Here is a 144,179-nt window from a genome sequence, read left to right as displayed (position 1 = left end):
CTAAGTTTGGTTGTTAAGGATTACATCTACCCACTGAGCCATCTTAGCCTTCTCACCTGAATCAGGGTTGGGCGTGCACGTAAGTATCCAGCAGTGGGTTACCTACTACTGTGACATGCCCCTCATCCTATTTTGGTATTGCTGTGACCTTTCTCACACTAAAAGAGCCGTGGAGGAAGCTGGTTACAGGAGATATTGATTGGTTTGTCTGTTTGGGAAAGGGTGTTACTACTATAGCTAGCAAACGCCCGTTTTGTCTTTTCTTTTCATAACAGAACAGAAATTTCCTCTAGAGAAGTCATCTCCATGCTCTATTTTAGTTTGAATTCTCTGGGCCACAGGGGCTGCAATCTTCCCTCTGAGGTATGTGTAGGAACTGGATGCAGCCAGCTAGCTGAGCACACCATTCCCTTGGTCTAATCATTGTCCCGGTGGAATGCAGACTATTGAAGAGCAGATCATGTATAGGCTTTGTTACACTGCGTGAGCACATGGATGAACAGGACAAGCAGAGTCCACAGAAACACACCTACCTGGAAAGCTGATGTGGTGGCCCACACCTATCATCTCAACTCTCAAGAGGCTGAGACGGGAGGATTACTATGAGTTGGATTAGCTTGGGCTATATAGTGACCATCGTCACATCTGGTCATACTGATGAGAAACACTCTACATACTCATACAAGTAAAAATGAATTTTCATTTAAATTTCTCATCTTACATAAAGACAAGTTGAAGTAGAGTATATATTTCAATCAGCACATTTCAAACCATGAAATTGTTAGGCTACAAGAGAACAGCTTGAGAAGCCACCACTGGATAAAGAGTTCTAAATATTGCATCAAGCACAGACTGAGTCTGGTGGAGCATGTCTTTAGTCCCGGTACTTAGAGGGCAGAAGCAGACAGAACTCTGTGTGTTCAAGGCCAGCTTGCTCTATACAATGAGTTCCAGGCCAGTCAGGGCTACGTAGTGAGACCCTGACTCAAAACAAATAAATAGATAAAATGAAATAAGTACATGAGTCCTTTAAAAAATGGTTTTCAAAGAAGAACAATCCTTAAAATGTGTTGATAAATTTGACTTCATCAAAATTTAAAATTACCCAACTAATCCTCTTAAAACATTGAAAACAAAAGCCACTGAGTCTAAGAAAATATTTGCAAACCACATAGTTGATAAAATATTCATTTCTAGAATCTCTGAAGAACTGTAACAACTCAGTAGTTTAAACAAAAACATTTAACTAAGAATTGGGGAAAAGACCATATCACTGGAGAGATTACACAGATAGTCAACACAAGAGGGTGTTCACTGGTCAAAAAAATGCAAATTAAAGACCAGAAGAGCCATCACTATATTCCTATCAGAATAGCTACAATTACTGACATATATTAAGTATATGTATAGTTTCTTTGCATAATTTATAGTACATATAGATGTGAGTGTATCCATTTTACATAACGGCACATGGCAGCATGTTCCATGTGGCTGCACCTGAAGAGCAATCAGTTCAGAGAAGACTCTCTCTGCTGCTGTGGTCTTGCTGTCAACATTGCTCCCCTCAGTAGCAGTCTCTGGTGACCTCCATTGTAGGCTACTATTTCCCAAGTGTCAAGGGCATGAGGCAAGCCAAGAAGGTTACAGACTGGCAGGCCAACTTTTCCCTTTGTTTCTGAATAAACCTATTTGCCAAGTTTATCCCCCTGAGGACTTCCTGGCTACCATGAATATTTTATGAAGGATGTTCCAGGAAAGAGATATTGCTTTACACACACACACACACAGAGAGAGAGGGGGGGTGGCAATGGACTGCTCCAAGCCACCTGAGGGTGGGGGGCTTCTGGGACGAGCTAAGAGAACTTTAGCTTGACCAAAAGAAATGAAATAAAGACTCTAGATACCCATGAAGTCTGTCTGATGATGAGCAGACCCCCATCTCCTGCATCTCCTGTTTTCCAGGGCATCATGGATGCTGTCCACTCTAGAGAACTTTTGGAGAAAGTCTCTTCAATGTAGGACAGCAACATCCTAAATAAAAAGGTGTTTTTTTTCCATTCCAGGCTGCAGAGGCCACTCTATGTCTATCCATCTATAAGGCCCTAGCAAGTGCTCAGAATTCCTGCAACAATACCAGGCTGCTTGGTATCCAGGGAGTGTGTTGAGGGAGGAGACCCCAGTTCAGCCAACTCGAAAGTGTATTGTCCAAAGCAGATTCAAGAGCAATCATAAAATCAATCCAAAGTCAGATTGCTATTTATTTTTACCAGCAATGGTGGTAAAAATTCATCTCCTGACCTGTGAACCACCCTACCACCTCTCTCCAAAGATGGCTACACACAGCCACCACCTCCACAGGCAGCTAGCCTTTCCCAATGCTGTCTTCACTCCAGCTGGAGACTTCACTCCCAAAGGCAAGCCACACTGAACCAAAGGCTAAAAATCAATAGTTGCTTCTTTAAGCTCCTTAGCTTAGAAGTGTGGGTTACATAGCATAAGCTAACAGATACATTACCAGTCTGAGAGCTGCCTTTCTTCAGGGGTTATCATTATATATGAGTTACTGCTTTGTTTATTGTCCTCATTTGTCTGTTTTTAAAAGCCATAGTCAAGGTTGAGAAGAGAGCTCAGTCAGTAAGTGATCACCTTGCAAGCAAGAAGACCAGAATTCAATCCTCAGAACTCGTGTTTAAAAAAAAAAAAAAAAAAAAAAGCCAAGCATAGTGGTGTGTACTTATAATCCCAGCACCGGAGGGGCAGAGACAAGAGACAGGAGATCGCTGAGCTCACTGGTCTGGCTGTCCAGCCTACAATGGCAAGTGTCAGGCCAGTGAGAGACCCTATCTCAAAAATCAACATGGACAGCCTTTGTAAGGAATGACACGAGATTGTCTTCTGTCCTCCGCATACACACACACAGTCATATACACACATAGATACACACAGAGAGAGAGATATACACAAACATACACACATACATACACACACAGATACACAGAGAGAGAGAGACATACACAAACATACACACATACATGCACACACAGATACACACAGAGAGATACACAAACATACAGATACATAAACACACACACAGAGAGAGACATACACAAACATACACACATACATACATACACAGATACACACACAGAGAGAGACATACACAAACATACACACATACATACACACACAGATACACACAGAGAAAGAGAGACATACACAAACATACACACATACACACACACACACAGATACACACAGAGAGATACACAAACATACAGATACATAAACACACACACACAGAGAGACATACACAAACATACACACATACACACACACACAGATACACAGAGAGAGACATACACAAACATACTCACATAATACACACACAGATACACACAGAGAGATACACAAACACACAGATACATAAACACAGAGAGAGAGAGAGAGAGAGAGAGAGAGAGAGAGAGAGAGAGCATCATAAGCAACCAAGAGCTCTCTGACATATCAGTGCCCCTGAGGGTGAAGAAGAGGACAAAGTGACCACAAGTAATTCCAAATATGCCACTGTGGGGTCATTAAATGATTTCAAAGTCACACCAGTTTCAGAACAGAGCTGTGGGGAGGAGAGGACTAGTGTTGGCTTGAGTAGGAAGCCTTTCAACTGCTGAGCCCAGATTATATACTAAGCCCCCTCTGCATTAGAACACCCCAGGAATGCCTATGATACGAGATAAGGCAAAATAAGGTCTCTCATTTTTCAGGCCTCTCTCTACTGCAGAGACATACCCTAGCCCTATAATCTCCCATTTTCTAGTTCAAAAAAGACTGAAGATGTCAGAACTGACCCAGAGCCCCAGTGTCACTAAGGGGGAGCCACAGACAGACCAAGATTAGCAGATGCTGAGACTTGTGAAGTCTCCACTGTGCCTCATGCAGCACCTGGCTAGGGTCATCTTCTTCAAGTCTAAGCTGGTGCATGACCACTCGGTCCAGAGAATGTGTGAATTAACCCTTTGGACTCCAAGACCCACCTTTGTTACATTACAGCTGTCACTGCCATGAGGCCTTGGGTCAGTCAAGGTGTCTTCCCACTCCTCAGTTCTTTTCCTCACTTACACACCGCCGAAGGACAGCCAGGGAATGAATGGGTCAGATCCTTTCCAGCACCTGCAGCTTGCAAGAGTTTTCTCTGTCCCACAGAAGGACCAGCCTGGACTTTCCACTAATGCTTTTAGAAGGTGGACAGATTGACTCAGGTTCAGTATAACCTGATCCACTATGGGCATGGGTCAGGTGGTACCTGCCTAGTTGCTAGAGGCTCAGCATTATGGGTGAAAGGCAGGGAGGGGCTCACTGTGAGGGTCTCCAGGCCACTCTGACAGGTAAAGACTTACCAAGCCAGCTTTTCTGAACCTCATACAGCTGCAGGAACCACTCTGCCTGTCTGTCTGCCCCTTCCTTCCTTTGCTTGAGGAAGGAGAGTTGGCCTTTTCCCTCCTCCTCTTCCCATCCTTCCAAATCTTCCTACCCAGCAGAAGTCACAGCTACACAAGGGACTGTTGTGTAAGAGGAGAGGGACCGAGTCAGGGCAACTGTGCTAGCTGAGAGTGAGCCTTTCCTGAAAGCTGGAGCTGGGGATCAGAAGTCACTGAGGACACAACCGTCCTCTGTGCCAACCCACAGTGCGCAAGCCCGGGTGCAGGAATCTGCTGACAGTGGCTTCTGCTTGGGGACAAAGCTGCACTATAACAGGTACAGGGAACGGGAAGATGTAGCCTTGGTCCTCTGCCCTGTGCAGCAGAGGTGCTGCAAGGCTCACCTGCAGTGCCAGGGCAGCAAAGCCCCACCTCCTCCCTCCTCCAGAGCATCCTAGGATAGAGGCTGCAGGAACCCCACACAGAAGTCTGCAGCAGCTGGGAGCTTCTCCGGGACACAGCCTAGTCTGGGCAAGGGAAAAAGGTTTGGAGGAGAAGAGGGAGAGGAAGATAGTCCTTGGCTGGAGTCAAGGAGAGAGGCTGAGCCCAGAGGCTGAGCTGGTGGTGACCAGCTGGGGGTGGAGGTGTAGGGGGAAGTCATGGATTCTGGGTATGCTTGCCTTTCTCTGATGGAATTCCCGTCAACCAGGGGGCTCCCGGTTACAGACACTCCAACCCTATGCAGTAGCCTCACAGGAAGGACTCGGGTGAGCCCTGGGGCTTCTGAGGAGGTGGGTTGAGGACACAGGAATGAGGGACACTCTCAATGTGGATATGAGTTGGTGATGGGTGGCCATGGAGAAGAGAGGACACATTGCTGAGGCTGCTCCAGGGTAGATGGGACTCCCCGGAATTATCAAGGTGCTGGAATCTCTACAGAATATCAGCAAGGAAGTGGCTTAGCCTGAGTCCCAGATCTGTTGTCAGACCACTGGGGTTGGCAAGATGTGGGCTGCCCAGGCTGCACCTCAGTGCCGTTCCTCAACTGTGAAATGGGATAGGGTATGGGAGGCAGCACACTGCTGGCCCCCTGGGCTGCCCAGGCTGCACCTCGGTGCCGTTCCTCAACTGTGAAATGGGATAGGGTATGGGAGGCAGCACACTGCTGGCCCCCTGGGCTGCCCAGGCTGCACCTCGGTGCCGTTCCGAAACTGTGAAATGGGATAGGGTATGGGAGGCAGCACACTGCTGGCCCCCTGGGAGGCTCTCTGAGGACCAGGGGTGGTGGCAGTAACAGAAGAGGCAGTGGATGGAAGCTTTGATTGTTTCAGCCTGGTCTTGTCTTAGGAGAAGGAGACTCCCCGTTTCATAAGGGCTGGGGTTGTAGCTCAATGATGGAGCGCTTGCCCAGCATGTTATGGGGCCCTGGGCTTAATTTTCACCAATGCAAATAAATTTATACACAAACAGATGAATGAATGAATGAATGAATGAATGAATGAATGAATGAATGGCTATTGCCTGGCATGGCTGACTGTGCATGAGTAGAGAACAAGTGCTGTGTCATTTTGGGCAACTTCGTTTACCTCTCCTAGACAAGGGCAATCATAATATTGTCTTCTCTGCAGGTCTTTATAGAATGTTATGGCAGTCCATGGTTAAAAAAAAATTATATAAGAAGTGCCATTCAATGTAAAGGAGTGACACTGCCACCAGAATTTCTCAGGCTGGTGGCACTGGATTCTTGATTCTCATACAAATCTCTTGAGAAGTTTTTTTAAATCCCATACCTAGACATCAGTCTGGGTCAGTTATGTAAACCCAGGCTGGTAGACAGCAAAAGGGCAGGATGTGAGCCTACTGCTCGGAGAGGGTGGAGACCTACTTTCTGGGGCCTTTCCACTCTTCCAATGTCTTGGTGCTGCTGCTGGCACTGCCTGTGAGCCAGCAGCATCTCAGACCTCTCCCGGAGCTGCTGTGTCTCCATGATTTCAACTTGCAGAGTCACCCAAATTCCTACCACAAATACTTGGGGGTAAAATACTTCTGTACAGACTTTTTCTTGGCATCATTCTCTAAACAATACTGAACATCCACACAGGGCTACTGTAAATTACCTAGGAGTGATTAAGAAAAAATGGTGCCTAAGTATCCATGGATGTTGGTGTCTGTGAAGGTCTAGAAACAAATTGCCCTCAGATTCCAAAAGCTGAACAGATTCAGCAAGTAAGAGAAGCAGCAGGTCATCTCAGGGAAGGTCCGTAGAATGTCCTGCCCAGGGAAGAATCACACCTCCAACGCAACCTACAGCTTTGTGCTCTGCAGGTGGGGTTACTCTGGACACCCAATCTTGTTCCTCCTGAGGGCAGTTTAAAACAGTGAATGCAAATGAACTATGATAGCTAACAGTACCCATGAGCCTTGATGCTGTATCTGTCTGCCCCAGGTTCCCAGTAGTTATAGCATTTCATCAGCAGCTTTGTTTGGGAATGCTCACATCACACTCTCGCTGATGGCTCTGCTCCCTTCACTGGAGTATAGAAACACACATTTGCACATGTGCGCACTCCAATCTCATCAAACACAGCAATGAGAAAATAGAGAAGAACACAAAAGCCTATAAATTCCTATTGCCAGTTATGTCCCAGGGCCTGTTCAGTTCAGTTCTTCCATCTCACAGGGGTGATACGAGCTTAGCAATTGAAAGAGGGACTCCAGTGGCTGACTATCTAGGTCAAAATGCCACCACCTACTTCCCAGTATGAAATGGGTGAATTCTGGGCCACTGGGCAAATGAGGTAGGGTTGTGCACAGCATTCAGCATTTGTTCATTTATTCCAGATGGGAAAACCTGGGGCCTAGAAAATGACGACATCTGCTCCAACTACTTGACCCAGAGGAGCCTATGGAAAGAGTTCTATGTGGGAGCAAATATCTGTACTAAGTGTTCTCCAGGTCAGCATTTTTGTACTACTGTCACTGAGATCTTGGGTAGGATGAATTATTTTTATTTTATTTGTGTTGTATTTTTAAAGACCTTTTAAAAACTTTAATTATGGGCAGGTGTATAGGTTCTGTGTGTGGGTATGTGCACAAGAGTTCAGGTGCCTGCAGAGACGAAAGTTTTTGGATTCCCTAGAGCTAGAGTTACAGATACTTGTGAGCTGTCCAGTGTGGGCACTAGAAACCAGACTTGGGTCCTCTGGAAGAGTAGCAAGTGCCTTTAATGGCTGAGCCATGTCTCCAGTCCCTCTATTGTAATTTTTTTAAATAAATGATTAATTTTCTTTTTTTCTTACTTTTCTTTTTTCTTTGCCTATTTATTAATGATATGTCTCAATTAGCCCAGGCTAAACCTGAACTCACTATGTAATCAAGGATAATCTTGAACTCCTGATCCTCCTGCCTCTACCTCCCAGATGCTGTGATTACAGGTGTTGTGCCCACTGTATCAGGATTAGGATGCCTTTTAAATGCTATGCTAGGTGACTTCCGCAATGAAACACATATGGGGCCAGCAGGTCTAGAAGAAAAGCATGAGAAAATTGCACCTCAGTGTCTTGGCTGTGGGACTCTGGAGCTATGTTTTTGTTTCCTTAAACTTTTTGAATCGCATTGATTTTCGTAAGTAGAGATGCTACTTTTAGAGTCAAAACTCAAAACGTTTGTTTCTGGCAACATATTCCAGTCAAACAGCAATTTAGATGTCTACTGTGCTGGTTAGTTTAACAGCCAACTGGACCCAATCTAAAGTCACATGGAAAGAGAGGCACAATGAAGAATTTCTGGCATCAGATTGGCCTGTAGGACTGTATGTGGAGAATGTCTTCATCTTAATGAGGAATTATTTGGATCAGGTTGGTCTGTAGGTCTGTCTGTGGGAGAATGACTTGATTGCTGATTGATGTATTGATGTCCACTGTGGGCAGCACCATTCTCTAGGCAAGGGACTCTGAAGCACATGAGGCAGGAAATGACTAGATGAGCAGTAGGCATGCATGTATTCACTCATCTCTGCTCTTGACTGGGCATGTGATGTGACCAGCTGTCTTAAGCAACTGCTGCCTTGATTTCCCTCCAATAATGGACTGTAACATGGAATCATGAGCTAAAATAATCCTTTTCCCCATAGGTTGTTTTTGTTGGGGTATTCTATCATAGCAACAGAAAAGAAATGAAGATACACACCCAACTTTTCTACACTGTAAGGTCCTATTCCTATAAGCTGAATGGGCAACAGAAACCAAGGATGATGAGTGAATGCCAAAGAGTGGCAGGACGGAGTAGAACAGGGTCCAACCCGAAGCTTCCTGAGCAAAGTTGCTTTCTACCCTAGAGCCACTGTATGGCACACAACACGATGCCTATCTCTCCTCCAGGGTACTCTCCCAGGAATACAGAGCCAGCTCTAACTCTGTTTAAGGATACCAGAGAGCTGTAACAATCTCTCTCACCCCTGCCACGGGCTCCTTTCCAAAAGCCTGAGATGCTGCTTAGCATCTGGCTGGTTTGCATCCCCTGCTTCTCCTTAATATAGAAGAGCCTTTCCATGCCCAACATTTTTCCAATCACAATGCCAAGGTGTGTGACACAGCCAAAAAGCAATGAGTGTTTATTTTGCAATGTCAAAATAGAAAGAAGGGTCTGGAAACGCTTAATAACTAAGATAGACCTCATCTACGAAGAAGAGAAAGGAAATAAAGAAGAGAGGAAGAAAGGGTGGGAAGAAGGGAGGTGGGGTGGAGGGAAAAGGGGGAGAGGAGGAGGGAGAAAAGTAGAAAAGCAGATTTATCAAACCAGATACTAGATAAAATTATTACGTCTTTCTTTAAACTGTTCTTATATAATCTGTTTGGTATATTTTCCAATGGTATGTTCTGCTCTTTGTGTATAAAATAGGAATCTGAGATATGTATATAAGTTCTGAAATGCAATCATACTCTATAAAGTTGAAACTGCAGCAATCTCATCTCTTTTCCTCAAAGAGCACTCCAGTGACAACTGCTTAGCAATCATACCCGTTGGGTGGACAAAGAGGCAGCTGTGCCTTCAATGATGGTGCTTGAGCATCCACAGAATTGTCAAGCAGAAACTCAGTTCTCCAATCTAACCACTTCATGTCACAGGTCGAGACCTTGGGCCAGAGGACAAGGCTCAGGGCCAGTACTTTCTAAGTGAACAGCAAGAGACTTCCTGAAGGTCATACAAGAAGATCCAGGATGACATTAGATTCCCATATGCTCTGACTATCTCTGGGTTGAAGGATGAAAATAAGCAAATATCAGAAACTTTCTTAAGGTTCAGAGAGGTCAGAAAAGGAGCAATTACCACAGCACCGACAGGAAAGAGTAGCTACTTCCCCTTTTGCTTCAATATGGAAGGGAAACTACAGGGGATAACTTTAAAATGGTTGATACACAACCACAAATGTTCCATGCGGAAAAACTAATGGCTAATGCTCCCATGGACTCAAATGCCCTAGAAGGAACTTCCAATTTCAATAAGTTTCTCAATAGATTGTTTGGACTGTACTTTTCTGTGGGTTGCAAATAAATTACCTTTAAAGACAATAAGAGGTTGGAGATGCCACGGTCAGTACAAAGTAATTTGAAAAACACCAGACTTAAGAATTAAGATGAGGATGAGCTTAATTGCTATCAGGCTTCCCAGAGCATTTCATTTGTGTCTCTATGCATTGTGTGCCTCTACGAGGCGATGGTTCTGAAACTAGTGCCTAGAGGTGCTTTTCACATGGAATGCCATGTAAAACAGCATGTTCTGCACAGATGGCTAATTCTGGGTCAGGTGTTTGACTGAGCATCCATCTAAGGAAAGGACCCAACAGGAGGGAAGAAGTCTAAGGTGTAGCCAGTGACATGTGACTGGGACCTGAGGTGAAGAGCAAAGACCATGAAGCTCAGACACAAACTGCTTCAAGAAACTGACACTCAGGTGATGTTTCCTTCGGGTTTGTAGAAGACACCCAGTATCACTAGAAAACTTACATTGCAGAGGAGAGCAATGGATCCCAAGACTCTTAGATTCATAGTCTCTTCTTCTCTCTTCCCCCTTCCCATCCCATCCCTTCCTTTTCTCCTCTTCCTATTCTTTCTTCTCCTTCCTTCCCCACTTCTTGCTCTCCTACAGCTCCTTTAATGATCCTTGACACGCTTGCATGAGAGGCAAGCGGTGTACAAATGAACTACAACCCCAGCCCTCTTGATAACTTTTGAGGCAGGGGCCTTTAAGGAGCCCAGGCTAGCCATAAACTCACTCTGTTTCCCAGGTGAGCCTTGGATTTTCCATATTTCTGCCTGGGCCTCTTGAGTAATTGTGATTGTAGGCTTGTGCCGTCATGCATGGTTAGTAGTCTCTTCCTGCCTGACCATTCCACGTCTCTATGTGTCATTAAGTGAGTTCAGCTGACTTACTTGCAAATTAAAGATGGCCCTGAAAGGCTGTGAAAAGAACAAATGCTTTATCTGCAAACCAAGTCATAATTTCCACTGACTTGTAACCCCAAAGAAGAATGCTGACCTCACGTGCGTCATTAAAGATATATTCAGGAGCCTGCTGAGTGCTTCAGGAAGTGCCCTACCTCTACCTTTGCCCTCAGACAACCTTTTCTAGTCATTTTTCCCAGCAAGAGCAGCCCAGACATCAGGCAAGGGGTGCACTGATCCATGTGAGCTGTCCGCACTTAGTTAGCTCCCAGTTTTGTGGGAGGTGTTCTCTGACCTTCACATCCTGTCATTCACATTCTTCCCATTAGGAACTTAGTTGAGTCCTTGGCATTTTGAGAATGGAAGCCATTTTCTCTAAAGGGATGGCAAAACTTCTTTACATAAGGCACCCTTGTTAGAACCAAGTGCTTGATGACTGCAGAGCTAGCCCATGGTTTCTTAGATGAGAATATGAAAATGTAGAAAGTTCTACAATGTCTCTCTCTCTCTCTCTCTCTCTCTCTCTCTCTCTGTCTCTACCTATCTATCTCTATCTCTCTCTCTCTCACACACACACATACACACACACACACACACACACAGAGAGAGAGAGAGAGAGAGAGAGAGAGAGAGAGAGAGAGAACACATGTGACCGAATGATTACTGCATGGCAGGCTTCCTATGTGCCAGACAGAACCTGGGTTAATAATATCTCCCATAATTCCACAAGAGCCTTCTATTAATCACTTAGTGTCACAGAGGAGAAAAGCTCAGAGAGGCTCCTAAGTCTCCCAAAGTCACACAGCTCACCGGATGTGGGTAGCAGTGCTGACACTAACTTGCTCCAAGGTATGCAAACTTCATACTCTTCCTGCATTGTCAGAAGGCATATAGCATCAGGACCACATCCTCACTCAGCATGGCCCCAGGAGGGACATGGCAGGCTGCATACCCACAAGCATGTAACCTTGGGAATCTAAATGCAGTTAGGACTCTTTCTCAGAGTTCCTACTCTGAAACATAAACTTCAAAAATTGCCCCCTTGTTTCTGCAGTGGGAGAAAAGAATCTAGGATCTGTTTGGCCATAGCCAGCCTTTCCTTTGGTTCCAAGGGAGGGGGCATTAGGATTGCAAATAAAATCAGCAGTTCTGCCTCAGTTTCTCTTGACTGCATGTTGTTTTGCAGTCAAATTCTAAAAATTTTCTGAGCAAATTCTAAAAATTTTCTGTGGCCCCACTTTCATTAAGATTTAGTTCCAACAGGAAATGATTCTATTCTACACCAACAATTTTACACACACAAACACACGCACACACACCTTGTCCTATACTGTTATCTATTGCTGTGGTAAACACCATGACTTGGGGAGGAAAGGATGTATTACATCATAATAGCTTACAGTCCATTATGAAGGGAAATGAGGACAGGAACCTGAAGGCAGGAACTGAAACACAAGACATGAAGGAGTGTTGCTTATTGGCTTGCTCCCATAGTTCACTCAGCCTGCTTTCTTATACAACCCAGGACTACTTGCCCAGGGATGGCACTGACACTAATGAGCTGGGCCCTCCCACATCAACTGACAATCAAGGCTTGCCTACATGCCAATCCCTCTTCTCAGACTCTAGCTTCTGTCAAGCTGACGAAAATTAACCAACATACAGCTCTTGAGGAGAATGAATGAATGAATGAATGAATGAATGAATGAATGAATGAATGAGGCCCATGGCAGGTATTCTTTTCTACTAGTCTGATCTAATGTCTTCTGCACTACTGCAGGGGGCAAATATCTGGAAGAGAGGAGAGTAGAGCCCTTTGGCTTCTGGCTTTCAGGAATGACAGATGACCCCGAGAAGAGAGGACTTATGAGAAGTCTGTTGCTCTCAGAATTCAAGAGTCACTGGCTGACTCTGGCCTCAATTGTCCTTTTGAATTCCAGGCCTGGATTGTTTTAATGACATTATAGGTAAATCTGGGAGGTGAGGAAGACTTTGCCTCCCTCCTGAGGCAGCTACAACCCTGCACCCATCTAACTTCTGACCAGCAGAAGACTTCACTTGTCATAGTGGCATCACTGGGAGTGGTCCAAAGATGCAAAGAGTCCTTTTGGCTCATGGATTCAGAAGGCTCCCTCCATGGCTTCTTGACCCTGTGCACTTGTACAGAAAGAATTGTTTAGCTGAGGGATTGTTTTACCTCTTGGAAGACAGGAAGCAGCCAGAGAGAACGGGACCGGGGTTGGGGTATACCTTGTAACACAGAGCATTGAACACTCCACCATCACAGATGGATACACTTTCAAACACATCCCCTGAGTGACCTACTTCCTGCACCTGGGACCCACCTGCTCAAGTCCACACCACCTGCTGAGGACCAAGCATGCAGTTTAGGAGCCTATAGGGCATTTCATATTCAAGCCACGTGTAGCAGAAACCCACTGCAACATCTAAACAGTGACAAGCTAGGGGTTAACATGGCATTGCACAGAAAATAGGACAGATGGGTACCAAGTGCCAGCCTTCATCCAGGAAATCCACATAGTCTCACTCTGAGTCCCTGTTCTTCATTCTGTCCATCCTAGCCAGCGGGAATGGAGTGGTGCTGGCTCATCCCCTGACTTCGTGCAAGTGAAAGGCAATCCTCAAAGGAGAAACAGCCAAGCCCTGATTTGTCTTGTTGCTTTGTTTTCATCTGTGCTATAGTTTGCATCTTTGTTGTTGTTTGTGTGTGTGTTCATGTGTGTGTGTGTGTGTGTGCGCGCAAATGTGTGTGTGTGTGTGTGTGTGTGTGTGTGTGTGTTGTGTGTGTGGTGTGTGTGTGTGTGTGTGTACATATCATCCAGAAGTCAATGTCAGGTGCCTTTCTCTTTTACTTTTCACCTCAAAACCTAGAGCTTCATTGATTCACCCAGGATAGTGAGTCTGCAAGGCCCAAGGATCCTTTTATCACCTGCCCCCAGAGCTGGGATTGCAGAACCCACTGCTGTACTAGGTCTTCTCTAATGTGGGTGCTGGGGACAGAATTCAGGCTCTCATCCTTACGTAGAAAGAAGCACCGCACACAGGCAGCCCCTGGTTTTGTTTGTTTGTTCATTTGCTTTGTTTTGCTTTGGTTTTGAGTCAAGGTCTTAGGCAGTGAAGGCTGGAATTAAATTCCTATGTAGCTGTGGTTAACTTTGCATCTCTGATCCTCCTGCCTCTACTTCCCAAGTGCCGGGACTGAGGGTATGTTGCTATGACATCCAGATCTTAGAGTCTGCATCTTTATGCTCTCCCAAAGCCCTTGTGCTAAAGCCTCAACCCCGGGGCTCCTGGAAAGTCACAAAAACTTTTAAGAAGTCATCAGGAGTCTCTGCTCCTCCCAGGTCGTTTGAAAGCAGAGCAGGGGACCCACCAGACCAGAAGCCTTATCTTCCGAAAGAAAGAAACCAAAGCTCCAGACCTATGTGTGGAGCACTGTTTCTTAATGTTTTGTCACTTCTGGCCTCAAAACCAGAAGTGACAATTTGGGACTGCTTATAAAATGTAGCCTGTGGGGTAGACACCCTGGCATGGCTCTTTGGAATTTCTGCAGTTGTATAACACCGGGTACCAGAAGGCTACACATGGGGAAAGGGAATGAATGAGTGAGTGGATAAATTTAACACACACCCACATCCAGGGGAATGTGCTGGGGTCCTGCTGGTACACACAGGTATGCTCACAGGTAAACATACTGTCTGCCATGAAGTGTGGACAGGGACCCTCTATAGCGAGCTCAAACTTTGTTCTCTCTCTTCCAGGACCTCTTTTTTCTTCTCAGCAAAGCTAAATTACCTTAAAGAAGCCCAAAGCCTGTCTGATTTATGGTTCAGCCACCACGGCTTCTGAAAGCTTTGTTTTTTCTGACCCTTAGTCCTGTGGTTTATAAAAGAGATCTGTAACTCAACTAGAACACCCCCGCCTTCTTCCCAGCCTCAGAGCAACAGAGTGCAGGAAGAGACTTGCAGCTGGTTAGCTGGTTTCTGGCTCTCGGGGTTTCAGCAGGCCATGGTACTCCTGGATAAGAGACTAACTTTATCCTCCAAACACAGATGTCTCTAATGATCTCTTATTTTCCTCATTCCAAATCTTTGACCATTTCCTTACTCTAGTCACTAAATTTAGCAGAAAACCCAAACCTCAAAGGTTAACAGGTGATAGTAGAAGCCCAGCGCTTGTCTGCTGAGGCCAACACTCTCATGCCTCTTTGCTCAGTGGTGAATACCACTGGTCCTCCACAGGGCAACACTATTTGGCCCTTTCTTAGCATAGAAGGTGACTGTCAGACTGGGGTTCCCTAGCCAGGCCTGCTGGAAAGAGAGAAGGGGATGATAAAATTCAAAGTCACTCCATTATATTCCTATGAGCCACTTTGCCAAATAGTACGGTTGGATAGGAAATGAACAAGTGAATTAAACACTTTTGTTTAATTCACATATCCCTTCAGTTTCCATTTTCTGGAGGAAGATAGTGAGATCAGATAACAAACGGGGGTCCCAGAACCAGCTCTGCCGAAGGTCCCTGAGATCTTGGAATTTCGTCATTTGGATTCTTTGCCTCAGCTTCCCTTTCTTAGGGGGGGATATTTACTGCCCCCTTTGCAGCTCTCACGCTCCATCCATCTGCAACCTGCACAACTGTTCAGGAAGGGAACATAAGAAGGCTCAGTCCAGGTTTCGTTAGAAACCAAGTTGGTTCTTTAGAAAATTCCTGTTCTATTCACCCCAGTCTTCAAGATGCACCTGCACATTTCTGTGCATGAGCTCACACCCTAAGGGAAACTATTTAAAGAAAGTCTGCTGTGACTTGTCTAGGCAAGCAGCCTTCTGGTACAACCAAGAGCTACCCAGAATCCATTCCTTTATAATGGTCCATTGAAATGGTTGCAGTCAGCAGGGACACTGTCTTCCTTTGAGGATGCAGGTGGCCATCCTGCTGCCAAGCCAGCCTCTCACTCGGTGTCACCGAGGGCCCCTCAGCTAGCAGAGCTGGCTACAGCCTTTCACTGGCAGCTTTATCTGGACCTCACAATGCCACCTTGACAGCCAAGTGCTATTTGCTTCCTTGTTTTGCAGATGTCAGAACTGAAGCTTGGTGAGGTTAAATGAGGTACAGACTCAAGTTCAGTTCTAAAGGCAAACAAACCACACAGCTCTTAATCCAAAAGCAAGAGGGCAGTTGTACCGCCTTGCTCTTGGATGGATCCTTCATGAGAAGTTGTAGGGATGGAAGAAGTGAGTTGAGAGTGGGCAGACATTCTGGGCTGTGTGTCATCCCCCCCCCCCGCAAGAAGAGCTAAAGTTCTTAAATAGAGACAAGAAAATAGAGCCACTTTATTCTAGTTACAGTATCCCCTGTGTGCTCCATCTTAAAGGAGGACAGGGAAGACAGCTAAAGGGTGTCCCTCAGCAAAGTAGAATATGCACAGGGCAACATGAGGGTGTCTGGGGAACAAATGAGTGGTGAGAATGGTCATAGTAACAAAGACTCAATAAAAAATCCCATATATAAGATGAATACACAGAAAGATTTAGGTATATGGAGAGATGCAGATGTGGATGTAGTAGACGCAGATGCTGATACAGAAGAAGGTGCAGCTGTGGGCAGAAACGCAGGCACAGATGTGAGTACATATACACACAAATGCAGACGCAGAACAGGTGCAGACACAGATGGAGGTAAAGACACAGATACAGATTCAAATGTACCTTTAGATATAGAAACAGATGAGGACATAGATGCAATTGCAGGTGCAGATACCAATGCAGATACGGATGGAGATGCAGTAGCCGAGGCAGACAGACAGATGCAGGTGTAGAATTCGATGCAGACAGATACAGATGGAGTCTCAGGTGCATAAAGATACAGACTTGGGTGCAGACACAGATGAAGACACAGATATAGAGCTCATATGCTTTCCAAGCCCATAGAGAAAAGTATAAAATTCATGCAGCTTCTCTATCAGAGGTAAACTGGCAGGTAAATAAAAACCTATACACAGTAAGGAGACACAGCTTTCTCTTCTCACTCAGTACCAGAAACACCCTGGCATGCATTCTTTCCTGTAACATTGGCACTGAACTAGCATAGCTATAAGCCCTTAACCACATCACAACCACTCTTGCCTCAATTTCTCCTACTCACCAAAGAGGATAACTACCTCTCTGAATACCTATCTACCTACCTAGGTCCACTATGTAAAAATATAATAGTCAAAGTAGTCAATCTTTAGTTTTTATTATTTTATGTGTATGGGTGATTTGCTTGCATGTATGTATGTGTATCGTGTCCATATCTAGAAGAGGGTGTTGGATCCTATAGAGTTACAATTGTGAATCACTATGTGAGTTCTGGGACTCGAACCAGGTCTTCTGGAAGAACAACCAGTACTCTTACCTACTGAGCCATCTCTCCAGATCCAAAATAGTCAATCTTTAAACAGAGATTACTCTTTTAAACACTTTACATATGCAAACTCATCCGATCATCAGAGCAGCCCTATCAGGTCAATGTTATCACCAGCCCCCATGCAAAAGAGAGGGAAACTGAGTCATGGGACAGCTTCACATCTGCCTGGTGTTGCATAGCAGGGAAGGATTTGAACCAGTGCCCTGGCCCCTCACCACTTTGCTCTAAAGCCTAATTGCAAAGAGCCCTGACTATAAGTTTCAGAAGCTTGTAAATGACAAGAACTGTTGTGGCTCCTCACCCTTGGGAGGAGCTTCCCTGGAACCATCAGCTTCCCTGGACAAGGGTAAGTCCACCACCAGAGGTCTGCATGCAGAGTATATCAACTTTCCTGGCAAGGGTAAGGCCACAGCCAGAGTTCTGCGGATATTTAGCCATGGGCTTGCTTTCTAGGGGTGAAGAAAATAGCATGGCCTCTGTCCTGCCAGCTACAGGACAGCCATGCTGTGTGTTCTCTCAAAGCACATCTCTGCTGCCAGGAGCAGGTTTGTCTGTCTCCAAGAGACAACGGTCGTCAAACCCCCAGAGAACAGCAAGCATGTCAAAAATAGCAGCGCTAGCAGACTTTGTGGCTGCAATTTCCTTTTGAAATGTTGGCTTTGCGTTCACCAATGGGCCCAGGACTGAATACACTCTATGCAGGCAGTAGCAGACTGCTTAAGGTCCCAGGATGCTTTCTAAGGGTGGGTGTCTGCACAGAGGAGTCTAAAGGGGATGTGGACAGTAAATGTTCCAGTTAAATGCATGGGTCTGTGGACTTGACTAAGGGACATTCTCTCTTTAGTACAAGTGATGATGTTACAGTTGTATTTTTTTTTTTAATGTCATAAACCTGAGCAGGGCTAGGCTCCAAAGAGGTGAAGGTTAGACTAGTGTTAACACTGAGTTTCTGTCTAGCAGGCTTCTTTCCCCTTTTATTCTGTGAATGAGTCAGTATCCTGAAGGGATGACCCTTCCAAACTGGTGGATAGCAGGCAGCTCTACCCCCTCTGTAGGGACACTGTGTAAACAAAGGCACCAGGATAAAGGAGGGACTGAGAGGGCAGAAGAACCATTCTCCAAGGTTCAGAGTAAAGAAGTAAACATGAAAACATCAGGCTCCAATCCCACGAGGCCCTCAAGCCCAGAGCAGGAAAGTGACAGCATGAGAAACAGGCTCCCATCTGTCCTCATCCCAGCAGCCTGTGTCTGGCAATATGTGTCCTCCCTCCAGAGCCCTGTGCTCCAGGCCTCATTCTACCAGGAGGTGTCTGTGCAGAGCAGTCTAAAGGGGACGTGGGCAGTGAATCCCACAGCTGAATGCATGAATTCCTCTTCCTCCTGTAAGTGACCATGACACATCAGAGGAAGGACACACTTCCCTTCCTCAGGCAATAGCATGCAGTCAAGACCAATAAGAGGTAGACAGCAGTTCCAGCCAGACAGTCCAGGGAGTATGACATCTCCTGGGAATCTTTCCTGTCATTCACATAGAGATGCAAGGTGAGAGAAATAGTGCTGCTGCCGGCAAAGCCTGGGTCAGAGAAGGGAGGAATTGCATGCAGGAGACAAGCAATAGGATTGGCAGGTGTCACGTGGAGGAGGCAAAGCCCAAGAGGACAGGGCCCTGCTGGCACCAGGTAACACAAAGGGAGACCACCCCTAAGGTCTAGTATACCATATAAAAAGTATGATAAATTCCAACCAAAGCCTAGAGGGCCGCCAGTCCCTATCACACAGGGCTATTAAGGGTTAACAATGACCTCAGCGAAGAATGAAAGAAGGTAAAAATAACTAAACTTAGTTCTTGATGCTTACAGATTCAAGGATTTAGTGGTTTGGCTAGTTGGGGGATTGCTGCTTTGTGGGGTTGCTTTGCTTTGGAACAAACTATAAACTCCTTGAGCAAGCCCTTGACCCTACTCCTGCATACCATGACACATGGTGTGCCTGCGCACCCAGAGAATGGCCTGGTGAGTCTTCATAGAAATCCTAAGCATGTAAAATCTCATGAAAGCTTGACAGTCAAGATAAACACACACAACACATACTCACACATACCGCAAACATTCCACACACACAACACACATATGTCACACATACCTCACACATACACACACTATACACACTCCCCCACACACATACATACACCACACACATACCCCACAGAGACCACACAGACACTACACACACACACACACACACACACACACGCACAACACATATACCCCACAGAGACCCCAAGATGCCACATACACTACACAGACACTACAATACAACACAGATACATACACAACACACACACACACACACACCACACAATACAATATACACACACCCCACAGAAACTCTCAGAAACACACATACATGCACATACTACTTACATACCGCAGACACACACACACACCACAGACTCTACAGACACCACACATATAACACATGCACACATCCCACAGAGACCTCACAGACATACACCACCACATAGGCATCCCACACCACATACAGACACACAGACACACACACATACACACACACCACAAACATACACCTCACACACCATATACTATGGACACACACACAGAGACCCCCTCAGACACCACACTCACACACATACCACACAGACAACCCACACTCACACAATAAACAAACATACACCTCACACTCCACACAACACAGACACACACACACACACACACACACACACACACACACACCACACACAAACATCCCACACACACCATAAACACACATGCGTACACCCCATAAAAACCTCACAGGCACACACCCCACAAACCATACAGATAACTTGCACACACCATACACACACACATACACATACCACACACCCTACAAACACCACATCCATGCACCTCATACCTCTACACACCCCACAGAGTCTTCACAGACATCTTACACACACACACACGCACGCACACATACTACAGACATACATATATACACCCCAAAGAGACCCTCAGACACACGCCATAGACTACATTCACATCCCACAGAGACCTCAGGCACACACCACACACACACACACACACACACACACACACACACACACACACTCACACCACCACAGCCACACACATATATACCCCACAGTGCCCTTACAGACTCCATACATACATACATACACACACACCACACACACACACACACACACACACACACACACACACACAGAACTCACATACCACACACCAAACGCAAACACAGCACACACATGCACTAAACACACAATACATATGCCACTCACATACTATAAGCATGCACACACTCAAGAGAGATCACACACACACAGGCACCACTTCTTGATATTTTGTGGCAGATGCAAGGAGTAGCTACAGGACAGCTCTAAAGTTGCGGGGGGGTGGGGGGTGGAGACTGATACAGACAGTCTGCATGGTCCATCCTTTTATTTATAAAACCAGAACTTGGGTCATTAGACTTGTGTTTTCTCCACCCAAGTCATTTACCTATCAACACATCTGTTTTAGAACAGTTGTCACCCTCAAAAGTTCTGTGGTGCTAGTTTAACAGCTCCGTGGGTCCTGGTGGTCACCAGGATGTCTTGATGTAAGTAGGGCTTAACCCTCAAGCCCAGGCAGGGACAGTCCGCACACTCTCTCTAATGACTAGCCAGTGAATCTTGGCCTTCCACATCAAGAGGTGTCCCCCTTCCTATCACTGCAAATGGTGCCTTTTCCTCTTGCTCTGCCCTGAGGACACACAGAGCCAGCCAGAGGCTGAGCAAGCCTTCATGGGAGTGTTGAGTCGTTAGCAGATCTGCCTGGCTTCCTCCATTCTAGTCACCATTTTTTACTGTTTCTTTGCCTCCAACCTCTCTGCAAAGCTCCTAAGGTTGGAAGACCCTGAGATGAGCATACCGGAGGGCTAAAAGACTGAGTACATGAGACTCAAATCCGTTATCTAGATATCATCATCTCTATATCTGTCTCTCCTCACATTCCCTCCTCCCTGCCACCTTCCTCTTTTAAACTAGCATTTTCATGCTCGAGAAATTTCTAGAAGACATTTTACTAACCCCATAGAATCCCATACTATTATATTAAGTCAGTTCCTCCAGGAACAGAGAGTACGAAAGGGAATACGGTACCCTGAGATGCCAGGGAAACAGGGAACCTTCTTAGCAAAATCCTGGGTCACAGCTGTCCTGTAGTCCAAAGTATGGCCCTCACAGTAATACCAAAGGGGCTCCCAAAAGCCAAAAAGGGTGGAGAGGGGGAGAAAGAGAGATAGAAATATACATGAAAAGACACGTTTAAATGGGGCTAGGGATAGAAAGAAGAGAATTGGGCAAGAGGAAAAATACATGTATATAGTAGGAAAGAAAGGAAGACTGCAGAGAAGAGATGGGGAAAAGCAGGGGGGTGGGGAAGAATGGGACAGAAACATAAAGACAAAAGGAACCACACAGCAAGACAGTAAAACCCTGCTTCACCAGATGCTGAGCCCACCTCCCCCACCACTCTGTCAGGACTGAAATACCCCTACTGGAGGAACCTACCTCAAGTTCAAGGAAGACCAGCTGTCCCTTGCTCCTCTGGGATGCTAGGCAGGAGGAGTGTCCTTATCCCAAGCAGAAAACTGCCAGTCCCAAGAAGTCATCTGGGAGCCCCCACCGGCTTAAGTCGGTTGTTAGGATGACTTGGACCCACCTTCTTTGGCAGCTGTGATCCTTTCCAGCCGTTGAGGCAGCACTCAGTGAATATTCTCCTGATGCCGAGGTTACAATGTCCACATGGAGACTCAGAAGCAGGGAGGGGTCCCTGAACAAAATTCTCCACAAAAACTAGATTGGATCACTGCCTTTCAGTTTCTGTATGGTATCTTAAGAGCCACCTCTGAGCTTCTTGCCAGGAGCAACATTGCTCCCTGGAAGGAAGGGATTTCACTCTTCTTGGTCTCTCTTGACACTGGGAAAAAGCCTGCCCTGCTTCTAAGACGAGACTGCCAGGTCACCTCAGACTGGTGTCATCCATGTCCTCAGGGCCCATCCTGGCTGCTGTGGAAGGGACATTTGGTACCCCTCTCTGAGGTTTCCTTTTGAAAACCTTAACGCTGCTGTTGGCTTCATCAGGCAGTTTTTAGGCATTCAAGTTTCTGAAGACTCGGAAGTAGGATGTGGCAGCTTCAGGACCAGATATGGGACCAGGAAAAAAGGTCCCGGCAGGAAGTGTTGAGAGGCTACTTCCTCCACATTTTCAAAGGTCCTGAGTCCTTGTCTTAATTCTACTAATGCCTAAACCAATAGAAGGGAGCTGCTCCCATTTGAGAAGCTGGGATGTGTAGTCTATTCTCCCTTGATGCCCAAATCAGTAGAGAGAACAGTCTGGAAGGTTGCTACGGCAACCAAAGTCCCTGGAGAGCCTAGCTCTCCACAAACCTTTTACTTTCAGGCATGCTCTGACTTGAAAAGGCAATGTTTGCATAAGGACAAGGACAGTGATGAGGGTAACAATATATACACACACAGAGGTCCATGCACACATGTCCCCACATTCACCCTCAGCTGGGGGCATCCCTTTGGCCACTGGGATGGGCTCAGGAGTCATTAAAGAGGTTGGACACAAAACTCACTTTCTTACTGGCCTTGGAATAGGTCTGCTAAGTCTTAAATAGCTCTGTCTTTTACTAAGTTCCAGGTTTGGAGAAGTCAATCTCCCAGGTAAAGTGGCCTCTGGCCACCAAGTCAACCTCAAGAATACACTCCATTCTGAAGGGTAAGGGAAAGGATGGAGGCCCAGCCCAAAAAAGACCAAGGTGAGACTTAGAGAACTAATATAATAGTCTACAATGCCCAAGATGGAAAGTTGTGGGGAAAGCCTTGCCTTTGGAGACAGGAAGGCAGGGTAATGAACTGAAACTCAAATCATTACTATAATTCACACATTTGCATAGTATCTTCCCCACCTTCCTGGGTGAGCTTATTGATAGTCCCCATGAGGTAGGCAGGGGAAGACTTTAATGCTCTCATTTAATGGATGGGGAAACTGAGGCACAAAGAGGGAGTGTGACACCAAAGTTACCCTGTAAAACTATGCCAAAACCTAGATTGTGATCTGCCACTCAATGGAGCCACAGTGTCTCTCCAGCCAACCCCCAAGGTCAGTCCCTCCTATGTTGCTCTTCGAGAAAATCTTTTTCAAGAAAGTATTCCCTTCAAAGAGTCTTAAAGCATCAATATAAAATTAAAAACACGGTTATAATCCTATGAGATTCAGAACTGCACCCATGAGAACTGAGAACAGTGCATCACAGTTTATCAAAGGCAAAACTGAATGGCAATGTGACTGGGGGAGGGGCATATCGGGCAGCTGGAAGGGGTGGTTTCACAATGGGAGAAGATGGCTTGGTCCATGTGGGAACCACCAAGTTACCTTAGCAGTTAGAGCAGGCCCAATGCAGCCCCAAAGGAAGAACAGAGCAGACAAACGTTTGCTTGACTCAGCAAAATCCTCTAAGAGTGAGGCTGTCGACAAAATGACTGTGTGCCTGTTCCTGGCTCCAACCCAAATGTTGCTTTGCTGCCCATGGCAGGGGAGGAAAGCTAGGCTGGCATTCAATGTGTGAACTCACCTGTCTGCAGGTTATAGCTGACGTAGCTTTATTTTAAAAAAACAAAACAAAACAAAATAAAAAAACATCTGCAATCCTAGGTCAGATCCCCAGGAAGAAGGGTGGAGGGTACCTTAGAGAGGTCTGGGCTAAGGAGGGAGAATTGGCTGCTGCCTACAGCAGAGTCCCTCTGTCTGTCCAAGGTGACAGTCTCTGCTAAGTGGCACCTAGCTTCTGATATGTGGTCCAGCCAGTCACTTGGCTCTGGGCAGCCTTCTCTCCTGGCTCTGTAGTTCCATTTTCCAGTTCCTCTGCATACGAAGATGCTTGCACAAAGAACATTTGGCTCTGAGAAGGAGCTTTCCTGGAAGCTCAAGGGAGTCAGAGAATCAGAGTGGGGAGGGTATATGGGCCACAGTCAGTGTCTCCTGTGCCAGATCACACCTAGAGGAGTCCACCAGCCCCTTTGGTCTAGAACCGACCCTCATGTCCTTCAAAACTCCAGTTGGGTAGTATTTTCTCTAATTCCATCCAAATTTAGGCAGGAATAACTTTCAAGGCTGCTAACAGCTCTACCAGCCAGGAGTTGGACAGGTGCTGAGCTAAAACAGCAAGTTGAAGTCTTTTCCATTCTCAAGATTTTATCAGTGACCAAGTGACCAGATGCTAAGAAAGGTGCATGACCCAAAGCAAAGGATGCTAAAGAAGGGACCTGAGTGTAGCAGCTTTCTATTCTATTGATGTCATCATTCCTAGTGATATTACAAGATCCAGGCATGAAAATTCAGTCTTGAGGGAAGGTCAGGCAGAAATGTGTATCTCATCCACTTGACAAATGGGTATGATTGGGCCGCACCGTTGAAATTTCCAAAATGTCACTAAGATGGAGAAACCTCCAATGCTGTGAGGATTGAGCAACAGTCTACAGTCCAGGTATTTGGTCCAAGATGCCATGTACTGGGTACGGGGAAGGGGGGGTCGAGGTCCTCTGGAGTTATGACAGGAGTAGTGAGCATGAGAAGGAAGCCTGAGAGATGGCTTGCTCAGAGCTCCCGTTTTCCTGCAGGCCCTGCCTGCATCCATCAAACCTCGGTGAGCATCCTTTTCTCTGCATAAGCTCGATGTGGAGTTGGAAGGTAGCTAGGCCGCCGTTCTCGTGAAGCCTCGGAAAAGTCAGGTTTGCCAAGCCCATTGTCCGTTGCCTTCAGGTCCGGCGTAGGCTGCCCACAAGTGACGTGGGTATACTGGCCTTGCTCTTCCTGTTCCGTCTCTCGGTGGTAGAAGTAGTTGAAATTAGAGACAATGACCGGTACCGGTAGTGCAATGGTGAGAACCCCAGCAATGGCACAAAGAGAACCCACTATCTTGCCTCCTACCGTCATGGGGTACATGTCCCCATAACCTACCGTGGTCATTGTAACCACAGCCCACCAGAAGGCATCTGGGATGCTAGGGAAGAGCGAGTCGTCGTCGTCCGCCTCTGCGAAGTAGACAGCGCTGGAGAAGAGGATGACTCCAATGAAGAGGAAAAAGATGAGCAGCCCGAGCTCCCGCATGGACGCCTGCAAGGTCTTACCCAGGATCTGCAGCCCCTTGGAATGGCGGGAGAGCTTGAAGATGCGGAACACCCGGACCAGGCGGATCACCCTGAGGATGGCTAGGGACATGGCTTGCTGCCCATTTTGGCCACTGCCACCACTCACGGATTGCTGCTCGTGGCGTTGCACTAGCTCAGTGCCCAGGGTGATAAAGTAGGGGAAGATAGCCACCAAGTCAATGATGTTCATGATATTGCGAAAGAAGGCCGCCTTGCTGGGACAGGCAGAGAAGCGCACCAGGAGCTCAAAGGTGAACCAGACTATACACAAAGTTTCCACCAAAAAGAAGGGGTCCGTGAAGAATGAACCCCCGAGAGTACTGAATGAGGACGTTCCCCCAGTCCCTACACCCCCTGGGGGAATGCCACCAGGAAATGCATAGGAATCCTCATCTTCCTCTTCTTCCTCGTGGCTCCCCCTGGAGGCTGGGGACATGCGGGTCCCACTACCTTCGTTGCTTCCACCACGCCCATCTGCACGGAACTGGGGCAAGGTCTCCAGGCAAAAGATGACGATGGAGATGAGAATGACCAACACTGAGACGATGGCGATGCCTCGGGCAGGCCCAGAACTCTCAGGGTACTCGAAGAGGAGCCAGACCTGGCGCTGAAAGGGCTGGGAGGGGAGTGGTTTCTCGTCCTCACCACCTTCGGGCAGGCAGCCCTCATCCTCCCGGAAGGCCGCCAGGGCTTCCTCCCCCAACTGATAGAAGCGGATCTCTTCCATGAAGATGTCCAGGGGCACGTTGACCGGCCTGCGCAGGCGGCCCCCGGACTGATAGTAGTAGAGAATGGCATCGAAGCTGGGTCTGTTGCGATCAAAGAAGTACTCGTTCCTCAGGGGGTCGAAGAAGCGGACCCTGCGGCCAGGGTCTCCCAGAAGCGTGTCAGGGAACAGCGACAGGGTGCGCAGCTGCGTCTCGAAGCGCAGCCCAGAGATGTTGATCACCAGCCTCTCGCTACTACAGCAGCCGCCGCCGCCCGCGGCCTCCGGGAACTCTCCGGCATCCTGTTGCTCCCCCTCCGGCCCACGGACCTCCCCCGGCGCCGCCAGCGTCAGGGATTTCTCCGATCTCATGTCCCCTTGGCTGTGCGCTCCCCGCCACTAGGACGGCGCCCACAACACCAGCTCCGGAGAGCGGCCCCGGCTTCCCAGCTCTGGCTGCGCCCTCCTTTAGGGTGGGGCCCGCGCTCTGACCTGGAGGTTAGGTCGGTGAAACCTGCAGCTGGTCCCTCTGCCAGGCTAGGTCTGGGATCTGGCTCTGGCTCCCGGTAGCCGCGCCTCGGTGCTCAAAATTACTGGAATGCCTGGAACCTGCAAACTGTCGCACGCGTGAAACTGGCTGCCCGAAAAGACGCGTGGCTTAGCTCCCGGTGGTGACTAAAACTGGGCTCGGGGACCCACGGGTCCGCCCTCCAGACCTGCTGGCTTTCTCCGGGTCCCGCTCTTCTTCTCCAGCCGTACAAGACCCTGGTTTGCCACTGGTACCGAAGCGCCAGATGCGCCTCCCTCCGGTTCGCCAAAGACTCCTGCCCCGGCTCGGCCTCCGCCTCCGCCCTACGTCCACCACCGAACTAGGTCTGGCCAAGGTCGCGGTTCCAAACGCCACCTTCTTCCCAGGAGCTGTTCCACAGGCCTCGGGACCGCCCTGGGGCTGCCCCGGCGCCGGAGCGCAGAGACCCACCCCTCACTGCTTCAAGCTTTGGCTACACCCGCAGCAGCAACAGCAGCAACAGCAGCAGCAGCAACAGCAGCAGCAGCAGCAGCAGCAACAGCAGGCTCAGCTCTCGGCTCTGCCCTTCCTCCCCAACACTCTCCAAGTGACGTGGCAGGCCCCGCCTGCTGCCCCCTCCCACCCCACTCTCACATCACACCCCTTACCCAGCCAGGGGCTGCAGCAAGCCTGGATGCTGGGGAAAGATGTGTACACTTGCCTCCCCGGTAATCTTTCCCGCGCTCTCCTGGCACGCCTCTTGCTTTCTCGCGTTCACAAGCACGCCCCCACCCCCCACGCCAACCAAGCCGCAGTATCCTAATAACACACCCCCTCCATCCTTCACGTCTCTTCTCATTTCTGTTCACCGGGCTGACCTGCGCAGTGTATTTCATCAAAAAGAAATCACACCCTGGCCCAACACACCCCTCCCCAATAAGCTATACACAGCATCTGACTCCCTTTAACAGCTATTTAATGGGGGAGAAAAATCCACGTTTTCTATATCCATGAAGACATATTTGCCAATTTCAACCTCTACTGGGAGTGGGGGAAATGAAGTATTTTTAAATGTCTTAAGAGCTTTCTGTTTAGGCTGTGTCCCAACGTTAGTTCCCCCATAGATTCTCACTTTTGCAACCTGGAAGGGTGGGGCTGCAGCTTCCTTCAAGCACAGTGATAGTAACGGGGGAGGGAAAGCCTATCCATGCCCAGTGAGTGGGAAACGCTGTCACGGGGTCCTGGGAACAACCGCCATTAGCGCCCATGAAAAAAAAAACAAAAAACAAAAAAAAACAAAAAACAGATCATAGTATTAAAGATGCACAATATACAGGGAATTGCAGCCCAGAATCTTTGTTCCAAGACACCCTGGGAGGAAAAAAGAAAAAAAAAAGATTCTGTAATTTACATTTATTTGTGTCAAGAAAGGGGGGGTAATGGAAGGGGGTGTATCAAAATGTCAATAACAAAATTACAGCTGTGTTCAAAGCTCATTTTAGGTGCTTTGCCAGAAAGATGGTCTCTACCCCTAGGCCATGTTACAATGGAGACTCATTCGGCAGGATTTGGATGGGGCAAAATGGGTTGTGAGGGAACCGATGCTTCTTACTCTGCCTCTCTTTGAATGCCAGAAAGATTTCCCATCCATTCTGCTAAAGGCTTTAGACAGTTTCCTCCCTAGACTGCATGGATGAAGATGCTGGACACTGCCGGACCCTGCCACGTCCAGATAGCTTGGCCCTGACTTTCCTGTGGCCAGAGTGGATGGGCTGTCAATGCCAGTGTTTTCTGTGCAGCTGCTTCTTCATAAGGAAGAACTTCAACAGGCTAAGGATGGGAATGGCACAGAGACTCTGTCAAGCCACAGGATGTATGTGTGGGTTCTTAGCCATATGATATACACAGACTGTTTTCAAACCACAGCAGTTCTCACAGCAGGTGCTCCCAGAGAGATGAGGCAGAGGAGGGAACCAGAACTCCTGGACCTGTAAGGAGGAAATCAAGTGGAGAGAAGATAAGAGAGATGCTGGCTTCAACACCCTCTGTACCTTGCGCTCTGTGTCCCTCCTCAGCTCTACCAGACAGCAGCCTCTCCTTCCCTCATGCTCAACTTGGTCTCCACTCCTTTCCCCTCTCCTTGCACAGTTCAGTCAAGGGTGAGAGAGCAAGTACACTGCATTTACCCAGTCGATAGTTTTCCCATTTGCAGGCTATGTAATTAAGCAATTTAGACTTCACACAAAAGTCACTGCATTCAAAGAAAAAAATAAAATAAAACAACAACAAATACAATGTAGGAGATTCTCTCATCCCGGGCTCTGCAAATATTCCCCATGTTGTAAAGCCACTTGTCAGTGATTCTTTGGGTTTTGTCTTATAATTTTATCACGGATTACTCCTTTTCATGTCCGCTGTCCTCAAGGCCACTTTCTCCCCCAAGTGATTGTCCTTGAGATCGGTAACATCAAAATAGAGGTATGAGAAGAAGCTGTATTCTTCTAGAAGATGCATCAGGTTCTAGCATGATGGCAGACACCCATCTGAATACTCCTGTTAAGCTGGCTGGCACTGTCTGCCATCCTCCAGGCAGAGCCCTGGTTTGTGGTTACCTTCACATCAGACGTAAGGCTGAGCCCCTAGAAAGGCTTCATTGTACACTGGGAGGTTCCCTTGGGAGGCAGAAGCCATTAGCAAATTCATGAATCAGACTTCTGTTTTTAGTTCTTTTGTGAAACAGACTCATTCGCTGTGCCTAGATAGTTCCTCTTAAATAGATATTAAGGATGAATTTTAAAGAATCACACCTTCAGAAGTGCCAGCTCCCTGAAGAGGGAAGACACGAGGCTCGCCTCCCTCTATAGACATGCTGGCTGCTTCCAGTGACAGGTAATTGTGATCTGATCATTCCTCTGCCATTTACTGGGCTCTGATTCATTTCAGCACAGACCATTTGTTTATTGTATTTAAAATCAGACATCTGCAATGACCACAGAGGTCAGGCATTTATGCAATCAGTCACTAATTGAGCAGCTACTGGGTGGCCACCATAGTGTTAGGTGCTAAACAGTTAACAGTGAGTACATTCCATTCTAGCCGGGAATTCTTACCACACAACGAAGAAGATATTTACACACTATTCAATAAAGAGAATAAGTGGGATGCTATGTCAGGGATGAATGGAGAAGACAGAACTTCAAAGTATGCGGTTCTGTAATGGTTAACTAATTGTCATTTTAACTGTCACTGCTGAGACAGACTTCTGGCCATGTCTGTGAGAGGGGTATTTGTAGAATTTAACTGAGGAGAGAAGATCTCCTTGGAACGTGGACAGCAACATCCAATTGATTGGGTTGCTAGTGTTCGTCTCTCTCTTTCTGTTTCCTGATTGTAGACACAGTGTAACTAGACTCCATTCCTGCTGCCTCACCCTTGCCTTCCCAGCTACCATGTGAGACAAACCTGTGAGACAAAATTTACCTTTCTTTCTTTCTTTCTTTCTTTCTTTCTTTCTTTCTTTCTTCTTTTTTCTTTCTTTCTACCTCTCCTTTCTTTCTTTCTTTCTTTTTTCCTTCTTCCTTTCTTTTTTTTCTTTTTTTTTGGTTTTTTTTTGTTGGTTGGTTGGTTGGTTGTTTGGTTGGTTGGTTGGTTGGTTGGGGTGTGTGTTTTTTTGTTTGTTTTTTGAGACAGGGTTTCTCTGTGGCTATGGAGCCTGTCCTGGAGCTCACTCTGTAGACCAGATTGGCCTCGAACTCATGGAGATCTGCCTGCTTCTGCCTCCTGAGTGCTGAGATTAAAGGTGTGCACCGTCCCCATCCCGCCACCCTTCTTTTCTTATGTTGCTTTTTGGTTAGGTGTTTTGTCACAGTGATGGCAAAGGTAACAGTTCACCTGGCAGAAGGAATGTTTCTAGTAAGAATTCAAAGTAGAGAATTGATCCACCAAATTAATCAGCAGGGAAAGAATATTCTGGACAGACAAGTGCAAAAGATCAGACAGGTTGTAGGCATTGAAGACTCACATAGACCATGCAGGGAGAAAAGTAAAGGAGACTGGAGAAGAAACAAGGGGTGAGATCTTGTAAAGTGAGGTGCTTAGGTTTTGTGAAGCTAATGACGGTTCCCATGGGGAGGAGACGTGATTCACACAAAGGATGAGATGAGAAAGAACTCAAGGCACTGTCTTAGTTACTGTTTTATTATATAGTGATGAAACAACATGGCCAAGGCAACTTCTCAAAGAATGTACTTAATGAGGAGCTTCTTTACAGTTCCAAAGGATGCATCCATGGTCATCAGAGTGGGAAGTGTGGAAATAGGCAGCAGGCATGGCACTGGAGCAGTAGCTAAGAGCTTACATCTGACCCTCAGGAAGGAGGCAGAGAGAGGGAGTGGGGATGACATGGGCTTTTAACGTCTCAAAGCACAAACCCAGTGACATACCTTTTCCAAAAAGGTCACACCTCCTAATCCTTCCCAAACAGTTCCTCCACAGGGACAAAAGAAGAAAAGAAAAGACCAGGAAATGAATGGCCTTCTGAAGAAAAGACGATGGAATATTGAACTAGAGTAAGTAATCAGTGTAAATAGGGTAGGTAGAGATTCTGGAAAGGGTGTCTTTAGGAGATGAAGCATTGGGAACTGGATACCCATGAGAAATAAGCAAGGAACATGTCAGGGCTTAGTTGAAGTAACAAGATAGGTCATCAGTGCGGCCAGGCAACACAGGGAAGATGGGTGATTAAACCAGGTGAGTAAAGCCAGATCTTGTATTTAGAAATGTTAAATTGGAGAGGCAAAGTAGGCAAGCAAATGAAGTCATCATGGTGGTGGTGGCTGATTTGGGTCTGTAACATAGATGAAAAACATGATTTACAAACTTTTAAATTTAGAAACATCTAAATCTATGGCACTAAAGTCTTTCAGAAAACAGAACATAGATACCTGGAGGTGTGTGCCAAACAGGATGGCACATCTAACATGACACATAATTGATAATCATTTACATTCTATTATAGTTTTGTTATTGTTTATTGAAAGAGTGTTTGATGTAACGAAGGCTTGCCTAAACTCACTATGCAACTAAGAATAACAATGAACTCCTGATCCCCATACATTTACTTCCCAAAAACTAGGATTATGAGTGTGAGGAGCCACCCCTCTTCTGTTTTTGTTATTGTTAGATAGGACCCCACTATGTATCTCAAGCTGGCTGTGAACTCAGTATGTAGGTAGCCCACATTGGTCTTGAACTCTCAACCTTGTACTAGAATCACAACTGTGCCTTATTTATTTATTTTCTTAGCTTGGACACAGATCATAAGCAGTATTGATCTGAGTATACAAATGACAGTTCTGTTCCATTTTTTACTTCATTTTTACCTTTCTCTGTGGGCAGGTAAGCTTGAGTATTTGGCTTTATCCCAACAATAGGATTGCTACAGTTCCCCATAGGGGAGGAAGAGGATGACTGTTCTGAGCGATATCTCTGGGGATCAGGGCAGTTCTTGCTGAGCCTCAGGTGTCCACGAAGCCCCGCCCTCCCTCAGAAGTATCTTCTATGCCTGAGCTTCCCACTGTGGAGTGCAGATCAGTCAGAGCTGGCTGGAAGCAGAGGCAGTGAGTCAGTCAGGCACTGTATCCCTCATTCTGCTGTTTCATCTCTAGGCAAGATTCATGCTTGCATTTCAGGTGTGCACCGGGGACTGTATGGAAGTTGTTCTGACCGAAGACAGTCATGCCAACAGGCCCCAGTCTCCCTCTTCTTGTTACCTTTTTCACAACTTGGCCCAAGTCTTGGGCCATTTCTACTTCCTCCCAACATTTCCATCCATTCTCTGCTGGAGTGGTGACAGAGAAAGCTCCAGATCCTAGAAAGCCTGGGGTGGGGTGAGAATGGGCAATTGGAAGATTCTATACAATTTTTCTTGTTTTGTTTTTTTTTTACCTTCCCTCTTCATAAACACACAGCACACACACACACACACACACACACACACACACACACACACACACACACACACACACTGCTCTTCTAACAGTAGCATTAAAGATATCCTAAATTTGAGGGTGATTTCCTGCCAGTTGCACCCACTGGCCCCACAAGCTATCTGAAGATCACTTGATGGTGTGAATCTTAGCCCCAATCTCCCCTCCCCATCCAGTTAGTGGTTGGAAGCCATGTGACTATTTCCTTCCCCCTCAAATTTCCCTGTGAGCAAGTGCACCAAGGAAAAACAAGGGCACAGACTGACCCCACAGGTGAGTACAATTTCTAATGAACTGTTCGGTTGAGGTTTTTAATGAGGAGGAGGAGGGTGTCGATAGCCAGATGGTGATGTGGATCTTAGGCTGGAGAATCTGCCAGCGAGAATTCAACAGTTCTCACTAGAGTGAAGACATATATTGGGAAAGGAATGCATTAGACATCTGCGCCCTGCAAATCAACAGCCTTCGGAAAGGGCTCTCCGTGCCAAGAAACCCATCCACAAGAAACCCCTATCTTTCAGAGAAGATCCCAAAGGAGCTTGCTAGCATCATAAGTTGGCAAACAGCTCCTTCTTCTTCTTCTTCTTCTTCTTCTTCTTCTTCTTCTTCTTCTTCTTCTTCTTCTTCTTCTTCTTCTTCTCCTCCTCCTCCTCCTCCTCCTCCTCCTCCTCCTCCTCCTCCTTCTCCTCCTCCTCCTCTTCTTCTTCATCTCATTTTCTTGCTGGGATGCTGCTTTCCGAATCTCTCTAGGTTTAGGAATGTAGCATCTTGTACTCTCTTGTGTACTTGTGACTGGGCAGTACCAGGCAAATGGGTCTGGATGGTGAGTTATAAGCAGAAGGGGTAGTTGTGACTTATAAACCAAAAAAATTAATATTAGTGGCCCCCCAGAGCTTTCTCTAGCCACGTTGGCCAGCATTGCAAGGCCCAATGGGTGACTGCTCTGCCAGATGCATGCCACAGTGAGAGGATATGAAGCTGGACCACTCCTCATGCCCCCAGCCAAAGCAACAGTGGCCTGAAGGAGAACCTTAATCATTCTAAGTCTTCCTTGTTCAGGGTTGCTCTGCTATCTTTATATAATTGAGTCTATCCAAGTTAATTCAAAAGTTAGTGCCTGGGAGGGGAAAGCAGCTATAGCCAGACATTAACAATTAGCCATGCTGTTTCAACAACAGAATGATGGTCAGTGAAAAGAAAGAAAAAATTATTAAAGGGTGTTGCTGTATTAACATGTCACAAGAGGCAAAATATTTGAAAAGAACCATAGCAATTAGAAGGCAGATAAATGTGCATATCTAGGAAGAGGTTCAAAAAACAGTTAATAACATTTGGTGGCTACTGTGGCTCCAAGGGAGAATGCAATAGTCCAAATTAATGAGTTCAGCAATGAGCTGGCCAGTTAGCAAGAAGAGATGAAGTAGGGGCGGTGGTGGTGGCGGCGGCGCACACCTTTAATCCCAGCACTCGGGAGGCAGAGGCAGTTGGATCTCTGTGATTTGAAGGCCAGTCTGGTCTACATAGTGAGTTCCAGAACAGCCAGGGCTGTTACACAGAGGTACCCTGTCTCAAAAACCCAAAGAGAGAGAGAGAGAGGTGAGGTGAACAAGATAGAGTCCAGAAATGTGCAAGGGAAGGTCAGGGCTGGCAAAGATGGCCACCCCTTGCTCTACTCCCAATTAAATGAGCAGATATTTAAGGGCCTTTGCATGAGAAAGGCTGGGTAGGGCTCAGACTTGTTTCCTGGAATAAGAGCTCTGAATAAAACAAGGTAGGCTAGAACAAACAACTATAGAGTCAGGCTTATGAGTGAGTCCTTTGAATTGGATATAGTGATATAGGGAGGAGAGATCAAAGGAAGGGAGGAAAATGAGAAAAAAAAAGACAAGAGAGAGAGAACCTCCTACAGCAAACTGATGGCACCGTATTATATTCTGTTTGCATTGAGAAGATCCATGTGTGTATCATACATGTAGTTATTGTCACTGGGGTATCTGTAACAGAATGAAAAGCTTAATGTGGCTTCCAGACAGTCTGTAGTACTTGGCTTTCCATCATTTTGACAAAATAACTGAAATAATCAACATATAAGGAAGAAGTGTTTATTCAGAGTTATATCTTCAGAGGGTTTAGCCTATGGTCACATGGTCTCATTTCTTGGGGCCTGGAATGGCATAAGACATCATAATGGGAGCATGTAGTAGAAACTTTCACCCCAAACACCAAGAATGCAAGAAAGAGATGAAGAGCTAAGAGCCCAACGTCGTTTTCACTTATGTTTTTTTTTTGTTTTTTGTTTTTTGTTTTTTGAGGTTGTGACAAAATATCTGGCAAAGGCAACTTAGGAAAGGAAGGGTTTGCTTTGGCTTACAATTAAAGTTGCAGTCCGTCATGGTGAGGAGAAGCAGGGGCAGGAGAGTGATGTGCTGGTCACATTGTGTTCCCAGACAGGAAGCAGGGAGAGATGAATTCTGTTACTCTTCTTGTTTTCTCCTTCCTCTTCAGTCTGGAATTCTGGCCCATGAAACTAAGCTGCTCTTATTCAGGGTGGGTCTTTCCTCCTCAGCTACTCCTCTCTGGAAATGTCCTCAGAGACAGACCCGGGGGTTTTTCCGGTGGTGATTCCAAGTGCTGTCAAACTGAAAATCAAGATTATCCACCACACCCCCAAAGAGCTGACTTCCTCCCATCAGGCTCCACCTCTTAAAGGTCCCACTCCCCCAACCCTCCACCCACAGTGGCAACCAAGGATGTTGGGAGGAATGAATGATCCAAACCGTAACACAGCTGTTCTACCAGAGGAACCATGACCTGGAATTTTCAGAACTATTCAGAACCTCCAGGACCCTCAATGTAGATGGGCAGACAAAAAGAAGACTGGGGAAGCTGTTCAGTCCCCAAGGAAAATGTCACCTGCGTTGCCTATCAGTTATGGCCAGGGGTGTTAGCAGAAAGGAGATCCTTCATGGAGAGCAGTCAGGGTCCAGAGAGCAGTAGGCTGGGAACCCCAGTAGGCATCTGCTTGATGTCTCATGATGAACCAATGACTCCTTCTCATCCTCCTTCTCTGTCCTCCCAGTAACAATATTGACTGCAGTCGCTCTATGGTGAGTGAACAGACAGCAGACATTATGGGGTCCTGAGACTTTAACTCAGGAGATTTCCATGCCCTTAACAGAAATAGAGTTCAGAACATGTTACTCTCAAAAAATAAAAAATAAAAAATAAAAAATGGCTGCTGCCCCGTGAGTTGATGCGGTCTACATAGACCTTTAGGAGTTAGCGCATTTCCTGTGTGTACCCCAAACACCTCATGACCTTGGTGGTCATTTCTGCTGTTTTCAAAGGATTTCTAGCTCTCTGCCTCATGAGCACACAGTATGATGTTCTCTTTCTGGTCTTGAAAAGCCCAAGTTATACCATGGGTCAGATCTGATTGGCATCACTGAGTGGCCAGAGCTCTTCCCACCTACCACCCAATCAATAATCTAGCGCATAAAGAGCTGACAGCCCCTGAGCCTGTGACCTAGACTGAGAGAGCAGAGCCACAGAATACCAGGGAAGGATAGAGAGTCTGAGCAGTAAATACTCCTTTAGTGTTAACCCAGTGAGACTTCCAAGCTGTGTATTATTACTGAATGCAGCACAGTCTGGTCTTTGCTGACCAACCTGCTGAGCTGAGTTCCTCTTTGTAAGATGCAGAGGTGGGGTGATAAATGTTCTGTCTTCTATCACTAAGGACGAGAATTGCAATTCTTTTTTTTTTTTTTTTGGTTTTTCAATACAGGGTTTCGATGTGGCTTTTGGAGGCTGTCCTGGAACGAGCTCTTGTAGACCAGGCTGGTCTCGAACTCACAGAGATCCGCCTGCCTCTGCCTCCCAAGTGCTGGGATTAACGGTGTGTACCACCAATGCCCGGCTGAATTGCAATTCTTTAATGAGATCATGGACTTTGTTTCAAAAGCTTAACTCTGGTGTTGTTCATTCTCATTGTTGCTTCTTTTGTCTCCTACCACACCATTCTGTGGAGAGCCCGGTGTGTGTTTATATGGGGCTGGTCTGCAATTATTTCTCTTCTTTGTTCACTCTCTGACCTAACCATATCACTGAGCCAGCCACAGCCTAGCATCTCACACTGATGTCCCATCTGATATCTCCAATGGGGCCATGGGCCTAGCTAAGCCTGCATGTTGTAAGTGCCTTTTCTCCATTAATCTTTCAGTAAGTATGTAGTAGAGGTGGCCAGCACTACTTGCAGGCATTTCAAGAGTTCTTACTGTGTTCTGTGCACTTGGTTAAAAGCTGGGTGCTAGCGATTTTTCCTGGCTTCCTTTTAAAAATGAGGAAACAGAAATACAAAGAAGACAATTTCTCAGGGCATGGGGCGTCATCAAAGACAACTAGCAGTGTAGAACCCTGTGTCAGAAGGTCTGTTCATCACCTCTCAAACTGTGTTATCTACAATTCTATTATACAGCCTGCTGATGTCTGTTTACACATACGCCATTACCAACAACAACAACTAAAGCTTTAGAACTTCTATTTGCCGAATAGTGGCCTCAGTAGACATTAAAATTGTAAAGGTTCCTATTATTCCTTAACATTTTGTTTTGGTTTTGAAACAGTAGCCCAGGCTGGCCTGAAATTCACTACATAGGCCAGGCTGCCCTGAAACTCACAGTGATCCTCCTGCCACAGTCTCCTGAATGCTAAGGATTGCAGGCAGGAAACATCACACCCTGCTGTACCTGAACATTACTTAAGATAATAGTTTCCAAATGGATTTAACCCCGGAAACCTGTTTGCTACCACCTTACATTTTGCGAGCTGTGTGTTCCAGAAAACATAACTTGAGAGTAAGATCGAAGACAGTAGTCTCTAGAAGAGGTCATGAACATTACCTTATATAGCTACGCTATTTGATGATGACAAGGTAGAGATTTGAAATGAGGACACAAATTCCCCTAGTTTGGGGCCTATGGTGACTGGAATCCAGATTCCTTTACTCTCTCTGCATCTGGATGATAAAACCCAGCAGGTTATAAATAGTAAGTGCTTCCAGGTCAAGGTGGCAGGTCAGAGAGAAGCACCCTTCACTTAACAGGTGCTCAATGAACTGTAGCTTGTGAGTAGCTTTGAAGGGCAGGAAATAAGTGCAGTAGCCAAGAGATGGAGGAGTCCGGTGGCCTCTGCAGGGAGGGCAGGGACTGCCAAGCTGGTGATACAAACCCTGTCACAGGCCTGGGGGGGGGGGGAGAACAAATTCGCAAATTCTCTGTCTGTGTGTGTGAGTGTGTGTGTGAGTGTGTGTGTGTGTGTGTGTGTGTGTGTGTGTGTGTGTGTGTGTGTGTGGAGATGGAAGGGCAGGTGATAAAGAGAAAACCAGCTGGACCAGACATAAACATGTGATCATAAATACTGCACTATTAGCAGACATGGGAGAAGGATTATCAGCGCCCTGTCCAGTCACTGAAAAGCAACAAAGCCATCACTCTGATTGTTTCTGGAAGAATCAAGAACATATTTTCCTGCTTCTTTTAAACCGTTGTCTTGACGTATGCGTTTGCTGAATAGGGTCCAGAAGAGATGGGTGCTGAACCTTTGACTCAGCTAAATTATACTTTTTGTCTATTGTGTCTACTGTTTAATTTGCTAGGTGAGGTAGACAGTCCTTTTAGTTTTGACAACAAATAAAGGGCTTAGGATTCGAAAGGCCTAGGGTGTGCTGTGATGGGCAGCCTAAGGCAGAAGTTAAATTGCTTTGCATCAAAACAAAGAAAGATGATTTTCTCTCAGTCAGGAACTTGGAGAGGCCTATGCATTGTACAAGAGAGGAAATCAAAAGAGGAGGTGCTGAAGAAGACAGATGGTCCTCAAAATAGAGTGGGAAGGACAAGGTCTCCAATACATTACCTGGAAGGCAGGATCTCAGCAAGGATGCAGGATTAGACAGTGATGCCTGAAGGCCACTTTGAGACTGTTCTATTCTCGGCTTGATTGCCCTCCTAGTCTTGGGGATTGGAAGAGCTGCTTCCACAGAGGAGGAAGTGTGAGTTTTAGCAGCATCCAACAGAAGAGACTCTCTCTCTCATTCTCCTCCTTGGTACAACTAGACCTGCACAGAAAAGACCCTCTGCTTGTGTCTGACTCCCTTACAGTTGGGACATGTCACTTGTGTAGGCTGCTACAGGAAGAGAGCCCTGGATCCTTTGCCCAGTGAGATAGGGTGTCTGTTTGGGGGGGGGACTCTCAGCTGCTGTTTTCCTTCCTCAGAGGCACGGCGTGTGATTCTAGTGTTCTGGTCCACCTGTATTAGGGATATAATGAAATAGCTGGGGTTAAATAATGCAAAACTCCTGGCCGAAGGATGGTAACTTCTCTCTTTTTTTAACTACAGTTTCTAATTCACTCAGAGGAACAAATTATGTTTTATGGCCTTTGATAAAATATTCATGCCTGCCTCCCCCAACACTCTCCGTGGTTCAGGAAGCCAGCAAATGGCCTGGTAGAAGGAGGATCTCATTTCCTCCCAGACACAATTTACAGAGGCAGCCAGGCTTCTGACAAAGGAAAGGGAGGGGCCCTGATGCAGAACAACTGAAGGAACGGCCCCTGGACCCTCTGCCTCTCCTCTAAACATGTCTCAGGACACCAGAGGCTTTGAACCAGAGGAGTGGAAAGGCAGAGTGCAGGGGGTGTCAGTGGCCCTTTTCTGGGTATACTTACTAGTCATCCACTTCTTGCAGGTGAAAACCTCCCCCAGGCACCCATACTGCACAGACCCAACTTGTTTTCTGCATCCTCTTCTCTGATACATGTGTGTCGTTTCCAAGGCAACAGCAAAATGGCCAGTATATGGGGAGATGAAGGACAGGTCTGTGGATGTAGCAAGGCTGGTGGTCCTGTCTCTTCCTTTCCTTTGCCCTTTACCAGGATCTGAGTGACAAAAGGAGCCATGTGGATTCTGGCCTTCCTTTGGAAATGCTTCACCTCGGAATATTCCATTCCAAGATGAAGATGCTGACGGTGGAGTCAGAGCCTAAGTGGGTTTGTTGCCACCTTCCCTGGACCTCTGTTTCTGCTGCATAGGAAGGATCTTGGGTTAGAAGGTGAGGAACAGAGCAAGTTAAAACCCTACTTGTATGGCCCAGTGAGTCCTCTGGCTTTCTGCCCCTGACTTGAGGCTGACACCATCTCAGAGGCTCCCCTGAGCATCTGCTCAATGACTGGCAGAAAGAGACAACTTACCTCTCACAAGCAGAAACAGAAGCGACTACACCCCCAACACTAACCAGGTAAAGAAGAAATGTCATCCCCTGCGGCCCATAGAGACCAAAGCCTGGTTCTCAGAGGGGGTTCTGAGAGTGATAGCCTCCAGCTGCACTGTGACCAGCATAGAGGAAGGGAGAGAACACAAACACTTTGTCTCCCCAGTGCCTCTCCCCCTCTCCCCATTCTGTCCCATCCTGCACTCCTTGAAGATCCAGTGAAGAGAAGCCGCTTAGGGGTCTTATACTAGGAACGACAGGAAAGGACGATTTTAATTCACTCATCGTTAAAAATCTCAAGGTACTTTGGGCTGCCTGTCTATTTCCAGAGCAGAAAGGAAAACACCAGGCAATGAATGTGAGCATTGTGTTGTGCTAGTTAAGGCCAGAGTCTGGGTCCTCAGCATTAGCAACTGCAAAACATAGAATTCTCAACCCATTTCAAGGCCAACTTGAGCTGTATTTAAGGATGTGGGGAGAATAAAAGGCTCATGAGAAGCCTGTCTGTCACCTCCTGGATTGCCCCTGTCCCCAGGCCCCTCGGCAGTTTATTCATCTATGTGCCAAGTATGTGTGAAGCAGTTTCTATGAACCAGACACTGTGCTATATCCCACATCTCAGAGACATTTGCACATTAATGCTCATTACAGTACCAGTCACAACAGCTAAATTATGGAACCAACCTAGGCATCCAACAACTAAGGAATGGGTAAAGAAAATTGGGTAGGGGTTGGATGGATGATTCGGTGGTTAAGATCACTGACTGCTCTTCCAGATGACCTCTGTTTGATACCCAGCACCAATGTGGCAGCTCACAAACTACCATTAACTCCAGTTCCAGAAGACCCAGTGCCTTCATCTGACTTCCAATGGCTCCAGGCACACATATGATGCCCATATACACATATGGATAAAACACTCATACACATAAAATAAAAATAAACAAATCTTTTTTAAAAAAGAAAGAAAATGGGCCATATATACGCAATGGAATTTTTGCCGCTGGGAGGAAAAATAAAGTTACATCATTAGTTAAAAAAAAAAATGGATACAGATAGAGACAACCATATGCTGCAAATTAAACCAATCTCATTTTTTCATTTGTGATTCCTAGATCTTATATAGGCACACAGTTGTGTATGTATACATGACACGGAAGTGTATGCATGGACAAATGGTGGTGCTTTAGTTAGGGTTTCTGTTGCTGGGAAGAGACACATAACCACTGCAACTCTTACAAGAAAAGCATTTAGTGGGGTGGCTTACAGCTTCAGCCGTTTAGTCCATTATCATCATGGCAGGACATATATATATATATATATATATATATATATATATATATATATATATACACACACACACACACACACACACACACACACACACACACACACACACACGGCAGCATGCAGGCAGACCTGGTGCTGGCGTAGGACCTGAGGGTTCTACACCTTGACCCACAGGCAGCAGAAGGAGACTGTGCCACACTGGGCGTAGCTTAAGCATTTCAGACATCAAAGTCCACCCCGACAGTGGTACACTTCCTCCAACAAAGCCACACCTACTTCAACAAGGCCACACCTCATAATAACGCCACTCCCTGTGGGCCAAGCATTCAGACACAGGGGTCTACGGGGGCCATTCCCATTCAAACCACCACAGGTGGTAGGAAAAGGGAAGGTAGGGTGCACAAGAGAATATACTCAACAGATAATACATACCTGTACTGAAATTTTAAAAAAGAAATTGATTAAAATAAAAAAACTTTACATGGACAACAACTGAGTCATGCCTGTGTCAGTCGGACTTTGTGTTGCTGTGACAAATGCCTGAGAGAATATGTTCACGGCCTCCTGGATTCCCTGCTTCGACAGCTGTGCTGGGAGATGCATCCTGATGGGAGCACGGGATAGAAGAAAGCTGCTTGCCCTTATAGCATCCCAGAAGCAAAGAGCAAGACAAGATGGGACCAGGGACAGGACGCCCTTCCAAAGCACATCCCACTTACAAATTCCTCCAACCAGGCCTCGCTCCCACTACTCCTCTCAGATGCCATCAGATTATGACCCCACCAAAAGGTGAAGTCGTTACTGAAGGTAGAGCCCCATGATCCAGTGCCCTCTCAGGGTTTGCACATACCAGCTGGGTACCAAGTTTTCAACATATGAGCCTTGAGCATAGGGCTCACTTTATATCAAAATTGTAAGAAGCCTCAATTACAAATGTGCATATATATATGCATGTATGTGTGTTATATGTGGCATATATGTGTAGATAGCATGTAGGCGTTGTATACATAAATGATGTGTACATGTGTTTATATACATATATTTGTTTTATATATAACATATATGTGTCTATAGCGTATATGTCATATACATATATTGTATATATACATACACACATATACATATATATATATATATACATACACACACACACACACACACATACAAATGCACATATATCTCCTAACACACACATGTTCCTGGACATCTTGCTACAGCATCCCGCCCCCAGCAGGGAGTTCTTGTACAGAACAGGCTGTACCTCCAGCTTCTCATTCAGGGAACGAGTGAAATCAAGCTAAAGAGAGGCAGCGAAGCTCCACACGCAGAGCCAGCTGCTGGAGACCATGTTCTAGCCTTGCTCTGTAGCTCAGAGAAACTACACATATGGTTCCAATTTGAATTCCACTTCCTTGGGAAAAAATAAGGAGAAAACCTTCCAATCTAATCCCCTGACCCTCCCCAAAGCCAGGAAAGGGCCCTGCTCTTGGGAAGTGCCCTACAGATTTTCACTCTGTCAAAAATAGGAAGACTGTAAATGAAGAAGCAGGGTGGAAGTGGAGAGCCAACCCAATGCTGCCCAGGAATTCTAATGTGGGTACTCCTAACTCTGTTGGCCCTGGGAACCAGTGGGGAAAGGGCAAGGCCATATTTTGGGGCACAAAAAGGGAAGTTAGCAACCCGATCCCCTCCATGTACCCAGATTGTGTCTCCCAAAGCTACTTAGGGAAACATGTAAGTGTTGTGGTTCTCTGGAGAGACTGGGTGTCAGCGAAGGGAGACAGAGAGAAACAAACGCTGGGTAAGTCATAAAGCCACCAGCAACATTTTACTCATGACTAGAGTTCCACTGCCTACCTAGCTGGGATGCTTGGAGAACAGGACCACTCAGTGTGTGTGGAATGGATGAGAAGAATGGTCTCCATTCAACGGGCTAAATGTCATGTTCCAATGTACTTCAGGAGGTGAACCAGCTTCCCCTATGATCCAGAATCATGCCCATGATCTCTGGAGAGAGAGCAGGCACACTAACAGGATGTTTTTACCCATCCATTAAACTCACACTCCAGTGGGATTATATTGAAATGAGGCACTAGTCATTGCCCTTACTCACCAGCTGTGTGACTGAGACTCAGTGTTCTCATTTTTAATATAAGTCTATTTCTCTTCTGAAATTAATACAAAGGTATTTGGATTATTTTCTGTAAAATAGATGTTCATCAACTGACTTGTTGGATGTTTATTATTAAGATTATTTATTGTTATTATTTGCCCTTTCTCTTTGCCTGGATTTTCCACAGCATTAGGGATAAAATATTGCCATAGAAATCTATAACTCCGGGCTTGGGTGACAGTATTCCTTGGGAGTCATGAACAAATGTCTACACACTCCAGATAAGGAGCCAAAGTAACAGACCAAAGTAACAATCTTACACTGAAGTACAACTTGAACTAATGAGTAGTGTGCATAAATGTTCCTTGCAGGAGTGTGGCTGACTCAAAGTCACTGCATCACTGAAAACCCTCCCCAACATGAATAATGATAATTCAGAAAAGCTGAAACCCCAGAGTTCTCTGCAAAAGTTGCAGACAGTTCACAGGTCTGAGAGTCTCTCTCCTTGGCAGTCCTTACTATTAAAGATAAAAATAGGGAGAGGGGAAAAGGAAAAAAAGATAGGAATAGAGAGACCTTGAAAATCTAGTAAAATTCAGGGACTTCCTGAGACTTGTGAATTGTTTGTTTCCTTAGTGTTGAGGAACTTCCCTTTAGACCTTCCTGACTCTGAAGAAGCTGTGCACTTGGATGGGATGTTTCTGTACAGAAGAACTGCTGCATAGCATTGCTTTCCCTGTTTTATCTCTCCCTCTCCACCTTTCTACCTTCACAATCTGGTCCACCTGACTGGGAAACTTATAGCTGTCCTTTGAGAGGGTGGTATTTAAATCACTGTGGGATTTTAAGAAAAACTACTCAAGACATTTAAGATGGAGCAACTCAGTTTCAAATCCTACCTCTTCCACTTCAGACAAATCCCTTCACCACTGTGGCTCCCTATTTTACACCTGTGGAGTCGCAGTCACCACAACCTACCACCAACCAGCTCTGCTCCAGGACTGGAGCCAACACCTCCTCTCAGCAGAAGGGCTCCTCTTTCCACTTTGTGAAAAAGTCCTCTAAGGGTTAAAGGTGGCCCTGAGCTGACTAGGAAAGTAAATGACACGTAGTGGAAACATCGCTTACCTTTGTTCATAATTGATAGGAGGAAGCTTTACATTTTTCCCCAAGTTGGAGAGATGACTCAGTAGATAAAGTGCTTGCTGTATAAATGTGAGGGCCTGAGTTCAGATCCCCAGAATCCACATAAAGCCAAATGCAGTGGCATACACCTACAGTCCCAGAGCTCCCACTGTGGGATGCAAGCCGAGACGGGAGACTTCCTGAATCCCAAAGCCAGCTAACCTGGCATATGTAGCAGCAAAGCAAGAGATCTTGTCTCAGGCAAGGTGGAAGGCAAAGAACGACAATTAAAGTTGTCCTCTGACTGCCATACACACTCCATGGTATGCATGTGGCCAGACTCATACATACAGACATGTGCATATGTATGTACACACACACACACACACACACACACACACACACACACACACACACACACACACACACACACACACACACACACACACACACGGACACACACACACACACACACACACGAGAGAGAGAGAGAGAGAAGAGAGAGAGAGAGAGAGAGAGAGAGAGATTTTAAAAAAGAAAATGAAACAATAATTTCTCCATAGTCTGATGCTGTTTTCTCTCCTTTATGGCAGCCCTGGAAACTCAAAGCTTGTCTTCCACTGCTGACTTGTTGGCAGTGACTCACAGTGGCTCCCCAGAGCCGACTGCTTCGATTTCCACAAGATTTTAGAGCTGGTTGTCAAACTCTTGGTAGCTTGAAATTGGCCAGGGAGGGACTGTCTAGGCTCCAGAAATAAGAGGACATTACATCCCAGAGCCTCCCCAAGCCAGGGAGCTGTTAAAACAACACAGCACTTGCACCAAGCCCCTGTGGACATTTCTCCACCCACAACCAGAGGGAGGCTATCAAACCCTAAGTGCTTGTGTGTTGTTCCCTTGCTTCAGACTCCCAGGGCTTCCCATCCCTCACCCCCAGGCAAAACATCTGCATTCCTACCTGCCCACACCAGTTTCACACTGAGCCACTCTACTGGTACCCACCTGAGAGCTTGCAGCCTTTATCCCCACCCCCTACCCCCCCACCCCCCACCCCCCACCCCATCCTGTTCACTAACTCAGCCAGCCACACCCACCTTCTCAAAGGCCTGTGCCACCTCAAGACCTTACACCTGTTTTTCCAGCTTAGATCATTCTTCCCTGAATCCTTGTGCACAGTCACACAACATTCTAAGGAAAAGTACAGGATGGGGCATTTAAAGATGCATTCTGAGAAATGTGTCATTGAATAACATTGATGTGTGAATACTACCACACAAAAACATCCTGCCACACAATGCAGTGTGTGCCCATATTGCATACATGATGTAGCCTTCTGCTCATATGACCCTGATGAACAAAGTCACAGGAGATCAAATAAAACACAGGAGAAAACGGTGCCATCATGAGACTTGGTAAACACAAGATGTCTGAGGATGCTGCCAGCAAAACTACATGTTGTTGATTGTAAGTGTTGTATGTGATTGTGTGTGTGTGTGTGTGTGTGTGTGTGTGTGTGTGTGTGTGTTGGTATAAATCCACACTTATTTATGGATGTAGGTATACATGTGTGTGATACCAGAGAACAACCTTGGGTGTGGTTCCTCGGTTGTCATCTGTTGCTGTTCTTACCGTTCTGCTTGTTTGTTTTGTTCTGATTTGTGTATGTGTATATATACATATGTGTGTACATACATTTACATGTGTGCATGTGAGCAGGCACACACATGGAAGTCAGAGGGCAACCTTAGGTGTTGGTCCTTGCCTTCTGTGTAGTTTGAGACCAGACTCCTTGTCATTTTTCTACTGTGTATGCTGGGCTAGTCAGTCATTTCCTGTCTTAACCTCAGGTCTTTCTGCTTGTACTGGGATTACATGTGTTCACACTACATGTCCGCTTTTACATGAGTTCTGGGGATTTGAACTCAGGGCCCCATGAATTCCGCAGCAAACACTTTTTTACTCAAGGAGCTGTTTCCTAGGCCCCTGCCTTGGGTTTTGCATTATTTTGCTTTGAGACAGGGTTTTTCAATGGGACCTGGGTGTGATTATTTGAGACTGATTGGCCAATACAGCCCAGGGGTCTGTCTGTTTTCATCTCCCCAGCATTGGAATTACAACCATATACCACCCCTGGATTCTTTACATGGGTTCAGGTCCTTGTAGTCATGTGGCAAGACTTTCCCAACAGAGCCATCACCCCAGCTCCAGTAAACTTTTTTTTATCAGTAGAAGGATCCCTCTCTTCAGCAAATGTCAAAGTATAGCACATACAAAAGCCAGTCACATACTCATTTAGCATCCTATGTATTATGCCCTAGGCATAGTGGGATGCACTTTACTTTCACAGTATCAAGAGCTCAGGAAATCTCACAGCAGCAGCCCTGCAGACATGTGAGTAATGCATCGTGTTCCAACCTGACAGCAAGCGCTAGGCGGCAGGGCTATCTCAGCTCTGGCATAGCTTTATAGGACCATTGTTCTTTACAAAGGTTGTTGTTAACCAAGGTGTCACTGTGGTGGTGTTTTGTTTGTGCTTTAACAAATAAAACTTGCCTAAAGATCAGAGTATGGAGCTAGCCACTAGTTAGCTAGCCACAGAGGCCAGGCAATGGTGGCAAATACCTTTAATCCAAGCACTCAGGAGACAGAGGCAGGTAGGTCTCTGTGAGTTCAAGGCCAACCTGGGCTACATGAGATTGAATGTCTAAAAGAGAAACAGAGCTCACACAAAGGTGAACCCAGCCCTTGGACCACATGCTTTTAATCCCAGCACTAGGGAGGTGGAGACAGGAGTGATATGGCTGGGAGGAGAGACAGGATAGCATCGCATTCAGGGTGAAGATTCCTAGAGACAGGATGTCCCTTTGGTCTGAGGATTCAATACAGGTAAGAACTAGTGGCTGGTAGCTCTGCTTCTCTGATCTTTCAGCATTTACCCTTGTACTTGCCTATGGGTTTTTATTATTAAAGCCAATTAGCATTCACACTGCATGTCACTGTGTGCTGTGTAACTGTATTCATATTGCTCATATCATCCCTTCTTCCTTCTGGTTTGCACTTAAACACCATCTCTGTGGGAAGACCCTCTTTGGTAATTCTCTAAATAGCCTAGTAATTCTTCATCTCATTTATCACTACCTGCCATAAACTTATCTCTAATTCATGACAATCCTCCTGCCTCAGCCTCCCAAATATTGGCATCACATGCATGAGCCACCATGACTGACTAATCTTTAAGAGCTTTTTGGCATGTAATTCACGTGCCATGCTATCTGCCCACTTAAAGTGTGTGGCTCAGTGGATTTTAGTCTATGCCTGGGGCTATTCAACCATTACTGTCAAGCGAAGATCATTTTCATCACCATCAAAACTCACACCTTCAGCTATCACTCGCAAGGCTCCCAAAGCGCTTGCCACTTCCCATCAGCCCCAAGCAACTACGCCTCCATCCTGGATGTTTCGCACATTGGAGCCGTGTGATGTATGGTCTATTGTTAACACAGGAGAAACTAGCGGTAATAATTGACATCATAAAGGATCCACTGGAGTTGCTTGGGAAATATGAAGTCACACAAAGTAGAATTTCTCGAAATGAGCACTCCTAGGTTCTCTTATGTGGAAGAACACAATCCTGGCTCACAGTCAGGATGACCCTGGTTAACAGCAGCCTGGGAAAGGCAGCCTAGGTCAACTATGGAGAACCATGGCTTTACACTGTAAACGTCCCCATTTGTCCAACACCTTGCAATTTCTGTCTCTGAAACATGTTTAATTGATCCAAGTTAATGTGGGGCAGTGACACTACATAGGCTGATAGGGATTTCTGTTCCGGACTGGTTCCCTTTTGTGCATCAACCAGAACCAATTGTGCGATATTTCTCCTTTATTAATCTCTAAGTGCTTGGAGTTATTTCTCACTGGGAAGCATATTAATACTATAGCATTATAACCGGTTTCCCTCAAGGTCTACTGATTCTGTAGCTGTATCATTACTTCATTCCTCTTGAGGAACCAAAAAAACCACCCCATCACTTTTTGTTTATCTATTTATCCCTTAATGGGAATCAGGTAACTTCTATAGTTTGCCATTGTGAATAACTCCACTTGCATTGCCTCATGAGGTATTCACATACACTTTTTTTATGAGGATGTGCTCCCATTTCTCCTTGGAGTCACACCTAAGAATAGAATTTGTGGGTTAGGTGGTAAGCTCCCGTCTGGCTTCTCAGGAACTGCTAGGAATTGTTTGTCAGGGTGGCTGGACCATCTCCCATCCCCACCAGCATGACGTGAAGACTCCACTTTCTCTACAGCCCCATCCACCATTGCTATTTTCTGTTCCTAGTGTCATCACAGGCTAGTGAGTGTGATGTGATACCTCCTTGTGGTTTGATTGGCATCTCCCTGGGTGGGGGGGTTGGGTAATGAAGCTGAGCATCTTTTCATAGCTTATTAGCCATTTGTAGATCTTCCTTTAGAAATGTCTATTTCCATCCTTTGCCCATGTTAAATAAGTTATTTATGTCTTCTAAATACAAGCCCTGATCAGATTTATAGTCTACAATATTTTCTTACATTTTATGAGCAGTCTTATCAATGAATACACTTTTACAGAAATGTTTTACAGAAAAAAAAAATAGGTGTCTTTTCACTTGGTAGCACACATGAAGCATAAATGCTTTTCACTTGACGTAGTCAAACAGACCTGTCTTGCTTTTCTTTCTGTATCGGGGCGGTTGGTGTCATAGCGATGAATCCATTGCCAAGTCCAAGGTCCAAAACCTATGTTTTCATCTAAGAGTTTTTGTCTCATTTGTTTTCACTTGCTTTTTTGAGCCATGACCTCACTATGTAGCCCAGGCTGGCTTTGAACTTACAATCCTTTTGCTTCTGCCTCCTGAGTGCTGCAATTATGGGTGTGGGCTATCAAGCTCAATATAGCTAAGACTTCCGTAGTTGCTCTCACACTTAGAATCAACTTTTGGATCTAGTGTGAGGTGTGATACCTACTCCATCACACCTATATTTATTTATTTAGCAACTCTTTTTCTGGGCTGAGGGATGGCTCCACAGGCAATACACTTGCTGCATAAAACTAGGGACCTGAAGTAAAATTCTCAGAATTCATGTTGAGAAACAAAAGCCAACAAACAATAGGTACAGTAGCATGCATCTATAATCCCAGCACTCCTGCTGGGAGATGGGAGATGATCACAGGAAAATAAATGCCTGGAAGGTCAAGAGCCAGCTATCCTGATACACACAGCAATGATAACAGACACACTGTCTCAAGTGAGTTAGAAGGCAAGAACTGATGCTCTAGGCTGCCTTCTGACCCCGCATGCTTGAAGGGACATGTGTGTACCTGTGCTCAGTACACATATGAACATCCACACACACAATTGAAAAGGAGAATCTTTTGTTCTGCTTATCCATCTGCATATCCCTGCTCCATAAGAGAGGGAATCTCTTGCTTTCTTCACTGACGTGTCTGTTCTCAGCACCAAAGCCTGCTTGGCATTTACCAGGCACATTGTATTTATTGAATAGATGAATGATAATTAGCTGTCATTTATCAGGCACACTGTATTTATTGAATAGATGGATGGTAATTAGCTCCACAAATGTTATTTACCGTCAGCATTATTTTACACCTTCAACTCATATGTTCTTCAGACCCGATTGCAGTCTCTAAGGCCCCCTTGCCTTCACTTCCTAGAACACCATCATTCCTGGTTGTCACCTGACCACTCTGCTTCTGACCTGTAGAAACGGATAATCCAGCCCCAGCCCCACCCTACCCCCACCCCACCCCAGGTTGTCTGAAGGTTGCTTGGTCCCCGCTTTCCTACTCTCTGCCTCCTCTCTACCTCTTCTCTTCCGGAAACTTCCTGGCTCCTAGGTCACTCTAGTGCCTGATCTCTATGGACCACCCACCCTTGCAAGGAAACAGCCACCTATCCAGTGGCACTGGAACAGCTCTTAGATGCTGCCCTCTCAGACCTGCTGTAAGAACTCTATGCAGCAGACCGAGCTATTTTAAAATGGAACCTGAGGGGGCTGTGGGGGTAGCTCAGCTGGTGGAGAGACCCCCAGTTCCATCCTCAGAATCCACATTTTAAAAAAAGTTGGACATGGGGGCAGCTGATGGTAATCTCAGCCATGGGGAGGTGGATCCAAGGATACCGCCCCTGGATCTGCAGGCCAGGTGAGCTACCCTACTTGTCTAGCTCTGAGTCAATGAAAGAGATTGTCTCAAACAGCAAGGGGCTGGGCACCTAAGGATCAAAGCCTGACGTTGTCCTTTAGTCTCCACATGTGCAAATGCTCACGTGAACATTTATGCACCAAATACATATGCACCCTCACAGACATGTGCAAGCACATACCACACACATGAATACATGCACATACACACATGAGCACACACACCACACACATGCACACCACACACACCACACACACATGCACACACACACCATACACATGCATTAGGACTAGGGAGATGACTCATCAGATAAGAGTATTTGCTGTGCAAGCGTGAGGACCTGAGTTCAAATCTCCAGAATTAATTAAAAAGCAGGTATGATTTTAATTCCAGTGTGGGGGAAAGTAGGAGACAGGAGACTCACTGGGGCTTGCTGGCTGCCAGCCTAGCTCCAGGTTGAGTGGGAGACTCTCACGAAAGTAGAGATCAATGAAGCTGGATGCTGGATATTCTCCTCTGGCATCTGCCCCCCCACCACACACACACACAGACATATAGCCCACCACATGGCTTACATAGCACACACACCCCTTCACACACACATTTTAAAAAGTCACTTATTAGTGTGCATGCGAGCGTGCGTGCGTGTGTGTGTGTGTGTGTGTGTGTGTGTGTGTGTGTGTGTGTGTGGATGCATGTTCACACACATGGAAGTCAGAGAACGACCTTGTAAAGTCAGTTCATTCCTTCCATGGGTTCAAGGGGTTGAATTCAGTTTGCCTGGCTTACGTGGCAAGTAGTTTACCCACTGAGTCACCATCCCTCAGAATAATTCTCTCAATGGTACCTGAGTCCCAAATGTCATATTCAAACTGCCCAAGGGACTGAAATGTGTTATGACAGCGCAATGACCAGAGGCCACCTCTTCACCCTGCTGGGTCACCAGTTCAGTCTTGGTTAGCTTTAAGGGCACAGGCTCATCAACAGCCCAGAACCATGTGACTTGAATGACTGGTCAAAGGCATGGGCCAAGAGTCAGATCCCAGCCCCTGGATGGAGACATGACATCTGAACTGCCCAGGTCATGACTACACAATTATCTAGAAGCTCTAACTAAACCTTATAGGATTACTGTCTAGCAGGAGGCTTTACATAACATGACTACAGGTGTATGTAGGTATCAGCCAGTCCAGGTGGGCCTGTCAATCACCTGAACCAACACGAAGCCCTTCAAGGAAAGCTGCTTGTTCTGGAAACTATAGAAAAAGTATAAGGCATGCCTCAAATATAGAGTGGCACAGTGGTCCCTTTGCCATTGTCCATGCCACCCATGAGAGTGTGCTCAGCTCTGCTCTGAAATAAACTCCACCCACCTTCAACACTGTGCCCTTTGTGTCTTGTCTGAATTCTTTCATTGGTGAGGCTGAAATGAAATTCCAGTGACAGGAGATGTTTGTTTGCACCAGGACTCTACTGTCCCCTTTGGGATGCCTTCCCACCTCTTCAGTCCTCTCCCTGCCACACTAAGCATTTATTTTTTATAGCAGTTATATTGATAATGTGCCAGACATATACATTATCCCCCTAATCTCCACTCGTTCCCAGGCTTCGGGGTTGGGGGTAGAGAAGTTCCACCAGGTCCCCCAGCTTGCAGAACTGGAATTCGTGCCTCAGTTTTTAACAGTCATGCCTTGCAAACCCTTTCTGTGAGATCTCTGCTGGGAATTTTCCACAAGGAGAAGTGTGACTAGACAAAGTCAAGATGTCCCCTTCACCCCAACAGTGACAAGTCTCTGAGAGGATCTAGTACTGGGATTCTGACTTTAGCGATTCTGTCCTCACTGGCCTGGCCTCATCTTCCACTTTGCCTCCTCTGCCTTTCTTCTATCACCCAAGCCAAGCCCCAGCCTCAGTCCTTCCCTCCAAGTGAGCACTCACATCAAAGGACTCTTGTGGCTTCCCTCCCTGGGCAAAGCAGAAATAACTTCTGGCAAGGTAAAAGCTCAGAGCCCTCAGCCACAATCATTATTTCAATTTCGTGTATCCTGCTCCTTCTTTTAAATGGCTCCTATTCCTCGGTTTTTGAAGCTTGCCTTGGGCCCTAACATGTTGGGGGGAGGGGGTGCTCTCTCCTAATTACCCCATGGACATCTTCAGAGAGGCCTGTGCTTCTAAGGCCACCTTGAGAGCTGCTCCCTGCCGGCCCTTCCCCACAACTGCAGAGCTCCCCTGAAAGCCTGCTGCGGCTCTCAACAGCTGGACATGTAATGGAGATGGATGTGTCCCTCAGGACACCGCTAAAAGCTGCTCACACCAGTTAATAGTTTCTTCCCACTGCTTTTCCAAGGTAAGGGCTGAGCTGGTGAAAGGGAGAAGACATAGTATACTTATTATATCTTTAAAAAAGAAAAAGAAATACATATTCAAATACAATTGTCAGCCTGAATCAGACGGGAAGGGAGATGGACTTTCTCCCATTCCTCCTTATGATCCCATCATGGTGAGGGTGGGGGGTGGAGGGAAGGAGGGGGAGGAATTGTGGAAGGGGATGGCATGGAAGGACCTCACATTTGAGATGGGCAAAGTGGAACCAAATCACTCACAAATCACTGGCATTAGTAGTCCCTCTTTCTGTTCAACTCATTTGCACACCCATGTGCACACACATTTCAATTACTGTGGCTATTTCTCTTGGACAGATTGCATTTAATTCTCCTTTAGCTGGCCTATGCTGCCCTATTTATTCCTCTGAATTATCTTGTCTGGTCTAATCCACCCCAGACCCTTTATCACTGTTGATTTGGATCCTCTCAGTGAGAGGAATTAGCACATGTGTGAGTGGGTGCTGGAGGTAGGGAAAGCAATTAGTAGCCCGAACACAGTGGAAACAGACAGACAGGCCGGGGCCGTGGGCTCTACAGGCCCAGCTCAGGGTTTCTTTGTCTGAGAGCTCTTTCTGAGGGGTGCCCGGGGCTAATGGACTATGCTTTTCTTATGGAGTATTCGTTACAGATGATAATGGTATGTTTCTTACTATTTTTCCCTGATACAATATGCTTTAAAAGAAAACATTAAGCAGGCCACCTCCCACAGCCCTTAATTTACATTTCCTTTCTCACTCAAGGGTGTGTTATTCTATGAGACAATCTCTCTCTCTCTCTCTCTCTCTCTCTCTCTCTCTCTCTCTCTCTCACACACACACACACACACACACACACACACTATGTGTTCTACACCTGTCTGAACACAGGTGCCTATTTATCTCTTCTAATTTCAGAAACAAGTTTATCCTCACAAGACATTACAGTTCCACAAACCTTTTTCATCTTAGGCACACAGCTGGACGGCATTTCCCAGACACCTTTGCTCCTAATTAGGCATAGCATGTTCCTGAGTTCTGCCCAGTGAATTGTAAGCTACAGCCTGACGTGGCTCATCAAACTACAAAAACTTTAACCTTCTCTGTCTCTTTTTAGCCCAGGAGAGAGAGATCTCTGGGGATTAAGATGGAAGGATCCTGAGTCCCCAAATCACAGTGAAAAAGAGTAGACTAGAAGAGCCATGGGATCAGTCACACCCAAGTGAGACTGTTATATGGGCAAGATAAAAAGCTTTCATAACCTTAGAAGTCTAAGATTAGGCTGTAGCAGTTAGCTCATACTGTTTACTACAGCCCCCTTCCATAATTACAATCAGATGAGTGTGGTAACTCCCCCAAGGTCAGATGAAACGGCAGAGGTTGGAGTCACAGTCAGATCTTCGGCTTCTGACTCTCCTCTTGCCATCATACCACAGCGGCTTCATAATTACTTCTGCTGCCAATCTGCTGAGACAAGAGATCGCTTTATAGAAATGCATTTCCAGTTCGTTGGTGCTGTCCTAATTAGGACTTTAATGAAGATAGCTCTGGGGAAAAGAAGCCTAAAGCGGGGAGGTAATCAAGGCCAGGACCCTGGTGTGACTCGGGAATTGATGCTACAAAGTCACCTTTGAGGACCTCAAATCAGCCTTAGTCAACAGGAGGTGGCGGCCCAGGAGGGAGGCAGCAGGTGTAGAGAACACTGCTCATTGAGAAAAAGCCAAACACTTATGGCCCCCGGAAGGAAGCCAGGTATATGTTAGCTTTCTGCCACTATAACAAATACCTCAGATAATTGAATTATAGACAGAAAAGGTATATTTGAGCTCAATGATTTGTAATTTCCAGCCTATGATCAACCAAACCATTGTTTGGTGCCAGTGGTAACGTATCATGACTCGCCTCTTCGGGATCCAGGAAGCAGAAGGCAGAGAAGAGGGGGGGGCTCCTATAATGTCACTGGAGATGTGCCTCTTAAAGGTACCACCTCTCAACGACATCACCCTTGAGGGTTTCCAATAGACACTCCCAAAGCTCTTGGGAAGTTACTGTACTTGGACTAAGTGCCTTCTGTTTCTACAATCTCAGTTTGATGATTCTTATCTGTGTCCCACAGTCCCCTCTGTCACACTGCACTGCTGCTTCTCTGTCTTGCCTGCTACTAGTCCCTGTGTTGTGTGTTTTTGACTTCCCAGCACCTGGCACTCGGCACAGTACGAGCTCAATAGATGCTAAAATGCAATACTTAAATAAGCAGAATCCTAAAAGAAAATCACTCAACACTGTGATGAGCTGAATACCATGTTTTCCAAAGATGCCCTCATCTTAATCCTTGGATCAATGTCACGGGGAAAAGTGGAATTAGAGTTGCAAACCAACTGATCTGAGAGAGGGGGATGATGCTGGATAATGCAGATGGTCCCCATGGGATTCCAAGGATGTTTAGAAGATGGAAGAGGGAGGCAGCGTGGTGTCAGAATGGCGAAGTGGTAGAGGGATCTGGCAAGCTATCAACTGATACTGAAGAGACGCAGGCCATAGGCTGGAACATGAGGAATACTCTAGAAGCTGCAGTTGTGTTTAAACCAGTCTGCCCCTTCCCCAGTTCCTGGGGAAGCTAGAGCTCCAGATTTGTTCTGACTCAATTCTCTCTCCCCCATTCACACATAGATGTTCAATTAACCTGGAAGAGAGAACAGCAGGTGTTTCCTTTGCAGTTTTGTTGTTGCTGCTGTAATTTTGTTGTTTTGCCTTTTTTTGAGACACCGTCTCTGTGTAGCCTTGGTTGTCCTGGAGCTTGCTCTGTAGACCAGGCTGGCCTTGAACTCAAAGATACACCTGCCTTTGCCTTCCGACTGCTGGAATTAAAGATGAGCACCTGGCTCCTTTGCAGTTTTAAAGCTGTGGTTGAAGCAAGAGGGTCGTCATGAGTTCAAAGTCAGCCTACACCATATAGTGAGTCCTAAGCCAACCTCAGCTGTGGGGAACAAAACTCTATCTCCAAGAACACCATCACCTCAGATTAGTTTCACAAACAGTGACTTGAAACCAGTTTATCATTTTATTTATTACATATATTTACTTATTACACATATCATATTGCAGGTGAGAGGCTCAGAAGCCTAAAATAGGTCCCACTGGGCTAAATTCAAAGGTTTCCTTTCCAGAAACCCTAAGAAAGGAGTCATTTTGTTTGTCATTCTTGCCTTGTCCAGCTTCTAGAGAAGGCAAGATGGATAACACTTGGGCTTGAACCATCTTGGGCCTCTAGAGCAGGAAGTGTCTATCATTCCATTCCCCCAGCTTACACTGTGTTAGGAAGCATCCTCACCCCCTCCCAGATCCATCCCTGATTCCCATGGGTGTCAACATCATTTGACTCTACTTTGCCAAGTATGAAATGAAAGAGAGATGGGGGAGGGAGAGAGAGAAGGAGAGGGAGAGGGAGAGAATAGCAGAGGGAGAGAGGGAGGGAGAGAGAAAGAGAGAGGGGAGAGAGAGAGCGAGAGAGAGGGAGAGAGAACACTGGAGGTGGGAAAGGAGGGATAAAAGGAAGAAACATAAAATTCAGAAGGAAGCAGGATTGCAGCAGGATTGCACATGCATAGCTTTGGCTTCCAACAACGGTGACGTCTCCAGTGACAGCAAGTGGTCCTTTCCCTCTTTCTCTGATTCCTGTAGTAATAAGAGAGACAGTGTGTGTCTGCTGGCTGGGGATGTGGCTCAAGGGTACAGACCTTGCTTGGCATTTGTGAGAGGGCCCTGCTGTTGTCCATCCCAGCATGCAGTTGGAGGACCTCTAAAGAAAGACTGTATTACAAGGTCCCTCCAGACAGGAAAGACAACACCCAGGCTCCCTGACTCCCCTTTCCTGTCCCCAGAGCCACACCTGTGGGGAGTGTATTTGTCTTGGTCTTCAGTATTTTCTGACTCATGGGTCTAATTGAACTTTCTCTGTCTTTTAACACATCCTTTGCCCCCTAGCTGTGTCCTTAGAGGTGGCCTGTACAACCTGCTAGAGACCATTCATGATCCCAATCTGGGGGCCATGCTAACACACTAAAAACCCTGATGAAATAACACCGAATAAAAATCCATCATTCTCTACAGTTTTCCTTCCAAAACTTGGGAAATTCTCTCCCTCCCACCCTCCCTCCCCTCCCATTCTTTCAATCTCTCTGTGGCTCTCTGTCTGTGTCTCTCTCTGTCTCTGCCCTTGTCTCTGTCTCTGTCTCCCTGCTCCCTCCCCCTCAGATGTTTCAGGGAAAGAAGCCACAAAATGGAGGCTTTCCATATTCTACTTGAAAGAGGCCAGGGGTAGAAGTATATCCTTGCTAGAGCCATGGTGCCAACAGCTGGCTTGGCGTAAATATTCACAGCCAGGTTTTCACATTCCAGTTACCATTATGAAAAGGCTCTTGCAAACGTCTCTTTATGAGGCCTCCAGCCAAGAAGAGTGGGAACCTTTGATCCTGTCTGGAGCCAAAAGGATCTGAGGATGGAGTGGAGACAGACCAGGGTGCTGGCCAGGACCTCAGCTGGCTGCTTGTGCAGAGAGAGCCTCTGCATTGCTGAATTTGCCAGGGCATTCTGGACCAGTGCCAGGGTGAGCTGGTTTTCAGAGTACCCTGGTCTGTGCAGGGCCACACTGCTGTCAGGGAGGGGGGTTGTCAGGGAGGGGCTGGACAGCTGGAAGAGGCCCAGCCAGTGGCAGGCACCCTGGGCGAATGGCAGCTTGTTTGTTTATATGTTTGTTTGCTTTCAACCCTCCAAACTCCTCTATGCGTAAAAGCATGTTTATGATATAGTTGAGATAGCAGGGGTTTGGCTGTGGTGGTCACTGAGTCTCACTCAGAAAGCAGTGGTGATAGGTAGCGTTGCTCAAACTGATCCCACACAGGCTCTGGACAGAACCCAAACAGCCACACTTCTCCTCTTCCCTTCCCCACCTCTCTCTTCTCCTTCCTTGGCCTCAAGAGTTCACACCAGTCCATGTAAGTGAACAAAATACCTGTTTAGGGATATTTCTCCCAGGGCATTCAGGAATCCTCCCTGATCACAGAGGGCTGGGAGGAGACTTTCTTCTTTTATAGAACTTGTCTTAAGATGACTGCCCATGTCGTAGCTCACTGGAGATGATGCTCAGGATGCGGTCCCCGTCCCACCTCCACACCCCCCCCCCATACCGTGGCTCCTTCCTGACAGAGAAGAGCCCATCTGATCTGATTATCCTATATTCAGCGGCACCTGCCCCTCGGGATCTGAGTTAATCCTGTGTACACAGGCCCTGACATCTGGGAAAGACAGAGGCCAGCAAAGCCTCAGGCACAGTGATAGAGCCATCTAAGTTCTCCTGCAGGGGAAGAGTGGTGGCCACCAAGGACAATGGCCTCTTCCCTGGATCTGTCACAGCTAACCCTGCCCCAAAACCCAGGCTTGGCTGCAGACTTTTCACCACCAACAGGTCCCAGAGCTTCTTCAGGGTGTCTCAGGGCCGCAGGAACCTGCTGCTATACTAAAGTGGTGCAGTCAAGAGTCCCCTATCTACCCAACATATCCAGGGCCCCACAAGATCCGTTGCCTACTGTCTGTTTCCAGAAACACAGACTCTTCATGTGACACTGTTGGTTTCCATCCATCTGCAGTCACCCACACTTCAGGGTTCTCAAGCCCACACCAACTTGACACTGACCAGAGTGGTCTTGAAGCCAGTGTTCCTCTGCCCCCACTGCCAACTTCTTCTGTTCCCTAAACCATACCAGAGAGCTCAGGTACAAAGTGCCCCTCTTCAGGTCACACCTGGCAGACCCCAGTCCTCAGAGAAGCAGCCTAGCCAAGGTCCAGAATGCCAACCCTCTTCTCTGGGCCTAAGGGGGTCTCTGCCCCTGACTGTGGGAGAGCAATGAGCATGAAAAGGCAGAGATAAGAAGAAAGGAGCTTGTGAGTCAACAGTTTCTATCCCCCCAAATCAGGACCAGCTGCCTGGGACCAGGATCAGGCAGAGACATGTGACTGCACTAGCCAGAGACACCTGTCTGTACCACCCTTCACTAGCTGTGACATCTGCTCTGTGCCTGCACAGCCTGTGACACCTTCCCTGTGTTTTCACCAGCCAGAGACACCTGTTCATTACCTGTGCCTGTCTGGGACAACTGTCCTATGCCTGCATATGCTGTGACACTTGCTCTGTTTCTGGACCAGCTTATGACCACCGTCTTGCACCTGTTCTAGTCTTCGATACTTGCCATGTGCCCCATGCCAGCCTGTAACACTTGTCCTGAACCTGTGTCAGCCTATGCCACCTGGCCTGTAACTGCAATAGCCTGTGACATCTGCTCCATACCTGCTTCAGACTAGAATGCCTGCTCTGTCCCTGCAACAGCCCGTGACACTATCCTGCATCTGTCCCATCCTGTGACATCTGCCTTGCTCCTGCAGCAACCTGACATCTGCTCTGTACCTGTGACAATCTGTGGTGTCATCCCTATGTCTTCAGCACCACGGAACAGTTTCCAGCAACTACAACCTGTAAAACCTCCCCCGTGTGGCTGTCAGCAATGACACTGCTGGGCTCCTGCCCCAGCCTGTGACACTTCTGCCTACAATAGCCTGTTGCCAGATACTCTAATGGCCTGTGACACTTGGCATTCACCTGTGCTCTCCTGTGATGCCTGTCCTGGGCTTGGTCCATACTGTGGCACCTGTCTTGTGTCGGAATCAGCCTGCGACACTGACAGCATACATCTATCTGCATGTGACATCTGCAATAGCCAGTGTCACCAATGGTGTGTCATACCTGCACCCATTTGGCACTCTGGTCCTCATGTAGAGAAGGCATTCTGGAAAGGGATCCCATGAGGAAAGGAGGCATGGGATGTAGGCATGATTGGATCCCAAGGACTTGCTCTGACATTGGAGCGTTTGGGGGTTGTGTTTTGTTGCTAATGTTCCTGCATAGAGTCAAAGTGGACCCTAAGACCCACTCCTGTGCCAGGCAGAGCCAAGGTGTCTGTGGGACTGTACTTAACGCCATCTATAGCAAAGGACTCCTGCCTGGTGGGAAGGTCCTAAAAGAATAAGAAGTTCCTAGAACTTTCTGCAGATACAAGCCCCACACTGAAAACTGCTTGAATCGGCAAGGCCACCAAACCCTGTTGCAAGGTGCAGGTCACCCAGGCCCACCTTTCCTGGGCAGCCACAGCCCATTACCCTGAACAAGAAGAGAAGACTGCTAAACTATTCTCCAATAAATTGAAAACACTTGTTTTTAAAAGGAAAGGGGATGGAAAGATGGTTCTTTGGTTAAAGTGATTGTCATACAAGTGTGAGGTCCAGCATTCGCATCCCCAACACCAAGGAAGTGCTGGTAATCCCAGCACTTAGGAGGCAGATGGAGCAGATTCCTGGAGCAAACTAAGTACACTAGAGAGATCTGCGAGATTTCATCTCAGGCAAGAGACACTGCCTTTGTATATAAGATAGAAAGCAATCAAGACCCAGGGCCATCCTCTAGCCTCCCCCCATCCTCTTACACACACACACACACACACACACACACACACACACACACACACACACACACACACACCTACACATTTGTCTACACAGACCTATGTGAACAGAAATACACACCAGCATACACATCATACATATTTACACACACATTCAGGAAAGGATAAAAAGCCACAATGCTTTTCATGCTTGCTCTTTTTAAAATTTGTTTTAGGTTACAAAGAATGGGTTTCACTGTGGCTTTTCCTGACGTCTGTGTCATTATGCTCTGTTCTCATTGGCTCTCCTCTCCCATATCTGATCTCTGCGCCCCTCCCATCTGCAACTGGTTCCTTTCTCATCCAGTTAGTTTGCGCTGATATTTTTTCATTCCGTATCACCCTGTCTACTTCCCACCTCCCTAAAGCTCTCTCTCCTCTCTCTCTCTCTCTCTCTCTCTCTCTCTCTCTCTCTCTCTCTCTCTCTCGATTTGGTAAATGAATAGAGAATCTGGGGTAATGAATCAGGGAGGTTGGCTGTAGGCTCACTCAAGGTCAAGGGTAGTTTTTCCTAGCTGATTCTGAATGAGGCAAGAGTGAACAATGAGGGCTATGAAAACTTCCTGACATCATCAGTTTCTCGTTAAGTGTTTCTAATGGCAATTGTAACAGTCACGCAGAAAGCTGTTTCTTATGTCAGGAATATTGGATCTATGCTGGACATGGTAACCCATACCTGTGATTCGGCACTCAGAAGGATGAGACAGAAGCGCTGAGAGTTCAAGGCCAGCCTTGTCTCAAAAAATACAAGAATCAGGGGTAGACATGTTAAAATTAGTAATTTCACAAAAGTGTGATTTATAGCACTTCAAACTCTGGGAAATGTCCAAAAACATTGTTGTGTGTGTTCAAATAATGTAATATTCAGATTTCTTCATGAAGTCAGCCATTTCAAGCAGAATGAAAGACAGGTGGAAAAATCTCAATTATAGCATGTAGTTTGCTTTCAAAAATCTGTTACTTTTGAGAACACTATTCATAAGAATTGTGTGGTGCTTTCTACGAAGCACAGCAAACTCAACTGTGGACACTCCTCATAAAACCCCACTGAGAAGAATTGCCGTTCCTCAGTCACTGGGGGAGGATACAGATTTCACACATATTTACATCACAGGGATGCTGCACACACACACACACACACACACACACACACACACACACACACACACACACACACACGGAAGAACAGCTGATTCCAGCCATCGTGATTGCTTGTTCTCTTCATGCTCCTGTCCTGGATCCTGAAAATATCGACCTTAATTTTGGAGTGTGTCTATTTCCTGCTCTCCGGTGCCATTTGGCACACCTGCTTCCTTCAAACCCTCAACATATTGTCCCGTGTGTGAAGTTCTAACTTTCGAAGAAAAACTGCAAAGCTTTTTCCTGTTTTCTCAACTGATTTTTTCTTGGAATTTGGGATTAGGAAAATAGGAACTTCCTGTGCATTTTGGGAAGGAATTTTCTCACAGGAAGACTACTCAAGACAAGACTAGTCAAGCCCAGAGAGGGGCACCGTGGCTCTGGAAGGGGAGAAGCAGCCTTGATACCAGAAGAGCAGGTTTGGGGCCCAGGTCTCAGCCCCTGTGGAGACAGGAAAGTGTGAGCCCCACTCCTTCACTTTAACTCTGGATAGAAATGTACCAAAAGCAGGGCCCACAACTCATTTAAGAGGGTAACGAAAACCTTCTAAAAGTAGAAGAAAAGTCTAGCATAATGACTAATGTTTGTAATCCCAGCATTCAGGAGGCAGAGGCAGGAGGAGTCCCACAAATTTGAAGCTACCCTCATCTACATAGTAAGTTCCCAGCCAGTCAGAATTACATAGTCCACCATCCCCCCACCACTGTCCCTCACAAAAAAAAGGAGGGGGAAAAGTGGGGACAGGGAGGAGAGGAGAAAAAAGGGCAGAAGAAGATCTGGTGTTGTGCATCTGTAATCCCATCCCAGAAATTTAGAGGGCCGAGGCAAAAGAATTACGAGTTCAAGGCCTGATGGACTATAGAGTGAGTAAAAGGCTAGTTTGAACTGGAAAGAGGAGCTGAGCCTACGACCTGTACCTTGTACGGTTGTAGCTCCTTGGAGGCGTTCATCAGGACTTCACACTGGAACCCAGAAAGGCTACATCAGTAATGGTATCTCAAAACCCAGGGGAGGGATAGCACAAGGAAGAAAATGGACATTTCAAGACACTCCTGGGAACATCACTGTCTGGTCATCTGGGAAAGCATGGCAGGGTCACAGTTGCAGAATCCAAGGGGAAACCCAGAATTCATTCTCTGCCAGGTTTTTGTGGCTTGTTTACTCCCAGGTCAGCAGTAGTTAGCCTGCCATGTCTGCTGTTGATGACAGGTGTGCTCCAGCATCCCCAAGACTCCGGAAGAGAAGACTGAATAATTAATGTGCTCAGATGTAGTCAATCACTGAAATGACCTTCATGTCCCCTCCTGGATGTTGTTGGAAACAGACCACAGCCGCAGAAATGGGGCCTTCTAAAAGCCTCTGGAGTGCAGAAGGAGGCAAGCAAGACACCAGAGCTGCAGGGAAAGCCAGAGCTTACAAAGCCATTTGTCACATTAGCTATGTCCATGGGAGAGTTGCAAGTTTCCTCTTACAAGTGATGGAGCCCAACACTTCATAGGCAGGATCCTGAAAGTGGTGGGTAGTGACAAACCCTATATACTCAATGTTTTTCTTATTAAAGATGCAGTGATACTAAAGATGAATTTTAAAATTAGAAGTAGTAAAAAAGAAAGAAAGAAAGAAAGAAAGAAAGAAAGAAAGAAAGAAAGAAAGAAGCCCAGCAGTGGTGGCGCATGCCTTTAATCCCAGCACTTAGGAGGTAGAGGCAGGCGGATCTCTGTGAGATCGAGACCAGCCTGGTCTACAAAAGCTAGTTCCAGGACAGCCTCTAAAGCCACAGAGAAACCCTGTCTCGAAAAACCAAAAAAAAAAAAAAAAAAAAAAAAACAACGTAGAAGTAGTAAGAGAAATAGCTCAATAATAGAGAAATTACAAGAGCAAACGTAAGTTTATTTTCTTTTTAATGTCTTTCATCTGTCTCTGTCTATCTACCTCCCTCTCTGTCTCTCTGTCATCCCCCTCCCCCGTGTGTGTGCACTCGAGTGCACATGCACCCATGAGCACGTGATGTATGCAATTCTGCATACCCATAATGGGGCAGGTAGGCTCCAGGGAGCAGCATGTCTTTTTTTTTTTCTGTTGCTCTCCACCTTGTTTTTTTAGGCAGATTCTCTCATTGACTCTGGAGTTCTCTATTTTGGCTAGGATGGCTGGCCAAGAAGTCCCCATATCTGTTTGTTTCTTCCCCTAAGCTTTGGAATGACAAGCATGTACCACCACTACTGACTTTTTACATGTGTTCTGGGGACCCAAACACAGGTCCTTATGAGCCATCTCCTCAGTCTCAACTTATTTTTTAATGTTTATTTTTTGATAATTTCATATAATAGATTTTGATCATACCCTTGCCCTCTCCCAAGTCCTCCCAGATACACCCCTATTCCCCTATTCACTCAACTTCATGTTCTTGCTCTCTTAAAACAAACAAAATACCTACATTAACAGAAAAACAATGGTGTCTGATTTGTGTTGACTAAACTACCCCTGAGCATGGGGCTGGCCCTGGAGTGTGTTTGATAAACCTACACATTGTCACACTGATGGGGGAAGTGAATGTTACAGAGGAACTTTGGGTGACTGTCCAAGTAGTAAGATGTCTCTGTCAATTCTAGAGTTTATATATTATCCTTCTGTGGTCTTTGATAGAGTTTAAGACAGATAGTTATGGTTATAGTTTTCTTCAGTTATTATAAAAGGTAAGTTATCCTTCTTTTTATTTAGACAGAAAAGAGGAGATGATGGGGAAGTGTTTCTGTGTATGTGTTTGGATGATAAATAAAGTACTGCTTGGCCAATGAGGCAGAAAGTTAGGTGGGACTAGGAGTCAAGGAGGATTCTGGGAAATGTAGTAAAGAAGTGGTGATCTGCAGGAAGTGACATAGCAGGGAGACGCCTATATAAACAAGGGCAAGAAGGAAGTGGGCCCCTTCTCTCTTCCTCCAGAGTCACCATGTGATCCCGGGATGAGGACGCCAATGGAAGGCATCCTAAATAAGATAAGTCTTATAAAATATAGATTTATGATAATTACGACTAAGCTAACAGATAAGAAATCCTAGTCATTGGCCAAACAGCATTTGTACCTAATAGAAGTCTCTGTGTATTATTTGGGGCCCTAACGCATCAAGCAGAACTCAAGCAGGTGGCGGAAAGATTTATCGTAACATCACACCATTAAAGAGAACTGATTTTCCCTCTCCCACAGTTATCACTTGTGGGACTAAAGGGGATTTTGTGCCCACATCCCTGCCTCCATGCTGGGATTTCCTCTGGCTTGGGTTTGTGCATGCCGTCACAGTCTCCGTGAGCTCATGTGTGCATCTGCCCTATTGTGTCTGAAAATGCTGTCTCCTTGAACTCTTCCACTACCTGTGACTCTTATATCTTTTTCCCCTCCCATCTTCTGAGCCTTAAAAGAGGAATATGATCCTACTCAGGGCTGAGCACTCCAAAGTCTCTTCGTGTCTCCTTTTTCTCCAGTTGTGGGTCTCTGTGCTTATTACCATCTACTGCAAGAAGACCATCCCTCAGACATATCTTGCAGGCAGGGCATTATTATAGCTTTCAGGACAACTTATTTAAAATTGTGGATTATTTCTAGAACTTTCCATCTAATGCTTTTGAACCACTTGACCTCAAGAAACCAAATGTGTCGACAACAAAACCACAGAAAGGGAATGACTGTCTACATAGATATGCAATTTGTGTTTGAATTTGTTAAAAGTCTTTTTATTTCAGGCCTAAAGAGAAGTTACAAGTAGAGCTCAAAGGATCCTTGCATGTCCTTCACTACCCATCCACACATGTGTTCGTTCATGTGTCACTACCTTTTCCTTCCTTGTCATCCTTGGCTCCAGCTACCTACCAGTCTAGCTGTCATTTATCCCCACACATAAAAATCTGAGAGAACGTCCCATCAATACAATCAGTGATTGTTTAATAAAATCAAGGACACTGTCTTTTATAGGCAAGGACCACATTCAGACCAGGAAAAGAGTATAGACACAGCACTACCATCCAAGCAACAAACCCCATTCAAACGCCACCAGTCACCCAGTGCTGTTCTAGGCAGAGGGTGAGCATCCCCTACCCCCCAGTTTAGGGTCTGGTATTGGACCACCATCATTGTGTCTTTCGTCTATTTTAATATGGAAAGTTACCCAATCTTTTGGGGGGGGGCTTTCTGGGAGTGGAGACCTTTGACATTTGAACCATGCATCTTGCTTTGTCAAGTCTTTTGTTTCGTTTTGTTTTGTTTTGAGACAGAGTCTTACTATGCTACACTGGCATGTAACACCAATTCGTAATCCTCCTGCATCAGCCTCTTGAGTGTAGGGTTACAGATATGCACCCCGTCATCAGATCAGCCTTTCTTAGATAACATCCCTCAATTGTAATTTCTTGAATGTTTTCTCAAGATTCCCGAAGCTCTGTCTTCCATGTTCCTGTTACTGGAAAGCGTATGACACCCACCTGTCCAACAAGTGCTGATGTTAACCCTGGTTACTGAGCAAAAGTCTACCAGGTTTCTCTGTTTTCCCTGTGTAGTTAATACATATCTTCAGTGAATTTGCTTTGTCACCATGTGTGTATCATGTCTCTCAGCACTCACTAGGTTTTGTCCATTGATGACAATTCTTGCTTGAGATAATTCCAGCTATGGCGGGTGCCAGATGGTGACTTTCTAATTCACAATCATTTCAATATTAATTGGCTGGCATTCTACTGTGAAAGAAGCACACCCTTCTCATTCATGTATTCATTCAAAATGACTTGTGGGTTTTTTATTTTATTCTTTCGTATCATCTACTGTTGAATTAACTTTAATGTTTGACTCCGATAATCACACAGGCCAGTGGGGACTCCTTCAATCTGGTCACTATGATTTGTGACAGCTCATCCTTCCTTGAGCAGTTGTTTGCTTTCAACAAAGGAATGTGTCCTAGCACCAGCCAAATGTTAGTGACATCCCCTAAGGAGCCCTAATTTCCTAATTCCTTTTATTGGAAAAATATTTAAAACTAAATGTTTTTGTCATTGTCCAGAGCTGTAGTTCTAGTACTTGGGAGGTCCAAGCAAGAAAATCAGGAGATCAGGGTCAACCTTGACTATAGAGAGTTAAAGTCAGCCTAGACCATGTGAGCCTTTGTCCTAGAACAAACAACACATCTGAGCACACGCACGCACACACACACACACACACACACACACACACACACACATATACACACACATTAAACAATAAAAATAGAAAATATGTGAGATTCAATTTTTGTTTATAATCCATTTGAGGGTTTTGTCTCTGATTTTATGTAATTTAATTTGGAAAATTTAATTTGGAAACATTACTCTAAATGTCAAAGCTACACAAACATATATTTAGAAGAGTGTTGCCCCTGAACACACATTCCTTCCATTCTGTCTCTAGCCCCAGTCCTGTACATCATCCTGCCAGCCACCACCCATTACCGCCAGATTTCATCAGTTTCTCCTTAATCTTCTTAGTTTGTTTTTTCTCCCCCTGTTCTTGTTTTATGCAGGATTGTGCTGCATAGCTCAAACTGGCTTCAAACTCACCATCCTCCTGCCTCACACTTTCAGGTGTTGAGATTACAATCAGGAACCTCCACATCCAACTTTAGGCTTTTTTTGTGTGTGTTGTTTTGTTTGTGTAGAAATGAGCATCACATGTCCCCCTTCGTTTTTTACAGAAAGATATCTGAAAGGCACACTTCTTTTTCTTTTTTTAACTTAACAAGATGCACAGCTCCTCCTGGCATATCAGTCACAGACATGGCTTGCTGGCTTTTATAGCTGTGCAGCTGGTCCTCTGTGTGGATGTCTCTGATGCTTGGGCATGTAGTTTACCTCCAACATTTTTCACTTAGAATCGATACTGCAAGGGACTACTTTGTACGTGAATATTTTCTTGCTCTCTTCGCTTTAAATTTGTTTTTATACCTCATGCACGTCTGCTGTATCTAGAGGACAACTTTCAGGAATCAGTTCGCGCCTTCTCCTGTGCAGCATCCTGGAAACAAACTCAGGGTGTCAGGCTTGACAGCCAATGCCTTTACTCTCTGTACTGCCGTCTTGGCAGTCCATTTTCCTAATTTTGGAGGTACATTTCTAAAGGTGGAATTCTTGGCACAAAGAGAAAATGTACATAAACTATTTTTAGATCTTGCCAATTAGCCCACCGGGAAGCTGGCCCCAGTTTGAAACCCGGCCACAGATGTGTGAGATGACCTGTTTCCCACATCCCTGCCCACAGAATGTGCTACATACTATTTGTCATTTCCCAACTTGAGTGGAAAGTTACCTCTGTGTACCTTCGGGTGGCTTCCCGCTGGGAGTGGAGCCAAATGTTTTTCCATACATCTGAGGCCACTCTACAGAGGCCTACAGCACACACACACACACAGGATCCTCCTCCTTCTCCCACCTATGTGACCAGGCCACAGCGGGAGAGACTGGCCATCCAGAGAACATCCAGAGAATACGGTAGAGGGCTTTCAGAAAGTCACTTGTATGTCTGCTGCCTCTTTCGGGACAGTCCAGACAGGGAGGGAATTGAGGCCCCCTGAGTCGCTGTCAGGCTTCTGGAATGAAGAGGATCCAGCCTCTCACGTGGCCCAGCCCACAACAGTCTGGGGAGGGGAGCAGAGGAGCAGGGAGGAGGTGCGAGGCAGGTGGTTGTAGTAGTTGTCAGGAATGAAGGCTAAACAGCGTTGGTGGAAATCAAAGATAAACCTTCATCCCCTTCTCTGTCTCCACAGCTCAGCCAGATGATGTTGGCTATTTTGAGAAGCTTCCCAGAATGGCGCTTGATGCCTATCACGATCTCTCGAGGCAAGCTTGGGGTGAGACTTCGGAGTTTCCACCACTCTCCCCAGCAGACACTCCGACATGTGCTCAAGCCTCACCTCTGTAAACCGCATGCTGAAGTCACAGTTGACAAACACGCATCTGTTTCTTCTTCTCTCCCAGTATGAAAAGCACTGAGGGTTGATGAGATAGATCCATAGTCCGTCAGGCTAAGGTTTCTTTATTCATATAAACACCAGCCCAAATGCAAGCCAGAGCGTGCCAGGGGCAGCAAGGCAGCCAGACCAGAGAGAGGGGCCAGAAAGAAGGGCAGTTCACATGTCCGGGGTCCCTTAAGAACCGTTCCCACGTCACCTTAGACCTCCCCTCACCACGCCCTCACAGGCGTGTCCCAGCACACCTGTCCAGGCTACTAGGAGGCGGGGCTACAGTGTCTCCCTACAATTCCCCTTTTAGTCTAAAAGAGGATTAAAACTTAATAGTGTAAAACATCCAAAATTAACAATCATAAAGGTGAAATATAAGAAGATACAATCATCTGCTATTGCACATCCTAACTATGTCCATTCCGGCTGAGCCCTAAAGTTGTGTAGAAAGGGTGTCTAACTTAAACACCTCCTTCCAATCCCAACTCTAAACAATAAGAAAGTTATTCCTAACTAGGCTTACACTACCCTAATAATCAATAGTGGGGAGCAGGGGCGTAGTATCTTCTAAGTTACTTCCTGCTGAAATGGGACGATGGTAGCCTTGTGGGGTTCTGTGGAAAAAAAAATGTTAGCACAGGCAAAGTCTCTATTGGGTTATCTCCAGTCCATGTTAGATGGGTGTTGCTTGATTGAAGATCTAAGTTGAAATCCTCAACTTGATTGAAGTCAGTACTGGAGGCGCTGGTTGGAGTGTCAGTCAAAACGGAGTGAGTTGAATCCAGTGCAGTTGGAGAGGTATGGCCCAATTCCTTTTCTGGAGCATCCAGGGATTGTCGTCAGGCAGGTCTTCATTGACTGTATGGGACTCAAACATAAGAGTCAGCAGAGAAATGTTTGCTTGCACATGTGTGTGTACTGGGAAAGGCAACCATTGAAAAACGGCAATTATGAGAAGGTGTAGGCCTTGAAAGAAAGAGCCAAGACAAAAGATAGTCCTCAAATTCTTCATTTATTCTGTATTACATCAATTGGCTTCTTGATATAACACAGAAACGTTAAAATTTTGTTAAATGACACGCTTGGATTTTAGGGGAGGAAAGCCAAATCCAACTCTAAATCCAGCATTGATTTAATTGAATAGGAAATAAAGAGAAATAGAGTTATTTGAGAGATAGCTGTAAAGCTTACCGTATGACATGTTCCTTTTGTTTGATGGTTATAGCTACCTTCTTTCCTTTAAGTATCCACCCATACAGTGTCCTTTGACTTCTGGAGGTGAGTTTTCCTGTGAAGATAAAAACAAAACACTTCCCATTCCTTTGGGAGGCTTTCATTTACTTCATGAGATATACCTCAGTAAATACCTGTCAGTCGTCCTTGTCGAAAGGGTTGTCTTTTTCAACTCAAATCTTGATTAATTTTGATGGTATCCAAAGATTTTCTTCTCCTGGAGACAAATGCAAAACCCCTACCCCGACCTAACACATGTCAGGCTTCCATACCGAGGTCAGTACATCTCTAAAGTACACTGGTTGAATCAGTTCAGCAGGTTTTTCCATAGTCCAGTGTCTTTCCTCAGCTATTTGTCCTTTGTCATTAGCATTAAGAAAGTTTAGTGTCAATAAAGTATTATGCAACCTATGTTTGGGGGATTTTGACTTACCAGCTTGCCTATGGAGCATCTCCTTAAGTGTCCTATTAGACCTCTCAACAACTTCTTGTCCTGTAGGATTGTGTGGCATACCTGTGACGTGCTTTATGTTATAATATTTGAAGAACTGTTCCATTTTTGTGGAGACATATGCTGGAGCATTGTCAGTTTTTATCTGTGCAGGTATGCCCATAATTGCCATCACCTCTAGTAGGTGTGTAATAACAGAATCAGCTTTTTCAGAGTTGAGAGCAGTAGCCCATTGGAAACCTGAGAATGTGTCAATGGTATGATGCACATATTTCAAATTTCCAAATTCTATAAAGTGAAAGACGTCGATTTGCCAGATCTCATTCCCCCGAATGCCTTTAGGATTACAGCCTGCTGGCAGCAGAGTTTGGTTATAAAAGGAACAAGTAGGACAGTTTCTCACTATCTCCTTGGCTTATAGCCAAGTGATGGAGAAGTCCTTCTTTAAACCTTTGCTATTTATATGATGTTTCTTATGAAATTCTGAGGCTTCTAGCATACTTCCAATTAATAGATGATCAATCTCAACATTGCCTTGTGCTAGTGGGCCTGGCAGATCCGTATGGGATCTGATATGTGTAATATACAGAGGATTACTTCTGTTTCTGATTGTTTCCTGTAACTGTAAGAACAATGAGGTTAGTTCAGTATTATCAGGGACAAATTCTGCAGTCTCTATGTGCAAGATGACTCTCTCTGCATATTGGGAATCAGTAACTGTGTTAAGAGGTTCTGTAAAATCCATAAGCACCTTGAGAATCACATATAATTCTGCCTTCTGTACAGATGTGTATGGACTTTGAACTACTTTACTTACCTCATCTGCTTTATAACCAGCCTTACCTGATTTGTTAGCGTCAGTGTAGAAGGTAAGAACTCCAGAAATGGGAGTTTGTCTTACAATGCGTGGAAGAATCCAGACTGTCTTTTTTATAAATTTAATTCTGTCGGTTTTGGGATAGTTGTTACTAATTGTTCCCAAAAAGTCGGTAAGAGTTATTTGCCAATATTCATTATCCTTCCATAAGGAGGAAATTTCATCATTAGTCAAAGGTACTATAATTTCTGCTGGATCTTTTCCAGTCAGCCGATGAAGTCTCAGTTTGCCCTTTAAAATCAAATCAGAAATCTTTTCTATATATGTCTTTAATTTTTTATTCTGTTTATGTGGCAGAAATATCCATCCTAATATAGTGTCTTCCTTCTGCACCAGAATTCCAGAAGGATATTCTTTGGATGGCAAGATGACCAGAATGCAGTCTAAATCAAGGTTTATCCGATCTACATGCACATCCAATATTCTGTTTTCTACCCATTGTAACACTTTTTCTGCCTCAGCAGATAATATTCGTGGACTGTTTAGGTCCTTATCACCTTTCGGCACCATTTTAAATACTTTAAGTCACGTCCTTCTACACCAATAATCATCTGTAATTGAGAAATTTCTCCTAGTAGCTTCTGAAGACTGTTAAGAGTTTGATAACAGTCCCTTCTAATTTGCACCTTCTGTGGTCTAATTCTTTGTAAGTCTATCTTATATCCTAAATAGTTAATAGAATCTCCTCTTTGTATCTTTTCTGGGCTATTTGTAACCCCCATCTAGGCAGAACTTACTTCACCATGTCAACCATACGTTCCAAAGTTTCCTTATTAGAATCCAATAAAAGATTATCATCCATATAATGATAAACAAGAGATTGTGGAAATTTTTCACAAATTATTTCCAAAGGTTGTTGTACAAAGTGTTGACACAAAGTAGGACTATTTAGCATCCCCTGAGGTAAAACTTTCCACTGGTATCTCCGAACTGGCTGTGAGTTATTAAGAGCTGGTACTGTAAATGCAAGTTTCTCTCTATCACTTTCTTGTAATGGTATAGTGAAAAAGCAGTCTTTCAGGTCAATTACTATGATTGGCCATCCTTTAGGTACTAAGGAAGGCAATGGCATTCCAGGCTGTAGAGCACCCATAGGCTGAATTACCTTATTTATGGCTCTCAGGTCTGTCAGCATTCTCCAGTTTGACTTCTTCTTGATAACAAATACAGGAGAATTCCAAGGGCTGGTAGATTGTTCTATGTGACCAGCCTCTAGCTGTTCCTGTACTAACTTTTCTAAAGCCTGTAGCTTTTCAGAGGTCAAAGGCCATTGCCCTATCCAGACCGGTTCATCTGTAAGCCATTTTAATGGCAGGGCCTTTGGCTCCTCTGAAGGCCTATCATTTGTATTTAGCATCTGTACAGCCTGGATAGTTGGTAACCATTTTCCATGGCATCTTACCTGATCCTTCCTACTATCCAGCAATTTTCTAGAATTCTTATATGACATTGGAGGGATGTTAATTTGAGTATTCCATTGCTGTAAGAGATCACGACCCCAGAGATTTATAGCTATATCTGCCACGTAAGGTTTCAGTCTTCCTTTCAGTCCCTCCGGTCCAATGCAGACCACCGAGTTAACACTCTGTTGAACTCTAGATAGAGTACCAATTCCTAAAAATTGTACATTTGCCTCTTTAAGAGGCCACTTCTGAGGCCAAGACTTCTGGGTAATAATAGTTACATCAGCCCCTGTGTCCACTAAGCCTTTAATAACTTTACCATTAATTTTTATTTCTAACTGAGGCCTAGAATCATTAATAGAAGCTTGCCAAAATATGCGTTTCTCATTTTTTCCAGTCACATTTGATTCTTCATCACTATTCAAACTACCATCTAGAGCAGTATCATTTTCCACAATAGGCAAGGAACTATCTATTCGTCCTGTGAGAGATTGTCTCCCACTGCCACTGGGAACAATCGGACCTTTCTCGTTGTGGGAGTCTGCTGGAGGCCCCCTTCAGAGTTTCCCGATGTTAACAGGTTCCCTTGCATGTCCCTAGTCGATCTGCATTCATTAGTCCAGTGTCTGCCCTTACCACATCTCCTACATAACCCAGAGTGCAAAGACCTTTCTCGTGGGAAATCATTGGAATTTTTTGTCTACAATTTCTCCTTATAAGTCCCATTCCACCACAGCTGAAACATCTATTCTCCTGACACTTCTATGGACTCCTGGAGCATGCTCTTCCTATGCGAGGCTCTGGGTCATGTTAGCGATGAACACTGGCCTCTCGATACCTGTATGAGTCCCTGTAAGGTGCTTCTCCTTCCCAAGTCCTTCTGTTACTCTCTCTCCTAATCTCCTGCTGCCTGTTGAAACCTCTTGGGACAGCTTCTCCTGCCCAGATTCCAGCATCTTGCATGTTACAGTCAATGTGGGCAGTATGCAGAACCCATTCTTCTAGTGGAGCTGATCTGATCTTTAGAGGCAAGAGTATTCTTTTGCACATTGGGTTTGCATTGTCATAATCTAAGTTATACACAATTGAATGTCGTATCGCTGAATCTGTTACTTGTATGTCTACTGCTCTGGTCAACCGGTCTAAGAAGTCCTTAAATGGTTCTGTTTGTCCCTGTTCTATTTTGGTATAAGCTTCTAGTCGTTCTCCCAGCTCACGAACCTCATCCCATGCATTTAGTGCTGCTTTTCTGCATAGGGACAGCATATGGTCGTCATATTCAGCCTGAACCTGTGAGTCAGCATAAATACCTTCTCCTAGGATGTTCTGGAGGGGCGCATCAACCCAGTCCTCAATGGCCTGCCGCTCTAGGAGTTTCCCCTCCTCTCTAAGTAATGCCTTCCATTCAATTTGGCAAGAATTCTCAAGGACAGATGACACCAGTCCTACCCAATCTGCGGGTGTCACCCTATTAAAGGTGGCCCATGAATGCAACAGCTGTTTTACATATGGGCTATGAAGACCATATAAGAGACAACAGATTCTTTAATATGCTTAAGATCTTTCAACTGGGTTGGTTGCCATGCATATGCTGTCTGCCTCTGGGGGTGTCTTTTAGTTGGTTGCTTTTCCACCACCATGGCGGGTAGACTAGAGGTGTGTGCATAACGACTTTAGAATGATTGAAATACCTGTTCGAAGTAGGCACCTCAGATTGGAGCGAGTTTGCTTCCTCTTCATCAAATCGATCCTTCAGCCTGGCCAGGACAATCTCATGGGAGGTTTTAATCTCATTCACCATGAAAGATTCAAGGCATGATATAGAATCCACGATTTGCTTCAACAATTCTCCTGTAAGGTTTTCTCGAAGGGTAATACGTTCACCCCTAGCTAGCATCTTGGTGGAGTGGAGATAGCCATCCAGAGATTGAAATTTAGAATCAAGGTGATTTGCCTCAGCAATCGACTTGATAGACATTTCAAGTTTGTTATCCCTGTTCTGTAATTCATCTTGCAAGCTTTGAAACTCAGCTCTAATTCTACCATAGTCTCTCTCGCATTTTCCAGCCATTGATTTAATGGCATTATCCGATTGTTGAAGCCTATTCTGGGTATCTTGTACCTTCGTAACAAAGGAATAGGAGAGAGAGACTATTTGAGTTTCTAGCTGGTTACATATGTCCTTTAATTCATCACTGTCCCCTGCCTGTCTAGCCTCCAAAACATTCTTTGATTCATCATCGTCCGCTGCCTGCTTGGCTCATAACGCCTCTAAAATATTTTTTAGTTCATCATGGTCTGTTGCTTGACCTGTAAGGCCCCTACAGAATTATATTCTGTAATTCATCACAGTCTTCCCCGTGCCTAACCTGTAAAGCCTCTAAAATGGAGCATCTCTCTGTTTTTATGTTATTATAAATGTGCTGCATTTCAGCTTAGTAGTAGACAGATCTGCCTGTATCGTATAAAACATAGAACGAAGCCTATTTTCCAGTTTCTGTTCTACCATCTCCATAAGCGTATTTAGGTCATTCTTGTCCCTTCTAGAACCTCGTTACGCAAAGCTTGCATGTCCCGTAGGCGGGTGAGGAAATCAGCCTTCCCTTTGTTTCTGAGGAACGACAATATGTGAATTAATACATTCACAGCTAATAAGACATATAAGCCAATATTCAGCAAATCAGCCTGTTTCTCCAGCACTGAATGCGCATAAGAATAGGAGAGATTATATAGTGGGAAGGGCGACAGAAATTCGGCTACATACACTAGTAATGCCATTTTCAGGTGCAGTAACTACGTCTGACCAGGAGGTGGCGCAGTCGCGTCTATTTCGAGTAGGATCCGAACCTTTCAGAAAATTTCTAGCCACTAAGAAATTTTTAGAACGTACCTGGTGGGTATTGGCGTCAGGCAGGTGACCGTGCCCACAGCTAAATTTGAAAAGACTCACTCAGCAGCAGATGCATCCAGGGTCTGGCCCAGCGGATGGCGGGCGGAGCCCGGGAAACAAAGATAGCAGCGGTGAGAAGCCAAGGTGGGGACAGGTACAGCGGGAAATGGGGGACAGGAGTGCTAAGCCGCGGTGAGCGTTTTCTGTGGATTAAAGCTGCAAACCCTCGGCTGTGCCAGCCAGGTGGCTCTGGATTTCAGGCCTCGGGAACACACAGACAGCTAGATTTGAGCGTGAGTGTGGCGAACGCACAGCTTTTCCACCAGCAGCTAGGGTAGCTGCAGCACAAATTGGAAAGTGCTACAGGGAGTAGCAAAATCCGCAGGGGGGTTAGTGGAAGTGGTTTGGGAGGGAAGGACCAGGGAGCTTAACTCACTGTTTAGCGGCCTTGCATTTTCCACAGTCCCTGTGGCTTCTGGGCTGTAAAGCAGAGGCCCGGGATGCAAACACGGAGCCCTCGAGCCACACGGGTCATGGGGGTTCGGGAGATGGGCGCCAAGTGATGAGATAGATCCGCAGTCCGTATGGCTAAGGTTTCTTTATTCAGATAAACACCAGCCCAAACGCAAGCCAGAACGTGCCAGGGGCAGCAAGGCAGCCAGGCCAGAGAGAGGGACCAGAAAGAAGGGGCAGTTCACATGTCCATGGTCCCTTAAGAACCGATCCCATGTCACCTTAAACCTCCCCTCACCACGCCCTTACGGGCGTGTTCCAGCACGCCTGTCGGAGCTACTAGGAGGTGGGGCTACAGTGCCCTACAGAGGGTCTTAGAAACAACCCCCCCTCCCCCGACATCCACATCTCTGGGGCTGGCTGGCTCTTAGCGGCTCCAGTTTCTGCCCATATGCTGTATTGTCCATGTTTGTTCGGTACAGTTCTCTAGCACAAGCCTGTAGGGACCTGAGGGGTCCTTTCTGATCTCCAGACACCATGCAGTATCCTTGTTTTTGATGGATTGTCCCTACATGGAAGACACAAAAAGCAAGGTGTTTACTGTGTCCTCCACGGCAGCATATCCTCTGGCTCATCTGGGTGGTCAGATTTGTACTTCAGGGTTCCTCGGTCCTCTCCCAGAGGAGAAAGAGAAGCAAGGAGTAGACTTAGCCTGCCTATAGATCTCTGCCCAGCTGTGTGTACCAGCTAGGCAGCTGCAGCTATATGGTGCCTAACAGGGGTGAAAGGTCAGCCCTGCACTCAGCTGAGAGTCATGGCTGCATCCTGCAGGGCATCCCTCTGCCATTTGCCCTCCATTGAACTTCTTCACACTTGAGCCCACAAACCACCCCCTCAGGACCACACTTCCTTGTCCCCCTCCATCTTCACAGAGGGAGGTATAGAGCAGAAACCACGCAGGAATCTCAGCCTGTTTACCTCAGCCCTCTGAGCAGTACCCTCCCATCACTGCTCAATGAGCTATACTGCAGAACTGAGGTAGAGTCCTCACTTCCCAGGACCTTGAGAAACTTTGATAGCCTTTCCAAGTCTGATGTCCACCTCTCTAAAATGGGTTTAGAAATAATGTGAGGGTTGGGATTGGGATCACTGTTCCTAGAGTGGCCTAAGCCTGATACAAGAAAGTTGTGTGGTAGATCTATGTCCACCTCTGTGTACCCCCTCCCTGTTCCGTCTGAGAGGAAGGGAGAGAAGGAGGGAGACGGGAAGGAAGCCAACCCCTCTTTTTCTTCTACAGCCTCTCTCACCCCATTCATTCCGTTCCTTCCTTCTTATGGCCACAGCTGAGCAACTGGAAACCTTGTAGTCTGTGTACACTCTCTGCTCTCTGGACCCCACCCTTTGCACTCCTCATCTTTCCAAGGGAGTTCTCTCTTTCTGTACTCCCCACATCACTGGTGTGCAGCCCCCTGCACTCCTCAGCCATGGGTCCCCTCTACTCCTCCCACCGCCTTGAGAAGCCCCCTCTCTGGGTCTGTGCTGTCGCCTTCACCTTCACCCACCCTCCTCAGCCTTCTCACATGTATGTCCACGAGTCTCAAGACCTATCCTCTCCTGAAAAGGGTCTGTTCTCAATCACCAACACTGGCTCCCTTGTGCTCCTCGGAGGTCACGACCTCCTCTGAATGACTCAAGACTCAGAACCATGAGCATAGAAGTAAACAGAAGGAACATCTAACCCCATCTGCCTCTCAGCTCTTGGGAAATGTTTTAGTAGAACAATTTGTAAGTTGGGGCTATAAAGTAAATAGGGTATAGTACAGACTGGTGTAGGGGGAAATGCTGACCATACCTGCTTGGGGGCTGGCACAGGTGACACTGACCACACACACTTGGGCATGGTCAGAGTGACATAGCAAGACTTTAAGTATGCGGCTCCCTCTGTTGCATGACCCTCCTGGTTGTACAGGAGACTGGGTATCCAATCAAATACTGTTTTTATATCTAAAAGTTCCTGCTTCTAGGACCTAACATGGATAGGAAAGGACTGGAGAGAAGGAATTGGCTTAAGTGAATTTAGCATTAGGCATTATCCAATCACCTTCCTCTTTAACTTGTAGAGTTCTTGTCATAGAGGCCACATAAACAGACCTGGCCTCGACCTCAGAGTGGCAGACAGAATGCCCTGTTGTCTTGCAAGTCTCCCACTCAGATAGAAACACCCTGTCCCCCTTCAACCTCAATGAGTAGGTAATGCAATGGCTTATCTCCCTGTTGACCTGACTGGGTTTGGAATTGCCAAGAAGACATGCTCTTGGGTGTTTTCAGCAAAGTTAACTGAGGTAGGAAGACTCATGCTAAATTTGGATGGCACCATCCCATGAGCTGGGATCTGAGGCTGAATAAATAGGGAAAAATGGAGAAAGCAGCATTCACCAGCTTCCTGCATTAGCACACCTTCTTCACCATGGAAGACTGTATCCCCTCAAACCATGAGCCAAAGGATACCCCTTCTGCCTTAAGTTGCATTTGTCAAACACTTTGTCACAATACCGAGGAAAGTCACTAATACAGCCATCTTCTAAAACCCTCCTGGGAAGACAACTTTCCAAATGTTTGAATAATTATTTTTCTAAGATAAACAGTATCTTTAATTTCAGGAGCTTTGCCATAAAATATGACATTAAGGGAACCTAACACATTCCCAAAGATTTGGTATCTATTTGCTACCAGGAAGAATGTGCTATGTTTAAGAAAAGTCATCATCTTACTAACAGTGTGATACCAATTTTAAGATGTGTCATTGAATAATTGAATTTGTGACTTCATGTTGAGATTGTACTTTGTAAACACTTAGGAGATTAAGGCTCATTAAATTTAAGGTTAAATACTGGGAGTGATTTTTGAACTTAGTCTTCAGTGGGTAAGGAAATTCAATTTATTAAACCATAAAAAGACCAGATAAAATTAATGCTGCAGCATGGCTAGGTTTGTACATGAAGTAACAAGTCCATTAAGGATTTAAAATCCCAATGGTACACTAGACCTGCCACATGCTGGGCCACTGACTAGAGAAGCCATGACAGTACAAGGCAGCCTGCTCTTGCAGGACAGTCTCAGAACCACTTCCCCAGCAACTCCTCAATATCCCCAGGGTCTAGAATGCCTCTCAAGGACCTGTGTGGTAAGGCCTTGTCCCTCAGCATGACACTATTAGAAGGGGATGGCAACTACTTAGAGGTCTTCAGTTATTGGGACACAATATCAAAAGGAGTCATCAGAGCCCAAGCCCTTTCTCTTTCTCTTCTGCCCCTTGAAGCTTCATGATCTGAGTGTGTTTTGATTCACCAGGTGTTCCCGCCATGATGTGCTGACTCACTGCAGGCCTCAAACCATGAGGACAACTGGCCAGGACCTAGACTTTACCAATGTAAATGCTCTCCTTTTATGAACTGATTATCTCAGGTACTTGTGACAGTGATGGAGAGTTGATGAGACTCTTCTTCTTAGGGAAGAACAGCATAACCCTGTCTTAGTTCACCTCTCCAAGCTGATAATCCAAGTGGGACAATCTTTCACTTGGTCCTCAACCACTTGTCAAGTGTCTGCCAGATGCTCCAGATGCAGCCACCACAGAGTGACAGACAAGAGCCAAAACCCAGCCAGGCCCTGACCTTACAGGCCACAGCTCTATGATGGAAAGAGGTAGGTAAGGCCAGGCATGTCAGTGCACACCTGTAATCCCAGCACTCTGGAGGCTGAAGCCTGGAAGTTCCAAGTCACAGAGTGAGATCCTGTTTCAAAAAGCAAAGTTCAAGTAAACATTATTCTAAGAGACAACAAGACAAGGGTTCTAAGAAAACACAGAAGTACCATCCCACTGTCATGGCTCTCAGAAGGCCCCCTCAAGGAAAGACTGCCTGGACACACAGGAATACTTTTTCTGGTCCTGGTGGGGAAAATAATGCCTGCATAGGGCTTCAGGGAGTCTGGCCACTAACTGTCACTAGAGATGAGAGTGTTTCTCCTCTCTCTCTCTCTCTCTCTCTCTCTCTCTCTCTCCCTCCCTCCCTCTCTCTCTCTCTCTCTCTCTCTCTCTCTCCCTCCCTCTCTCTCTCTCTGTGTGTCTCTGTCTCTCTGTCTCTCTGTCTCTCTCTGTGTGTGTCTGTCTCTCTCTGTCTCTCTCTCTCTGTGTGTGTCTGTCTATCTGTCTCTCTCTCTGTCTCTCTCTCTGTGTGTATCTGTCTGTCTCTCTCTCTCTGTCTCTCTCTCTGTGTGTCTCTGTCTCTCTGTCTCTCTCTCTCTGTGTGTGTCTGTCTCTCTCTGTCTCTCTCTCTCTCTGTCTCTCTGTCTCTGTGTGTGTGTGTGTGTGTCTGTCTCTCTCTGTCTCTCTCTCTGGGTGTGTGTCTGTCTGTCTCTCTCTCTGTCTCTCTCTCTCTCTATCTCTATCTCCATCTCTCTCTCCACACCTCCTCCTTCCCTTCCTCTCCTTCCTCCTCATAATCAATGTTATATGTTCAGGGAGACCGTAAAACCTCTGAATTTGTTTTGCACATATTTTTCCTGAAGGGATGTCCATAGCCGACAGCAAACTCTAAAAAATAAAACAAAGCCAGTCGTGTTTGGATTCTATCCTAGATCTCTGGACCATGTAGCCTCTGGCTCCTGGTACTCCAAGCTGTGTCAGGGGTGAGCTCACTCTTGTGGCATGGGTCTCGGGCTAGACCAGCCCTTGGTTGGCCACTCCCACAATCTCTGTGTCACCCTTACCCCAGCACATGCCATAGGCAGGACAGACTCAAACACGACTAGAGGAAAAAGAAGTATCAATGTAATGACGCCTAATGATATTCTCCTATTCTCAATAGTGATCAGAGAGGCTTCATCCGGCAACTGGTAGAAATAGATGCAGAGACCCACAGTCAAACTTTAGGCCACACTAGGGGAATCCTGCTGAAGAAAGGGAAGAAGGAGTAGGAACCAGAAGAACGTCACAAGAAAACCCACAGAAACAACTAACCTGACTCACAGGGGCTCACAGAGACCGAATCAACAACCAGGGAGCCTACATGGGACTGGCCTAGGCCCTCTGCATATATGTGACAGTTGTGTAGCCTGGTCTTCTTGCGTGATTCCTAACAGTGGAACAGGGACTGTCACTGACTCTTTTACTGGCTTTTGGGACCCTACTCCTCATACTGAGTTGCCTTGACCAGCCTTAATACAAAGGGCGTGTGCTTAGTCTCACTGCAACATGAGCCATGTTTTGTCCATATCCATGGGAGGCCTGATCTTTCTGATAGAAATGAAGGGGCAGTAGATGGGGAGGGGGGGACAGAGGGAGGTAGTGTGGGGCTGGGAGGAGAGGAGGGAGGGGAAACTGGGGTCAGGATGTGTAGCCAGCCCCTAAGTAGGCGTGGCTACAGCCTGACTCCGTATTGGTAATTTCCCAATTTAAGGATGTAAAATAAATATTTTTTTAAAACAAAGCAATGACAACAAAACAAACAAACAAACAAATACCACGTTGGCTTTAAGAAGTTATTTGTAGCACTGGAGAGATGCCTAGCACTTAAGAGCTCCTGCTGCTTTTTGCAGAGACCCAGACTTTGGTCCCCAGCACCTCTACTGGGCAGTTCACAACCACTTGTACCTTCAATAAAATAAATGTAAATAATGTAAATAAATAAGTTTTTAAAAGTTATTTGCTAGCTGGGCATGGAAGTTCATGCCTGTGCTTAACTCCAGCTCTCAGGACATTGAGGCAGAAGGATCTTGAGTTCTAGGCTAGCCTGGGATACAGAGTGAAAATGTGAAAGTAAAAGAAAAATGTCCATGCGTTTCTAAATGTAGCCCCTGATCCTGATGGAGTAGTCAGGTGTTCAGTGACATGAAGACAGGCAGGTTAGCATATCTTCCCCACAGGACATCATGGTCCTACCCAAGTGGCCTAAGACCCAACCAGCCCTTTGAAGCATCCTTCACATAGAAAGAATTTACACATAGACTGTAGTCAGTGAGGTTCCTTATGTTACTGTCACAGGACATCTGGCAAATTCTATCCACCCTGTTCTGGTCATTCAATGCTGATGACAAAGGTAGAGCTTTGTTGTTCTTTGAGGTATTGTCTCAGGGTATAGCCCTGGGCTGGCCTAGAACTCACTCTGTAGACCAGGCTGGCCTTGAGCTTTTGGTAATCCTCCTGCCTCTGCACCCTGAGGGGCTAGGGTTATAGGTATGCATTCAACTGAAGGAAGGGCTTTCACATATTTCCACCTAGTGCCCCCAAGTCTGGTACTTACTACTAATGAAAATTAAAGACAGTGATGCATAGGTATCAAATGTTCCTGTGTGCTGGACATGTGCCAAATTCTTGTCACATGCTATCTCACTCAATCCCATAAAGTGGATATTTATTGTCTCCATTTTACACCTAAGGAAAACCAGCTACAGAGAGGTTAGGAAACTTTCTAAAAGTGATGGTTGAGAGCAGGTTGTGCCCAGACTCTTTGGAACCACAGCAATCTGAAGTGTTTCTCTCTCTTAGCCACTTCTCTGTATCCAGGACACCCAGCTTCACAGTCAGTTCCATCGATGCAAAACATTCTGTTGTCTTAAGGAAGCACGGTCGCCATGTAACCTTTGTGAAGTGCCACTCTGATGGATCAGGAACTATCAACCCTGAGGCAGCAACACACAGCAAAAAGATGGTGGCACAGCAAATCCTGAGATGATTCTTAGGGGGTTTTGTTAGTGTGTGTGTCCGTGTGTCCGTGTGTGTCTGTGTCCGTGTGTGTGTGTCCGTGTGTGTGTGTCCGTGTCCGTGTGTGTGTGGTTTTCTTCCTACACACTGGCACAAAAGGGTCATTTTTGTAAAGCACTACAGATTACAACCAATCCTGAACCTTTCATGCTGTATTTGGATAGCTTCCCTTTCAAACCCAAGCAACTCACCTGTTGAAAATCCCAGTAGATGTACTGCCCTCTTTTGGCTGCCTCGGAACACAGCTCCAACGTGGGGTCCTCCCCATGGCCAGAGTCCGTCAGGCAGTATTGTTCATGGATGTCTTCTTTTGCAATTAGTTCCCCCACGTAGAATTCCCCAGAGAGGAGGTAGTACACATTCTACAAGAGAACAAGGACACCTTGCTGGGCCCAGTCGATAGGGAAGCCTCAGCCATTAAACTGTACTCTAGAAAGCCTAGCTACAGAGAGGGCTGAGAACATTCTAAAAGTGCCTGGGATGGGATTTGAGCCCAAACCCTCTGGGACCACAGCAGTCTTACGTATTTTCCCTTCTCAGCCACCCTCTGTGTTCAGGAGACCCAACTTCACAGCCAGCTCCAAGGTGGTAGTTTTCTCCTTGTACACTGCCATAGAAACTTCAGGAATTTGGGGAAGACATGAGGGAGAGCATGAGCATCCTGGGACATGGGGCTCACTGCCTTTCTCCCCAGCCTTAGCATATTCTAGGAAGAAGGGCAGACACAAGAAGGGGCAGTCAGCCCATCCTCATTCCTGTGATGGCCTGGCTCATGTCCCCTCAGAGGCTCATAGGTTTTGGATGATTGGTGACCAGCTGGTGGATCCAATCACTGAGAGTTGACTGGGTCCTGGGCATGCCAACCTAACCAATGGATTCATCATCTCCTTGATAGATTCATAATTTGATGATATTGTTGGGGGGGTTAGTTGGAGTTGGCTACTGGGAACATGTCCTTAGGAACTGCATCTTGTCCCTGGTCGCTTCCGCACCCTTCCTATACTTGCACCCCGGCTAGCAATTTTGATACAATGTTCTGCCTCTCCAGAGGCCCACAGCACTGAAGCCATGTAACCACCTACTGGAATCTTGAGCCAAAATAAATCTTTTGATCCTAAGTTGTTGATCATGGGTATTCTACCACAGCAATGACTAACTGGTGAACACAGTTCTAAAAGCATCATTGCTTTGTATGGATTATGAATGGGGCTTATCTTTGAAGAATTCCCTCAACTTAAGATCAGACACCATCAATAGAAGGCCAAGTGATGCTGATAATCCAAGTGATGCTGGTCAAGGGGAAACAGCAGCCTTCCTTCTATTTCCCAACCTGATACAGATCTTCAGTAAGCTTGGACGAGTCTTTGTGGCTCAGCTTTCCAACTGTTCTGTGGCTATTACCTCTACCAGGTACCCCCTAAAAGTTCTCTGCAAGGACAATGTATAAAGTAAAATGATAACAGGCAACGTTGCTCACGTAAATGGCTTGCCTAGCATGCAGGAAGCTCTGGGTGTGATCCCTGGCACTGCATAACCGGGTGAGCTGGTAAGCATATGTAGACCCAGCACCTGGAATGAGGTAAATGGAAGCAGGCAAACCAAGATTTGGGGTGGCAAAGCTAGAAATATGGCTCAACAGTTAGGAGCTCAGTTCAGTTCCCAGCATCCACATAATGGTCAATAACCATCTGTAACTCCAGTTACCAGGGATCCTATGCCCTCTCCTGATCTCTGTGGGCACTGGGCACCAGACACTCAGGTAATGCACCTACATGTATGTAGGCAAAACACTCATACACATAAAATGCCTCTTTAAACACGTTTTTAAAAATAAAGTAAGATAATATATCTGTATTCTCAATGGCAGAGTTCCTAAGGACAGCCTCCACTTGTTGTCATATCTATTCCAACCTGCACAGGGATCTTCCTTCTTACTCTCTTCACTAGCCTGCTTCCTCCTGCAGGAGCATAATTGCCAAGGCATACATCAGAAGAATGAATAGCAGAGCCACAATTTTAAGAGGAAAAGCAGTGATGGGGAGACTGCCAGTCAAACTGTCACCCGGAGAATGAATGTCATCAGCAGAACCTTCCTGCCTGTTCTCCCCACCCCCATGGGCCTGCCTGTCACTGTGTGAATGAACAGTACATGCTTGCACACTACCCAGAATGCTCATCTCCGGCCTCCCCCATCCTCTAACACTAAGGAAACTCTAACCTGTGGCACAGATTCCCTGAGCCAGTATGGACCCACTACCTTAGCAGGGATGCCAGTGAGATACCTGAACACTGAACTCATGGCAAGGTTCCATTTTGAGAAAGTTGCCTGGAACAGGTTCCCGGGCCAGGCAAACACTTTCATCCAGTGAATTTTTCATCTAAAAAAGAAAACACAACCACACTGTTGGAAAGAATCACAGAAAGAAGACACCTGTATTTTTTGGTTTGGGTTTTGGTTATACCAAGGGACGACAGAAAACATTACCAGCAGAGGGCGATCTGATCCAGCCCAATTTAGAGGAGTGATGTCACCCAAGGGATGAGGAGCTAAGGGGGCCAAGCGAGGGATGCAGTTTGCAAAGGGACATAGGTGGAGGAGGAAAAGAACATGATGTTGAGAAGAAAGGAAGCTCTCCGGACCAAGAAGTAAGAGCAGCAGTTGAAGGGGCTTTGGACAGGATGGGTTTGGGACTACCCTTGACTGCTTTGTGTTTCGAGCCTTGTCTTTTCACAATGAAACAGTTCAAATCCCACACGTACTCTTCCATAGCAGACAATGTTGGGGATTGGCTTCAGAAGTGGGTAGATAGTTTTCAGGTACCAGTCAAAGGTTTTGCATTTCAGTTTCTCCCGGAGTGCCTTTCTGGAAGAAATATCCCCATAGTCGATTCCAGAGTTCTGAAGAGAAAATACGGGTGGTATGTGTTCATTAGACTTCAAAACACCCTTGTCTCCATCGGTTGCTGTGGACTATGTGGGCACTGGCTGTTTCCTTGGAACCTATAGATGATGACCTTGGAAAGCAGAAGCCTGGAGCCTAGGAGCCCAGGCTGGCTTCTTATCCTCACAGAGCCTATATGAGGGCCACTCAAGCTGATTTCTCATGACTGATTTCTTCTGTTTTGAGATGCCACTGGCATCAAAAAGATATAAGATACAATAGCCAAAAATGCTTAAGCAAATCTTCCAGTACCAAGAATCTGACTGTGATGGGAACTTTGTAGAAGTGGTGTTTGCGAGGAGCCACTATGAAGGGAAACTAAGGGAGGCACACAGAGAAGGAATGCAGAAACTATGTGTATCTACAATCTTTGCAGAATTCTTGTGAAGTCTGTTTCTGATGGTACTGAAGGCACCAGCTGCCCCTTTCGGCAGTCATGACAGTAACACGTGCTCACCATGACCTTGCCTTGGTCACTAAGAGGTCAGATGCCTGCCTCGTGGCAAGGAACCAATCAGAAGTTAACTGGTGGTGCCATGCTTTACGGCTCTGGGTGTGCTTTACGGACAAGCGCACAGCAATGACGCAGAGAGCATAGCAACCACCCTGGGAGGGCCTATGGGCCATATCAACCAATTGGCCAATCAACACAGGGCAAACCCTCCAAGCCTGGAGGCTCACCAATCCTGAGCCTGTGCGTACCCCTAGACACTCCCCTTACGCTGCCCTAAAAGATCTCTATGCAGCCGGTTCGAACTGTCTTTGCTAGCCATCCACAATGGGGGGTGGGTGAAAGACCTGAGCTAACATGGGGTTAGCTCGTTAAATAACAATAAAGCCTCATGCAGTTTGCAGCAAGTTTTCGAATCTGCCTGGTGATTGGGGTGACCGCAGTCCTGGGCTGGGACCCCGGAGGCCTGAGTTTTCCGGGGGTCTAGCAGTACTTAGTTCATTGACTTAGGGAACTTCCTTTACATCATGGCACAATTGGAATACAACACTGAAGAGACAGGACGATAAGGTGATGGGTGTGTGTGTGGTGGGGGGAGTGTGCTCATTTGCCTACCAAGCCTGTTATCCTGAACACCAGGTAACTTCCTCTCCCAACAGAAAGCTAACAGCAGAAGCCTGCTGGCACCTTAGTAACCGCTTTCATGACTTTGAACTCTGACTGAGGTTCAGGAATTCCTGCACATTTTATCTTCTCCTGATCTAGTGGTTCCTGAGTCACACCCCGATCCTGGTCTCTAGGCTTTTCCTTCTTGGCTAATTCCACAGCCCCTCTCACAGCCCAAACTCACTAGCTTTCTGGAGACTCCCAAACATGCCCTGGAAGAGGAGTTTGCCAATGAGATGACCAGTCTCTGTGAGCCAGGCATGCCTCAACAAACAGGATCCAGAGGTCAGGGAGAGGGCACAGCACAGCAGCCTCAGGCAGATGGGAGAAAGTGGGCTCAGCTCAGAGCACCCCCATTCATGTGAGTCCAGCAATGCTACAGAACCTCCTCTCACACAGCCTGCCGTATCTGTGCCCCCTTCTGAGAGCAAATGCCTGGCCTGGGTATGAAGCTCTGTTGGTAGAATGCTGCCTCACATGCATGGAGTCCTGGGTTCGATCCCCAGCACTGCCTGAAACCAAGTGTGGTGGCACAAGCTCATAATCTTAGCCCTTAGGAAATGGCAGTAGGAGGGTCAGCAACCCAGGGTCACCCTCAGGTATGCAGCAAGTTCACAGCCAGCCAGGGCTACATGAGTACCTGCTTTAGAGGAAGATGGAGGGGTAAAGGCCCCGTGTTCTACCCTTCTCGCTATCAAATGAAGAACAAGAAATCTGGAAGGCAGACATGTTTGAGTTTTGTCTCTGCTCCCCACTGTCTGGACCAGTATTATCTTCAACAATTTCTTTCCAACTCTTCTTGTTCCTGGACTTCCTCATTCATAAAACACCCTGTGGGTGCACTCTGATAGATAAAGAACTCATATACGAGCCAGTATGTTGGCTTGGACCTATATTCCCCACACTGAGGAAGCTGTGGCAGGATTGCCACGAGTTCTAAGCCAGCCTGAGATACTGTGAAGACCCCACATTTAAAAAACAAAAAAGTCAAAGGAGAAAAACAAATGCATCAAGCAGCATCTGGACACAGTGCTACCCTTCTATACAACTGTGAACTGTTGTCAAACTGAAGACCATACATTAATCCGTCGAGCCTAGATGTTATGCTTGTCCCATAGCTTCTCCCCGCCCCATTACTGATACTACCTCTTCCTTCATTTTTTCCTTCTGCTCAATCCATGACCAACCTTGAGAGGCATGTTCCAGGCCAAGTAGACCATGTATTTGTGTTTGTCCATCCAGCTTTCAGCCACTCTCAGAGCGTTCCGCCGCAAGGGAATCTCTAGGTCCATGGCATAGGGCTTGTGGTATCTCTCCAGGTGAGCGACCCGGGAGCAGGGCAAGATCTCAATCTTCCCTCCACACTGCCACACCTGCAGGAGAGAAACACCTTCCTTTAATACCAGGGTCCTACAGCCAGTGAACTGGAAAAGGAATCCCATTGAGACCCCTATTTTTTTTCTCCTTCAAGACAGCGTTTCTCTGTGTAACAGCGCTGGCTGTCCTGGAACTTGCTTTGTAGACCAGGCCTTGAACTCACAGAGATCTGCCTGCCCCTGCCTCCCTAGTGCTGAGATTAAAGGCCTGTGCCACCTCCCCTTTTGAGGCTGGGTCTCACCCTGTAGCTCAACTTGGCCTGGAGCTCACTATTTAGCCCACACTGGCCTCGTTGCAATCTTCCTGCCTTAGCTCCTTGAGTGCTGGGATTAGGGACATGAACCACCACAACCAGCTTGGAAAACTTGGGTTTTCCCGCTCCCACCTCCATGGTACCTCCCCAACTTCTTACATCAATCGACCTAGTCTGTCAAACTGCTTCTCTTCCGAAAGAGGCTCAAAGAAGGGACTTGCCTGCTACTCAGAATGAGAAAGCCCAAGAAGCCAGAGGCTCTGTGCTTTGAGCCATTCGCCAGCTTCCCATAATTCTTTTCTAGAGGCCTCCCTGGTCCCTCCTCCTGGGGTCAGCATCCTCCCTGAGCCTTCCCCTTGAGTATGAGCCTGCCACCTTCCACCCAACAAACCATGGCAGGGACAGCAGGGTGCTTTGAATATGTGTGTGCTTATGTGATAAAAGAAAGCACTGCCCATCCTGCTCGAAGACATAATCTTTTGCTGTGGGATAAGCTACCAAATAGGGAGAGACACATGACCAGAAACTAAGAGTGGCTTCCAAGTGCCAGTCGGCAAATAAAACCTGAATGCTGCCTCAATTGGTAAGACTTGAATGTTGCCTCAGTTGGCAAGACTTCAATGTTGCCTCAGTTGGTAAGACTTCAATGTTGCCTCAGTTGGTAAGACTTCAATGTTGCCTCAGTTGGTAAGACTTCAATGTTGCCTCAGTTGGTACAACTTTAAGGAGATGAATGCTATCAACATCCTGTGACCTTAAAAGCAAATCCTTCCTCAGCCCAGCCAAGTAAAAGCCCAACACTGACTGCCCATTGGTTTTCAGCCTTGCATAGACCCTTAATCCCAGATGCTATGAGTTTATAAGTATATCTTGCTAGGTTTGATGATGCGCACCTGTAACCTCAGCCCTCGGCAGACAGAAGCAGGAGTATTGTATGTCCAAGAACACTTTGATCTACAAGTTGCAAGCCAGCCAAGGCCACAATGAGACCCTGTCTAGAGGGGGAAAAAGATGAAAAGAAAAGGGAGGAGAGAGTGTGGTGGGAGCACAAAGGGGGAAGACACAGGGAAAGACCTTTCCAGGACTTTCTGGCCCAGGCCTGTCATTCCAGCTACCACAGAGGCTGAGGGAACATCTGAAAGTCAACACTTAATCTGAACTACAGAGTCTGTTCAAGGCCAGCCTGGGCCGTTTAGTGGGTCACATCTCAAGGCTGAAAGTAAAAAGAGGCTTGGGAATATAGCTCAGTGGTAATGAGTCCCCAGGGCTTAAGGAAAAAGAAAAGAATGTGTCCTGCTCTAAGGTTTCCAATTTGACCTAATGCTGTTACACAACGACAAATAACTAACTTGCGCAATTCTTCCCCATATTCCCATGACTTGTGGTCTGACTGTGAATACTCTTGCAACCAACCTGATGGAGCACCAGCTCACTCTCTGAACATATGTGCTCATATTTGGCCTCAAATATATGAGATTCCTGAAGATTTATGTTCTCGATGAAATGGTATGCGTGTCTGGGGTGAGGGTTGGTGGTACGTGCATGTGAATACAGATGCCCACAGGGACTAGAAAAGGACATCAGACCCCTGGAGATGGAGTTAAAAGTCATGAGCTGCCCACCATGGGTGCTGGGAATTGAACTCCGATTGTCTGTAAGCACACTACACGCTCTTAACCACCGAGCCATTTTTTCCAACCTTCCCCAAATAGTTTTGGTGACAGTGGATAAAAGAATTTTCTCATCCTACTGGGTGGATGTCATATTTCCTGTGTCTTCTCTTCATGGTGACCTGATGTGGTGGCAATTTCTGGCAAAAATCTGACAAGTTGCTCCAATTTAGTTTGGCAACCTCCTGCACCCTCCCTGACCCAAGAGCTCCTGGGCCGCACCCTGCCAATTCAGTTGGCAGAGCAGAAGTGTGTCCACCTGAGGAATGAGTGAGGGAAAAGTGACATTCAAAATTGGTGTCCCCCACCTCTACTCCTTCAGCTCTTGACCCATGGAGGAGTTTCCTTCCTGAACAGCCAGGCTTGGAGTCAGGCTGGCCTATGTTCACATCTGGACTCCGCATCTGCCTAGCTAAACAAAACTCCACCTTGCCTGAGCCTCTGATTATTCACGCACAGAGCCAGCCACCATCTGGGCTGTTGGGACAACTCAGGGACATACCAAGAACAACAGCTAGTGGCTACTTCACAGTAACACAAGCATATCTTTTTCTCCAAGTCCTTCTCTGGCTCCTCTCGTTAGATCAGATCTTGTAGGTGTTATATCTTAATCTAATTTGTTTCTGTTTTTTTTCCATTCAACCATTTAAAAATTAAAATTTAAATACTGGGGCCTGAAGAAATGGCTCAGTGGTCTAGAGAATTGGTTCCTATCCCAGATGTCCTGGGTTAGATTCTATGGCTACTCGTAACTGTCTTTAACTCCAATTCCAAGAGGATCTGATGCCCTCTTCTGGCCCCCAGAGGCACTGCATACATGTGGTGCACAGAACAGACAAAATACCCACATGCATAAAATAAAATTAAAAAAAATTCAACACAAGGTAAAGGATGTTCGCTCATGCCTATAATCCAAGTACAAGAGATGCAGAGGTAGGAGATCACCACAAGTTCAAGGCCAGGTTGGACAAAAAGCAAGACTCTGTTCAAAAACAAAACAAAATGAAAATTCACCTTTTATTTCAGTTTTTACAGTTGATGAGATTTTCCAACTCCTGTAAATTTAGGAAATGAAAAAACTGTAACAGTTTGCACAAAAACCTTTGCATCCCTATTAGAAGTAAAGATTGTTTATAAAATAATAAATTTTATCAATTGCTCTTGCTGAATACTTTTAAACTTGGCTATTTCAATGTATTTACTTATTTATTCATTGGTTAATTTATTTTTAATTAAATTGTGTTTATAAGTGTTGTGCTTGCCTATATAGATGTGTATGCATGTGGAGATCCAAGGAGAACCTGGAAAGACTTCCACCGGACCTGAAGCTCATCCGCTGAGCTAAGCTGGCTGGCCAGAGAGCCTCAGAGATCCCCTCGTCTCCACCTCACCTCCCTTCCCAAGACTGGGGTTACAGGCATGCACCCTCGTGCCATGCTTCTTATGTGAGTTCCAGGGATCCTAATGCAAGTCCTCACACTTGGTTATTTGCTTATAATATATTATTCCATTCTTTGAGACCTCTGGCCTTTGAACTCATGGTAATCCTGCCTGAGCCTCCTGTGTGCTGGAATTACAGGCACAAACCACCACCTCTGGCTTTTACTATCCCAGAGGATTCTTATTTTCCAAATCTATCTCTTTTCCTCTCACCCCTTCCACAGACATGAAGTTTCTACTCATAACACCTGTCTTACTGCTTTTTATGAATTTAATCCTCCCCACATAGAACAGAGGTATTTTTTATACTCATTTAATAACTTGTCTATGTTTGTCAGTGATATAGGAATGTAAGTTATTAGGACCATTATAGAAAACAATATGCAGGGTCCTTGGGGTTCTTTGAAAGAAAATGGCCCCTAAAGGGAGTGGCACTATTAGGAGATGTGGTCTCGTTAGAGGAAGTGTGTCGGTGTGGGGGTGGGCTTTCAGGTCTCTTTTGTTCCAGCTTCCTTCGGTGTGACAGTCAGTTGATTTCCTGTCTGCCTGCATGCTGCCATGCTCCCCACCATGATGATAATGGACTGAACCTCTGAAATAATGAGCAAGCCACCCCAATTCCATGTTTTCTTTTTAAGAATTGCTGTGGTCATGGTGTCTCTTCACAGCAATAAAAACCCTAAAACAGAAGTTGGTACTAGGGACTGGGGTATTGCTGTGATAGGCCTGACCATGCTTTTGTTTGGAGCAATATGGACTTTGGCACTTTGGGTTATAAAGGCAGTGGAATGTTTTAAGCACTGCTTAATGGGTCATACTAGTAGGAACAAGGAAGACAGTGGTGCTGATGTGGTTTGATGAACTGTCTCTGGCTGGATAAGAGGTTTCAGAGGAGAAGAATTTTAGTATGTTGCCTAGAAATTGTTCTTGTGAAATTTTGGTGAAGGAAGTGGCTGTTTTTTGCCCCTTGTCTAAAGAATCTGCCTGAGGCTAAAGTGAAGAGTTTTGGATTCTTTCCGTCAGCAGAAGGAATCTCAAAACAGTCTTAGTATAGACTCTGTTGTGTAGATATTAGTGGCAACTCTAAGATATATAATGAAATGCAGCAAGCTGAGCAAGGACAAATATTTGAGGAGAAAATTGGCACCAGAAAGTGAAATGGAGCTAAATCCTCTGTTCAAGGAGATAAACAGATTAAGAAATGGAATACAGGGAGTGGTAACCTTGGGACAAGACCCCACCCAGCTAGATTTCCAACTTGCAAAAAGGAACTGGAAAAAAGTTTAGAGCAGGGTGTGGTGGGACACACCTTTAATCCCAGCAGTGGGAAGGCAGAGGCCGGTGGATCTCTGAGTCTGAGGCCAGCATGGGCTACAGAGTGAGTTTCAGGACATCCAAACTTAGGCAGTGAAAGACAGAAAGCTGCTGAAGATGTAATTGAATGAGGGGGTCATATTCCAACCCAAGTAAACAGCAGAACTTAGCAGCTTGGGCCTTAACTCTGGCTTTAGAGTTAAGGATGGAAAAAATGGAGTTATGGGATAAAGCCGCTGAGGTCTGGCATGTATCAGCGGTGTTCCTGAATGGAGGCCTAGCAGAGAGGCTATTGCATGAAGCTAATTTGAAACCTCGATTGCCTTGGAGAACCAAGGTGTTAGAGATGCCAGAGTCATGCAATACCTGCCAAGGCGAGCTGCTAACAGGGAGTGGAACCCGCCCAAGAGAAAGAAATGTGTTACAGTCAACAAAGCTGGAACAGAGCTGAAGATCTGAAGAGAATTTTGACATCAGACACGGAGCTGCAGAGTTTGGAGTTTGTCCAGATTGTTTTTGGTGCTTTTGTCCAGTATTTCCTTGCTATGCTCCCTTCCCTGCATTTTGGAATGGCAATGTATATCCTGTAACATTCATTAAATGTTGGGAGTATGTGAGCTGCTTTTTTATTTTTATAGGGGGGTTACAATTAAGAGATTGCCATATCTCTCAGAAGAGATTTTGGGCTTTGGACTTTGAAACAAGCTTGAGACTGTTATAGACTATGGGGACTTTTGAATGCATTTTTGCATCATGATTTGGCTATAAGACTTAGGGGGTCAGGGAGGAGAATATGGTGGTTTGAAAGAAAATGGCCCCTGCAAAGGGAGTGGCACTATTAGGAGGTGTGGCCTTGTTGGAGGAAGTGTGTCACTCTGGAGGCGGGCTTTGAGGTCACTTTTGCTCAAGCTTCCCTCAGAGTGACAGTCAATCGACTTCCTATTGCCTGGGAGATGTAGAACTCTCAGCTACTCCTGCAGTACCACATCTGTCTGCACACCACTGTGCTTCCCACCATGAAGATAGCCGACTGAACCTCTGAAATTATAAGCAAACCAACCCAATTAAGTGTTTTCTTTATAAGTGTCGTTGTGGTCATGGTGTCTCTTCACAGCAATGAAAGCCCCGAGACAGTCTTCAAAAAATTAAACACAGAACTATCGTGTGAGCCAGCATTCCCACGACTGGGTATAAATCCAAAGGGAAATGAAAACCTGCCAATCAAAGAGAGTCCCACCCTCCCAGTGTAGCACTACTCACACTAGCCTGCTATGGAAGCAATCAAGGGGTCTATCAATTGATGAGACTATAACTATGTCAGAAATGTGGCCAATTTAAGCTTTTCCTTTCTTTGGTTTAAATTGCAGAATGGACCTTTAGAAATAATGTTCATTTATTCTAAAAAAAAAAGATACATTGGTCTATCATTCCACTACTGCTACATGAAATATTGATTTGTTTTACAAACTCTGAAACATTACACCTTGCATTACTTATATACCGTAAATTTGTCTCTTGAAAAGGAAAGTATGTTCATGTATGCACACACACACACAAAAAAAAAAACTATTCAGATATTAAAAAGGTATGATATTGATAGGTCTAGACGTCTTAAGTGAAACAACAAAGGCACAAAAAGGCAACTACCATGTGATCTTATTCAGATGTGGAATCTAAAAGGTTGATCACATGGAAGCTGAAAATAAAATAGTGGTTACCAGAGGCTAGGAGGATTGGGGCGGGTGGGTGTAGGGGCTGGTCAGTGTACAAATGCTATAGTCTGGGGACTAAGTTCAAGTATGCTATGCCCGGCAGGATGAATATAATTACCACCATCCACTGTAAATCCTAAAGTAGCTGGAAGAGAGGATTTTGAATGTCCTCACTGTAAGGACATGGAGGAGGTTTAAGCTGATGGACTGCTAATCATCCTGATTGGCTCAAAGCACAACAGCGCATTCCCCTGCACAGATGTGGACAACAATCACGTGGAAAACTAAAGGCAAGAGTGATAGGAAAAAACCCAGACCTAGCTTAAAAAGGAAAACATGAAAGACAAATGAAACACAGTCGCACCTGCAAACCAAGCCACCTGGGCATCATCAAACTGTGTTATCCAATCAAAGAAAGAGCGAGAGACTTTCCCGAACATTCCTTGTATTTTCAATGAGATTGACTTTTAAGATCCCAGCCTGGGTCCTCAAGACCTGGGCTGGCTAGAAGACATCTATTGGTTCACAGAGAGAGAGAGAGAGAGAGAGAGAGAGAGAGAGAGAGAGAGAGAGAGAGAGAGAGAGTTATAATGCTTCTTTAGGCTCGCTCCTAACTAGTTGTCAGAACTTAACCTATTTCTACTAATTTACTTTCTGCCACATGGCTTTATTAGCTTTACTCTGTGATGCCCATGCTGCTTCCTCTCCATCTGGATGGTGACTCCTGGCATCTCTGCCCTTCTTCTTCCCAGTATCCTGTCTGCCTCAAAACCCTATCTAGGTATTGGCTGTTTAGCTTTTCTATTAAATCAAAAACAGTGATACATCTTAACAGTGTATGAAAAGATCATTCCACAACTGCCATGGCTATCCAGAGAAACCCTGTCTTAAAAAACAAAACAATCTATCAAACAAACAACAAAAAAGCCATCTTATTTTGAAAAATAGAATTCAGCTTTAAAGTTGCCACTTGAGAGTCAGACTTAGGAAGCTAAGGCATTAGGATGCAAAGCCAGCCCACACAACTGGGGAAGACTGTGTCTCAAAACAAGGAGCTTGGATTGTACCTCAGTGGTGGGGTGCTTGTTCAGCAAGTCTCTGGACTTGTCTTCCTCAGAGATGGTATACCCCAATAATTAAAAACACTCATGATCCTCTGGAGAAAAAGGAACCTCTTCACAGCCTCATCTCTACCACTGACTACCAAAACTCTCAGATCATATAATACAGGCCTGTACCAGAAAGTTCCTCTCCGGAGTCCTGTTGCCTACCACTTGCTCTTCAGCCTAGGGACCAGGAAACGTGACAATCTGTCCATCTCTTGAGCACTGTGCTCAGCTGAGTTCTAGGATTCCAGCATTCCTATGACTTTCCAATATGCCCTCTTCTGCTTTGTTCCATAGAGAAGAGAGCAAGCACATACCCTCAGGCTAAGCTCCACATTCTCTCCTCCGTAGACCTGCATCCCGCCATCCAGAGCCCCGATCTCTGTCAAGAAGATCCTGTTGGCGGCCAGGATGCCCATGATGGAAGGACTCCTGTAGAGTACATGGCAAGAGGGGGTTACTCATACTCATATCCCTCCAAAAAACTGGTTAGCATGGAGGGGAGGGCTGGGAAGCCCCACAATGGTCTTCAGAATTCTGCCTAAGTCTCTTCTTATACTGGAGGCTTTCTGAAACATTCAGGCTAGAATGAAGGTGTGTGTGCCCCTGGTGCTGTTTCCATTCTTCACAAATGATATTGGAATGCCATCTTTCTCCTTAGTCTGGTAATGCTAGAAGTTGCCTCAAGTACTTTCTAAGATCCTAACTGCCTTTGATTTTTATCTGAAAACCTAGATAATGCCAAATGTCTATGATTTCTAATCTGGGGTCAGGCCTTTGGGTTTTGTATTAGTATCACCGCTATATTTTTTCCTTATCCATTATCTGCTCCTCCACCTTGCCTCCATTACAGTCATCAAAGATAGACAAGTCCTGCTCAGTTCACTTTAAGTTCTCTCCGCTTACTCATACTTACTTCATTGGAGCAGTGACATCACCCACATCGAGCCAGGCTTGTGGTATAGGATCATACTGGCCCCACAGCTTCCAGTCAAACCCAATTGCTGCCAGTTCATACTTTTCCAGCTCGAATGTATTGAAGTTAATATTGTCAAACACAGGAGACACAACCACAGTGTGGTCTTCCTGAATCCGAGACAAAATGGACTCAGCCCTAGAAGAGAATATGCATCAGTGTGGCTGTGTGGATCAACAGTGGGCTGGAGCAGACAGACACTGTGAGCCTCACCCTCACATGGAGGGTGTTCTTGTTTTTGTTGGGTTGGAACAAAATAAGGACTCTCTGGAGTCTGGAGAGTATCTTAGGTTCTGGATAGCTGGGGCTCTTAGCAGCTGAGCCAGGCCAAGAGCAGATTTGAAATTAGAGTCCAGCTGCTACATCCAGACCATTGTGAATGAGGACTGTCAGTATTCTACTTGAGTTTACATTGTTTCTGTTTCCAAATGGTATCTGTCTTCTGTGTGATTCTCCACCTTGCTTGTGTAATCTTTACTTCATGTCATTTAAGAGCTGGGAAAACTGAAGGAATTGTCAGTGGTTACACTCTGCATTTTAAGGATAAATGTACAAGTGTCTAGTTAAGTGGCTATTCAAAGTCACAAAATATTTAACAAAGTCAGGGACCAGCCATCAGTATTCCAAGCCCCCAGCTTTGTGGAATATTTGATGGCACTGTGAAAGCCAAGACTGTGTTAATAAAATCAACCTTGGGCCAGGGGGTAGAGACAGCTACTACTTGACAGGAATCAGCCATAGAGAGTACAGAGGAGCCAGAAAGACACATAGACACACAGGAAGGAGCAGGGAAGAATGTGGAGTTTTGCAGTCTTTTGGTTTGGGACTGCTGGAGAGACACTCTCTTGCTGGGTTTCCAACCAGAAAGGAAGATCAGCTGGTTACTTCTCAGCCTCTCTGAGCTAGCAGTAATGGTGATATATTGTTTATGATTTATTAAAGCTTGCCTGAGGATTCAGAAAACAAAGTCAGCCATAAGCCATAGAAGCCAGGCACTCACCTTTAATCCCAGCAGCCAGAAGCTAGGAGATGGTAGTACCCACCTTGAATCCTAGGGCTCAGGATTAAGAGATAGACCGACCTCTGTGAGTCTAAGACCACCCAGATCTACACAAGAGTGAGTCAGTCTGAAAGAGAATTATAGCTCACACCCTTAATCCCAACATTAGGGAATTATATAAGACAGAAGCAAGATCTCAAAGAGGCATTCATTCTTCAGCCATGCTGAGTCTGAGGCTTGGTGAGAGCTCGTGGAGACAGTTTCAGCCCATTCAGCCTGAGGTAGAGGTAAGAAGCTATTGGCCAGCTGGCTTTGCTTTTCTGATATTCAGCTTGAAGTTTGAACCCCAATATCAGACTCTGGGTTGTTTATTAATTCATGTTACAAGCAGGTTTTCACCATGGCATCTGACTCAAGAGTCTTTATTGGTAAATAAAACAATATAGACTTACTTTAAAACTACATTTGGTGGCCACAGAGGGGCCAGTGCCAGTGTGGAAATCTGAATAACAGGACGCTGGCTGCAGGACTCAAGACAGTAATTAAAAATATCAGTAGACTCAGGTATAGTCACTGAGCCGATGGAAAAGCAACACCCACCCACCTCTCTTAATGGCCTCATCCAGTCATGGCTTCAGTTCTCTTACCAGCCAGACACACAACCACAGAAATACTAAATACAAAAATGAATGTGATGCAGAAATTTTACACTGTCCTGTAATGCATGCAGTGCGCCCAGGCTAGCCTTGACTCTGTGACCGTCCCGCCTCTATATCCCAATCATGAGATTATGGACATGTGTCACCACACCGGACTTATACTGCTTCTTGTATCCAACAAGACTCCCTGAATGAAAGCTGTACAACCTTCCTCTGTTTGAGGACATGGTGTCAGTTGTCCCCCGTCTCAACACCATCCTGATTTGCTGCACACAATAGTTTAATTCTGTCTTTTCCTGAAAGCAGCAGCTTTCCAGAACCTTACCATCCAACGTTCACTTCAATGTGAGCATCCATGATGGCAACCACATCAGCTGTAGCAGCTTCTAGGCCGGTGTTTCGGGCTTGAGCGAGACCTCTTCTCTTTGTGTGCCTTATAAGTTTCAGGAGGGCTGGATAGTTCCTGTTGTAAAGCTTAACCGTCTTATTCAGCCATGCCTTCAGTTCTCCTACCAACCAGACACACAACCATAGAGATATGAGTGCAAAAATGAATGTGATGCAGAAAGTTTACACTGTCCTGTGATAATGTGTGGGCGATGCCACTGCAAGGCGAGCAACCCCAGAGCCTTTACTGAGGATGTAGACACCATTCCCCCAGCGCCTTCCCCGACATTTAGTATCACTCCTCATTTCCTTTCCCCACCCTTGGATCTCCCTGCTCGGGAGATGAGGACCACTGGTCAAGAGTACATCTTACATACTGAGAAACTCTTAGGCAAAGAAACAGGGCAGGCCTGGCTTGATAACTTAAGGTTGTAACACTGGTGGATGAGCCTGGGGAATAACCACAGCTTATCTGCAAGGCTTCCTAGAGAACCCAAATAAGCAGCTTTGCTTTGTTTTAGATATCCCTGACTGTTCTGATTACATCACAGTGGGTACAAATGCTCACATGAATCTTCTATGCCAGCATCTAGCTGAATCTAGCTGAAGAGTTTACTTTCAATATTATGCAAGCAAGACTCACTCATCCCAGACTGTTTACAAGGGTTTTTTCTTTCCCCTCCCCTCTCTTTTTGTAAAGCCTGTCTCTGCCTTTGTTAACTCAGGCTACCAGTTGCCTTCTTTGCATATTTGAAAGCAGCTTCAGCTTTCATACAAATCACTAAGTAGTATGTAAAATAGCTAAGCAAATGACCCAGTTATCCATTGATGACATACATTTGGGGGGGGGGGCTTAGTTGGTTTTTGAGACAGAGTCTTACTCTGTAATCTAGACTAGCCTCAAACTCAAAGTAATCCTCCTGTGTTAGCCTCAAAAGGGCTAGTATTACGGACATCACTGATAATATTAATTCACTTAATCATTTATAAAACCCTATGAATGATAGCACTAGAGCATTTCCACGTCACAGATAAAGGGAAACTGAGACATGGGAAGAGCAAGAACTTTCCACATCACACATCCATTTAGTGGCACAACTGGACTGTCTTTTTCTTCTTTTTAATTTTCTTTTTCAGCCATACTGTCTTAAATCACACACTGGCTCAAGGAGCATGTACACATCTGCCTGATTTTATTAAGCTCACCCCCAACCCCCCCCACCATCTCCATCTCCTCTCCCCTTCTATGCAAGGGATAGAATTCCTATTGGTTCCTCTCAAAAGATGAATATATACGAGAGATCTCAGGTAACCAGCTCCTAGAAATCAACACTATGGCACTAAAAACTGCCTGGTTTTGGTTTTTGTCTGTCTATCTAGCTGCCTATTTGTTTTGTAGTGGGGTTACACACATACCACATCTCATGTGTGGAAGACAGGGAACAGCTCATGGGAGCCAGTTCATTCCTTCTATTGGGTGGTTTCTGGGGAGTTAACTCAGGTCACCCAATTGGAAAGCAAGGAACCTTGCCCTCTGAGCCATCTTGCTGGCCCTGGCCCCATTTTATAACATTCCCTCTGAAAGACCCCCGGAGGCTGACGACCCCAATCACCAGATGGAGGCGACACTTGATGCAAACAGCAAGAGGTTTTATTGCAGTTGCTTAACGAGCTAACCCCATGTTAGCTTGGGCCTTTCATCCATCCACCATGGTGGATGGCTAGGAAAGACTCGGCAAAGCCACGGCATAGAGATCTTATAGGGCAGCGTAAGGGGAGTTTCTAGGGGTACGCACAAGCTCAGGATTGGTGTGCCTCCAGGCTTGGAGGGTTTGCCCTGTGTTGATTGGTCAACTGGTTGTTATGGCCCATAGGCCCTCCCAGGTTGGTTGCTATGCTCTGCACATCATTGCTGTGCACTTGTCCCTAAACCACACCCAGAGCCGTAAAGCATAGCACCACCAGCTAACTTCTGATTGGTTCCTTGCCTCGAGGCAGGCATCTGACCTAGTGACCAAGGCAAAGTCAGACAAGCACATATTAGGCTGTTATGGCTGCCGCAAGGGGGAGCTGGTTCCTTCACCTCCATATGAGCACAGTGGCATGTGCATGCCCACATCTGTTAGCATCCAGGCACACCTTGGCCTCACCCCTTGGGTCACATGGCAAGTGGTACCCTGTCCCTGTATGCAGGCGCAAAAGCTGGACAGTGGTGGCTCATGCCTTTAATTCCAGCACTCAGGAGGCAGAAGCAGACAAATCTCTGTGAGTTCAAGACCAGCATGATCTACAAGAGCAAGTTCCAGGACAGCCTTCAAAGCCACAGAGAAACCCTGTCTCAAAAAACAAAAACAAGGAGAGAGAGAAGAGAGAGAGAGAGAGAGAGAGAGAGAGAGAGAGAGAGAGAGAGAGAGAGAGAGAGAGAGAGAGAGAGAGAGAGAGAACTGCACCCATTCCTGCTCTCTCTTGCTGTTCCTCAGAAGAGGCAGGCAGGTCTTTTTCTTTCTCTTCTCTTCCCCGCCCCCCTCTCTCCCCTCTGTCCCTTCCCTTCCCCCAATAAAACTTCCCACACAAACTTGGTCTGCATGGCGTGTTTGTCCCTCACCCTCCATGGGATCTGCCAAGGTCCCCCTCAAGCCTTGTTATATCAACATCCCCTCAGGCAATAACAATAAATAGGATTAGTTATCAAAAATGTCATTTGATTCCACATGATGGTGGCATTAGGATAATAGGAAGCTTTGTCTGGCTTTTTGTCATGAATCTGCCCTCATAAGTGATCTTGTCTGTGCACTCAGTGCCACTGTCCCATTACAGAGAGTCGTGAATTAAGACTTCCCACCATGAAGCATGGGATTATAGAACTCTTGCTTTCCTGGGAAGTGGGTGGGTCGTTTGAGGTCTTCCATCTCAACCCTTGCATCAATTCCATGAAGGAGCCGAGTACCAGAGAAGTCACCTCAGACAGCACCAAGTGGGTCCTGGGCCTTCAGCTGCCCAGGGTACATATCTAGACCTCCTTTTTCTTTTCAGCAGAACCAGATTATAAACTGGTACCTATCTCCATGACCAGAAATGAATAAAACTAGTTCTCAGTTATGACTTCCAGTAATATTTTGCTCTCTCAATTTTATCTTCTCTTTTCTCACTGAATTATACCAGCAAAATGGGGATGTGTGTAAATGAAGAGAAGTGTTTTTCAGTGGTAGAGGTTTTCACCCCATCCCCTTTTTTCTCTCTTTGCAGTGACCTTCAGACTCAATAACCCTTCTCATAACTCTCACCCTTAAAGATGTCCAGTGAGGGAACAAAGACCTACCACTTCATAAGTTCACACAGTTTGAAAATCCTTCCTTATCATCAGCCCAAATCTCTGGGTCTATAATTTAATCCTAGTTTTTTTTTTATTTAATACCCAAAATTGCTAGAACTAAGAAAACAACATCATGCTAGCTATCCTTCTTAAGATGGTTACCATAATCAGCAAACACATTTTGCATACAAAGGAAGCAAATCATGGAGATGTCACAGTTCTTAGGTATCTATCTTTTATGGGAGGGAGCTAGGGTGATGAATTCAGAAGGTAAAGACTCAGGCCCACCATGGCGGTACACCCAGTAACAAAGTTGGAGAGAAAGGACTGGGCAGAAGGCAACCCAAGCTACACCTTCATGGTTTGCCTAGCATGCAGGAAACCACAGATTCCATCCTCAGTATTGTATGAAATGAACTTTGTGGTACATGTCTGTCATCCCAGCACTTGGGAGGTGAAAACAAGGTGACTGAGGTCACCCTTTGACTGTACAGTGAGCTTTAGACCAGCCTGTGTAAAGGAAGTAAGTGATAAAGTCTACAAATCTACAATCTGCCTGTTCCCCATGTGTCCTAATTAGGTAGGTTAGACCTGGGGCTGGGCGGCCAGGGGACAAGACTTGCTGCCACTGTGAGTAATCCCAGGTCCCCAAGCTTTCTCTCCTCTAGACTTTCTTACCTGAGGGATTTGGTCCTTGACCTATAAGGGAAGGTTCGGAATCCCTTCTTGGGGTCTGAAGGCCTTCTTGGGATCTCATGCACCTCAATGCTCAGGTCTGCTTCACAGTGCATGCTAAGAGCACAGGTGATTTTGGAGTCACGAGGTCTGTGCCTGACCCCAAATCTACACTGACTGCCACACAATTTGGACACCCTGTGCTTTTCCTGTGACTTTGTGTCTTACTCGTGCATTTGAGATGATGAACTGTACTCCTGGCATCATGAAATTTGAATGTGCCCAGTACAGATAGACCCTCTCTAAATTATCCTTTATTTTCCCCTCTGGGAGACATTCACCATGTCCTAAACTCCCAAGCGACAACCTCCTTCCAGCCAAGCTCAGATGACCAATGGTAATCAAGCTTGCTTACTGCCCTCAGAAGCCTCACCGTGGGAGCTGAAGTCATCCACGAGGATGATTTCCTTTAGCAGCTGAGGAGGGGTCCGGTTGATGATGCTGGTAATAGCCCTCTGGATGACAGACAGAGCTTCATTCATGAATATGAGAATGACGCTGAGGGTTGGGAGCTGGGCAGGGTATGTCTTCTGAAGACACCTGTAAGACACCATGTAACACATTATTCCTAAATTATTTAAACATTGCTGTCCAGTCTTTCTCTTCAGTATATATGGAATTTATTCTATTAATCAACTCAGGTCTTTGTCCAAGAAGCAAAAAGTTGTGGCTTTTTTTTTTAAATCTATTTGTCCAAAATGTTTCTGCTTACACAGAGGCAACCCATCTCCTTTTCATTCATCTACAGACATGTTGTACAGCAGATGCCTAGAATTTAGTCATCTGTGTAACTACGGCTTTATATCTATTGGCCAAGCCCTCATTTAAAAAACGTGATTATTGAGAAATAATTTACATGCAGTAAATTCACCTATTTAAAAGCATGTAACCCCCCTAACTTTGTCAGTCACAGAGTGGAGTAATGGTTAGCACTAATTTAGCGGGAGAGGGGTGGAGGGAGGGAAAATGTATGTAGAGTTCAGAGGTCAATGTCAGGTGCCTTCCTCAGTTGCTTTCATCCTTACTTTGTTGATACAGGAATTCTCAGTAAACATGAATCTTCTCATTTAGGCTAAGCTGGAGGGCCATGAACACTCCATCTGCTGAGGCTCTGAACTCAGGTCCCCATATGCAGGCAGCAAGCACTTCACTCATCGCACTGTGTCCCCAGCCTCTAATTTTAGAAATTTTTTTTATCACGTATGAAGAAAGCCTTAAACATTACCAGTTATTTGCTGTTTCTCCCCAACCCATCTGTCGGTGTACCCTCAGCCATACACATACACTAATTGAATTTCCAATTTTATAGACTTACCTGCCCTGGAGCTTTCATGCGAATGAAAACAAGTTATGTATTCTATTACTGAGCATAATATTTTCATCAGTGTTGCAGTGGGAACCAATAGCTTTCCTTTTGTGGTCAATTAATATTGCATTGAAAAGAGCTAATATATACTGCTTATGCATTTGTCAGCAGATGGATATCAAAGATATTCAGGGTATTTTTGCTTTGGGGCAATGAGAACAATAATTAAGAGGAACATTCTGCTTTTTTAGATTTCATTCTATTTATTAATTTATTTTTATATTTCAATCCCAGTTCTCCCTCAGTCCTCGTCTCCTGCTCCCCCGACCCCATCTTCCATCTACTCCTCAGAGAGGTAAGGCCTCCCCTAGGGAGTCTACTAAGTCTTTTCCATCATCTCTGTGGCAGGACCAAGCCCCCCACACCCCTGCCTAGGCTGAACAAGGGATCTCTCCATATAGAATGGGGTCCACAAAGTCAGTTTATGAATTTGAGTTAGATCTTGGACCCACTGCCAGTGGCCTCATATATTGTCCCAGTCACACCACTGTCACCTGTGTTTAGGGAGTCTAGTTCAGTCTTACGCAGTTTCGCCAGTTGTCAGACCTGAGTCAGTGATCTCTCACGAGCTCACGGGCAGTGGATTCTGTGGGTTTCCCCATCATGGTCTGACTCCTTTGTTCATGTTATCGCTCCTCCCTCACTTCAACTGTACCCCAGGAGCTTGGCCCAATGGTTAGTGGGTTTCTGCATCTTCTTCCATCTGTTTCTGGAAGAGGGTTCTGGATTCTCTAGGGTTGTGGATTGTAGGCTGGGTATCTTTACATATTTATCTTTCTGGGTCTGGGTTCCTCACTCAGGATGGGTTTTTTGGTTTTGGTGGGGTTTTTTGTTTGTTTGTTTCTAGTTCTGCCCATTTGCCTGAAAATTTTAGGATGCCATTGTTTCTTGTCACCGAGTAATCTCCCATTGTGTAAATACACCACATTTTCTCTATCTATTCTTCTGCTGAGGAGCATCTAGTTGGCTTCCAGGTCCTGGCTATTACAAATAAAGCTGCTATGAACATAGTTGAGCAGATGTCCTTGTTGTACAAATGTGCACGTCTTTTGGGTATATGCCTAAGAGTGGGATTGCTGGATCTTGTGGTAGACTGAGTCCCATTTTCCTGAGGAACCACCATACTGATTCCCAAAGTGGCTGTACATGTGGGCACTCCCACCAGCAATGCAGGAGTGTTCCTCTTTCTCCACATCCTCTCCAGCATAGACTATCATTGGTGTTTTTGATCTTAGCCATTCTGATCAATGTAAGATGTGATCTCAGAGTTGTTTTGATTTGCATTTCCCTGATGACTAAGGATGTTGATCATTTTCTTAAGTGTCTCTGCTATTTGAGACTGTTCTGTTGAGAATTCTCTGTTTAGATCTGCACTCCATTTTTTTAATTGGATTATTTGGTAGTTTTGAGGTCTAGTTTCTTGAGTTCTTTTTATATTTTGGAGATCAGCCCTCTGTCAGATGTGGGGTTAATGAACGTCTTTTCCCATTCTGTAGGCAGCCATTTTGTCTTATTGTCGGTGTCCTTTGCTTTACAGAAGCTTCTCAGTTTCAGGAGGTCCCATTTATTAATTGTTCTCGGTGCTGTGATACTGGTATTCTATTTAGGAAGTGGTCTCCTGTGCCCACGCATTCAAGGCTACTTCCTACTTTTTCTTCTATGAGGTTTATTGTGGATGGACTTATATTGAGGTCTTTGGTCCATTTGGACTTGAGTTTTGTGCATGGGGATAAATATGGATCTATTTGCATTCTTCTACATATCAGTATCCAATTATGCCAGCACCATTTGTTGAATATGTTTTCTTTTTTCCATTTTATATTTTTAGCTTCTTTGTCAAAAATTAGGTGTTCATAGATATGTAAAGGAAAATTTTTAAGCAAGCTTCTTTTTAAATTATTTTTATTTTATGTGTATAGGTGTTTGCCTACATATATGTATGTGCACCATATGCATATGCAGTGTCTGTGGTGGCCAGAAGAGGGCATCAGATTCTCTGGAAATGGAGTTACAGATGGCTGCCAGCCTCGGTATAGGTAATGAAAACAGAACCTGAGTCCTTTGTAAGAGCAGCCAGAAATCTTAACTGCTGAGCCATCTCTCCAGCCCTTGAACAAGCTTCTTTGCCAGCATGCTTTCATTTCTCCTATATAAAATGATATGCCACATGAAAGTGTTTCAGTCTATGAAAGACCATATATACAAACGTGATTCCTTTAACATTATGTTGCCCATTGATGTCTCAGCTGTCTTGATTTGTGTAAACACATTCTATGTTTGTACTATGACAAAAAAATGACTTAATATTACATTCCCATGAACTCAGCCTATCATTAAGTGACACGTGACTTTAATTAGAGTCCCCAAAGTAAATTGGGAATGTGGAGGTTGCAGAGGTGAGTGTAAAGATTTTAAAAGTATAGTCTGAAGAAATTATGGCATATGACTTTTCTTTGTAAGCCTGGCATCCTAGAAGTTGACCTTCTAGGAGTGGCTTACTGTTTTACACTATTCAGAAGTTGGGATAATGGCCCGAGTGACAGGAGACTTTAGCTGCCCTTTGACGGATCTGTGCATGGGCTGAGGAATGGTGATCAGCCTTTCTCAAATGCTCATCTGACTGTTGCTGGGTGGGTCCAGCCCAGTGCCAGCACACAGGCATGGTTAGTCCACCCAGGGAGGAGTGAGATCCCAGGAGGCTCTTCTGGGCTGTATCTTCCCAGTTTCTGTTAGATTTCTGAATGCTTCCCTCTCATGCAGGTTCCTACCTATAACATTAGCTGTGAGCGTCCTCTGAAATACTCTCCACCAAGAATGCACAGTTAGGCAGGCATGGTGGTGCACACCTTTAATCTCAGCAGTACAGAAGCAAAGTCAAGTGGATCTCTGTGAGTTCCAGGACAGCCAGAGCTACATAGTGAGACCCTGACTTAAAAACTGTTCCAAATGAGGCCAGTTCCTTAAAAAGAGCAGGGAAGGTTTTCACCCGGAATTCCAGGCTGGACAGAGCTTCTGCATGGGTCCTCGGGGTCTGAGGGTGCAGACAGCAGCTCACTTGACCTGAGTCAGAGTGGCATGCTGTTCTGCAGGCTGACACAAAGGTGGTTAGGAAGGAGGCAGCAGCCCCTGGGCTTCCCGACTTCCAACATTCCAACATAGAACTTCCTCTGTGTAAGCAAGCTGGGGAAGGCACAGCTGGAGCCCAGCGTTGTTGGTCTGGTGCAGTTGGAGTTGAAACTCTACCCTCAGAGCAGGTGTGGAGGGCGTCAGTAGACAGAGGATGAGGGGGAGCTGAGGAGGTTGGCAATCAGGGTTGCTTCAGCTACCTCCATAGGTAGAGGACTTGCTTCTCAATGATGGGGAAGGTGTGAAGTGCTTTTTTAGGTGACTTGCCCTTCCCGGGGATGAAACCACAGCCCTATGGGAAATGCAGTACCAAGAGCCTCCTTGACCACTCCAATCCAGGGTAGAGAACTTGACATAAAATATCGTTCTCCATAACTGGGGGCAGGGCAAAGGGAGCAAACAATGGCTCATATGCCAGAGCCTCCCACTGAGCCTTGTTGAGACTTAGAAAATGTTCTTGCCAGGATGATTCTCCACTTGCTGTGTATCCTCGAGACGACTTCTGGAAATGTTGCCTGGTGTATTGTTTTCTCCAGTCAGATGCTTGTTTTGTTAGAGAGGAGAGATGTTTCAGCATTCTGCCACTCTGGAAGGAAACCTCAATCCACACTTAAAAATGAGAGCGGTTGTCAATTTCTTTTTAAGAAGCCACATTTGAGGAGCCTTTGTATTAAGAACTTTTCTGGCTGATGTGACAAAGTAAGAGTCAACTTAAGGGGAAAAGGTTCAAGAGGGTGTGATCTGTCGTGGCAGAGAAGGCATGACAGCAGGGACAAGTGACTGGGGCTCCCACATGCCACAGATCAGGAAGCAGAGGGGTGCGGTGCTACTGGCACTGCTGGCTTTCTCTCCCCCCCTTTTTTTATTCAGTCCTGGAAACCAGTTCAGGGAAGGAAAGAAGGAAGGGAGGGAGTGTAGAGGGAGAAGGGAAGGGAGGGAAGTTGCAGTTCAGTAATAGAAGAATGTGTCCAAATTGACCCTTCGGAAAGAAAAGACATGCAAACGGATAAGCACATCAAAAGATGTTCATCAGTAGGCTTCAAAATTTTAAATAAATAATAAAACACAATAAGATCTCATCTCACAACAGACAGGCTAACTGATCAAACACACACACACACACACACACACACACACACACACCGCATGTACATGTTGGAGAATATGAAGACAAACCAAGACTCTTGCAGTCTTCACAGGTGGCATGCTGGCTTCCATTCATAAGGCCCTAGGTTCAACCACAATGCCAGACCTGGCTTCAACCAATCAGGGTGGTCCATCCCTGTGATCCCAGCAGTTGGGTGGCACAGATCTCTGTAGTCCAGACCTCAAACTCCTTGAATTCCCTATCTCCCCTCAAAAACAAAAACAAGCAATACAAAAATTGCCCAACACTGCTGGACAGAATATAAATGAATTATGCAGCCCTTTTAGGAAATAACTAGGCAGGCTTTCAAAAGACTAAATACAGTTACATATGGACCTAGCAACTCTACTACACGTATCCACAAAATGAAGATGTTTGTTCTCACACAAACTTGCACAGGAAACAGCCCTTCTTTGAGAAGCCCACACCCATGTTTCTGGGTATGTCTCATAAAAAAAGCAAAACAGGACAATATTCATCACAGTAGCCCAGACCTGGAAACAACGGAACAGCCATCAGCTAATGACTAAAAGCAAAATGCCACATATCGCTATAAAAGGGAAATATTGGTTCACACTATTAGCTAATACATGGATAGTACTTTGGACACACTATAAAACACACACACACACACACACACACACACACACACACACACACACACACACTTATACATGATTTTGTGCTAAGAAAAGTCCAGAACAGGCAAATCCATAGGGATGAGGAAGCTGAGGGTGAAATGGACCATGAAGAGTACTGAAGGGACCAGCCCCCTGTTTTAGCAGCCATGACAGGCTAACATGTGCTCGTCTGACCTTGCCCCTCCTGTCCTGGCCACTGTTAGACCCCCGAAAACTCAAGTATTCGCGGTCCCAGGCCACGTTCGCGGTCACCCCAATCACCAGGCGGATTCGAGAGCTTGCTGCAAACTGCACGAGGCTTTATTGTAATTTAACGAGCTAACCCCATGTTAGCTCGGGTCTTTCACCCACCCGCCATGGCGGATAGCTAGAAAAGACGGCTTGAAGTCTCTGCGCATAGATCTTTATAGGGCAGTGTAAGGGGAGTGTCTAGGGGAACGCACAGGCTTACGATTGGTGTGCCTCCAGGCTTGGAGGGTTTGCCCTGTGTTGATTGGTCAACTGGTTGTTATGGCTCATAGGCCATAGGTTGCTATGCTCTCTACGTCATTGCTGTGCGCTTGTCCGTAAAGCACACCCAGGGTCGTAAAGCATAGCGCCACCAGCTAACTTCTGATTGGTTCCTTGTCACGAGACAGGCATCAGACTTTCTAGTGACTAACTTCTGATTGTTTCCTTGTCACGAGGTAGGCATCTGACTTTCTGGTTTCTAGGACAAGGTCATAGAAGCACATGTTCGGCTGTTATGGCTGCCGAAAGGGAAGCTGGTTCCTTCAGCCACTAGGAGGTCAGATGCACTCCTCTGTGGTAAGGAACCAATCAGAAAGCTGGCGGGGATGTGTTTTACAGCTCTGAGTGTGCTTTCTGACAACTGCACAAGAGTGTCATGCAGAGCATAGCAACTGCCCTGGGAGGGCCTATGGGCCATAACAACCAATTGACCAATCAACATAGGGCAGGTCGTCCAAGCCTGGAAGCACACCAATCCTGAGACTGTTGAGTACCCCTCAACACTCCCCTTACACTGCCCTATAAGATCCCCACCTCTTGGTTTCTCAGGGTCTTTTCTCCAGCCATCCACACAACCAACTACAATAAAAAAACCTCTTTGCTTTTGCATCGAAATGGGCCTCTTGGTGATTTGGGGGTTCAGAATTTAGGCACAACAGTACAGGGTTTCTTTATGAGATGATTAAAATGTTTTAAGATTGTGTGGCTTGTGCACAACTCTGAACATAATAAGAACCATTGCTGGACATAGTGGCTTATACCTGTAATGCTAGCACTCTAGTGGTAAGGGGATTTCCAAAAGCTGGAGGTCAGTCTCAACTATATAATCAGACCTGTTTCCATTAATTCATTAATTAGAATAGAAACCATTCATTTGTATCTGTCAGCAAAACTGTACCAGGAATGGTCATATACACCTGTAATCCCAGTGAACAGAGGGCTAAAATGATAAGATCAGGAGTTCAAAGTCATCCTCAGCCACAGAGAATTTGAGGTCAGCCTGGGCAACATAAGACCATAACTCAAAAAAAAAAAAAAAGTGGTTTTTGTTTGTTTGTTTTGTTGCTGATATTTTGTTATGGTGTGTGTGTGTGTGTGTGTGTGTGTGTGTGTGTGTGTGTGTGTGTGTAAGGCAGAAAGAGCTAGAGCAATGGAGAAGGAAAGTGGGGGGAGGGCTGCACCCAGAAAAGGCTCTACAAGTGAGATTCAGTAACAACAGGACTCAAGCAGAGAATGGAAGAAAAGCCAGAGCAGGAAGCAGCCCTGCTGAGTGAGGTGGGACTGACTCAAGCCCTTGATCTGCTCTGGGTCTCTGTTTGGTAGAGATTAGCCCTACCCGGTGGGCGCTCTTCCTGTGTGTCCTCCCTCTCTCTCTCCAGGGAGCTAGAGCATTGGAATTAGTCCATTACCTTCTCTGATATGCCATCACACAAAATGAAAAACAGGAACCCAGCTAGGCGTCGTGGGAGGGCACACCGAAATTGCAGCACACAGAAAGCTGAGGCAGGAGGATATCTAGCTTGAGGCCAGCCCTGGCCACATCGTAAGAACTTACCTCAAAACAACAAAACAAAACTGACGACACCAAGAAAGAGGTCTGCTCATCCCCTCCCCACTGTCCTCCGCTCCCCTCACCCATCTTTCTACCCCTTCCCTTGCATGGCTCTCAAAGTTCATCACCAGACTACACAGAGGTCCTGCAAAGCCACCCCTCGTTCAGAGCACCTGGCATGGCGGGTGTCAGGGATGCTCCGGTTATATGGCAACTGGTCACTGAGGAACACGTTGTAACCAAACTCCAGGAACAAGTACCGGGCCTCTTCCTGCTGAGCCTCGGAGAGTCCCTTCCCCCATTGCTGGAAGAGTTTCTTGAGCGCCAACCTGACTTTTACTCCTTTCCAACCAGGGTAGAATTCAGCGTTTCCCCATTCCACATGGCCTTCTTGCTTCATAGTCAGTTTCAGACTTTTTCCTGCAAATAAAGAGGATGGGGGTGGTGTAAAGACATTTCAGCCAATCCTTGGGAAGCTGGGCACTGCTTTCCAACCTAATTTCCTCTGAACTATTTCCTCTCTGCTAGTTTGCACCGCCAATGTTTCTGCAAGAGGCTTGGGGCCTAAGGCTTGGTCCTCTTCCCCAGTGCATTAGAAGGGTGGAGACTTTAAGAGATAGGCTTGGTTAAGCATCTTCCAATTATGTGGGGGTTGCCCTTCAAAGGGGACACTGGAGACCTGGCCAGTGTTTCCTTTGCATCTCACTTCCATGCAGTGATTTGCTTCCTTCACGGGCATCATGCCATGGGTACATGCTTCATCTCAAGCTCAAAGCAACCATGCCAACCAGTACTGCCTCTGACCAGGAACCATTCCCAGGGTACGGATGCCACCACCCTGGGGGAAGGATAGGAACAAGAAGCAAGGATTTTTATGTTTGCCCCGGCCATAAACCAACTCATGGCTGCGGGGGGCCACAGGAAGGGTACTGTGCAAGATGGGGATGTGAAACCACAGGGGAGGCTTACTGGAAACCCTCTTCCTCTTGGGATTTCATCACTCTCAAACGGAGGGAGATCCCAGGGTACGCAGGGAAAGGACCATGGAGATGTGGGCAAAGAGCCTGCGGACCCTGTTATGATAGTGCCGGAGGGGGAGGTTTTCAAGGCGCCACCCCCGGAGGAAAATGCAACCCTCTCATCCTAAGGTTCACAGATGCTGGAAAAAGGACTACTTGGGATAGTCCTAAAGTCTGGGGACTCCGGCTGCACCGAGCAGGGAAAGATCCGGTGACCTTATTCTCCCTGTACAGACAAATTACTCCCCTAAGCCAACAATCAGTCGGGCCAAACACAGTAATAGCGGACCAGAGAGCCCCAACCCAATTTCAAGTCCCTGAACCCCCTACCGTTCCTAAAGCTATCACTCCTACACCAGGTGCTGTCACCTTCTCCCCCACCCCAGACGCCCTAAACATAGAGATAACCAGAGACCCTCCAGGTACCGGAGATAGATTATTACAATTAATCCAAGGAGTTTACCAAGCCTTAAATTTTTCAGACCCCAACAAGACTCAGGAATGCTGGTTATGCCTAGTTTCCCGGCCCCCATATTATGAAGGCGTGGCAATACTGGGCAACTACTCCAACCAGACCTCAGCACCTACCAGTTGTGGAGCTGCTATGCAGCACAAGCTCACAATATCTGAGGTCTCAGGAAAGGGGCTATGCATAGGCAGGATTCCTCCCTCACATCAAGAATTATGTAACCAAGTAGAGCCATTATCTCAGGACAGCCGATACCTTGTTGCCCCTTATGGAACTTATTGGGCTTGCAGTACTGGGTTGACTCCCTGTGTCTCTACCACTGTTCTCAACACCACCATTGACTTTTGTATATTGATAGAACTTTGGCCCAAAGTCACATACCACCAACCTGAATATGTTTACAGCGTACTAGAGAAATCAACCCGATATAAGAGGGAGCCAATATCCTTTACCGTGGCCCTATTATTAGGAGGAATAACAGTGGGGGGCATAGCAGCCGGCATAGGGACCGGAACCGTTGCCCTACAGGGAATTAATCATTTTAAGCTTCTACAACAAGCCATGCACACGGATATCCAGGTCCTAGAAGAGTCAGTCAGTGCACTCGAGAAATCCTTAACATCACTCTCTGAGGTGGTCCTGCAGAACAGACGAGGATTAGATTTATTATTTTTACAGGAAGGGGGGCTATGTGCTGCCCTCAAGGAAGAATGCTGCTTTTATGCAGATCATACAGGAATAGTTAGGGACAGCATGGCCAAACTTAGGGAAAGGCTAAAACAGAGGCAACAGCTATTTGAGTCTCAACAAGGATGGTTCGAAGGATGGTTCGCTAAGTCCCCCTGGTTGACTACCCTTATATCCACGCTCATGGGACCTCTGGTTATTCTATTTTTGATCCTCATATTTGGTCCCTGCATTCTGAACAAACTGACTCAATTCATCAGAGAACGACTATCTGTTGTACAGGCCTTAGTCTTAACTCAACAATATCATCAGCTAAAGCAAATAGATCCAGAGTATCCAGAGACCTCTGAATGAAAGATTCCATTCAGTTACAAGAGAAATGGGGGAATGAAAGACCCCTGTCCCTTAGCCCTTTCTTTCTCAAGTTTGTCTCCTCTTCCTCCTGTTGGCGGCTTCCCCGATCCCCACCCCCGGCGGCCTTTCCCCGCCACCCGCCGCACGCCCGGCCCGAGAACAAGCACCGGGTGGGCCGGCCCGAGAATGAGCACCAGGTGGGCCAGCCCGAGAACGAGCACCGGGTGGGCCGGCACGAGGGCGAGCACCAGGTGGGTCGGCACGAGAACAAACACCGAGTGAGCCGGCCTGGAGCCCTGCCCCTAAGCCCCCGCCCGAAGAGAAACACTCCGTCCCAAGGTCTCCGCCCCCAAGGTCAGCCATCAGGAAGGGGGGGGGAATTGAGTCTGCTGTACCAGACACCAGACACCAGACCTTGAGAATATGCTGATCTGGAATGGCTCTGTGTCTCATTTGAACCATCCAATGGAAATGATTCTGTATTTCGCCTCATTTGAAAGACTCTATGTTTCACCTCATTTGAATAACTCTGTACTTTGCCTCATTTGAATAACCCTGTATAGCGCCTCATATACATTGACCAATGGGAATAGCTCTGTACAATGCCTCATTAGAATTATCCAATAGAATCCCTGCTCCTAGCTTGCGCCTTTTTCCCTATATAAGGACCCCTTTCCCTTGGCTCGGGGCGCTTAGCCACACAGAAGCTAAGTCGCCCCGGGTACCCGCGTCTCCAATAAAGCCTCTTGTTTTTGCATCCAAGTTCGTGGCCTCGCTGATTCCTGGGTGTGGGTCTCCCTCTACGAAAGTACCTCTTCGGGGGGGTCTTTCAGTATAACAGGAACTTTTAAGCTAGGGACGAACTAGGCCTACATTTTTTGTTTGGTTGATTATAAGCTGATCTCAGGCACTCATGGAAAATGGCAGGATCCCAGGCCTTCCCTAGACACACTGATCCATGGGTCTGGGATACAGTGTAGAAGCTATTCAACTGGTTTAGCTTGGTTTGTTTTCCACAGCTGCTCCTGATAGAGCTACATTCATTTGAGAATCATGATCTTAACCCAACATAATGACCAGCTGGCGATAGATACAGGTAGAGAAATTCCCACACAGCAGAGGCCTAAAGAGCCCAGTACATCAATAATAGCAATGATGCTTCCCATTCAGAAAGTAGCCTGCAGATTTCACTGCATCCTCCTACCTCTAGTAACTACCCTTGACAACTGAGAGAGAAAGAGAGAAAGAGAGAGAGAGAGAGAGAGAGAGCTTCAGACAAAGGTGATGAAGGCTTCCCACCTCAGGACCACTTGCCCCTCCCCCAGCCAACTTTAAATTCCAACCAGACTGACAGGACCCCTTTATCCCATCCAGAATCTTCTTGCATGTTAGACAGAGGTATAGTTCTTCTGGATGATTGCAGCCCAGGCTTCCCAGCCTGGCGAGGCACCATCCCACTGCATGGCTCCTCTGAGACACAAGCCCATCCCATGCACTGCATGTGGCTTGTTGAGCAGTATGTGTGCTTGAGTCCAGAGACATGCATAGCCCTCCAAGATGGAAGCAGGAAAGGCTACACCTGGGTGGCAAATGTGTGCAGCGGATGACATAAGATTGGCTCAAGGAGAAGAAAAAAGAGTAAGAGAGGTGCTCAAGATAAAAGGGGGATGAGAAAAGCAAACCTGGGGAGAAAATAGTGTTTGGTCTTTCAAAGGAGACTGTAAATGCCCTGCATGTTTGCTCGGGTGGAAAAGAAAAGTGAGTCGGTGCAGAGTGTTCCAATCGAGTTCCATTATTCTTCATACTGTTTAACACCAAGCACATGCTCACACCATGGACCTTGAAAGGTTCAGGCTTTAATGCTGATCAGCTCTACTTCTTTAAGAGACAGATCCCGCCCCCTGACAACAGTCAGGGCGCACACAGGAAAATGTGCTACATCATCACCACATCACCCGCCACGCATGAGGACTCTGGGCGTGCGTGGAACCCCAGTGGGCATGCGCAGTCTTCCCTTTAAAAGTTCCAACTTTCCTGCTTCGCGCTCTCTCTGCTTCTGCTTCGCTCTGCTTCTCCCACCTAAGCCCTTTCTCTCTCTCTCTATGGCGACCGGCCATGGCGGTCAGCCATTACCTCTGTTCCTCTTCTCTCTTAGTCTCCCTACTCTGCCGGGCCTATAATAAACTGGTTAACATGTCTCATCTTGTGCCTTTCTCTTTTTCTTCAAAAACATAACAGTCCTTGTTTCTCCTGGCCTCAGAACCCATTTCTGAATCTTTTAATTTGGTTGATTAATTTGTGGGTCTTTGAGAACACACATGAGCCACCTTCTCCTTCATGCTGACTGATGATAAATGCTCATATCTCATTTACGTCCTCGTTTGTTTATAGGAAGAGCCTCCTATAGCCCTGGCTGACCTCTGCTGTGTTGTCTATTATAACTTTGAACTCTTGACCACAAGTATAGGACACCTTGCCTGGTTGTCATGTCTCCGTCATTTAAAAAGATATTTATACTGGATATGACAACACATACTTATAATCCCAGCATTCGGAACATTTAGTCAGGAGGGCTACAAGCTGCAAGTCAAATAATAATAATGGCACTGTCCTTAGTTCTGGCTCCACACTGGTACACCCCAGGACTGCACCCCTAATCTGGGTTTACTCAGTCAATGCCATCTTAAAAAGATCAAGCACTTGACTCCCAGATGTGGGAAGCAGAGACACTAGCAATTCAGGGAAGTGAGGCTTTCATGAGGAATGGGAAACACAAACCGTCCCAAAGCACATTGAAACCTTACTCTGAAGTTTAAATGAAGAAGCTAAACTTGAACATATATCAGTCATGTATGGTGGTGCACACTATAATCTCAGAACTCAGGCGGCTGAGGCAGGAAGATGGCAAGTTCCAGGACAGATAGGGATGCTACACAGAGAATCCCAGGCCACTGTGAGCTATAAAGAAACATCCTGTTTCAAAAATGGGAGTGGAGTTGGGGGTGGAGGTTCATATTACTTTCTGTGTATAAGTCACAGCCCTTTGAATGTCACTGTCCTCATGTCCTCATCCCTGTCATTGTCATTACTTGCTCAGAGTCTCACACCATATATCCATATTGGATCCTTGACCCTCTAATACAGTCCACTATATAATCATGATGAGAATTCTGCAAGAAAATAAGATCTTTGCCTTAGATGGTCCCTCTCCCAACATTCCCACTTTTATATTATTTTGGGATCACAACCTGTACCCCAAGTCAGATCCTCAATGAGCCAATTAAAAGCAGAAAAAAGAGACTTACTCAACATAGCTAAGTTGGCAAGAGAAACAAAGGGATCTAGGGAAACCTCCCCAATCCCCCCCCCCGCCCTCAATCAATTTTCTGTGTTTTGAAGTCAGATAAAGTTTAAATAGAGGTCCAACAGCATGCATGTCTAAGCTGTGGATTGTCAAAATGTTGTTGCTACCCACCACTAACCCATTCTTGTGTGACCTCCAGTCTCATTGTGGTGATATGACAAGTTGTTAAAACTGTGTGAAGTAGCCCGGTGGTAGTGGCGCACACCTTTAATGTCAGCACTCCGGAGGCAAAGGCAGGTGGATCTCTGTAAATTCGAGGCCCTCCTAGTCTACCGAGAGAGTTCCAGGACAGCCTTCAAAGCCACAGAGAAACCCTGTATCAAAAAACCAAAAAAAAAAAAAAAAAAAAAAAGCAAAACTGTGAAATCTTTGCCAAGTTCTCCCTCTGGCTGACACCCTTGACACCTTTCCTTCTCCCAGCATGAGATTCCTGGGGAAACTCCCTTGTCTTCAGAGTCTATTGTCCAACAGTGTGGTTATCAGGTTGAAGACTTGGCCTCTCCCTGGATTTTTCCCTTCATGCCCTTTTTTCTTAAGTTCCTGAAGCTCCTTCAGCCTGCACACCGTAAGAGTTCCCCTCCCAATGGGTGTAGGACTTACTTGAGCGGTGCACATCCCTCTCCAGGTACGAGGGTCTCTGGGCCACCAAAGCGCCCTCCTTGTGGAGGTTGCCCAGAACCCAGCTGTGTATGACCCTCGTGCTGTAAAACACCAGCAGGATGTTGGCTGCTACCAGAGTGAGCACAGCGCAGAGGGCCTTGGAGCAGTTCCTCCTCCAGAGCCTCATCATAAACCCCAGAAGCCTCACTCCCTTCTGGCAGAGCCTGTGGCTACCCAGGCAAACTCAGGAGCAGAGTCCACCAGCCAGTCTGTCTTAGGTAGGTGGTAGCCTAAAGATAACACCCTACCTGCTAAGCCTATGTTCTCTGGCTGGAAAAGCTGTCACAAACTGCCTGGCTTGTCTCTAAAGAGTGTCAGGCATGGGCAATGGACCAGGGCAGCCATCCAACAAATTCGAGATCACTTGGCCACACTTGGTATCACCTCAGAAGTCAGGGGCATGGCAGTGGCTCCTGTTGCTACCACAGACTGCCTAGGGGAAAGCCCTTCTTCCATTGGAGTTTGGGGTTCTGCCTATCAAGTGCAAGGATTAGTTGTGAGCCATCAGGTCTGGTTAATGTTTTGTTTGCCATGGTCTCTTCCTGTGGGATAATGAGTAAGGGCTGGTCTAGAGGAGAAGGAGAATGTGAAGCAGCAAGAGCCCACAATGGATGCCTGTTCCTACATAGCTTCAGGGCAGTGAACACAGCAGGTGTGCAATGAACACTTGCTCAGGTTCAGCTCACTACAGGAAAAATGTCACCTGCAGATGTAGTGAGCTGGAGGTGGCCCTGGGGAGAGCCTTGGGAATGATCCAGCTTCAGTGTGTATGTCCTCGGCCCAACTCTGGATTCTAGAGTTCTACTCTGCTTCAGTTTCTTTAACTCCTCTGCCTCCACACCCTACATTCCCCATGGTTTAGACAACCCACCCAATTTTCATTATAAATTCAACATCTAAAACTGCCCTTCAGGTCAAAAGTCTAAAATCCTCCATCTGGCATTGAGCTCTGGCACACTCTGCTGAACATTGATGGGAAGCAAGTCCACTTCCCACTTGCAAGTTCCAGTCAAAACAAAAAGCGCACAACCCGTCTCATTTCTTGGATGAGTTATATGCAAATGGTGATGATAGAATCATGAAGTATCTTAATTGCAGCTGTTGTTCACTGGAATCTATAGGTGATAAATGGCACAGAAATATATACAGTATTTGTGTCTGTGTTGATAGTTGTAAAAATATATTCACTCGGTTGGCAAGATGGCTCAGCCAGTAAAGGCACTTGCCACCCAACCTAATAACACTAAATGAATTCCTGAAGCCTACATGGTGGAGGGAGAGCATCGTTTCTCACAGGTTGTCCTCGGACCTCCACACACTGTGGCATGGGCACTCACAAGACATGCCCACTGCAGAAACCAAGCTATGTCACACTATCATTGCAAAATTTCGTGATCCTCTCAATACCTCAAAAATTTAAAAATCTCAGAAAGCATGATCCCTCCTCTCCTCAAAGTGACCATTGAACCATGTACGAATATCATTTCCTAATATTTCAAACCCTTTATTAAAAACACACAACCAAACATATGCTGATTACCCCTCGAGGTGGTAGGCGCTGGCAAGCTGACGAATGGAGGTGGGAAAGAGATGGTGTTCACAGTACAATAGTTCAGATTTTGTATCTTGTGCATGAATTATGCATGAACAACAAAATGAATTGGTAGAAATTATTCTAGAACAGGAATTGCTTGCTAGCTTCTGCAGTAGCTTAAGCTCACCTGGCTAGAGAGATGAGCACATTTCTTTCTTTGATTTGTTCTCTTTTTTCCTTATACTTTTATTTTTATGGGTGTTCTGTTTTATTTTCTAGACAGGATCTCACAGAGCCCTGGCTGATCTTGAACTCACTGTGTAGCCCAGGATGACTTTGAACCTCACATCCTCTGTCTCCGGCTCAAAGGTGCTAGGATTGCAGGTGTGTGCTAGCATTCCCAGCACACATGACTCTTTCGGTGTAGCCCTTGCACCTGTTGCGGTCCACTATGAGAGTGGGGGACTCCTCAGGAAGGAGAGGCGTGGGTGGCTTTCTAGCAAAACTGGGTATTCTCATATGCATCCCATCACCACCCAGAACACTCAGGCGGTGCTTCTCCAATGATGACGTGGCAGGAATCACCTGAATGACTTGGCAAAAATGCAGATTTCCAGGTTCCTTTTAACATTTTTTTTTTTTTTTGGTCTTTTGAGACAGGGTTTCTCTGTGTAGCTTTGGAGCCTATCCTGGCACTCGCTCTGGAGACCAGGCTGGCCTTGAACTCACAGAGATCCGCCTGCCTCTGCCTCCTGAGTGCTGGGATTAAAGGCATGCGCCACCAACGCCCCCTTCTGACAATTTTAACTCTATGTATAGTGTGGGATTCTGACACCTTTATGCTTTTTAAAAAAAAATTTCAAGATTCCTTTATTTTTAATTACAGCTATTTAATTTGCATTCTTCTATTGACTGATTTTGAGTATCTTTTCATGTGCTTACTCATTATCAACATCTATTAGTACCTGTGATGGTGAATCGTGATTGTCAACTCGATTGACTTGAGGACCGCCTGGAAGATTAGCATAGCACATCTCTACTGCCTATGAGAGCACGTCCAGGGAAGATAAACCAAGGGGGTGTGCCACTCTGAGTAGGAGCAGTGCCACTCCATATTGTTGGGGGCCAGATGGAACAAAAGAATAAAGGAGAGGTCACTAGTGCAGGCTCTCTCTCTCTCTCTCTCTCTCTCTCTCTCTCTCTCTCTCCCTCCCTCCCTCCCTCCCTCCCTCCCTCCCTTCTCCCATCCCTCCCCCTCCTCCTTCCTTCTTCCCTCCCCTTCTCTCTCCCTCTCTTCCCTGTCCCTTCCATCCTGGCTACAATGATCTGACACCTTTATGTTAACAATGCCCCATACCACTGCCTTCCCTAGCTGTGCTCACAAATCTATGTAGACTGAATTTCATCAGTCAATATGCTTACAATCCTGTAGGGGACTCAATGTGAGCCAAGGGCCACAGAGGGAAAAGGGGCATCTGCCTGAGTGTGTGATATCTTCAAAGACATGCAAGTTTCAGTTGCTCTAGCAAAACAAGCATGTGTAAGGAAAGTTATTGGGGCAAGAGAATACACACATCATTTCATGAAGAATAAATGGTCGCCTGGGATAGAAATGAGATGTTCTTACCTCATATTCATTTATAATGCATAAGCATCACTGTTGCTATTGCCATTTTTTCTATCTTAGGTTCTTTTCTATTGCTGTGATAACACACCATGACAAAGGCAATTTATAAAAGAAACCCATGTAATTTTAGCTTTTGGTTTCAAAGGGTTAGAGTCCATGATGGCAGGGCAAAAAACAAACAAAAGCTAAGGGTTCACATCCTGATCCATAAATATGAGGCAGAGAGAAAGCACTGGAATCCCAAGAGTCTTTTTGCAACTTCAAAGCCCAACCTCAAAGACACACCTCCTCCAACAAGCCACACCTCCAGCCCTTCCCAAACAGTTCCACCAACTGGAAACAAAATATTCAAAATCCTATGGGAAACGTTATCATTCAAATCACTATAGTGATCATCTCTATACATCACAACCACAAGAGAATGATTAAATAGGCCAGGCGGTGGTGGTGCACGCCTTTAATCCCAGAACTCCAGATGCAGAGGTGGGTGGATCTCTGTGAGTTCGAGGCCAGCCTGATCTACAGAGCGAGTTCCAGCACAGCCTCCAAAGCTACAGAGAAACCCTGTCTTGAAAAAGAGAGAGAGAGAGAGAGAGAGAGAGAGAGAGAGAGAGAGAGAGAGATTTTGTAGTGCTTGATGGGTTAGATTAGATTACCACAGGCCCTGGGAGAGTGCTAGGGCAAGCATGGATGGTAGTTTAAGAGAGTGAGTCCATTACTCACTAGTCAGGAAGACAAAGGCAAGCTAGTTCACCTCTCTGAACTTTATTATTCTTATATACAAAATGAGGGTTTATAAGACTGTCTGGGGCTGGAGGTGTAGCTCATGTTTGCCAAGCCTGGGTCTGATCCCTGATGCTTCAACAAACAGGCAGGCACATAAGCTAGGCATGATGACTTTTTCCCTGAATCTGGGCACTCTTGAGGCTGAAGCAGGAGGATTGCCACAAATTTGGGATTATCTTGGACTACACAGTGAAACCTTGTCTCAAAACAAACCAACAAAGCCACAGTCTCCTTTGCAGTGTGGTTCAGGAGGGCGCGGGGAGGGCAGCCTTGTGAAGAGCCCAGAACATTCAGTAAACATAAGATATTTATGTGGTGTTCACTTTTCAAAAGAAGAACATTTGAAAGCTGAACTGTGATACATAAAGCTGCTCATAACAAAATGCCAGCTGGGGACAGGGACCTCAATGGTTGACCAAGCAGCCGTTCACAAGTTCTTGGGTTCCATCCCAGAACTGCAATAACTGAAAATTCAAAACAAAATATAATAGGGGAGATGGGGGAGGTTAGAATATGGTTGGGGACACCTGTAGTTGATTTGTTTTTTACTCCTTGGGGGCCTGTTCCCAAATAAATACATAGAGTCTTATTCTTTCTTATGAATCCCTGACCTTTTAGCTTGGCTTGTTTCTAGCCAGCTTTTCTAACTTAAATTATCCTGTTTCTCTTTGACTACATTTTGACTCTGGGCTTTTTACCTTTCTTTATTCTATATATCTTTCATTCCTTCTTACTCTGTGTCTGGCTGTGTGACTGGTGGTGCCTGGCGTCCTCTTCTCCTCCTTTTCTCACTCCTTCATCTTCCCTTGAGCCTAGATTTCTCCTCCTATTTATTCTCTCTGTCTGGCAGCCCCACCAATTCCTCTCTCTGGTATTTTAAGGTAGTTTCAGCCAGGAGAGGCAACAGCAGGCAGTACAACCCAAAAAAGAAATCCTAAAGTAAGTACAATTGCTGGCAAGAGAATTATCAGGTTCAATGCAGCTTATGGATGCTCTCTCCTGCAAGAGTCAAGGGGCTCAGTCATGTGTCTCCACCATGGCAACAAAAGGGAAAGAATTGTTCTACAGAACTGGATTGTATTCAAAGAAGATGTGTTTGTAGACACTGCAAATTAGGTAAGTCAATAGTGCAGGTGCAGCCAGAATGTTTGATATATACATATTTAACTTTGGAAAGTGTATCAGCCCTGAGTGCCTGTAAGAGAAGAAAATGGCCTAGAGAAAAGCATTCACCTGGAAAACAGATCAATATAGACTATAGAATACAGCAACAGAAGAGAACAGAACTAGAACATGGGATTTTCATGCATTTGTTTTGTTGTTATGTTGAGTATGTTGGTTGTGAGCTTCATCCAGAGACACATGGGAAGCCTTGGCCACAACCATCTGAGCTGTTCCAGCACGTGCAGCTCTATATGGTCACATGATTCTCTTTCACACGCCGGTAAACTCAGTTCTCAGAGTGTTATTGGAAGGGGCGAGAGTGTGAAAGATTGCCTTAGCTACCACCTGCCAGGGACTAGTTTAGCTTCCAGCTCATTCAGGCATTCTAGCGAGGCTTGAAATAATTTAAGGAGAAACTCTCAGTTTGTACCAAAATTGAATGATGCACTTAGGACAAGACACTGTGGGCTTTCAGGCAGGTAAATGTTAGTTTGATGGGTTGGAGAGAAGGCTATTCTTGTACTGCATCACATTGAATCTGGATAATTATGACTCCCTGTACTGCAGCACACTGAGCCACTGGGTAATTATGAAGAACCAACACAGTACATTTTTTTAATGATCAGGAGTCATCTTCTGCTTCCAGCTAAGATCCACCTGAGACCAGAGTGATCCTCCTGTCAAAAACATCTGCAAAACTACACAAAATCGATGAGACAACTGTTTTCAGGTCACAGGAAGCAGAGAAATGTGAGCTCTGAGAGGTAGGATACAAAGGGAGTGCTCTGTCTTTGCCCCGGGGGACAATTTCACAGTCATGACTTAGATGGCAAGCCCCAAGAGAGTCCCACTGAGCAGGCATGTCCAGGAGAAAAGCTGGTGATCTGCTACAACATGGCACACAGTAGAGAGTACCAAAGTTAAAAGAGCTGCTTAAGAGGAAGGGTCCCAGGAGTCGGCCTGGACAAGAGACAGGTTGAATGTGTCCTGGGAGAAACTACACCAGGTCTAGTTTAGATCAATCCCTACAGGGTGTAGGGGATACCCTAGCCACTCCTACTTGGGGCTGGAGACAGGTGTGCCTGGCCATGCCCGCTTGGACGTGGTCAGGGTGACATGGGGAAGGTTTAAGAGTGAGGGACACACATGTGGCTCCTTTCTACTTATCTTGCTCCCTGGCAGCTGACTAGGCTCTTCTGAGTGAGTAGGATCCTCCTAAAGAAATACCCTTATATCTAGACCTGACTCCGTATTGCTATTCACATTAACAGGGTTAAAGATAACCGCAACACTAGAGGTCTCAGAGTCCCTGATAAGGACACCCGGCTAGTCTATTTCTTCTTGCAGGGCATTTGTTGCTTGGATTTCAGTGCTGTGTTATTAGGTGCATACTTGCTAAATTTCTTGTGCCTTCCTGAAGTATGGACTCTTATTATGAAGTGGCTGTCACTACCTCTAAGAACATTCCTTTCTCTAAAGTTTGTTTTGTCTGAACCCCCCACTTCCTTCAGGTCAGTGTTAGCATGGAATGACTTCCTTCTATACTTTGAAGCTATATATGTCAGTGTTCTCATACTCAAAAGAAAGTGGACTTCCCACAGACAACATACAGCTGGGGCTTGGCTTTGTTCTACTCTGATGCCTGATGACGTCTTTTCATAATATTGGCTTAAGGTGTGTGTGTGTGTGTGTGTGTGTGTGTGTGTGTGTGTGTGTGTGTGTGTGTGATCATACTTATGAACGAAGGGATCAGCTCCCCATTTCGGCAGCCATAACAGCCGAACACGTGCTTATCTGACCTTGCCTTGGTCACTAGGAGGTCAGATGCCTGCCTCGTGGCAAAGAACCAATCAGAAATTAGCTGGTGGAGCTGTAAGACCCCCAGATGGTCAGGCCTCCAGGATCTCAGCCCAGGACTGTGGCTACCCCAATCACCATGAGGAGTCGAAAGCTTGATGCAAACAGCACGAGGCTTTATTGTAGTTGTTTAATGAGCTAACCCCATGTTAGCTCAGGTCTTTCATCCACCCACCATGGCAGACGGCTAGAAAGACAGCTCGAAGCGTCTGCATAGAGATCTTATAGGGCAGCATAAGGGGAGTGTCTAGGGGTACGCACAGGCTCAGGATTAGTGTGGCTCCAGGTTTGGAGGGTTTGCCCTGTGTTGATTGGTCAACTGGTTGTTATGGCCCATAGGTCCTCTCAGGGCGGTTGCTATGCTCTGCCTGTCGTCATTGCTGTGTGCTTGTCCATAAAGTACACCCAGAGCCATAAGCATAGCACCACCAGCTAACTTCTGATTGGTTCCTTGCCACGAGGCAGGCATCTGACATCTTAGTGACCAAGGCAAGGTCAGATAAGCACGTGTTTGGCTGTTATGGCTGCCAAAATGGGGAGCTGGTCCCTTCATTCCCCCATTTTCTTTTTTGGAAATTCCAATCATGGAATTGCTTCCTCTCCAGCATCCCCATCAGGGAGTGAGAGGTGTTGGCATCCTCTATGTAAGGGAGTTCCTTTTGACTCAGCATTTTTAACCAGGGAAAGCGGGCGACGTATTCTTTCCCATGCTACTTCCTGCTGGCTTTGGAACGAAGTTAGGGACCCAAGAAGGCTGAAATGCTAGTCAAAAGCAAAAAAAAGGAATTTAGGCAATGAGGATTCCATCAGGAGCTGTTGGCAGACTCTGTTGCAGAGACGGGGGTGTCCATATCAGCTGGACTGGTTCACATCCACAGGAAGTCCAGGGTTCGAAATCTACTTAGGAACAGCCTGTAGTCAGCAACTGATACTCAAATGTCTGCCAGAAGCAGAAACCTGTTTAAGACATGTTTAAACTGGGAACAGACGTTAAAACTTATTTACTGAAGCCCACAGTGCAGAAAAGACAGATATCTGGATCTGTTCAAACAGTAGGAACATATTTATAAATTTGAGTCCTAGCAAAAATACAGATTTGGGCTAGAAGCATGTACATTTTTCTTCTGTCCAGAGTGCCAGTATGGATTGGACAGAGGTGCCTTTGGCCTGATGAAAAGCCCTTTAAGTTTATACCTAGACAACCAAAATAAACCTAAAATCCTTGAGCTTGTGCCTGAACAGCAGTCATTACTTTATCAGCTAACATGCTGACTATAGTCTTGTGGATCTGACTGTCTGATGCTGTCAAGCTGACAACCATTAATATTTCAGAGATCTGAGAAGGGTATATTTCATCCGAACCTACTAAAAAGTGACAGAAGCCAGTCCATATACAGTTAGCCACACCCAAGTTTCTCCATTACCGCTGGAGGCAGAAGTATCAAAGAACAGCAATCTTCACCAGGTCTATAAGGTGAGAGGTTTTTTCTCTCTGTGGAAGAGGGACATGGAAAAGACTGACCTTGTTTTGTCTAGACAAAGGGGTACAATCAATTTTCCAGTGTCCAGCAGCTTTGTCCACAGTCTCGGCCAGGTCCTGGCAGGCAGCAGGTATCACATCTGAGCATCTTGCTCACTGGTCCAGGTGCAGGAACTGGGGTGCCTCATAATGTTCTTTGGAGACTTTGGGTCACTGTCAGGATCTGGAAGTCTGTCTGATATTATAAACTTTTAAAATAACATTTTAAATGCCACATTCTTCAGGTCTCTGAAGCATTAGAGGTCTGTTTGTTTACTTGCCTTAAGCACACATTAAGCACACAGGGGGCTAAGTAAGGTCTTATTTCTGTAATTAATTAATTTTCAGTCTGACTGTAACCAGTTTTAACTTAGTCAAATATTTGAAACTTAGCACAGCTGAATTTAAAACTGCATAAAGTTATCTTATAGTCCTTAAAAAGTAGCTACATGTACACATTTTAGCTGCTTGCTTAAACTTAACTTCTTTCTGAGACAGAGTTTCTCTGTGGCTTTGGAGCCTGTCCTGGAATTCACTCTGCCGACCAGGCTGGCCTTGAACTCATAAAGATCTACCCGCCTCTGCCTCCCAAGTGCTGGGATTAAAGGCATGTGCCACCAATCCCCTAAATTTAACTTCTGAAAACATAAACTGTAACATCTTATAATAGATTAGCAGCTTTTATAAAACAAGAACTTTATATTGTCAGGCTTTGCTTAAAAAATGATTTTAAATTGAAGCTCTTAAAGTATAAACATTAATTTAAAAAAAGACATTTTAAAATCCCTTAATGTCTTTCTGTAATATGTAGAAGCATTAACATTTTAAATCTTAACTGAAAACCTTGTTTCTAAGATGGTACCTCTAATTTCTATGCGGTCAACTTTAGTCAAGATGGCGGTTTAAGTATCTTTTTTTTCAACTTCAGCAAAATGGCTACCAGTCATTTTGTGCCATGTGGCTGGCTACAAAATGGCGGTGACCTGCACCATTTGTTTTATCTGTATGCTTGTAACAGAACTTAGGTTATGCCAGGAAACAGAACATTTTAAAACAAGCATATATAATTTACTTGAGAAATAAACAGAACTTTTAAAACAGTATTAACTTAATATGGTTAAATTTTTAATTTATATTACCAATTTATAAAATTTACTATTTGTAGACATGAGAAACCATAGCAAACAGTTTACATTTTTCTGACTTTTAACAACCTTTCCTCTGACCTTCTACGATTTGTTTTGACCCTTTATAACTTTCTATATATCTTTAGTTTATTCCTGATTTTCTTAGATATTCTTAGACAAATTTCTTTTTTCCTTTCTCTCTTTATTACTTTAGTCTCCTACATTTCTCATTTCTCAGTCAATATAAAAACTCTTATCAAAGTCCTTTTTATAGTTTTTAATAACTTTAAGGCCGTGTCTTTAGAATGTCTGGATCAGCCCAGATGGTTCACCCACCCCAGCTCCATGTGCTCAGGGCAGAGACCTGGGGTGGGGGTGCTGCTGGTAATCCCAGACCCTCGGCCATTGCAGGGGTGGGAAAAAGAGCCCCGAGGCCCCCCTGAATACCATGTGTGTGGAGCACAGAGAAGGCCGGGCAGCCAGGCAGATGGTGGCCTTGCAGCCATGTGCTTAGAGCAGGGAAACTCTCGCCGCAAGCCAGGACCCATGGCAGGATGGCAGTTGGGGCAGAGACAGCCCCACTTTGCATGCCTCACAGATTGGTAGGTGAGGATAGAAAAAGACTCACCTACATCGGCCAGGCTCAGCTGTGAGGGCCGCAGCAATGGTTGGAGTTCAGAGCAGCAGCCTCAGGAGACTCCGCCGCAGCACACTCTAACCCTAACCCCTGGCGCATGGCAGAGAGAGTCCCATCCCACACCACGCACTCAGGGCAGCAAGAAAAGACCCCTGACCCATGCATGCCACATGTGTGGGCAGTAGGGACAGAAAGAGATGCTTCACAAACACACAGCACAAATGTCAAACTTGGACAGACGGCACAGTCGGAAGGCTGCCGCCCGAATCTCCACCCTAAACAATTCTTGTAGGCCAATTACAGATGCCGCTAGCGACCATATTTACAAAATTAACAGAAACAGCAGACCTGAAAACACAAAACTGACACAGCACCGAAAAGCAGGAGGGGAGGGTATGGATTGCAACAGATCAGATAACACAGATAACAAACCTGCTCAACTGCCCAGTCACCCAGCCCGTTCCAACCCTCCAGGCTTTACAGAAACTGTAGAAACAAAGACTGGAAAAGAAAGTTACCTAGTGTGGCGCCACGTGACTCAACAAAAGGGGGTGTTGTAACTTTAACTGACTAACTGTGGTCCTTAATGTCCGTCCAGTGGTCAAAAGTCAGACCGAGGGCGGGTGGTTATGGTCTGTCCCATCATCAAAGTCACAAATATGACAAAACAGAAACCCAAGACACACAGACAAAGGGAAAGAATCTACTTTCTCTCTCTTGTGTTTGGGTTAGTCTTACAACAACAGGAATCCATGAGATCAAGGGCACAAGATAGATATATTTGGTTATGAAATAGGCTCACTGTTGCTAGGCGGTGGTGGCACACACCTTTAATCCCAGCACTCGGGAGGCAGAGGCACGCAGATCTCTGTGAGTTCGAGACCAGCATGATCTACACGAGCTAGTTCCAGGACAGCCTCCAAAGCCACAGAGAAACCCTGTCTCGAAAAACTAAGAAATAAAGAAAGAAAAAGAAATAGGTGCACCCTGCTTTGTGGGGAAGGTGACTGGCCTGAAGTTCTCTTCAGTGTCTCTGTTCTCAGCCCAGAGAGTCTGTTATATTTTGTAAATTGTGCTAGCATACGGATTTTTATTTAATTAAGGCTTCAAGAAAATGGTGTGGATGTTCCATCTTAAAGAGACTGATGCGGGTGTCCTTCTGTATATATGTTTCTCTTATTGGTTGATGAATAAAACACTGTTTGGCCAAGAGAGACGGGAAGATGGGTGGGACTAGGAGACGAGGGGAATTCTGGGAAAGGTAGGCAGAGGGAGACTGCAAGGAGACGCCATGGAGAGACTGGGAGGATAGGAAGCTTCAGGCATTCTCTGGTAAGATAACGCCATGTAGAAATATATAGATTAGTAGGTATGGGTTAATAATTAAGACAGGGCTAGTCAATAAGAAGCCCTAGCCATCGACCAACAATTTTATAATTAATTTAGGTGTGTTCATTTAGGGTTGTGGGACCAAGTTGGAAAGAAAAACCAGCAACAAGAGACACACCCTGCTCCAACTTTCAAAGGAGAAAAGAACCAAAAGGGATTTTATGGGTCATGGGAGGAAGGCCCAGTCTGCTTATTTGCATGCCTGGCAGAACTGTCTACCAGTCCATTCCTTTGATAAGTGAGTGTAGGGCAGACACCTTATGAAAATTTTCCTTGGAGGCCAGCTTCAAACTCCAGTTCCTGTCTACCTGTTCCACATGCTGACTTTGCAAAGTGAGGAAAGATGGTAGTCCTCACACAGTCTCTTTAGAGTCAGGAGCAGCTTTCCTGCCCTGCCAAGACCCAGCCCATTTTCTCCCAACAAGACATCAGCCAACAGTAGCCGTGTAAAGCACAAGGCTAAAATTTCCACACGTGGCTGTGGAGAATGCCTATAATCCAGCTAAGTGGGAGGCTGAGGCAGGTGCCTACAAGTTTGAGGTCACACACACTCCCCACACACACACACACATTCAGGCCTAAAGCCTGGTTTGTGGCTATTTTAACATACTAATTTGAAAATATTTCTCCATAAAAGAACTGCCTGTCTGTTGGCAACCTTCACAGCGAATGTCCATTATGCTAGAATTTTTTTATGCTTAGCTGGTGAAAAGGACTCTACAGTGAGGGTCCTTTGCTCATTCCCATGTCCCCTTAATATCCCCTGTCTTTCTGTCCTGCCTCAAAGTGATGGCAGCAATAGGACTTTTGGGGCCACCCTGCAGCCTCGGAGCTGTTACTGTTGGTTGCAGGTTCTTGGTATCTTATTCGAAGGTCTGAAGAGGCGCACATACACTCTGCAGAGTGGCGAGCAGGTTCATTCAGAAGCAATGTACTGGTAACCAGGGCAGTACAGACCAGACATGCTGTCAGCCAGCAGTCAGCTCCTCAAGCTAAAGCACTCACGGGCATTGGTTATTGTTCGGGCCTGGTGCAGGAGTTTGCTGCTAAGGGTGTACTGTGGGTGACCGGCAGGCTTGGACGATGAAAGCCTTTGCAGAGCTCACTGTGCATGTCCATTCTCAACATGCATCATCAGGTTCTAATCATATGAACGCTTCAGTTATGCATAAGCAAAGGTGGTAAAGAGAGTCACCCTGCAGAAACTATTTGGCTTACTGTGCTTGCAGACAAACCAGTTCTGCTCAGACCAGCCTCCCATTCCCAGCTCCTGGCTATGTCCTCACCATATCTAAATGGAAAGTGGCCATAAAAGGAGTCACCAAGGGAGTATTAGGGAACACTGTTTGGAGTAGGGTATGTGTAGGTGTCTCCATGCAAGGTCTTAGGTTGCTAGGTGCACTGTCAGGTGAGTGTGCACAAAACTCAAGCCAAGTGGAATCATAGGTTGCTAAGTTTCCCCTACACCTGCCTGCCTGCATGCTAAGACTGGACAATTAGATGACTTTTGACCAGATTTGCTTCAGTAAGCACACCCACTGACCTATGCCTTAATTCTTCTATTTAAACTTAAAGTTCATATCAGCACCTAAAAGATGACATAGGGGACTAGACCCCTTATCCGTTCTCTATATAGTCATATAGATGAGGTCTCTCTGCGTCTCACCTTTAACTGGAATATGATGATGTGTGATGAGCCTGGCCCATTGGAGCCCAGCCTAAAACTACAGTTATACTTCCTCCAAATTTCTTGCCTCTGCTTCCATCCAGTTCCCTACTCCAACCTCATCCATGAACTAGTCATCCTTATGTAACCATTCAGATTCTTACTGGTAATGTGTATCTACTCTAATTTATGCTCAAGTGTTCATGGATAGATGTTTCATTAACACAGTACTCTAGCCTCAATGTCTATTTCTATAGCGTCAGTTACCATCTCAAATGACCATTTTACCAAAAGTACCCCTGTACTCCCATGATATCAACTTTTTCTTTGTTTATTTTTTGTTTTTTGTTTTTTGAGACAGTTTCTCTGTAGCTTTGGAGGCTCTCCTGGAACTCTCTCAGTAGACCAGGCTGGTCTCGAACTCACAGAGATCCGCCTGCCTCTGCCTCCCAAGTGCTGGGATTAAAGGCATGCGCCACCACCACCCGGCCCCATGAAATCAACTTTAAGTAGCAGTTGCTTAAGGAAACAAGGTATGTGTGCCACAAAGACCCTCAACTCCTCTAACCTCCCACCCAGTCCCAGAGACAGGATGCTTTAGCTTGGCAAGCTGGAATGAAGATAAATGAAATTACAGGATGTCAGCCAACCATGCTGCCTTCTTACTCTCCAGCTGGGTTTCAGAGAGGAGACTCAAGGCTACCAAGCAAGGTTTTAATGATTATAGGAGTTAGATACTCTAACGATCAAATTGAACCCATTATAAATTTGAGGTTTTAATACAGAATTTGAACAATTACACTCCATCCTAGCTGAAAGCTTGAAAAGCAATTACAATTTAAATTCTTATTACTTGAACAAAACCAGAAAATTTCGGGGTTAGATGGATTTTTCATCTGTTAACTGAGAATAAAATTGAACTTGGTTGAGAACAAGGGAAAATTACATTTGATTGTAGATACTCTGGGAGACACAAATTCAAGTAACCTTGAATTGTGGTCTAAGGCAGGAAGATCACCAAGCGCCAGCTTAGGCAACATTCTGAGGCTATCCGAACCAACCAACCAACCAACCAACCAACAAAAAAGGCAATGAGATGTCATGCAAGCAAGGGCTTGGGTACAGCCTGGGTCGCTGGGTAGGTAGTTGGCACAACGCAATTTAACAGACCAATGCCTCAGGAAACTTCCTTTGTCCTTGTTCACAGGCCAGTGCACCTGGGAGTATGGCCAGCTACAGTCCAAGTGCAAGGGTAACTTACCTAGGGACCTGTCAGAAACCCACTGCAACAGTGATCTCTTGGCTCACTTGACATTCTAACTCCATTTTTATTTTTTGTTTCCTTGATCCACTTAAATGCAAGGACAGAATCTCACTGGCTCTCTGTCTTAGGGTTTTATTGCTGTGAAGAGACACCATGACTAAGGCAGCTTTTCTCGTTGAGGAAGGAAAACATTTACTGGCTTACAGTTTCAGAGGTTCACTCCATTATCATCATGGCAAGAAGCATGGCGGCATGCAGGCTGACATGGTGCTGGAGAAAGAGCTGAGAGTTCTACAGGCAGCATGAGACTCTCACAGGAGCCTAGCTTGAGAATATAAGACCCCAGTGTCTGCCTCCAAAGTGACATACTCCCGCCAACAAAGTCAAACCTATTAGTGCCATTCCCTATCAACCAAGCATCCAAACACATGAGTCTATGGGGCCATTCCTATTCAAATCACCACACTGTTACATACATTTGTTCAATAGATGCCAGACATTGATTCTCAATAAAACACAGACTGGCAGACCATTTTCTTGTGTGCCTTACATTCTCTATAAAGATTTTATTATTATTATTATTATTATTATTATTATTATTATTATTATTATTATGTTTCTCTAAACAGGGTCTCTCTGTCCTGGAACTCACTCAGGTAGAATAGGCTGGTGTCCAACTCACAGAGATCTGCCTGCCTCTGCCTCCTGAAAGCTGGGATTAAGGGTGTGAGCCACCACCACCTGGTCTGTATAAAGATTTTAAAGGAAGGTGAAGTGACAAAAAATAAAGGCACAGGGTGGGTATGTAGCTCAGTGGGTAGAGTGCTTATGTGGCGTGCACAAAGCCCTGGGTTTGATTCCAGCACCACATGAACTGTGTGTGGTGGCACACACCTGTAATCCCAGCACTCAGAGGGTAGAAGCATTGAGGATCACAAGTTCAAGGTCATTCTCAGTTAAATTGTGAGTTCAAGGCCAGCCTAGGATATATGCAGCCCTGTTTATAAATGAATGAATAAACAAATAAAGTCCCATATTGTATCCTCGAGGGACTTTCTTCCATCTGGGCACTGGAATGTGTCTCTCATAACCTCTCCAGGACCAGATGCCTAGTGGTCTCTTTTCTCTGCCACCATTGGTGGCAGTTCACATTGATGGACTTAAAATTTTGCCTCCAAGGTGGTCATACGCCTACACATTCCCTTCACCCTAACCACCCAGACAAGGTTCTCCCAGACATGAGGTTCCAGACTCCCTTTAGAAAATCAGCAACTACAAACTCATTTTCTGGCCCTTTGAGAAGATAGAATTCTTCTTCTAGTCTCTTGCCAGTTTTACAAGGTGACAGGACTGGGGAGCCAACTTTTAAATGTCACCCTTAAAGGAGACAGCATCCCACCCAGCTTCTGATGGTGAAGAAAGTAACAATCTTCTATGGCACCTTGCTCTCAGATGCAAAAACCTCTCCTGTCGTTTAAACAAGTCTATTTGCCCTTTGAATAAGTAAACACATATAGCCCTAGAATTCCTGTACACAACCCAGGTGGCCTCCAGTGCCTGAAGACTTTCCTCCCGGCTCACCCAACCCTTGAAAGTCCTGGCCACTGCTTCAGTGGTGTTGAGTTTAGACATCATCCTGCCCTCTCTCTTCTACCAGTCAGTCCTCTTTTCTCCCTTGCAGCATCTTCCCAGATAAAAAGCCCTGGCTTACTATGTCTGGATTTGTTTTTCTTGGATACCCTCAACCTTCCTGACAGAGTGTGCGCTCTCTCTCTCTCTCTCTCTCTCTCTCTCTCTCTCTCTCTCTCTCTCTCTCTCTCTCTTCTCCCTCCCCCTCTCTCATTCTCTTAGACCTTTTCCTGTGGCAGGAAAAATGCTATAAGTTCAAGGCTAGCCTGAACTACATAGTGAATTCCAGGTCATCCTGAACCAGAGTGAGACTCTGCACACAAAAAGGAAAAGGGTCTGGTGACATGATGACATGGTGTGGCAGGGAAAGGCACTTACTGCTAAGCCAGATGACCTACGTTTGATCCTTGAGGCCCACGGAGTGGAAGAAAACCAATTTCTGCAAGTGTCCTCTGATCTCTACATGCATGCTGTAACACACACACACCATGACATGTGTGCATATGCACATGTACTCACACACTTAAAATTAGACTTAACACGAAATAAAATATGTACTATTATGTCTTTATCCCCACCTATTACCTTATTCTCTGTCCTCCCTCCCATCCTCTCTCCAGTAGTCCCATCCTACTGTCATGTCCTACGTATATTTAAGCCTAGAGTCCACATGAGAGAAAATGTGTAGTGATATATTATTTATTAACGCTTGCCTGAGGATTGCCACAAGCCATAGAAGCCAGGCAGACACCTTTAATCCTAGCAGCCAGAAGCTAGGAGGTGGTGGTGGTGCACACCTTTAATCCTAGGACTCAGGATTAAGAGATAGATGGATCTCTGTGAGTCTAAGGCCACCTAGATCTACACGAGAGTGAATCAGTCTAAAAGAGAATTACAGCTCACACCTTTAATCCCAACATTAGGAAGGTATATAAGACAGAAGCAAGGTCTCAGAGAGGCTTTCATTCTCCAGCCATGGGCATGCCAAGGAGAGGTTACAGTCTGAGGCTTGGTGAGAACTCCTGGAGACAGGATCAGTCCATTCAGCCTGAGGTAGAGGTAAGAAGCTAGTGGCCAGCTGCTTTGCTTTTCTGATATTCAGCTTGAAGTTTGAACCCCAACATTAGTGGGTCATTTATTTATCGTGATACTGTCATGAGTGTGACTTTTCACCTAACATGATCTCCAGTTCTATTTTCCTATAAGTGGCATACTTTCATTCTTCTTTATGGCCACAAGAGAAATGAAAACAAAAACCCCTTGATTGTGCATATGTACCATACTTCCTTTATCTGTGGATCTGTTGACAGGCATCTAGAAGATGGCATAACTTGTTACTGTGAACAGTGCTGCTATGCACATGGATGTCCAGTTATCTCTATGGTATGCTGGCTTAGGCTCCTTCACTTTATACTCTAGAGTGGCATATAGTAATTCTATTTTTAGTCTTCTGAGGCTCCCTCAGGCCTCCATTTCCATAGTGGCTGCACCGGTTAACATTCCCACCAACAGTTTCTCTTAGAATTCATATTTGAAGCCAATCTTTATAGAGAACACCTATAAGACAAAGACTAAATCCCTCTTATCTGCCCTGTCCCAGAACACAGTCTCCTCTTGAGAATTCCCTTCATAGTCATGCCACAGGCATCTGTGCATACTGTTCTCTTCACAGAGAATGGATGAGTGACTGGCATGCAAATCACACACTCATAGACACACACACACACACACACCATACATATGTAAACACACTGCACTTGTACCCACACACCATTTCCTGGTTGGACCCAAGACTCAACTTAAAAACTTCATTTTCTATAGCTTTTTTTTCCCCTGATCTGTCCAGAAATGGCCTCTTCCTTATACTCTGAGCTTTTTGCAGACATGACAGAACTTACATTTGCTAGTGGGACACAGTATAGGGGGTGGTCTCAGACCCTAGCAAGGCTGAAGGGCACTTGAGAAGGGCTCTGAAAGAACTGAAAGGAATTCAGAGTAACAGCAAAGGGTGGACTGGTGAATTACACAGGCTGGACGATAAGTGTCAATAATTAATGAAAATGAAATGATACTGGGGGCTGAGAGTCCTGTGGGCCCAATTCAGCTATGAGAATCAGGTGATGAGTAACTTGAATCCAAAGACCATAAGCTGTAAGTTTACCCCCATGAGGGCACACTTGACGTCCCCACAGGAATAACGCCTACTGTGGAGACTCCATTCAGCCCTCTTCCTCACAAAACGATCTACCTAAGTTTGTGTCTCAGAGCTTAAGCCATTCACAGCCCCATATGTGTGATCTGCACTCAAGGGTGAATGCCATGAGCTTGGAATGATACAACCGTTTCCTTAATTGATCTTGAGGTTTGAAAAGTGTGCATCCCTCCAAAGTTCATATGGAAGCTTAGTCCCAGCACAGCAGAGCCCCCAGACTAGGTTAGGTGACTAGATTTTTAAGAGTTCTACTGCCATGAGTAATCACTGTTGTCGCAAGAGGTTGCAGGCGAAGTGTGTGGCTCAGTGGTAGAATGCTTGCCTTACATCCCCAGCACTGTGTATAAGAAAAACCAAAAATGCTGAGCTCCCTGTTCCCTGTCTGCCCCTCGGTGCCTTTCTTCCATTAGATGACATGGTCATTCCACCACCTGAGAACAACAGCCCAACAAATTCACATCAGTTTTAAATATATATGTGCTCGTTTATACTGAATACTTCTATACAACCATGCATTCCCCGGGATCATAACAATATTTTGACTTTCAAGACAGGTCCTTGGCCTAAGAATTCCAAACCCTCCAACTGCTCAGAGAACAGTCATATATGTCAATATTATTATAATATAGTTATTTAAAGAAAACTAGGCTCAGTTCTGAATGGCTGAGAGTTCTCCTCTGATTAATCAAGAAAGAAACATGCAGACTGAACCCTCAGATATTTAATAGCAGTGACCTCTAAAGAACACAGGTGGCTTGGATTTCACTAATAGTTGACTGTCTTGGCGGGCTTTGTTTCCTCGATCTCAGAAGACAGCCAGCGGTAAGTGCGATGCCGCCGCAGCACCTCGATGGCTTTGAGTTCCAGTGGTGTGGCCTCAATGCCAAGATCTTCCAGGCCAGGCAGATCAGGCACTACCACATCTGAGATATGCATCTGTGAACAAAGGACCACAGAGGATGCTGAAAACAGAGCACTGCCCCCAACACACACACCCTCAAGCTGGCCTGAGGCTCCTCACTGCGGCAAATACCTTTAGAGAACCCATGGCCACCTTTGATTCTGGAACTCATAAAGCAGAACAAATAGTGAAGATCATCAAAGAGCAGAGGCAGGTCTCCCATACCACCAGGGGACACAGGACAGTGACCCTGGACCAGCAGGTCCACAGGCACACGTACTCAGAAGTGAAGGAGACAGATGCTAAGATGGAACGAGCCCACCCACTCCCACCCGTATTTTCTTAAGCTGGAGCTCTCTAGGTTCTAGCTCTCTACTTAAGTTTTAACTCTTTATTCTGGTTTGGTTTCACAATTTTTTGGCAGTGTTTCACACTGTAACCCCTAGGAACCCTTTATGTAACCCAAGCTAACCTCAAACTTGTGATGCTTGTCTTAGTCTCCCAAGTGTTAGGACTGCAGGTTCTAACACCATGCACGGCCCCATTAGCCTTCTTTACTCCAATTATACTCAACCTGGGTTAACGATTACTACAAAGCCAGAAGCCAAACTCATCTTGTTTAGAGAAGAGTGAGCAAGGCAGCCTCATCCACCAAAAAGCACCAAAGCTGCTGGACGGTGGTGGCGCATGCCTTTAATCCCAGCACTCGGGAGGCAGAGGCAGAGGCAGGTGGATGTCTGTGAGTTCAAGACCAGCCTGGACTATAAGAGCTAGTTCCAGGACAGCCTCCAAAGCCACAGAGAAACCCTGCCTCGAAAAACCAAAAAAAAAAAAAAAAAAAAAACAAAAAAAAACAACAACAACAAAAACAAACAAAAGCACCAAAGCAGATCCCTCTGTACACGGATCTGTATCAGGTCCCATCCTGTAACCCCCACTTCTCCCATCCCCCAGTGAACAACTCAGAAGGACCACAGTGTTTACTGGGTGCTCTAGGGCTGCCTGCAAACCAAACCCAGAGTTCCCCTGCCCACCATACTCATACTTTCTCAGTCACCAAGGTAAGAATGTCAGACAATGGGGTTCACAAGCACAAGAAGGACACCAAGGAAGTGTCTCTGCTTCTGTCAGAGGGAGGCTGACAGCTGCCGGCTATCTGTTCCCTGGGACTGTTCAAAACTTTGGCTCTTAGGGGACAGTTTAGCAGTGTCCCATCAATAGAAAGAAAATCCACAGTACTTGGGTTGATGTGCTGTCATGTTTTTATTTGATTTGGCATCTTCCCAGCAAGATTTGGGCACGCAGGCAGCAAATGATCAATGAGTCAGACAAGCATGGTAGATGTGAGAAAGAAGAGCCAGGGCTTTGGAGCTCAGCATACTATAGGCAGACAAAAGTGGCAGGCAGCAAGAGGCTCCCAGAGAGGAAAAGGACTGTTGCCTGGGTTACAGTGGCAGAGGGGAGACAGTCAGAACTCTGCCCTCAGTCCATGGCAAACTTCCAGAATTACCAGAAGCATGTTCCTAATGAAACACTAGATGAACAGGCAGGAGTTAGGAGTGGCCTGGCCTGGCATCTACTGAGGGTTGCTGGGGTCTAACCCTTTACCACCTAACAAGTGTCATTCAAATTCCAGTTTTGATGAAGTAAAATCAGGTAGAGCTGAAATCTGCTATCTGCAGCCATGGTCGCCACGTATCAAGTCCCCCACACCGCACACTGTTGCTGGCAATGTGATGTACAATGTGATGTACAGACAGGCTGCTTTGAGCACTGTGGGAAGCCCCTCGGGCAATGCTGGTTTAGGTCTAGAAGATGAATCAAAACTGTAGGGGATTACTACATATTTTACATGAACACAGAAAGGGCCATCCCTAAGAGCCCGAGGACAGAACACAAGTTCGCAACAGCAGGGCATGGTGATGTAATCCTGGCACTTGGGAGGCTGAGAAAAGAGTTCAAAGTCAGCTTAGGCTGCACAGGGAGTACCAGGCCAGCTGCAGGCACACAGCAAGACCCTGTCTCAAAACAGCAAAAAACACCTGATAACAGTAAAAAACAAACAACAAAACCACAAAACAACAACAACATCAACAAACCAGGCTGCAATTCTAGTTACAACATGTTTCTATGTCTGCATAGTTGAATAGGAGACTCCAAGATGGGAGAAGAACTGTAGCATGGCCTCTATCGGCAGCAGCTGGCAACTGGGAGGAGCATAATTTACAAGCAGAAATGAGAATGAGTGAGCTGTGACCTCAGCAGAACAGACAGCAGTCAGGAGGGCAGCAGGAACAGAGCCTCCAGCACAGCCCACTGGGAGAAGAGAAAGCCTGGGCCAGACAGGTGCAAACATACCATTTCAAATAGAATAACAAATGCTGTTCACAGTAGGAGGGAGACAAGGTCAGAAAACTGACTGACAGGAGGCAGCATGGGGTTGTGGGTAGCCTTGGAAAGAGCAGTTTTAGGGCAGAGAGTGATAACATTTGATTCTAATGGACTGAAGAAAGAATGAGGCAAGAGTCTGTTGGGAACAGGTGCGGACAGCTCTGCAGAGGTTAAGGTATGAAGGGAAAGCCAGGCATGGTGGCACGCCTGTAATTCCAGCACTTAGAGGCAGAAGCAGATGGATAGGAATCCAAGGTCACCTTCACCTATATAGCGAGTTTTGAAAACCGAAAGGGCTGTATGGGAACACAACAAATAGCAAAGTGACCAGCGGGACTCAGGAAGGAGAAAGTCTTCAGCAAGGGATGGGTGAGGGGTGGGGAAGGAGAGAGAGTCTGGCCTTCAGTGAAGGACAGGTGACCATTATGCATGTTTGACTGCTGACAGGAAGGATCTTATAGAAAGGGAACCACACTAGCAGAGAGAAGACAGTGGGGCGGGATGAGAATGGACGCTGCCAGCCAAAAGCAGAAGGGCCGGCCTTGGCCAGCAGAAACAGCCCCCACAGAGCCCTGCAACCATCCAAGCAAGTCAACCACGCTGAACTGACTTCCCCACTGCTGCAGCTCTGCCTGGCTTGCTATACCCAGACTTACCCGCTCCACTTTGTCCTCCGTTGTCCAGGGCTCAAATGGGCTCATTCCAAAGAATTTGCCAATCCACCTGGAATGGAGACACACGCGGCACAGGTGAAAAGCGCCTTTGTGCTGGATTTTAGCCTGTCAGACCCCCGGGAAAAGAGGGACTGTTGCACACAAGAACTCACTGAGTTTTTGTCATCATTGTTTTCTGAGAAAATAACCAACATCTTGGCTCTACTGTGTGAAGATAAATCTAATCATTCTTCCTCCATCCCTTCCTTTTCTGGATTTTTAAACCAGGGTCTCATGTACCCCAGCCTAGCTTCAAAGTCACTATGAGGCTGATAAAGACCTTGAACTCCTAATAATCCCTCTGCCTCTACCTCCCAAGTGCTGGGATTAAAGGCATGTGCCACCACACCTGTCTAAATCTACTGCTTTTTTGGGGGGGTGGGGGTGGAGGGGGCACGTTGTTAGGAACCAAACTCAGGGCCTCACATGTGCTAAGCAAGCATTCTACTCCAGACAGCATCGATCCCAGCCCTCTAGCTACAGAAAGAACATTCTCACTGCTAAAACAAATCCATGAAAAAGGAAGCGTTACATCTGCTCAGAATTTCCTTAACAGCATACAAAATGCCAATTATAGCCACCCTTCCTAAGGGCAGCTCCCATGTCTGGGTCCACACTGACAAAACTCGTATGGACTATACAACATCCTCAGTGGGCCATGCCGTCTGTACCTGCCAACCCTGACTTAACTCTCCCCTTCATGTGCACCATGAAATGCCTCCCTGCTTCCTGTTTATAGCCCTCCACTGTACTAAAAGCTGGTCTCAATGACTCCTATTCCTTTGTGGAGTTCTCTTGTTCTTTATATCAGCTGCCAGTCCACAAATATTAATGGAGGGGCCTTCTGTGCACCAGGCGTGGTGCTGAGGCACACAAGCACAGAGATTAAATAGTTCAGTAACCTCACACTCTAGCTGGATTTGGGCTGTGCACACCTGCCTCTTCTCATAACCCACTTGGCAGCCTAGCTCCTTCACCTGAATGTACTTTGTATGCATGCGCCTCTCCAAACACTGGACGTTTCAACTTTGGACCCCTACCTGCATCTTCTCTGAATGGAGTAAGTTTCTCCTCCCCTAATGACCATCAAACTTAGGACAGTTTCTTTTCAAATACATTCCCAGTGTACTTGGGTACAAAGACTGGAAACTCTGATCCAGCCTGAACTGGTTTTGGGCGCACACAGAGTAAAGCAAAATTGTGTCCTCAGTAAACTTTTAAGGAGAACCAATTTGCCATCTTACATCTATGCAAAACTGGACTTGCATGTGACTAAAATCAGTGCATTATGGAAACAGACATGTAGAAAAATGATTATATGACCTAATCTGCTAATCAAAATAAAGAACTCTACCAGCTACTCTCCTTAGCAACCAAACTCCTCCCTCTCTTGTACTTCATGAACGGAATCTCAAAATAATAATTGGTATCCCCAAGTATGTTCCCAGCCAGCTATCAATATTAACAGCATACCCTTCTCCAATCTGTACCTCCCCCGCCCCCTTGCGTTCAATAGTTTAATTACTACTTTTGCAAAGTAAGCCCTTATCTTCTAACCTTTGGATAAGAGTCCAAGAAACACCTAGCCTGATTCCTCTGTAACTACTCTAGATACTGGAGACAGGGGTGTGGACAAAATGGCAGCATTCTCTTCTTCAGATACTCGGGCCTTTTATCACCCTTCCTGGGCGAGGGCTCTATTCAGCGGTGGAATGCTTGACTAGCATGTACGAGGCTCAGGGTCTGATCGAGCACCACAAACAAACAAACAAATTCTTTAATAAGGCCAGATGCAGTGGAACACACCTGTGACTCAACTCCAGAGACAGAGGCAGGAGGACTGCTCCATATTCAAAGCCAGCCTAGTCTACACTGCAAGTTCCAAGCTAACATGGTTTAAGGAGCCAGGAAAGCAAACAGAACTACGTTTCCTCTCAACCTCTCTTGATGCCTTGAAAATCCTCCACTCAGTAGTTTCTTATCTTCTGTTAGCTGCTTAGTGGCCTTCTCCTCTGCTCTCTCTGTCCATACTCTAACCCTGTCTACTATGTATAGTCACTATGAGTGTCAAAGGAAAGCCTCCAAAGCAGAATGTCCTCAATAAACAACCACCATCACGTTGTACTGTGTTTTTTGTTGTTTAAGTTTTTTTGTCTTGTTTTGGTTTTGGTGCTTCGGATTGAAGGCAGGGCCTTGCAAGTGCTCAGAACAGCCACTGAGCTACAGCCTACAGATCACAGCTACTGAAGAGTTTGCTGTAGGATCTTAGGTGCCTAGAATACTACCTGACAAGTGGAAGGCTGTCAATCAGTATTTGTTCAGTAAATGAAGAAATGGACTGCCATGTTGGTTCATAAATCCATCTGGCACATTAAATGCGAAAATTTTCCTGCCAAGACTACTAACATGTGCCGTGATGGGTCCAGGATGGAGGACATACCCAGCAGAAGAATGAATGTTTCCACGCTGGGGAATGAGTCCAGGACCATGCACTTGCCAGGCAAGTGTTAGGTCTAAAATTGTAGTCCAAAAAGGAAAAAAGTGAAGAACGAAAGAAAGAATGAAAGGAGAGAGGAAAGAGGGAGGCAGGCAGGGAGGGAGGGAGGGAGGGAGAGAGAGGGGAGGGAGGCAGGAAGGGGGGCAGGAAGGGAGGGAGGGGCAGGAAGGGAGGGAGGGAGGAGGGAGGGAGGAAGGGAGGGAGGGAGGGAGGGAGGGAGGGAGGAATTAAAGATGCAGGGCCAGGTCTAGGTGAGGGTCCTCCTCCCCAGGACACCCAAGAATGCTTAACAAGAGATGGGAACCTTGCCCCCTAGCAGGCAGCTGGAAAGAAACAAGGAGAGCTGACTATTCCTTCACACCAGCTCCCAAGCAAACACTTCCCCAAATTAAAACCCAGGGTTTTTACTGTCGATTATTTGTTCAAGATGCTGGGGACCAAACCCAGATCCTCACACTGCCACAAACACTCTGCCTCTGAGACAGATTCCCCAGCCCACCCCTGGGTTTTAAGTTGGAAAATCTGAGGAACTACCCAACAAATACTGTTAAAGTCACCCTTGCTTGTTAAGGTCATCTACAGCCTCTTTCTTGGCCAGTGTTACATCAGGAGCAGCCTCATTAGAGGTATGGACACTGGCTTTCTGTATAAGTACTTCCTGTTACCCTGGGAAGGGATGAGGAATAGCATCTCAAGTCAGCCCTTGATGGGGGGGGGGGGTGTTTCTGTGTATGTGTTTGTCTTACTGGATGATAAAGTACTGTTTGGTCGATGAGGCAGCAAGTTAGGCAGCACTAGGAGTCAAAAAGGATTCTGGGAAATGTAGTAAAGAAGTGGTGATCTGCAGGAAGTGACATAGCAGGGAGACTCATAAACAAGGGCAAGAACGAAATGGGCCCCTTCTCTCTTCCTCCTAGTTGCTGGTCTGGAGTCGCCATGTGATCCACCAGCAAGAGAGGGCACCAGCGGAAGGCATCCTCTATAAGATAAGTCTTATAAAAAAATATAGATTTATGATAATTAAGAATGTAACAGATGAGAAATCCTAGTCATTGGCCAAGCAGCATTTGTACCTAATATAAGTCTCTGTGTATTATTTGGGGCCCTAACTCGGCGGGCAGAACTCGGGCGCCTGGCAGAAGGTGCCCACGTGGCAGTAGGGCGCAGGTGGCTTTTGGCGGAAAGATTTATCATAACAAACCCTCTCATGGGTACACCTGGGCAGACAGCATTGTGCTTACCTATAGGCAAAATGAGGCAACGGGTAGGGGATGAAGGTCCTGTGGGCCATGCCATAGACGTACTGTACCAGGTGAAAGAGCAGGTACCGATTGGGTCTGGAAACCAAAACACAGAACTTCACATTATTTGCCCCCTGAAATTTTTTTTTAAAAACAATGAACACTTTTCTTACAAAAAAGGAAGCACACTGTAACAAACACAGATGAGCAAAGAAAAATCACCTGTTAACCTTACTGCCAAAGACAACCTAGTTTGCATACACTTCTCATCCTCATACGTACGTTAATCATGTACCCTGCTCACTTACCTTTTGTTCCCTTTGA

The 144,179-nt window shown here is 45.8% G+C and overlaps 3 protein-coding genes across 3 annotated transcripts in view; all 3 read right to left on the bottom strand.

The window, feature by feature from the left end:
* Positions 1–24,993: 24,993 nt before the first annotated feature.
* On the bottom strand, positions 24,994–26,586 carry Kcna6 (potassium voltage-gated channel subfamily A member 6). Its single transcript, XM_035448950.1, has one exon. The coding sequence runs from the start codon at positions 26,584–26,586 to the stop codon at positions 24,994–24,996; it is 1,593 nt and encodes a 530-aa protein (XP_035304841.1).
* Positions 26,587–76,470: 49,884 nt separating this feature from the next.
* On the bottom strand, positions 76,471–117,828 carry Galnt8 (polypeptide N-acetylgalactosaminyltransferase 8). The gene is made up of 11 exons (XM_027428334.2): positions 117,642–117,828; positions 111,322–111,568; positions 103,180–103,346; positions 98,697–98,880; positions 96,653–96,850; positions 96,054–96,168; positions 88,052–88,237; positions 85,567–85,704; positions 85,089–85,184; positions 82,998–83,168; positions 76,471–76,611 (listed from the first exon to the last, which is right to left on the bottom strand). Exons 1-11 carry the CDS (start codon positions 117,826–117,828, stop codon positions 76,471–76,473), a joined length of 1,830 nt encoding a protein of 609 aa, XP_027284135.2.
* An 18,983-nt stretch (positions 117,829–136,811) lies between these two features.
* Ndufa9 (NADH:ubiquinone oxidoreductase subunit A9) overlaps positions 136,812–144,179 on the bottom strand; it is a 24,936-nt gene continuing 17,568 nt past the window's right edge. Inside the window, exons 9-11 of the mRNA XM_027428337.2 lie at positions 143,856–143,951; positions 140,061–140,127; positions 136,812–137,048 (exon numbers count right to left, since the gene is read on the bottom strand). Coding sequence (XP_027284138.1) covers positions 136,878–137,048; positions 140,061–140,127; positions 143,856–143,951 — 334 coding nt within the window. The 3' untranslated portion in view covers positions 136,812–136,877. The remainder of the gene's footprint in view (positions 137,049–140,060; positions 140,128–143,855; positions 143,952–144,179) is intronic.

This window comes from Cricetulus griseus, chromosome 8 (assembly GCF_003668045.3).
Source record: "Cricetulus griseus strain 17A/GY chromosome 8, alternate assembly CriGri-PICRH-1.0, whole genome shotgun sequence".
Taxonomy (NCBI): Eukaryota; Metazoa; Chordata; class Mammalia; order Rodentia; family Cricetidae; genus Cricetulus; species Cricetulus griseus.
This window is presented reverse-complemented; position numbering and strand designations above follow the sequence as displayed.

Bases quoted from the DNA above. Each gene is read 5' to 3' on its own strand.
- Galnt8 (XM_027428334.2), bottom strand. From the start codon at position 117,828: ATGAGGCTCTGGAGGAGGAACTGCTCCAAGGCCCTCTGCGCTGTGCTC. The intron at 103,347-111,321 runs GTGCTCTGAACG...GGTGTCTTACAG, and splicing joins CCTGACACCCGCCATGCCAG to GTGTCTTCAGAAGACATACC. The intron at 98,881-103,179 runs GTGAGGCTTCTG...TCTGGTTGGTAG, and splicing joins GGATGACTTCAGCTCCCACG to GAGAACTGAAGGCATGGCTG.
- Kcna6 (XM_035448950.1), bottom strand. From the start codon at position 26,586: ATGAGATCGGAGAAATCCCTGACGCTGGCGGCGCCGGGGGAGGTCCGT.